The following is a 117,492-nucleotide window of genomic DNA, read 5'->3' on the forward strand; positions in this document are numbered from 1 at the left end:
CCGTCACGGTTGCTCTCCATGAAAGAGCGAACGCATTCATAATGCGGGCCTGCCAGAGCTGGTCTGCCGTGGTGCTGCAACACAGTGTGTTAGCAGTGGTTGGATGAAATCTTCCAAGGCCTTGACTTGATCGACAACTCTGGTCAGCTCGGTCGTGTCGTAGCCGCAGATAGATGCAGAGTGCCCAAACCGTCAACAAAGTGTTTACCCCAATCCAGTCGGACGGAAAGGAACGTGTCCGGGAGGAAGTTGTGGAAGAAGCGACACGAAGCACTCATGGACATGAACACACGGTGGCCGGGGAAGGAAGCGTTCGCTTATCATGCACACACCGGGTAATAACAGAGAAGCGTGTCAAGTGCCGAACAACTGTCAGCCGGGGACAGGCCTCTTCGTGAAAACCGCGCCCCGTTTCAACGACGATCGGCAGCTGCCAACAGATCGCACGACGACGACCTGCTTAGTCGTGGTGGCGCGCGTTGTGTACGCACACTAGGCCCTGTACGCCACCCCCGGGTTGTTGGGGATGAGGGTGCGCTATAGGTGATAAGGGTAGTGCTGATGCTCGGCGACGGTTGAAGCAAAACAACGGATAGATTCGCTCACTGTTGCCAGGCGCGCTAAATTGATGCACGAAATCGCAAAAAGGCCAGGCGAGATGATTGTGCGAGTTCGCTCGCATGTGTTTGTCGGTGTGCGGTGGTTCGCGAACCAGCTGATAGGGGTTCGCGCAAGTGTTAAGGGGTGGCTTGACATGTCTGACGGGGATGACGGGTTTGGAGGAGGACTTCGAACAAACATAAAATGCTGAACGTTCTGTGCGCTTGGCGCTTGGAGGCTTGTCTCGCTGGCAACGACACGTGATTGGTCCATTTGGTCAGGGTCGAATATTTCCCTTGGCTGACGCAAGCTACCGGTTGTGTTCGTCAGCTTCCAAATGTGGTCCGCTCTTCGTCGTCCGCGGCCTCCTCTTTCAAACATCCCCCCGGAGTGGCCGTTCGCAGTCTCACATACTGACAAAAATACGAACGCTTAAGCGCTTGCGTTCGTCGATCTTTCCGCCGTACCGACGGCAAACACAGGGACAAGGCAGGGTGTTGTTGATGGGAATGCCGGTTTGTTATTGTTTTGGTACAATTTTGCTTAATGATGAGAAATGAATGGGACCGACAGCCACAGCCTAGGGAGGAGAAAATAAAAACATTTAGAATCTTCTATCAAGCCGTTGCGTGTTGTCGGATTGGCTCGGAATCACATGACAACATGGTATGGTTAGCTCATTTGTGCGACAACATGTTGACGATGTGCGAATGTTGTTGTTCGTGCGTTTCCGCGGCTAAAGTAGTGCGTTCGAGCTGAAGATACGGACGTCAACGATTGAGACTGGGCTGCTATGAATATGATAATAATGATGCTTTTATTACGCGATAATTTTATAACGGCTTGTATACTTTCAGAAACAAAAACATTTCCTATTGTTTCTATGAATTCTGGTTAGGAAAAATAGATTTGATTGATATGGTGATTGAGACCAAGATGTATTACTAATATGACTAATTTCTCATCAATCATACTTGAAGGTGGATTACAAACGGAAATTTATAGTAATTGAAATTTAAATAACAGAAATCTTCAAGACTGACCCTGTCTACCTCGACTTGTGTCATCGAGGAGTTCCCACAAAGCCACAGCACAGAAACCCTTCCAACTGCAAGTTGTTGTCGCGTGCGAAATGAAAACATTGCACGGCCCCCAACGCTTCCACTACTAACCGGGGTGAAATGGATTTTGTTTGAAAAGAAAAAAAACGGAGGATCGCCGATTATTTCGAAAGCAGATCTGCCCCGGCCGCAGTAAACAACGTACGGCTAGATCGTGCAACTATCGTGGGTTATCGGCAACAGTTTGTTTACCGGCAGTAGTCAGCCACGCAGAGGAGTGCCCCCATTAGTTTGTTGTTTTCCGATCGGTTAACGATGCTATCATTCTTCAATTTTGTTTTGTAGCGAAAAAGAAGACGCTCCACCAGTTCCGTACCCTCGTACCCTCCGTTGGTCTCCTCGGTTTTACAATTCCTTCGAGTTAGTTCCAATGTGATCCCTGTACTTGATCCCGGAATTTACCCTGCGCGGCATATAGAGTAGGACGGGGTGGTGGCCTGCGATGAGTTTGTTTACTGCAATCGGCCCTTTATCGGCGAGGCGAGGAATGCATAACGCAGCGCGTGGAAGCAACAGTTGTGTATTTAAAGGTTTAACTTAGGCTAGAAACTGTGCACACTTCAGACACGTTTGCTGGAAACCCCTGCAACAAACATACGGGCAAAGAGTACGTCAACGACTTAAGTTGTCTTACGAATCGATTTACCGGCATGATAATATGCAACACTTCAAAGGTAATTCGTTACGCTAACGGAAGATCCGGGCAGGTTATCTGGAGTGTATGTACATTGATTCACAACGCTTCATATTTACTATATACTTACAAACAGCTGTTGGTATTTACACTGCCAGCTAGCGAGAGAGAGCAGGACACTCCTTTGCTTGGAATGCAATTTGGAATGGAATGATCTAAACTAGACTAGAAACAACAATTGTGAATGAAATCAAGATGAAGAAATAGATTAAATGTTGAAGTCCAGAAATGGTGTCCCGGCATTGTAAGGAACTCGGTGAGACATAGAGATCGTGTGAAAGATAAGAGTTGTTCAGTTATTTAAGAAAAAAAAGATTCATTCGGAAATATTAAAGACTTTTAGAAGAGCCTCATATCTTTGAATTTTCAGTAAAATACCTAACAAATTATTTAGATACTTATATTACGGATCTTTTTCTGTTCTAAAAATGCTTTATTTAGCTTTTATTCGTTGTCACTTTTTTATTCATTCAGCAATGTATTTAAGTTGCATTGCGGATTTAATTTTAATTTTTAATTACTTAATTTTTAATTATCTTAATTTTAATTAACCTAGTTAATTAATTTAATTTAATTTAATTTAATAATTTAAATTAATTTAATTATTAATTAATTTTAATTAAACTTTATGGATTTAATTTTATAATGTCAGTAAAATTTTAACTTATTTTTTTAAATTAACTTTAACAACAGTAACCTATCCCTTGTATTAAGCAGGAAGCAATTGGATTGGAAAGGTCGTGGCGACCGTCCAGATGGGAAATAAACGCAGGAAGGGCTCATTATTAAGTCATACGTTATGGTTTTACTACAGCCTCGTAGCTCCCAGATGGCAATCTATGGGCTTCTATATTTAGAAACAAAATACAATCAATAATCAATACCCGATCGTCGGATTTACCACCGTAGCACTTGATCGAGCCTCTAGAAACCGCCTAGCTGCATGTGTTTGCTTCAATCGCCGGCTGGTTGTACGGTAACCAGTACATCATAGCGAAGCAGCTACGGTTTTGCGTCATAAACGATGGAGGATTCACCATCCGGTTACTTTCGCTTTCGCATGGAAACGATTGATCAAGAAGAAAAAAAAAAACACCGTCCAGCAACATCGTACCACCGACGTCATCTGTGCAGTCAATGCCGTCACCGCAAACTACATGCTAGATTATGTCGCCTGACGTATGGAGCATTGCGCATTCGTAGTGATAAAGAAGGTTGATTGTAAAAAGTACAAGTGTTTAATTTTACGTAAATTATGTTCGTATTAGCACTATGACGTTCGTCAAGTATTTTTCCATACGGCCTTAAGGTTCATGGGACCAACATAAAAAATGGTTAAAGACGAATCAATGAATAAGCTTGATATTGTTATTTTTGCCAAAAATTGACGTGTGTAAATGTTTTATTCCGTAGTTCAGAGCAATAGCCGTCTTACATTATGTTTGGTGCTATCAATAGCTCAGAAGCACGGTGGTACGATGAGACTGCGACTAACTCAAAGTCCAAAAATAAAACTTTGATCCTTATGCCACTTGACCAGTTTACAGCTCCCAGCCGAACCTCCCCACAAAACAAAGCAACTTCATTGAGTAGGTACAATCGAGCAAGTGTGTTTATGGGAACGTCGGCCATGCGCGTACAGTACACCAATAGATAAATACAATGTGTACTATTGGCCAAGATCTGCTTCGCGGGGCCTGCTTATCGCGATTACTGGAGCAAATTGTTTTCCGGCCGGCAGTAAGGCTTATCGTTTTATCACCGCTCAATTGCATTATTGTTTTGCTTTGGCTTGCAATTTACCTGTTTTCCACAACGCGATTGTGCGCCTGGTAGCGATGAGCAGAGTGGGTGTGTATCAGGCTACGTACACGGACGTCCATCATGAAAAGAAATCGAAGATGTCGTCATCCATGCTGGATTGGGCCGATAGAATGGCGATATGAAGATATTTAACAATGCCTGTCTTTTGATAATGACAACGGGAACTTGTATAACACTATGAAAAGAAGAAAGCAAGCTGATAAGTAATTTCGGTCACGATTGTTTACGCTCATGTCAGATTGAATTATTTTCGGGAAAATAAATTTTCCGAAACTGTCAATTTTATTTATAAAAATGACAAATTTAATAACTTCCAATACTCCACAATACCTTGCAAAACGTTCAAGCGAATAGTGGGTAGCAATAAATGGGCAGGATTCCGTACCGTTCAAAACAATTTCCTCCAGAGACCCGGCATACATTCTGATTGATTAGTTTCGTTCCACTCGAATAGGTGTCCTTGCGTCCCAGCGGCACCCCGAGGCAAAACCCGTTGGCCATTTGTTTTGTTTCAATCACGTGAATGCCGTTTTTTTACTCTCGCAGATAAAATCGTCACGCCATCGGTTGCGCCACGATCGGCGGACCATCCCGATCGATAACTGCACCGTTCATGACATTTTTGTGAAGCTGTACGAAATCGATAGAAAAAAAAACGGCGGGATGTGTATGTGTGTGTGTGTGGTATCGGTGACAAAGATTAAAAATCGCTGCTTTCCACAGAACCAACCGAGTTCGAAACAATGGTGGTGCTGGGTATGTTTATTTTCCTTTTCTTCCCACAGTTATTTGTCGGTCATCACCCATCCAAAAGGGGGGGGGGGGTATGAAAAAGTCGTATTGCAATGGACCGCATTGCTGTGTACCGTTCCGAGGACAACGATGCTCGTTAGCGGACAATCCGGACCGGGGTACCGGTACCGTGCCGTGTAGGAGATGGATGGATTGTCAAATGACGTGGCGCTTATATCGTGGAAAACCATTAAACCTTAATGATACTCGCTACCGCAGCTGGGTCCGTGCTTACGAGGTTAAGAGTAGTTGCAGATGATTGGTGAACTTTTATTGAAAAGCAGCCGCGCTTACCAGTTTTTGACCCAATCCGAAATGAATCTCATATTTTGTGTGATATTTTCCCCACACATTCGCTGTGTGCGCGGGCCAAGATGAAACTTCGTTTCGTCGGAGGCAATATTTCACTCGCCTGGCCGATTGTGCGCCAATTGACCTGTATATCATGGATGATAATTTGCCCATTGCTGATAGGAGATGCTTCAAACTGAATTAGCCACAATTAGAAGGCAATTAAGGAGCGAACAACGGTCAGTAATGCACGGGCAATGTTAGGTTTCAGGCAACTTTCATTTGTTTTTGATTTTTTTGGATTAATTTTGTTGTGGTTATATAACGTAACAGCTTAGATTGAACGTAAACGACATTTGATTTGAGCTGCAAAAAGACAATGAGTTATATGTTTTTACATATTTTTCTTTGTGTGTTGTGCTTTTCTCTGACTGCTTATTATTGGGTAAACTTCTGTTCATTGCTATCGTTAGAACATTTTTTCAGTAATTTAATACTATTGAAATGGCCTTCCGTGTTCTTCTTGAATAAAAAATGACCTTCAATTTTCTGAAATTTTCGTTCATTGCTAGATGAATGATCAATTGATGATCACGTAAAATTATCAACGGAATCGTTAACCTAAAATATGTTGTCGAACAAATGTTTTAATAACTGTGATCTCTTTATCTTCATATTTAAGCAATTATAGCTGAACTCGCCTTTGTAATGATTAAGAAGAGAACTCGCGTATTAATTGCGTACTAATGCTCAAGTTTTCAAAAAGTTTCAAATAATCCATTAAATTATCTTTACCTTCTCGGAGGAAAACAGGAGTGTCGCTATGGACACCGAACACGCTCTGATCACCGGAATTTTCATGGAGAGCTAGAAACACAAATTGCGAAGTAAAACAATGCAATGCCAAGAAGGACACGTCCTTTTCGTACACAGGGCAGATTATCTAACTACTTAGAGCGTTAACGTCAACACCAAAATACGATTTATTTTCCCGTATTTTGGTAGTAACATTTACTGCACCTTCGTTCCGTTGGGTAGGCCCACGAGCAATCCATCGGATTACCTAGCATATTAAGTTTCGTGATGCGCTTTGATGTGGCATTTATGTTAAAGCTGGAAATGAGATTATATGCTGCATTCACTTCTAACGCTTCTACCGGCACGAAGAACAAATTCAGCTCTGTAATGTTGTTGCGATCAACATACATTTTCTTCAGCTTCAGCGGAAAGTCGGAGCTGTTGAGCGTGAGGTAACGAATTCTGTTGTGCGCTAGCCAAATTTGCTCCAAGTTGTCCATCCAACCCAAATCACTAAATGCGATCGATGAAATTTGATTTTTTTCGACATTCAACTTCTTAAGGCTTTTGAGATTGTCCAAACACGCAGGCAACGCCGTGAGTTGGTTTAAATTTAGCAAGAGCACGGTAAGGAACGGAATTCTCCATTGACACAGCGAGAAGTGTTTCAGTTTGTTGTCGGACACGTCTAGCTCTTGCAGCATATCGGAAGCCAACGATCCGGTTAGCAGTCGAATTAAGTTCTCATTTAATCGCAACACACGCAGCCGCACAACAGGTCGGAAAGGGGTCATGCTTACTGTTTTTAATGCATTTTTTGACAAAATCAACGTTTCGAGCGAATGATACACTTTGCACAGTCGCCGACTGCTGTTCACCACACTGCGTATTTTGTTAGCTTTGAGATCCAAAACTTTCAACACCGGCATATCACAAAACAATGCCAAATCGAGCATTCGAATGGCAGAATGGGAAATTTCAAAAGTGCCCAATCCAATCCCTCTGTGCACGGATGCCGGTATGGTCACCATTTTGCTGTACGAAACGGACAACAAATGCAGGTGACGGTTTGTCTCAAACTGGATGCTCTTTAAAGACGTCGATTGTACGCACAGCTTTACCACCGTGGACTCGGTAGAGATGAATAGTCGTGCAAGCGCTTCTGATTGTTGTACGACAATGGTTCGTCGCGTATCTCCTACGCGATTTAGCAGCGCTGCGTCGAGATGCTCCATCTGCACTCGCTCAAACACAACAAAGTAAATGTTTTTCGCTACATACTGAAGTACGAACAAGTCGTCGACAGTATTCACATCGCTGATGATACACTTCAGGGTGTTGAAACACAGCAAGTGAGTTGCACTGAATAGGGCTGCGTTTATTAGAAGGAATAGGAAGCTGTAACGAATTATTAATGTTATTAAATTAATATTGCACAATATGCCACAGTGATACGTACCGTACATTAATAAGACCCACCAGCTCCATGGAGCACTGAAAGTGTATGATTTAAGCCTTTGCAGGGTAGGCAACAAACTAAACTGTGTCGACTTTGGGGTTAATTTTTTAGCACAGTGAGGTTTTATTCAATGGTCATTTGATGACTATTACTAAGCATCACCATGGTGATTTGTAACGGTAGCTGTTCTTCTCTTGGTACAATCAGCTCCTATTCGTATCACATTTGGTTGACGATGGGTTTAGTTTAATCGTGGCACATGTTGGTCATTCACTTATACTTTACTAAATCTGTTACAAAATTGCACGAACTGACCATGTTTTGATAAATATTCATGAAAAATTGCTATTCTAGCGACGCTCACGCCAAGTGCACTGCGTCACTCAACGAAAGTGAGGGGTGAAAATTAATTACTTGCGATAAGTATGTTTCAACTTCGTTTGTTTTAGTTACACTTCAAGTTGGTACTGTTTTGGACGTTTTGCTTCGCCTTATTGCCATAGATGCACTGTGCAAACGGACGGGCTCATCCTTGGGAAGCTGCTCCTTGCCTAAAAAAGCAAGATTTTCGAGTAAAGCTCTGTAGTTTACCCGTTGTTGATGCTTCAATGTTGCGCTACTTGCATGGTGCATCGACTGCATTGTATGGCGGGTGAGCTGTGTTGGAGAACAGTGGGAAAATTAAAAGCACACTTTGCGTTCCTTTGCGTTAGAGTTTTCTTGCCTGAATTTCGCTTTGTACTCAATTTATCGTGTCTTTAAACACTCGTGAGATTTATTCTATTACATTCCGTCAGAAATACAACTCTAAACAAATGTACAGATCTTTAAAAAAAAGCTATTAACCCCGATAACCAAACATTCCAATACGGTATTGATTTAAAGGAAAATAAAAGCAAATTCCATGAAAACCACATAATCTGTCGTCATCACATATCTGGGTGGTTCCTGACACTGCCGGGGATGAAACGTTGCATTCCAAGAAGGAAACACACTTTACGGCGAGAAACTTTGGAGTGAAAATCCACCCGTTTTTGGATAGGTGCCAACGTGATGAGGAAGAGATTTTTTTTTTTCGCAAAAAAGAAAACACTCCCGGAAGTGAATAAGAATTCCTTCAGTCAGTTAGGGTGGGTTTTCGTTTGAAGAAAACTTTTCAACTCTTTTCTGGGAGAGTTTTCTTCGGCATTGAAGTTGCCGCTCGTCGCTGGGATTGCTGGGATTGTGTGCGGGTGCGGTTTTAGCCCACATTTCGCTCTAAAGTAGTAGAATAGCTATCGAGGACAAGGATGTTTCATGCGTGTATGTTTGTTTGGGCTGAATAGAGAGTGAACTATAAAAAGAGATTGCCAAAGACTATTCAACGGCGGTTACGATAAGAAAATCGAATAATCGTAACAACAAACCAAAAGTTTGATGTACGAAAGCAAAGCACGGTTACTACATTGGACATGCAAATGTAACGATAAATTATGCACGCGAAGAAATGCGTATTACAAGATCGTTGCACTTATTCCCCCCCGCTCTGGAACCGCCGATACACGTTGGGAGTACCAGCAGATGCTTGCAGCCAAAAAGAGTACCAGACGTCCATCTTGGTGCGTCCTCGAATCTCGATGGCGCCCTGCAGGGGTTTAAACTCGAAAGTCTACATCATTATTTATGGGACCAGCGCACAAACTCTTTGTAACGGGGACGAATTTTGGGGGTTGGATTGAGCTGGAATTTTGAAGCTTTGCTTTCATCTCGTCTTTTGTCCGTTTGGTCCCGTAAGAGCTTTCATGTTGTCTTGCGATTTTGATCTAGTTCGGTGCTTTTTCCTCTTTGCCATGTGCGGTATAAATCTTTCCACTATATCCGCATGCATGTACGTTTCATCTCTTCGGCACAGCGAAGAAATGCGGGAAGTATCTTCTGTAGTTTCTCCAGCACGACGATCGTTTGTATCAGTTTTGTTTCTTTTCTTACGATTTATTAGCGAGCTATGCGCTTATGCTCGTTCGTTATGAAGTAGAGAATCATAAATATGTCCTGAATGTTATATACACTAGTTTCTCAATACCCTGCGCATTCAGACAGATACAACCCGGCGAAATATTAAGCAGCATTTATCAACCGATGCGAGTGAGACAGGATCGTTTTTATTCCGCCTTCCGGTACAGACTGCTTTGCAAGAGCGCCGTTACCATGGGCAACGCAGTAAGAAAAATAATGCCATTTGTGCTCTTTGAGTAGATTTTATTTTAAGGTCTGAATTCAGCCTCAAATATATCCCAGCCAAGAAGTTGAATTATTAATCTATTTATTTTCTCTTCAAAATTATCAAGCCCTTGATCAGTTCCTGATCTAAGCTCCAATTTGGATTAGTTTTTTCTGGATTTTTGGTGACAGATTGAGAAGTAGTCCATCACCATGACATTATGCTCAGCAACCTAACCAGAACCTAATGCAATTAATCATTGGCGATTTAGAACCGGTCCAACGTGTCAGTTAATAAAATTTTAAAGCATGAAAATGAAGGATGTCCGCTGTGCTTTCATCGTAAGAAAGTTTCAATAATTAAAGATTGATTACTTTCATAATCACTACCCCTTGTATAGCAAAATAGGTGAGCAAAAAGATTGATATATGTTTTCTACCTTTTGACTTTCGTTTGATTGACATTTTCGAAAGCTCGACTTGGCGGTGTAATGCGATACGATTTTAGGGGTAATTCTTCGTAATCCTTTTTGATAGGATACTATCCATTCCTGCTTATTCTCACATCACTTTTACGCTACTTTACAGGCTGGTATAATTAAATACCATTAAAAAATTGCTTAAGTTTCAAAAATATTGCAAAAAAATAATTTGGATGTCCCACTTCAATAACTCCCGTGGTATTTTGAAGTTAATGCAATAGTTTGGCGGTAGAATTGTTTGAGTTTTATGAGTGTTTTTCATTGCTCCCGGGGAACAACTTACAGCGTATCGGTAGAACGCAAAGGGCAAAAGGATGTTTAGCTTTTCCTGCTGAACGCTCAACCCAAAGGCACGTGAGTGTTTGGTTTGCGCCAAACTCAACTACTCACTCGCTCATACATACGTGGCCGAATTGATACGTACTCTGCTCCACCACACTCTGTGTGTTGTTTCTGTGAGTGGTGCGAGATAGCGTGGAAGTTTTGAATAGTTTTGTTTTGTTGCGCTGGTTGGTGTTTTGTTTACTGTTTTGCAAAACGTGCTTTTGGGTAATTCTGTCGGCAAGCGAATTTTTGCCCACTTTCACGCTGAATTAGGTTGGTGCAATGCCAGCATCTCGCGGCAGTATCGAAACATAAACAGGACACGGCACGGACAAATAATGGAACAAAAATAATAAAATTGCATCTGTCACTCCGTTTCGATCGGGTGCAGTTGTTGCTCGTACGAATTGTTCGCTAAGCACACACACAAACGAACCGTCACAAGGTTTAGCTCCGAGCCAAAATACACACCCACCGCACACGCCTGCCGGAAATAGTCTCTTTTTTCGATACACTTCCCAACTTTGGACGGGTTTCGGCCGAAGTCCAACGGGCGAGAACATAAATTTGATAATGTCCTCTTTTTCGTGCCGACCTTAGCCAACTTGGAACACGAAGAGATGGTGTCATTTTATGGCGGAAACAATTATACCTTGGGCAAAGCAGATCAGTTACCAGACAGGAAGTAAATTAAGTTTTACAAATTACACGTATTTATGGATGTCCTGTGCTGCTGGGCGAATCTCGACCAGTACCCACCACGATTTCATACATTCTTTCCCCTTGTTCCATCTTTCACGACCATTGCCAGCCTAAATTGAAATATGCGAAAGAAAACTTTCTCAATGACAGCGGGTGTCACAAATGTCGGACTGTAATTTGCATGTACATGGAGTACATGGGCAAAATTCACATACGCACATCCACCCATCGAGCTTCATTAGCACGACGGTTGGAAAACTTTTGCCGATCCATGCCCATTAGGAATTTGTGAGCTTTGATTCAATTGGGCAAAGTTTTGGCACGAGTTGGGTGTATGTGTTTCTTCATTTGCACTCCTGCACTTGCCATGCTGCCAACGCTTGTGGCGACGATCGTAAACTTTGATCTCACCGTTACTGGTTCCGCCGGTCGGTGGAACGAAGGCCCACATTTTACAGCTGACTTGCGGTGTGGCAGGTTCAACCACGCTAAATAATGATGCTAAAAAGTTTTCACCTGTTCCATTACTTATGCTCTACGGCCCACAATTTACATTTCTTTGATACAGCAACACGGAGATGTTCAGTCGACTTATTAGCATGTTAACTGTGCGGTTGTGTTATGAAGTGCTTGCGCTAATATATTATTTTTTTTTTAAATGTTAGATCATAGTCTTACTTTTGAAAGTTTGGATTGGCGTTATCTCTCATTAGCTACGCGTGGGTTTGAATAATATTATCCCAATCGTCAACACTGATCCCTTCGTTCTGAGCAATATTTCGCCGTTCTTGAAGCAACTCGGACACCTCTCAATCCACCTCCTCAGCTTTTCCATTTCCACCGCCATCATCCGTGCACACGAAATTGTCCGAACAGGTTCAAATTTTAAATTTCAACCACACGAATTCACAATTCCGTTCGTTAGCGAAAAAACCACAGGCTGGCGGGAAATGTTGAACTGTGTCTCGGCTAAATTCACCACGGCTGTGGTGAGTCGTCGCAATTTCTCCGGCGACCGTCGGGCGTTTCGGCCGTTTCACCCCGATTGGTGAGTTTTGCGTTCGCATTTTCCGTACCATTCAGTACTGTGCCAAATTCCATGCCGTTAAGTAACCCGGACCCGCGTACGCTGGAGCAGAACCCGGTGTCCGATCAACCGGGACGGGGATCAATCAGCTTGTGGGCTTGCACTTGCTGACCATTACGTGTAGGCGGTGTGTACGTGTGTTTAGTAGTGTGTCGCTCCAGTGGGTGTGTGTGTGTGAGTGTTGTAACTTTGTAAGATCTTTCCGTCGTTGTTACAATGCTTGAAAGGAAGAGGAAAAGATTGTGGTAGGTAGGTTACACTTAAGGGATGTAAAGTGCATTTAGAAAAAAAAGGATCTAAGATTGAAGCAAGTAAACGGAGTGATACCAAGCACTGGTACGTGGTGTGAGAAAAATCGATCGGTGGTGAAAGACGCCAATGAAAGTGCGTGAAACGAAGCGCAAGTTTAAATAGTGATCTTCCGATAGTTAGAAGTGAGTATCTGAAGGTAAAATAGTCTAGTTCTGTTAAATAATGCAATAATGCGAGTGCATTGTGTGTGTGTGTGTCTGTGTCTTAATTAACGTTTCATTTCGGAAGTTTAAATGGATAGTTCACTTTTTGAGTTGTTTTTGTACAATTTTTGCTTTAAAGCTGTGCAAAATTATGTTACAGATCGTGATGAAATGTTTTCGATTGTGTGATCTTTCCCTCGGTTCAAGATCGGTCATTGATCAACGATTCGATAATGATGGTGTCGGGGGTGGTTTGGATGTAGACGTAATTGAGGTAGACTGCTATCGAATTTCAAGTACTTCCTGTGCTACGATCGTCCCAGAAGATGAATTTCGAACATTACTAAAGTATGCCTGTAAATTCTCTCGTTGTGTCCTGGTGCTGTGTCTGGCAGTATAGTGGTGCTGGTGGATTTTTTTTCTCCCTTCAGTTCTTAATAAAAATAGCACTCGAAAATCTAGTGTTTGTGTGTGGCTGTGCGCGTGTTGGCGTTCATAAATTAAATTAGTGACAATTATTTCAGCAAGGTTGAAACTCTTTTGTGCCGTCACTCGTCCAACGGGGGCATATGTTGCATGTAATTTCCAGCTTATGGATGGTGACATTTTGCTTCCCCAGCCTACTGCATCGGGTTCCGGTTTATCCGGCCACGACTCCGGCAAGTTTGAAATTTATGCGAAAAGTTCCGATGAAAGAAATATTCAAACGGTAACGATTGTGCCCGGAGCATACAATGCGAACGGTAGTTAGTGACAATTGCGCAAGGTTATGTGCAGCGCTTATTGGCCTCCTGTTTTGCCCGACGACAGTTACCGATCATTGCGCAAGTGTACGGCAAAAAAAAACAGTGTCTACCACCGGAAAACACTAGAACAGCGATACTTATATAAAAAAAAAGTGTGCTTATTGTAAAATATAGTAGGAAAATTGATGTTCTCCGTGTTCCACATCTCGATCATGCATGTTGGGCTGAGTTTTTCTATTCTGTTTTTATCAAGTAGAGTAACACATATTACGTAAACTTGTGAGATGTCTTGTGAGCGATGGGGAGTATGCATCGAAATGTCATTTTCCTGGAGCTCTCGGGCGATTGTACGCACAAACAGCTGTAATGGGCAATCCAACTCGCGGAAGTGTTCCGATGTTGCACCAAAAGCCAAACCGCGCCACAGTACATTCCAGTTGGCATAAAACGTGGTTGACATTGGTGACATTCTGACGGTTCTGTATCGGGTCGTTGTCACTTCCTACTCGTCGTCGTCTGTCGGACGTGTGCAGTAACTGGATAAGATTGGAGACGTTCCTTCAGGTGACCGAACAGGGCCAATTCCTGCATATTCCTGCAGAAGAAAGATAAATTGGATTAGCGGGAAAATGCTTGCCAGCTAGGTGGTGGTGATAGCGTACCGTGAAGCAGACGGTTGGAGTGCCGTTTTATTACCATCGGGTTCGCCAAATGATTCGTGAATAGAGGAGTTACCTTTCAAATTTCCCCGCAAAACTCCAGGGAGAGTCACTTTACACCGATCAATAGCAAGTTGATTCCAATTTGGTGAACTCGTTCACAACAGGACATTATTATTTCCCACTGGGAAATATAGGTCGATTTTTCATTTGAATATGGAAAAATGGAGCAAGGTCTTATAAAACCTCCACGCCACATACTACTTCAAGTTGGTATGGACATTGTCTCCATTTTAAATTTATTATAACAATCATAATGCTAAAGACAAAAGGAGATAGTCCAAAGAAATCGATAAGTAATTGAATCGAACGACTCTCAATGCTGTCTGACTATCTGTCATTGTTTACTAACTTTCCCTGGAATCAATCGTAGGGATTGAACATGATCAACAGTTAAACGATGGCAATTGCAGTCTAGCAGACCTGAAGGACGCCATCGTATGAATATTATATGCTGCAGTCGGTATTTTTCCCGCCAGCAGTCAATCGATTGGTCTTATTTAAAGGATAGCAAACATTTTAAGCATTAAACACATTTCGATTGGTTGTTGAAGCAGCTATTTTAATGGAGATTTTGTAACATATAATAAAACTGAAACGAATTATGCTTTGTTCTAGAATTTAGGTCAATCTGCCTTTTATCTTCTGGTTACTGATGGACTCGCCTTTATGTTAGCGTGTATTTTTTTTTATTGTTGTAAAAGTATGAAATCAAAGTATGATGTATGTAAACACATATATCCCACATGAAGCAAACAACACTCCACTCCGGCAAGGAAGGGCTCAGGCGTGTATTTGTTTGTCTAGCAAGTTTGCTTTGCTGCTCGATTTAGCGTATCTGGTTTTGTATTTCGAACCCAAAACCACAACCCAAAGCTCCCCCGGGGGGTGGGTAAGAACCGGTAGGTGTGTGGTAGGTGTGAAAGGTGTGAGAGATAGCGTCGTAAATCATCAACCCGAGCTCGGCCGTGTGGCGATCGCACACCGGCAGTACGAAATAATCCAGACCGGGAATGCTGGGAGTTTGTTGTTTCCTTTGAGATTTGCACGACTTTGCCCCGGGATGGGGGGGAACTGTTAAACATCTCTCACTGATTAATCCGGAGATGGAGCCGGAAATTTAACCAAGATATTGAAACGAACCGGTATGATTGAGGGATGAAAGGAGGAAAAATAGAAAAAAAATGAATGAATAAAAAAAAACGTCTCAAACACACGCACTTACACACAATATCGCCTAGCAAAGCGGCCTGTAAGAACGGTCAGAACGGTTATCCACCCGGTCGGTGAATCGTGCGTTCGGTGGGTTCACAAATTAAGTCGCCGCTATTTCTGTGCAATTATGTTAATCGCATTAATCACTTTGAGACATCCATTTCAATTACGTTGGCTCGTTCCGACCACCGACGTTTTTCGTTTTCCAGCCTGCGCTGGTGCAAGTCTTGTAGATAAGCCTCCGTAAGGCACGTTTTTCAGTAAGGAGGTAGTAATGAAAACACCGGGGGGAAAAGAAAAAGAACCAACGAGGATGAATCCTCGTGCCGGCAGCACGGATCGTGTTATCTGCCCGAGCACGAACCACAAGCTCATTGGTTGTGTGCTTAGTGAGTGTAAAGGAAGCCTTTATCATTTTAATATAATTAAATAAAAGAACCTTCCCAATGCACTGCCACACTAGCTATTCCGGTCGAGATGTCATACTGCACACTATTTTCCAACGTTCCTTCCATTGATGTTGGTAGGAATTGTTTACATTAGAACTGTCTGTCGGTCGACGATATAGGCGATGCAGCGTGGCTGTACGAGGCAAAGCAAACAACCCGAATTGAAGATGGCTTGTGAGGGAGCAGCGATCGTTTACAAAATCGCCAACTAGACGCTGTCACAATATTCAGCTCGTTTGCTGCAGCTTTTGCATCCCGGTATATCGTGTTGGTGCAGTTGGTGCAGGATGAAAGTAAAGCCATTGCCACCAGCAAATAAAATGCACATAAATAATGAACACTTTTGCCCAATCACCGTACACCGTACAACTAACACCCGCAACGGTTTGCGGAGAATCTCAGTGCGCGAGGCCATCGCGTAAGTCAAATATCCTCTACATCTGTCTCTCCCTTATTGCCCCCTATCCTCCCGATCAGATCCGCATCAGGCCAGATTGCGGTATGTTTTTCTTCGATCCGCGGTTGATTATATTATAATATTTCCGTTCCGTTTCCACGGGGGAAACATTATCCTCGAGCGCGGTTCCGGGTTTGCGATATGTAACACATACTCTTCCCACTAGCGCTGTAGCGCATCTATTGCGCACACGTGAGGGGAAGCTGGGAGTTAAGCATCGACGGTACGGTTGCCTCGGATATTGCCAGCAAATCTGCCGCACATCGGAAGATGTAATAAAATCAATAACGTAATGATTATGGAAAACCCTGCGCTACTTCCGACTGATATTGCTACCAGCGTTCCTTTTTCTCTGGTACCATCATTATCTGGCTTGCTTTACCTTGGTGAAAGATTAAGCGAATCGATAGCGCATGGCATGGTGTGTCTTGGGGTTATTTTTTGTTGGCAGTTTTGGAGCGATACTTGTGGTTAATATCATTAAAATTTCAGCTGTGGGTTCTCCCTTCTCGCATGAACGATTTCTTGGAAGGGGATGCGACGTTGTTTGCAAACGTTATCAAACGCTAATCTGTTCGTGATGCGAATACATTGGCAGGATTGTGTGCTTCAGGATTTTCACATTCGTACAATTGTTTGCTCATTTGTGCAGAATGGATGTGGTGAAAGAATTCGTTGTTATAGCACATTAATAAGTCGACATTTAAGAAGTTTTGCAATCGATCGGTTGGATGTATCGAAAATGTTGAGGTTTGATTTGAGACCAGCACCAGGTGGTTTTAACTCGCAATTAGTCAGTTTTCTCAGTAAGGACATTATACCACAGCATTTGGTTAGAGACAGACTTGGTGCAATTACTACCGATCCAAGAAGGATAAGTTGTTGTGTTTTTATATCAAAACGGGGGTTTTAGTAATTTCATTAGACATTCATAGAATTGTGTGCGTTTTGTGGATCTTCTCCAACCATTCAACCATCGCCCAATTCTCAGAACCTTCCTCATTGGATATTCATCGAATGTGGTTAGAATGTTGTGTTTGCTTCGTTGTGCTTGTATGTGAACGGTACATCCTGCAAAAAGGCAAGGCAAATGAGTTTGCACCAACTTATTTGCATTTGGAACCAGTTTATGCTATTAAGGCTTTTCCAGCCGAAAAACGCTTCTAATTGTTTGCGGAATAGGTTCACCGTTCAGCAAAGTAAGCAATTCAAACCATCCTCTAAAGCTCTACAATAGCTTGAGCTTATCTTTGGTGTCTGGCGGCTATGAATCCAATTTCTTTTTATCCTATTATTTCATTCTACTTCTCATATTTTCCCTTCCTATTTTTCCAAAGCTAAAACCAATTTTTTTATAGCTCCTTTATGCTTCCATTCTACAATTTTACTTAATTTTCCATGCTTTCCGACATCATACAACTACTGGCCATGCACAAGAAAAAGTAATACATTTCAAAAAATATGAAACTGGTGCGAGTTATCATCTATCTTTTCGGCAGGGATTTTGTCTTGCCCCAATAAAGCTGACAAACGGAGCTGGCACGGCTTTTTCGTGGGTGAAACAAACCCCTCAAGGGATGAGGTTGATGTAGCCGTTAAAAGTGAGCACCTTGGGCACTAACACGATTGGTGAATGGAGAAAAATAAAAATCCATCCCACCTGCGATCGAGCAAAAACTTCCGAGACGGGGCCCAAAATACTATCTCGCTCGTCAGGCATCGTTAGAAAGGAAAGCTCCGGAGGCGCCAACAACCAAACCCAAAGAAGCAGTCGAAGCAGTAGGAGCGAACAAATTTTCCTGCAAGGGAAATGAGCCTTGGCAAATGTGGCTCAACACCATTTATGCGCGGCAACATTGATTTGGGATTTTAAATGTACGGATATGGCATGCTATAATAGCATTGATTTAATGGTGCCAGCACTTAAGCGGTAATGATGTTAGTTTTGACTGCGTGAGATAAAGATTTTAGCGTTGGGTAATTGAATCAAAATTATGTGCAACGTTGTTAAACACTCGTTCAAAAATAACTTTCAAGTTAAAGTACCATAGTTTAATCATCATTTTGTGGTGGTGTAAAATAGCTCCCACATATAACTATGTAATATTCCAACATGTTCCTCGCTGTATGTGTGGATCCACTAGAATCCAATAATAAAACATGAAATAATAATTATCTTGTTCACACGACGTACCATGCATGGCCGCTCGAACTAACCGTGCAATCATAAACATGCTCGTGCCACTCATTAAATCGCTTTCGACGACGACGTCAATTGCATGCGATGGTTTCACGGACGAATTGTTGTCCGCCCAGGTCGTACAACAAGGTGCGATCATTATCGGCATGTTATCCGTCTGACTGAGTTTGATAAATTCGAACCTGGTGGGCAACAGAAATCGTTTCGCTGCATCTGTTGTCGTTCTGTTGGCCTTTTTTCTGCTTTCCTATACATACATAGAAAATAAAACTCCAGGTGTGAGAAAAAAAACAGAATGGTGTGTAGTACATCCTTATTTGCTACCCCATAGTAGATTGTCACGTTTGCGGTTTTGTTACTGTTTGCGCTTTTATGGACCATTTGATGCCGCCGTGCTGGATGGTAAAGCATTCAGGAGAAATCCTTGTGTGGATTTTCCGCACGAATCATCGCATCGCATCTGCTCTGTCGTACAGTCGTACAATCATACATCACCGCCCCATCATCGGAGGAGGTGTACGTGTGAAAAACGATTGCTCATTTGATCATATTTTTCTCCGTCGCGCCTGTATGCACAACACCGCACAACAGGCTGGGATGGATATTAGCACCCGTCTGCATAGGAAAAACTCGCCGTGCCCATCGTTAGATCACTTTACCTCAATAAAATGGCCATGGAGCTGGCCGACTGGCAATGGTTTTTCATCCTGATTGATGATGCTTACCGTTCACTTCACGTGATAGGGATTTGTTTTTCCAACTGACCCGTTGCTGTGAAGCTTTTGCGGGGGGGGTCTGGGTACCTTTTCCGATGGGTCTGCCGCACCGTGTCGTTTGATATTTTATTTGGCCTTTTCCTCACGTTAACCACAACATAATTTGGATAAACAACCCTCCCTGAAGGTCGTGCCTTGACTCTCGCAGGTAGCAAGTTTGTTGGGGGTTGTACCGTTGGGAAATTCGCACCCGAGATTTGACGGTGTGCGGGCCACACGAATCGCACTCGGATCAACCACAGTACTAGCCCTGGTTTTTCCTTCTTGTGAAACGACTGGAGGGCCAAATATTGGCGAAATCTACCGAATTGATGAAGGGTATAAGTATATTAATTCATCATATTTCACGTACTGATATTTCTGTACGAGCTGTTGCTAATATCCTTGGAGAAAATCCTTCTCGGAGCATGGAGCTTTTACCTTATTGGATCGATGGGACGTTCCAATACAAAAGAGAAAGTAATATCGCCCGTGGATCTTTTACCCAGTGGATATCATACAAAAGTGGCGTGAAAACAAAAGGCAAAATAATGTTTAAATAAGTTCGACTATACTGAACTTACTTTACGAAAAAAAAAAGTTATAAAACTCTTTTCAAGCAGGTGATGGTGTACAATCGTTTAACAGCGCACAACGACTAACAATTACATGCAGCATAATGATCACACTTCACTCACACTTTACCGGTAGTATGTCAATTGTTGGCACAACTTTTTGCATTCTCTACGGCGCAGTCTAATGTTTCATTCCCAACGATGCCCAGCGGTGATTTTCACATGTCACAAATGACGTTCCTTATACCTTCAACTTCACCCATTTGTCGCCGAAGTTATGGTAGTTAATTAAAAACTTTTGCCTTTTTGCCGAGATTTCCCCTGCCTTTGCCATGGAATGGGATGCATGCGACACAAAGAGAAAACAAAAAAGGAAAAGCCCACCAACTAACGGGGCCACCAATAGGAACCGGTGTAGGACAAAGTTTGTTCCCCAACGCCTCGATCACCTCTCGTTTGTGTGTGACATATAAGGTGATGAAATATTCAGCAGCAAAAGCTGTTGATGCTGATCGCATGATGAGGAACTACCCCCCAAAGGGACCACTCCTAACAGGGCACATGGTTCGCGAGCGTATTGTACGTGGGTGGAATTTTCACGGGACCACCGCATTCAAGGGTATAATAAGTTAAATTAAAATTCCCCTCAAGCTGGATCGGATCGATTGATTAGTAATGTGACCTCGGGGCTGTTGGGCATTACATATGCCATGGGAGGCAAATTATAGGGGGTTGCATTTTTTTTGTTCGCTTCCACCCCTGTTTAGACGAGAGTTTAGTTTTATCGGGTCGCGTTCTTAGTATCGATCGATTAATGAGGGAACCAGTACGTTAACGAAGGCCAACTCAAGGTAAAATTAAACCGGCGTTCATCGTTTCAGGAGAGCAACCGTTTGGTTTGTATTTTTATACTCCCGCGCGCTCGGCTACGATTAACCGAAATTGAACTTGATACGGCTTAATCACTGGCCAGAAATTCGGGAAGCGTTGGTGTTTCTTTCGATTGCTTCCACCGCCTGGTCTCACGTGCCTTCGTGGCTTCGTCGATCGTTCCGACACTATTGAAAGTCAAATCAAAGTCAGCAAAAGGACATGTATTTTTTATGATAGCCACCACGGTTTCGAACTCCTCACAGTCACGTAAAAAGATGCGACCTCCTTGGGGAGGTCAGATAGCCCACGAAAGGTATCAGACGGTTCTTGTATAACCTTTCATTTCTCTCCATATAATTAGGTTAGGTAACGGTTGGGTGCACCGGTGAAAATATTTGAACCTTTCGCTATTACATTTCCCTGCTCAGGTTACCTTTTCCGGTTTTGCCAAAACTGGTAGCGGGCAGCAGCGCTGCAGAAGGATAATGGCCAAGCGCCAGCGGCACTGCACTTAAACGGAGATTATTTTTATCTTTTAATCAATAAATCTATTAAGCAGAGAGGGCATTTTTTTCCGGCCGATGAATAATTCATCCACTGTTGCCGATATTTACTTACCGTGCGGGAAGGGAGCTGATGTTGCTTCGAAGCTAAAAAAGAAACGAGTGACACTGTTAAAAGGAAGAATAAGACGATACCAACTGGATGACAAAACGAGAAAAAGTTTGATCAAATTTGACTAGGTGAAAATGGCACTTCAAAGAAGGTGCGAAACAAAGATGAACTTATTTCACGGAATTCGACAAGACCCTTCATTAGCTGGCAAACAACGCGAAAGAGATACCGAGAGCAAATGCCGAGATACCGGGAGCATTCACTAAAAAGGACAATGTTACGATACACCAGGTCGAGCTACCGAAGCGATGGCGGCGTGGTGCATAATAAGGTTTCGGATATAAAAAAGCAAACACGCGCAAAAAAAACGCATGATAATTGAAGGTACATTACGTGCGGAGAAGTAATTTTAAGGATTCCTTACTTTTGGTACACATAAAATGCCGCCCGGTTTGGAGTTTAAGTCAGTGGTAGGAAAACGACAGCAGATAATAGGCAGCATGTTCGGCGAATTTCTGTTTCTCTTGCGATAAACCAAAAACACAAAAACGCTACATCAGACCGCAGGCTGGGATCAGATCCAATACGAGCGTTGATCCTGATTTGTGACAGTCTGCAAAAGTGTTTCCTTTTTTTCCGTTTTTGTTTGCTGCTTTCCAGCATTCCTTTTGCACTTAATCGCTACCGCGGCGAGAAGAGAAAAAATGCCAAAGATTCTCGTAGCACGATTAGCGCATTACGTACCAGTTCAACGCAAAAGCACCTTCGTGCGTTGATGTGCTGGAATTTGTTGCAAAATGAAATAACTTTGAAGTGTTTCCCCCTAGACAGGACGGAGGAAGGTTCGTCCAAATTTGACAGCTGTCAGTAAGGTGATTTTCCAACTTGCTATTTCCGGTCGTTTTTCCACATCCCCCGGGGTGTTGGTTCGGAAAATACGGGTGTTTTAACTTTAAACCATCAGCATTTGATGGTGCATGTTCAACAGTCTAATAACCAGGGTGAGGTTGGCCAGAACAAGCGAGCTTTCCGTCGGTCTTACATGTTGAAGTGTTGTTGAAGGTGATATAAATATTAAATTTGACGTCAATTAGCTGTAATACAGCAATCCTTATTAATCCTTTTGAAATTCTCTTTAATTTTAATAATTTTTAATCTGTATACATTCAGCCTCATTCATAATAGATAATTAATACATTTATCTAACTCTTTCATTGCAGCCCAGGCGCATGATTCATGACGTAAGAAAAGGTAAGAAGTTTCATTCATGTTCATCGTACTGTGTAAAGAACGCTTCCAAAGTTTAGCATAGCGAAAATTCGAGAAATCTACTCCTCACAACAAGCTAATCTCAGCACGGAAGATGCGTTGACTGCTGATCGGGATGTGCGTCTGCATTTTTAAACACGCATTTACCTTCATTTCACCCACGTTTGCTGGTGTTCGATGATGCTGCTAAATCGCTTTCCGAACCCTTTTTCTCGAGAAGGGGTAATTAATTTTGGTATTTTTATAAGAATCCTTCAAAACCGATGACAGCGCACTCAATAAAATGCGCAAAAAAGTCCTCACCCGTCTCTCAATTGTAAGGAAGTAAGAGACGCTGTGAGATTCACAATTTACGAAAAGCGGAAAATGCTTGTTTGTTGAAACTGCCACCGGTAGGGACAGCTCCAAAAAACTGGGCATCGTTTAATGCCATAGCATGGTAAATTAATTTGTTGTTTGTTTTTGTGTTCTAGGGAAATGGAACGAAATTTTCTGCTTTGATTTGTTCCTTCGGTAACGGATTTTTCATACACTCACGCGTTTTTGTGCAATTTTGTTTATTCGAAAAAAAAAACATCGCGTATTTCTTTCGCCCTATTGTGAAATGCAAAATGTTTGTAACTTAAAAATAGTTTAATAACATGGTGAAGCAAGAATCATTCCATAAGTAAATCTTACGTTAATCAAAAGGTTCTGCCCAAGACTATTTTTTAGTATTCTCGAAATAATCTTACAATTTCTACTACATCCTTTTAGTGGTACTATAAAATGTAAGAAATGACAGAAGATTCTTGTAATCATTTTCACTGTTTGTCCTGTTGAACATCATTATAGAATGAATGAATGAATAGGTTCATTTTCTGGCATATAATAATGGAAGCATTCCACATCCTCGCCAGGGCCTACCAATTTGTGATGAAATGTTGCTACAGGCCATCGAACATTCACTCAATTTCACCAACAAAACAACGTTTCATTAAACGATTTGTAAACATAAATGATTGGAAAGTGTTCTCTTCAATTCGGCCATACTTATCGGAAAGTACTTTAACCAACTGAGGATCGACACGAACTTCAACCGGCTGTGGTTGCTGTGATTGATGATCCAAACCGCAGTACACAAACGCCGGCAAAAACGTTAATAATTTGTTCTCAACGAGAGTGCAATCAAAACCCCGACCAGCGTAAAGTTGACTGTGGCCACACGCACACACTTCAGGCTGCAATCAGGTGCAGGAGCCCGTACGGAGCGTGAATGGTAGGTGATGAACTGATATTAATTGAATTTTAATTAGGGTTTCGATTTACTGCAATTCTGCTGTACTGAAACTGGGGTGGAGGAGCGATCGGGTGTAAAAAAGCAGGGTAGGACACATAAAACCAGTAAAGAAAAAATATATAACATGAACCAGGACCACCATTCGATCGTATTGATTGCACATTTATTAGTAGTTGGTTGCCACTCATTTATTGGAAGTACATCCTTTGTGTTTCCATCGTGAAAAGTGGATAACCCGACGTTAATTCCAATCATTCGCAATTCGCCCACCGTGGTGGCAAATCAGTTTAAATTAAATCCTTTAAAGCGAGGCACTAAAAACCACGTGTCACCCGAAAATAACAAGAAACAGAGAGGATTGGCAATAACAGAGAGGAATTAATTTATGAGGCTACATTTTCTATTCATTACGCAACATATTGATTAGCGTTGTAATGCGCATAGTTCATCGTTGGCGGTGGTTCCATGGTTGCTGTGATCCAATGTGTCGAGCACGGGCAATGTTGAGCCTGGCCTAATGGTGCCAGTGTGTTTTTGTGCAAGCAATCAATGTTTATTCGCGCTCTGCTGTTGCGAAATGGATGTAGTTCTTCGCGCGGATGCGTTGAAGATACGGCGAAGCCCTGCTCAGTCCGAAGAAATATAATCTTCCGCCAACTGTTTTCTCAACTTGCTCGAATCGGTGTCGGAGGTGTCTAGTTGATTCAGGGAACCTTCGGGGGCCTACACATGTTTGTCTAGCCTTTGCACACAAATAAACAACCTTACGTTGTTCCGGGGCCCAGAGTACAGTATAGTTTCCAGCTGGATTCCTCCTATTGTGCATCGAGTGGGGCGACGACGAATATGGCGAAGATAAACAGTCGCTGATGGGTTGGTAAAGACTCGCGAAAATTTCCTCACGCTCACGGGATGCCGTCGCGGTTTTTTGGGACCGAACATCTCCTTAAGGAAACATTGTTCTCGCACATCTCGTTCCGCGAGGAACTAAAGCAAACGGCAGCTGTGTCAATGATGGAGCGTGTGAATGGAACGCCCCGTTAGTGGCTGTTGTACGAATTTCTTTCATTCGACATAATTATGGCACCGATGTTTATGCCCGCTGTTTATGACTGTTGCGGCCACGAAACACGATGAATACAACGAACCAGCACGAATAACAACTATCAGGCGGACTTGTAGAGTTTTCGGGTGACAGAGAAAAGCGGCACTGTTATTTCATTTGCAAAATCCACATCCGTTCCTCGGGGCGTAGGCTGGAAAATGTGAAGAAAAACGTTTCCACCGAGGTCACCACATTGATTGACTAGTAGGTACAGTATGGGCCGGCACAGAGCACTCTGTTTGTTTTGAGGTTCTAAGGCAAACGACTGGCCCTGGGAAGATACATACTTGCACACGCGTTGAATCGTAAAACTGCACTAAAGTCGAGTGGATCGTTGGCGTATGTGGAAGCAAAACACTTTTCATATGGCACGAACGAACGATCACCCGGGTGTGGTGTTTTTCTTTTCTTCCGCACACGTTTTCGTTCGGGATTTGGACTCCAATCTGGACGCTCTTCGGGCACGATAAACAAAAATGTTTATATTTTCTTTAAGCGTCCACAAATGGGTATCAAAAATTAGACACTAATAGGAAGGAATTGGGAAACTAAATTTCCTGTAATTTGGAACGCATTTTCGAAATCGCTGTTTTATTATTATAAAGCATATATTAGCGAATTTAAAGTTTACATTGTCCAGGAAGCTTCATCATTAATTGTAGCATCCCGAGTGACTTTCCAGCGAACAATGGATTGACCACAAAGCTGACCACGAAGCAAATGCTGACCTGGTAAACCGAATGGTATGATTTATTCGCCGTACGTGTCCAGTCATGCACAAAGCGCAAAAGGGCGAACATGTAAGTGACATACATGCCGCTTAGCACGGACTCGGTACAAAAACCGGGCACAAGCTTACAGCTTGGTGTGCGGTGGCCACCATCATACGTACGTTTATGAAATGGATTTGGGAGCTTAAGACTTACGGTTGGAAAATAATTAAACCCAAAACCACCGCTCAATACGAAACGAATCAAAGCAAGCCTGGCTCTATACACGCATGTGTATGTGTGTGTTTTTTTAACTCGAATTAATTAAATAATAAGCCAGCGCTTATTTTTCATTCAAATCTAGAAAGCAACCGTTTCCATTTGCTTTTGTCGCCTGTAGGGCCGTTTTCCACCGCACACGGGCGTCAACCAGTAACCGGAATCTGAGTGAACGCATGGGTGGAAAATATTGAAACAAATGCAGACCCTTTTTGACACGGCACGGCGCTACACGGGTTGGAGGGAATTGTGTGCCTGCGGCCCAAAAAACCCGGTTGGCTTATGAGTGTACGATTCGTATCGAATGGAGGCGCCCAGTACCGCCTTCGGCAAACACTTGGTTGATTGTCCCCGTGGAGGGGTGGGAGGTACGTGGATGGCGGCTAGGGCAAAGTTTGAACCACACGAGTGCCATCAAGCGGGCAACACTTTACCCTCTTCGGTTGGCCGAATACCGAGCGTCGTACCATTAGTGAAAGTGGGCTAGACTTCAAGCCCAGAAGCGCCTGGTGATGAAGTTGATACAGGCGGTGGCAAAATTTTACCAGTGCGGGCAAAGGAAGTGGAAGGATGAGGATTTCCTCAACTCGCACACTCGCTCACTCATGTCCGGATTGTGAAAGTGCGCCACGTTCTGACTTCCTCCCGGAGCCAATCGGCCATCCTCCCCCCCGGACTCGGATTTGCATTTCGCCCGAGGCCCGGCGACGACGACAAAAGGATGAAGTTTTAATTGAATATGGGATTATGATGGGTTGCCTGTGTTGCGAGTGCAAGCGTAAGCGGTCTACCAACATGGTCCGCTCGACTTTTGCGCTAACTCGCAGCAACAACAGACGCCGTTGGTAGCAGACACCTCTCGGCACGGCAGAAAAAAAGGGCAACGGACTTACGCCACGGTACAACAGTTGGTTCCGAGGTCACTGTTGCCACCGTGCAGTGGCGAGCGGCGATAGGCCACACTGATGGCCATCCGCAGCCCAGTGTGTGTGTGTGATGTGCTAAAGTTTGGTGAATCCAGCTTGATCTATTGTTTGTGGCCCCAGAAAAGTATGGATTTCAATTGCCATAGCAACAGCTACTTATTTTGGCAAACAAAGACACACAAACATCAACGCTCTTGTTCGGCCAGATTCGGAAGGTATGCTTGATGCTTTGGACAGTTTTTAATGCTGGGTTTGTTGTTGCAGAGGTGATTAGGCTTTAAATGCCGGTGGATTAGGATTAGGATCGGATATGATTACCGTGATGAATTTTCGCTCCGGAAGTATTATGCTCAGCTTTTATCTCCAAATCTAATGTACGCGAAGCATGTGAGCACTTGCTCTAAAAGGTAATAAATCTGGAATGTTTTTACTGTACCGAAAACATCCGCTCGTTCCACTACCGGGAAGGATTATATTCGCATCAAATTTAATGCCATGATTTTGAGCTGTAAATAATGAATCTATCATACTGCAACAAGAGCTCCAAATCACAAAAGGTCGACAACGTTGTAGCCAAATTAGCGCCACACGAAACTGTAATCAACTGCTTCATCCTGCAAATATGGCAGCGTATAGCAATAAATCTATCTAGCACGAAATCGGAGCGCTCTAACCACTTTACAATGCCTGCCACACACACACACAGCCTGGAGCTCACTGGGAGGGATACAAGTTCGATGCTAATTGATTCTTAAAAACTAATGGCAAATCCCATCAAATCTACCCATAAACATCACCGGCCCGGGTCTCGGTGATGAAGTAGAATCTCGCTGCATGTATGCAGTCCGGTCACACGAACCGGTCACAGAAAGGTTTTGGTCGGCTGGATGGCCGAAATAGGTTGCTAATTTTAGCATCCAAAATCTGCTTTCCTTAAAATCGTACATGCATTTCCCACTTGGTTGTTTCGATTCGCAAAAATGGTAATCCTTCTACTCTGGCACACTATCGGTCGCGCACACACTGGCGTCTGAAAGCCGACGCAAAATTCAATCGTTGGTTTTATTCGAAATCGATCGCCAGGTCGACAGCTTGCATTGTTTTCGGGATTATTTATCTACCTAAATTCGTTTGTTCGGCTGCACAGTAATGTGTGAGATTTCAAAGTGGATTTGAAAGGTATTTTTAAATTAAAAGCAGTGCCACTTTCAACAGAATGAGCTCTCTGTAATACCCTCAATCTTAAACAATTCGAATATGCTGAGCTACGTGAAAATTAATTAAATGTTTATAACTACTTTATTTAAAGAGTAAACGTTACGACCTTAGGATAATAAGTTCATAATTATGATATATTGTTTTAATATATTATAGGTAGAATTCTACTGTTGTTCCTATTTGGGGTACATACTTTAACAGAATCTTTTATCGAATAAGTTTAGTTGTTGTTAAATAACTAGGATTTTTTCTATAAAACATTACGATGTAAATCCGCACGACAGCAACTTCTCGTCCGGGACGTTTTTTACAAACAAAAGGGACAATAATTACAATTAATTTGCATTCTAATATGCCTCTGGAATATAGTGCAAAAACAAAACTTCTGGTTAAAAATATTTACAGTCTTCGCAGGGTGCGCCATGCCAATTAAATTATTGCCCCGAACACCGGAGAGCACTTAGTCGCCCTACGGCCAGGCCAGCAGGAAATAAATATAATGCATCTTTATTTATAGCCATTGAGCGAAATGTATCGAATCAAAGATCACCCAGCAGCGCGAATGCGATGCGAGCCGAGCGTGAAGTTCTGTTCTGGTTTTGTACGAAAACCGATCCGATTTCATGCCACGGTCTCTAGGGCATCACTCATTTTCATGATCACCTGCGAAGGTCATGGGGTACATTCGAAAAGTGTATCGAAAATGCGGGAAAGGAAAAAAGTGTTCGCTGCAGCATCTTCAACCATCTCAGTCTGCATCAATCAATGTGTACCGAAAGTGGGTTTGATAAGACATTCTATTTGACATTGAGCACTATTGAATCTTAATCAAATATATACATTTCATCGCGACGTGGGTAAACACATTTCGAACGTCCGTTATTGGATCCGATTCCATCGGCAGTGGTGCGTATTGCAGCACAGCAAGGGAGACGAGAAAATTGCAATTTTCTTTCCAACTGGGCATAGATCTCGCACAGCGACAGCCAAACTTTGAACGAACTTTACTTCCAGGCAGCTTCTACTTACTTTGTATCCACGATATCTCTCCATCTCCACTATCTCCACTGTGGAATTGTGAAGGAAATAAAATCACGCTCTGCCATGATGATGACGTCGGCACGGGAAAACGTTATAATTTCCACGAGAGAAATTTGTCCACGTCCACGTCCACGTCCTGGCACGTCACTTCCCTTTGCGAAACCTTTGTAAATGCCTCGGGTGTGTATCTCCGATGGCGATGGATAGATTCGCGCTTTGACGGCTAGATCGATGCAACTGCGTCGTGTTTACTAAGCGCTGTGGACAAAAATATAGATGAAGATCCCGCAAAACTGCATAAGCGACAACCGAACCGTCGACAGGAATCCATTAGTAACGAACATATATTTTACATTTGCCATTCCAAATAACCCCCATTTTCCTGCTCTCGGTCTGGTAGCGGCGGAGGTTTTTTTTTTTGCTTGGCAATAGGAAACCCGCTTCCCGTACATGCGCGACCCGCGTTGAACGGGCGACGGGTTGGTAAATGGCAAACAGTAACACGTATCGGAACCACGGTGGACGGAAATGGGATGAAATTTCGGCAGCTCGTGTAGCACGGGCTCCCATGTTTGCATGCAATTAGCGCCGGGGCGGCGACAACATAATTGATGGACAGCTGGAATTTGACGTGAAATTTGCTGTTCCTCCTGTGCATCGGTGAGTAAGCGCTCCATGCAAGATCTGTGCAAAAGGGCACCGAATAGCACAGCACCGGTGTGGAAATTATGAATATTAAATTGTTTAAACACGCATCAGATTCTTCTGCTGGTGCTGGAAACGAAGGTGCTGTTGATGGTTCGTTTGATTTTCCATCTTGCACTGCAACTGCAAGAGGTGGAAATTAAGTGATCATGTACCTACCACTGTTATATGTAATTGGTTAACGATGGTGTACGTGCGAACCTTCATCTAAAAACTTAAATGAGTTCAGTGAGCGTATTAAATGGAAAAAAATATTAAAGAGCTTCGCTTTTGCATTTTTGTTTTGTAAAGTAAAAAATTGTGGTTTAAGAAAAGTTTCCAGAACATTTTAAATAAAAACTCATTTTAATGTCCTCATTAATTTGGATTAAAACAATAAGCACTTCACAAAAGTCGCTTTTAAGCTGCAGTAAATAAGCCCAACAACCCATTTTATTCCATTTATTGCATTAATAGTACAGCAGTAAGTATAGCAAAGCGCTCTGTGGAAATAAAATCATTACCATAAAGTTGCCCAACAAATGGGAACAAGTTAATGGGGCCCAACTGAGCCTTCATTCGTGATTTTATGAAAAAATTTTGCTCAATATTAACGGGTGACTCTTTCACCGTTCTGAAACATTCCACCCGTTGCTGGCAATATTGCCGAAGGACGCCCGAATCCTTGACGGTAATCGATGGAACCGATAAAGTGTTCAGATAATCGGAACAGATTGTAGCTGAGTGTGCTGCAGCCGCTGTTCTCTTATCCTGCTGGTTGGGTTTTTCTTGAGCAGCAGCGTGGGATCGGTTACTGCTGGTGAAGTTTCTTTCCGTGGGTGTTGTAGTCTCCGGTGGAAAAGAAAAGCTTTCGATGGGTACTTTTTTTCTCCTTCCGTCTCCTTCTCGAATGCTCGTACAGCTGTGGCAGCTGGGTTGGGGAATTGTTCGTATATCGGAACCTCTATTGATCGATCTGGTGAAGCACAAAAAACAAGGACTTCAATCATGAATAAGGCATTTCCTGCGCTAACCGTGTTCGTAAGTGGACAAATTCTAGGCAGACATTGAACCTGACTTCTGAAGCACTGAACCTGAATTGTACGAACGCTATATATAAAATTATTGTATAATGTAACAATTTGGAATATAAGTAATTCATGGAAGGTTCAACAATTAGTTCAAACTTTTATAGAAAAAATGCATTCGTAAAATTCCAATTGTAGTAATAAAACTTCTGGCAAATATTTTCATACAGCTGCGGTACTCACTAAACGATCCGTTTTGCCCGCAAATGAGTTTAATCAAGAACATTTCTGCTGTCGTTCGGTTTACATCATCGTCGCACAGTTTTTTCCCCGTTTTCCAAACGAAAGCCAAACGAGCACGAGTGCATCAACTTCATTTCGCACTCGAATCCTTCCGTTCGTGCCACCAATGCTGATCGCTTGTTCGCGAGACCATTATCTACGCGACTGCGACTACGGCTCCAGCGTGGTTGTCATTAACCTCAAATTGGCGGAATGAAATAACGGAAGAATGCAAAGTATTTCTTCGCGGCACCGGCTTTTCCACTGCGTTTGCTTTATCCACTTATTAGACCGTTCTGTTCCGGCGAAGCGAATGGCATCAGCCATTGGTAGAAGGTGCCCATCCTCCGTTTGGTGAGCACACAAAGAGGACTGGTGGGCCATCAGGCGGGGGTAAGAGGTGCGAAAAATTGTTGAGTGATGAGCGTTGATAAATTGTTCTGCGCGATATCTTTCGCACCGTTTCGCCCATCACACCGCAAAAGGGAACATTTTCATTTGATTATTTGAAAGTCACAAAAGAGTGTTTATTTTAGTTTCGGTACAACTTCATAAAGAGGTGGTAAATTATTTGCTGAATGCATTTGTACAAGCGACCAACTACCAGCTCAACTACATCACACCGCTAACGCATAGCTTGGCACGCGTTCTGTTTCCGTAAAAACTACGTGATGGGAAAATAAAGAACGCAGCATTTTAAAATATGCGGACATAAATTTCAACCTTCGAATAATTTTTTTTTATTTATTCAGGGACGGCCAGGCCGTATTGCTACGAATAAATTGTTAAGAGCAGAAATATATTAAGTTTGGAATATTTTATTCTTTGAAAGTTCAACGGAAGTGTTTATTTAAGGGTTGTTCTTCAAGGGTAAGGGTTGCTTGCTGTAGACAATATTTTAACAAATTTTTCAAATGTCTTTACTCTACATTAGATGTCAAACGTTATCTATTTAACATTGTTAGACATTCCATGTATTAGTCGTATATCTGATAATATCAGTGTACAACGGCCAATTATTATTTACAATTATTTTACCAATTCCAATTCTTTTACAAGATTCGAACTGTTTTCAACATTCATTTGATGAGAAACTACAAATTACAGATTATTATAGAGACTATAGTTTGTTTGAAGTTGTTCAGATCGTGTAACTTTATCCCGCCTTACGCGATCATACATTACATTAGTAAATCTGGTCAATTCAAACCATTTCCATACAAACACTTACTTGTATGAGCTGTAGGTTTCAACAAAAACAACGGCAATGCACAAATTGTCTTGAATTTTTAGTAATTTGATGAAATAATACAGTAATTCAGTATGCGGTACTCGTTTTCAAATTGTGCAAACAAACAAAGCTTGAGTCAAATCCCTGGTTGCGTTTATACCCGTAGGTTACACACTTTCTCGAGGGCTCCAAAACCCGCATGCTATGTTATCTGCTACAGATGCCATTTCATGCTATAGCTCAAAGTGGGTAAAGAGACTAGGTGGGCTCATCCCTAACGATTTGACAACCGCGCTATGAAAAAAAAGTAGAAATGGTTTGACAGTTCGCGGTACGGTCACTTGAGAGTGTGTGTGTGTGTGTGTGTGTTATCGTTCTGAATGATATTGCGTGCAGAGAGTATATTTTCAGTGTTGTTCAAATTCAAGAACTGTACCAAATCCAAGCTCTCAATACGGCTGATTAGGAACTATGCCAATCAGTTGTCGGTCTTAAATTTCTTCGAAGTTGGCTGCCCGTTGATCACACACGGCTCAGGAAGCTGGACACCTTTATTGAACTGATAAATAAACTCGCAAAGAGTAGGGAAGGAGCAGAATATTGAATACAGAAACAAAAATTATCGATTCAAATTTGCAGGAAGAGCTTCAGGCAACACAATCAAAACAAAAACAGCTGTGCACGGATACCGTAACGCGAAACGTCAAATGGGTATTTAAAAATGGCCTGCTGAAAAGAGCTATGAGCCCACCTAGTCTCTTTACCCACTTTGCTATAGCTTTACAAAAAAGCTTCTTGGCCTACAATGACAACTAAAGCGTTTGCAATATCATCTAGTGACATGTGCCGTTTCAACCAGGAGCTTTACAAGAAACGGGAACAATATTACACTATCAAGTGAGAAACGCTGTATAGCCTCAACCTTATTTGAACAGTAAAATAAGCGTCGGATCCTGTTAGGAAGGAAACGTTTGGTTTTATGTACTTTTAAAAAGACAATACTTACTGGAAGGAATTAATATTAATCATAACTAAAACTATGTTTGCAAGAAGGAAGCACTAAAGCTTACTTTTCTATAACATTATCACAGCCAGACTAAATATTTCCCCTAGTACACATTGTGCCACTTGTGAATTCATCAATGAGTGGTACTTTGCTCGTTGAATATTGTCAATTGTGAATTCATGTGATATAAAAAGCAAAGGATAAAAACACAATCGTATCCAATTTCACAGGAAATCGAACCAGACAAACTATCGTCTTGTTTACGTTTCGTGGGTAGCAATCGAAACACGCTCGGAATGTATAACAGCTACCGAAGCTATAATTTCCTCCTCCCTGTACGTGAAACTTGTTATTTATTTTTGGCATAAGACTCACGAAGAATAAAAAAAATACATGGATTCAAACGACGTTGAAAGCCCGTTACATAAGGTTTAAGCTTTGACTAAACTGCTCATGCTGATAGAGTGTTAAGTAACGCTTATGGGTTAGAGCATGAAGCGAACGATGCAATCATGCACAAAGCAAACGCTTCCAACCACCAAGCACCTGCAACATAACGATTGGACAACACTTGTGCCGGGGATTCACTGTTTGTGAATGTCGAATAGCTTCTTGGCAGCTTGATTGGTCGTTAGGGGGTGAAGAATTTTCCATAAGCAATGCAATTGCGATGCTGACCAAAACCCCAAAATGCATTCACCAGAAGTGAAAAGCCGATGCGAAAGATTCGTCCAACGCCAAAGCAACGTTGCAGTAATGTTTTATGAATACATCAGCATCATTGCCACTTGTTTCCTTCGCCATGGGGTACGGAACAATGTTGAACCGGAAGTGTGGGAAGAAGTTCGAAAGCTTTGGCAAACTGCCTAAAACAACTTCCAGCGCCGGGACAGTCAGCTGGTAGAACGAGCAATGACCGTACAGTTGACCTGATTCCGGTGTACGGGTATCGGTATTATGCTGGATGCTGTGTCGGAGATTTCCACCCCCAATCCGTGCCGTTACGTGCCGTTGTCATATGGATGTAAAATTGAATTCACTTTTCGGGTTGTTGTTATTTCTTTTCCGACTTCCTTCACTCTTGAAGAAACAAAGAATCCGGTTTTTTTTTTTGTTGGAAGCTCGGAAGGTACGTGTGATTGAAATTTACATTTTTCCTGCTCTGCGAGATGGGTTTTCCGGATGATGTAAGTGAGCTACCGTTGTTAAGGGGCAGCAAAAGTACGTTACGTAAAATCCATTTTTAAAGTTGACTTACTGTGGCAAAACAAACCACAAAGGAACAAAACTTGGTTCCTGAGTACATCGCAACAAAGGAGATGTTAAATTTGATGGAATATCCAATCACGGTGAATGCTTGTGATAGCCTGTCTCGACATGGAAGGCGGTCTAACAAACCTTTCTGCATAGCCTGCGTTGATCAACCGAGCAGCAATAAAATCGATTTTGACGGAAATAAAAATAAACCCAGCAGGAATCGGGTGGAGCAATATAGCATCAAGCTCGTCTTAGCTGCGTCTTACCCAAGGACAACGACGCCGGCTGGCCATTAAAAGCATCCGGAGAATGACCCTCATTATTATGCTCGCAACTCCAATGCCAAAATGGAACCATTTGTTGCTGTTATTTGAAGCGAAATTAAGCGAACAGTTTTCCCGCAGGCAGGCTGATCTTATTTTCTATACAGCATTTAATAACATTCCGAGTGTGGATGTGTTTTGTGCTAGCCCATAAAACTCTTCGCATTATGTTGTAACTCACTAACATGTTTGATGGAATGGATAAACTTTTGATTAACTTGCTCGTGTTTGGTCATGATTCATATATTCACAAAATCTCATGCAAATTACGTACGAACCTATGCGCCTTCTGCCATCTGCAAGCCCCTGTTGTTTTTTGTTTCATCCATATCACGAGAGCTTTCGAACGGAAGAATGAATGTGTTTTTTATTTGCTTAATTCTATTAACACCCCTTTTATCCTAAACGACAGAGGCGGATCGGGAAACAGGCGATGTCGTTTCGCTGCGGGGGTTCTTTTCTTTTCTCGGTCGGTCGATAAACCGAGCGAACGAAGCTCATCGGAGTTTTCTTCCCACACTCACGGTGCCATCTTTGCTCCGAACTCGGTTTGGGGCCACCAACCAACCGCTACCGATCGGGTGGAATCGGAAGCCGGGAAGGTCAGGATTAACAGCTCGTTAGCATAATTTAGCCATGTCGCATCCACGACACCGCCGCTGCTGGGAAGTGAATCTCTGCGACAAATATGCACAAGAGCGGCCCATAAAGTGACGACTATTCGTTGACGAAGCTCGTCGCAAGAACACTTCCGTCCGGCCTGGTACTGAGTAAAGGGTAATGATGTTTTTCCGAGGCTGTTTTTCAAACGAGATCCATCACTCATGCCTATCGAAACGGTGTCGAAAACACAGCGCTACAGGATGGCAATGGCGTCCGTGCAGCGAACTGCTTGCTGTTGGAATATATTGTTTCGAAGTAAATGTGCTGCGCGCGCTCTTGCTTCGTTCTTGTTCGCTGAAATATTTTTTATGTCAATATCCTTTCTGCGAGGATAAAAGCAGTCTGGCAGCAACCACAGCCCCAAAACGATCACCGAGTACATTCGATAATACTTCTCAGAAATCAATCACTACTCCGTACTGGGTTTCGATACACTTACCAACGCTGGATGAAGAGCTTGAGTGATAAGTTTGATTACGTACGCACGGTTTTTTCTTCTCACGCCAACACGAATTCAAACTATGCTGCGTGCGTGCGAGGTGAGGAAAAATTGAGCGCAGTATGTTCAATCAATTTTTAGGCGACGATAACACGATTGATTGATGGAGTAGCTGTGGGTAGCGATTTACCACGTTTACCATGTGTCATCGGAAAAATTCAAAACGGTACAGACTCGATGCTGTGTAGAATTTGCGCTCAAGGCAGTGGAATGATGGGAAAGTAATGGTAAAAAACTTGTGGCCACAAATTCAGAATGGTAGTATACTGTCATGAAACCATGTACCTTATCAACATTCGTTTGCTTCGACATGAATTGTCAAAAGTTGAGCGATATGTTGCCGGATACGTTGACAAGCACAAGCAACACCAGTTTGTCTAGCGAAATGTTGTACGATTTTTGTATGATGGGTTTAAATTTGTTCTGCTAGCTGTCAGTGAGATAGCTCTATAGCAAGTTGACAAGAACATGTTCAAGAACTAGGAATATTTTCTGCAATATCAATCAATATCAATGATCTTAATCGAGCACTATTAACCTGTTCGTATAATCTTGAAGAAACTATAATTCTCTTCACACATAACGCATGATACTTCCGACAAAATGAACTCTGAACATTGTTTAAAATATGTAAACACCTCCATGTGTCCTCTAAGCCTATCTAACTGCACATAAATCCAGCATAATTAACTCTCTATCTGCAAACTCACTCTGTTTCTCATCGGCCAATCGTGACACGTCCAGAAACGACGACAGAGCCTCCTTCGACCTCTAATGTCAGACGCCTCTCGACGCGATAGATACTCGTCTCCCATCATTAAAAGGTCAACCATTTTGAACCGCTCGTTGTCGACCGGCGTGGCACTTGATTTGAAGGACCCTGTCGCAATTTTGCGCTCCTTTCACTAACCAGTGTCAGAACACCTCATTAATGGTGCACTTGGGTTTTGTTCACGGCTGGCAGTAGCAAGGGCAACCGTTGCTGCGGTTAATGTAGAAGTGAACCGTTGATGGTATGCAAAATGGATAGCTTGTCCAACAGGAACGGAAAAATAGGTCCAGAGTATCTGTGTAGCTTCAGCTTTCACGTAGGTCATCACTTCTGTGCTGTCAATCTGCTCGTATCATGCAAGGATGTGCAGGAGACGTGTCTGTAATGTTGGTGTGAAATAGAACAAATACACAACAACTATTGTTCAGCACTTCAGGACTCAGGAAAATTGTTAGACAAACAAAAAAGAACAATTTTTGAAAGCTTTCAACGTTTTTTAAAATTCTACACCAGTTACTCCCTAAAACACAAAGCTCTGTCTACCGAAAAAAAAAAATCCTTTGAAAGAAGCTTGTGGTACGACGTGCAACCAACCCATTTAATCACGACCCTTTCACTGTCGTGTGTTCCACATGTTCGACAAAGTCGACAATCTACCGTGACATTGCCCAGCTTTAATACCCCCACTAAACCACTAGGCTGCTCATGTCATCAGCATTTTTCCTTCCCGTCTTTTACAGGATCCGCATACAGGATCACGTCATTATGTGTCAGCTGCAATCAAAGGAGAGTGTCGAGTGTTCTGCTAGCCTACGCTAGGAAAAGATAAACGTTCCATGCGTTCTCCATTCTGTCCGCCTTTTGCTATCCGTTCGCTTGTTCAAAGTGGCACCAGGTTTTTCCTTTCTTCCTTGCACCGGCCACCGATAGCCTTTTTCGGAGTTGCCGGGTCTTTATGTGTCCTCGCAAGCAGTAACAATAGCACTAATTAATTAATTCCGACGACGAGAGGGTGCTGCGCCCGAACGCAAATGGTTGCGACAAATGAACGAATTGCAACGTGTGCATGGAATGGCATCAGTACGGCTGTCCTGTGACCTAAAGACAAATGTCGATTTGACTCGACAATGACGCAAGCAATTGAACTCGCCAGCATTACCAGCTCTTCGCTACGATGTGAGCCATTTCACTTTGATCACTGGTGCATGATAAGCGTGGAAAAAGGATAAAAATGGAGAAATGGCTGCTTTTGTTCAGTTGTCCTGTTACAAACACCTTGCCGCACGGTGTGATGTGCAAATTAGTTCCACTAGGAAAGTGTTGCAGCGTTCGTTCTTATTAGGGGGTTATGTAAGACAGTAGAAAGGACTTGCAACAACCGCACTTTCTTTTCGTCAAACTTCAATAATTGGTCCACCAAAACGACATGTTCTTTCCAGTAAGATCATTTAAGACATAAAGTGTTTAGCAGCTAGGGTCACTAATACGCTCCAAATGAAAAGCTCCCTAATTTATACGAACGAAAAATGTTGCCATAATTCCACAACAGTTGCATCTACTGTTAGACGACGATGCACCAAAAACCGGGTGATCAAACTTTACATCCGTCTTACACTTCCTCCCACGAGCTTTATCATTTATTCAGCGGTTTGAGTTGAAGTAAAAATAGTTTCGCATCGCTTTTTTCCTTTTCCTTTCCAATATCGTTCTCATCTGAGGCGAGTAAAGTTCAGTAAAGTGCCCCACTCGGAGAAGTGGGACGAGATCCATCAAGCGTTCTGACGCCACATTTTGTTCCCGCAGTCCTCGCCAGCCATACCCAAAACCTTTCCCCACCCATAAGCATTGATGCCGGGTCATCAATCATGTTTATCTATCATGGGCTAGCGTTCGCGATTCCTACTGCAAATGCTGGATGCGGAAGCGGAACGGAAATCAAGAGCATCGAAGCGTCCAGTGTGGTGGGAGCAAGAGCCTTGCAATGGCGCTATCACTTGCTGTACATTTTTTTTTCTCGCCCATTTTCCTGTCACTTTTTATAACGATTTTCTGGATTTGTAAGGCCCCCGATAAAACCGGATCCGGATGGGGCAGTTGAATCCGTCCTTCGAACTGCAAGGCGTTTATGAGAAATCAACACCCCACCGCTTGATGAATAGCCTTTTCATAGCAATGCATCGAGCGGGAGCTGCAACGTAGCGACAGAAAGCGGTTCGCCTTACCATGATGCCGGAAAAAGCGTCCTTGTGACAGCGTCCACATTTTCACAAAAACAAAATGCTGGTACAGGGAAAGTGGCAACCGAAAATAGAGTGGCTTTTTGGCCAAGACTCGATCACCGTTTGGGCAGTGAATGGCGATCGAAAGCGACGTGGTTGGCGAATGACTTTCGGATATATCTTTCGGGCAAGGATTTAATTTCAATCCACACCCCATGCACCCCGCCCGGCCAGACTGCACACCCCGTGCCTTTCGCGTTTCGATTAAGCAAACCGGCTATTTTTGGTCAACACTCTGCTGGAACTGTTCGATTGAGCGATTGAATGCGGTGGGAATGGGTTTTTATTACATCGTCATCACATTGAAAACTTGGAGTGCTGTAAAATTGATCCCTGGGTTCAATGGTGCAATGTTGCACTACTTTCTCGGACGTTGCTTTGGTAATATCTGGATCGTGCACACAACCATGAAATGAATTCATTGCTGTAAGTTCCGTAAATGTATGGCTCACCCTTGCTCACCCTGCAACATACTATGAAATGTTCCTGGTTTGTTGAACTTTCAGATTGGAAGCAAATTGTAAGTGTGACAGATTATTTGTTTGTGATTCATAGCTTGCTGAGCATAAAACCGGACGAATTGTGCCATTTACAGACGTCTTATTAATCTTGTTTACGTTCCGAAATAAATTTGAGTAGGCCATGTTAGTTTACAGGATGTCACTTTGCATTACAATAATGACAGCATGGCAAAACTATTTCGAAACAGAAAAGGTCTGAAAGATCTTCGCTTGCATAACATTAAAAGGCCAAAAAATATTGTCGATGGCATTGGTGAACCGCACACCGATACAGACGCACTTAGCCCAGCCATAACCTCATGTCGAATAGAAAATGAACAATAGGGATTAAGAATAGTAAACCATATTCTGATGAGTGTTTGTTTCCCTTATGCTTAAGATTATTTTAATCCAAATGAACCAACCATCCAAATGATACGACACAACGCCGTTATATGCTCTTAAACCAAGTTCTGTGTAGGATAGCGGTCAAGTAATATAGAACAATTTGACAAGTAGCCAAAAGTTCGTTACACGTGATTTGACGTTTGGACGCTCTTTTCGATTCAAATGTTTTGTGTGTAGTTGTGTTGATTAATCGGGCCGGTCATAGCAACAAGATTTTTATTGTTTTAGATTTGGTTGTAAATTTGTGTCGCTGTTTTTCGATTTTAGTCCGAAATAAGATCTACAGATCTTATTGGCAATTGGTGTTAGGTATGATGGTATGTATGAGGTATGTGTTCAAGGCAGGTGAAAAGGCAAAGAATCGGATTTTGTAAAGCGATCATTTGGCAACGAGTAGGTGAGGCTCTTCACATATGAGAGAGAGGATGAGGCTCATCATATCTCCCGGTTCACAGTACGACGTGAAAGTCCGGTACCGTGTGAACAACCCTTGGTATCAGAACTCTAATAGGTGATGACCACACAACACTTTGTAAAACCATCAACAGTTTGCTGTTTTAACTAAAGGCATTCAGAACGAAGGAAAACTTTAATTACCAATAACAATAGTAAACAAAAAGGCTAGACGCAAGGAATCTTACACGGGCGACCAAACGTCAAATGAAATCCAAAATGGCGAACCTCTATCTTCGCTATTACTCGACCTCTATCCTACACAGACCTTGCTCTTAAACGCTTTGTTTGCATAGTATCCCTGATGATGTTTGCAATTGATACAGCTTACCGTTGTCATTGTTTTAAAAGCTTTTCTCACTAATCGGAGCTCTTTTAATACGATTAAATATGTTGGCATTTTTTCATATCTCGACTAGTTTCTCTTACTCCCATAGGATTGGTGACTTTATTCCAAATCTGTAGTTAAAACAAACAGCAGATATATCCAATTTACACCATAATATCACAACACTCCAACCCTCGTCGGTTGCTAGCATTAAAATTCGATTGCAATGTCCATCAAGCCGAACCGTGCCCTGGATGAACCCTCCATCAAAGCTGCCCCGGACAGGGATAAACCCCAACAAGTCTCGGTTCCATCTGGTGGACTAATATTCACGGTCGAATAGAGTAGCAAATAGCAACCAAGTTGGCCGGTCTCCACCATTAAGGCTCAATAAATTTATGCCATCGTTTGAGCCTCGTCGCCGTCCCCCGATCGTCATCGTCCCCGTATGCGAGAGACGATGGTTATGATTTTTCATCGTTTGTCTACACCGCCACGCAGTGTGGCAGTATGGGAAAAGTGGTAGCATAAAATATGTGCCATTTATATATCGCACTCAAGTGACGACCATTATGGCTTGGTCTACTTTTCGGCTACCATGGTGGCTTCGGGAAATCCTCCCGGCCCACGACAGATCCGTAGGGCGCTTCCGAGGGCTCAACGGACGCAAAAATCCCATCTTCAAATGTCCCTCCGTCGCGGTTCCTGCCCTGCGCCCGGTGGCTCAAGTGGTGAAAGATTGGAATATGATTTAGCCGTGGGATGAATATGATTTTTCACCATCCATTATTGCGCCCACTGTCTGTTGTGCCTTTGTCGCTGTAGTGAGCAGGTCCGCCGGAGGCCTTTACGCGAGACGATTGTGGCAGAACGGATGCTAGTAAGCACACCAGTGCAGAATATATGTATGTTGGCTGATGATGTGTTTGTGCTGCAGTACAATCGGGCACTCAGTCTGCCCTATTGTTGATCATATTACACTGGGAGCTAGTGCCTGGGGAAGACGGCTCCGGGAGGAAAAAGGACTCGACGCCGAAGTGCTACTGTTTCGGAAGCTTTCAGCAAAGGTTCCTCGAACGATGATGATGACGGTGGTTCGTTTCGTGCGATTGATGTCCCGGGGACAAGCGTAAACGTTAAACATCGTTATAGATTTAGTTCGTTCGATTTATGCGCCATATCGTAGTTTTGTTGCTGCTTTTTCCCCGAATCCGTGGACGCACACCCCGTGTGAAGGTATTTGCGGTAGCCCGGAAACGTTGCTGCTTGTGAAACGCTTTATGATACACGAACCTACTGCTTCACGAGATGGCAATGCATAATTTATTCCGAAGCTGTGATGGTCGCGATGTGTGCAATAATGAATTCCAGGAAATCATGTGACGCATCAGCATTTTTTCAAGTGAATGTTTACGATATATTTGTATCGAAATCAATCGATGAATATTGAGATGGATTGCGTAGTAAACCCGAAAAAGGCTGATAAATCTTCTGCACCCATTAGGTTAAATTATTTTTAATTATTATTCTGTTGAGTCGATCAAGAAAAGAGTTTCTTCTAATTATCTCTAACTTGCTATAATTTATACCCACAATTCCATTAATTTTGTTAACAATATTTTGGAGGGTTTTTCAACTTGCTACTGTTTATTTATATACACAAAAATCAACAAAGTAGTGGATAAGGTGATATCTATTGTTAGTAACAATAAGACACCTAATATAACCTGTTGCCCGTATTCATTCTATGATTCATTCCTTGATGAATCACAATTACGTGGCTGTTCCACGTTGTTTGTGATAATTAACATTATGATTTCCACAACAAGCAACAAGTCATTCTACGCCACAGGGTGTGAATTTAAGAGCAACTTTTGTGAGAAATATGAGTGAGTGGTGACATAAAAGAAGAACAAATGCCCCCATACAAAGGTACAAAGAAACAAGAGCTACACGCAAATGTAATGAGAATCAATTTGAAACCATTCTACCGTATCCCATCTATGCATGGGACAATAGGAAAAATAATGACACCAATGGTCCGTGTCCCAGGCCATTACTTATCTAATCTCAGCAATGGAAGCTCATTACCGTTGTGCAAATCGGTCGGGCTGACTTCAAGGGGAAGCTGGGCAGACGAGACCGCATTTACAGATTTGTTCATCCTCCCGAGAGCCATTTGGGGTGGACCCAAACGCGCTTCTTGCGTATGGCTAATAAAGAGAATTTGATTACAACATTTTCCTAACGAGAAATGGTAGCCTAAGATAAGAGGGATCGGATAATAGGACAAACCGCATGATTTTATTACCCGTTGGCGAGCAATAGCGTGGGAATGTTGATTTCTTAATGTTTTACACCTATTCGTCCCTGTTGGTTGATTTTCTATTATAATTAAGGTATCATAGGTAAAGGGGTAACACCAGTAAAAACCATATTCACAAAACTGAATCACTGACTTGAGAACCATTTGCACACCGGGTTATTGAAAGTCATAGGTGTTGGCGTCTAGTGATGTGGTGTAATAATGTGGTTTTACTGGATACTGGTGGGTTTTACGCTTCGTTAAATTAAGTGATTCTCTTGCACGCTACATTAAAAGTTTGCCAATATCTATTAGACTTACAATTATATTACCTTTGATATTAAGATTTAATAAAATTAAAGTAATCATTGAACCGAAAAGATTAAAGCTATACTGCGTTTGAAAGATAAGGAAAACCTGAATGTCCTTCTTGCATACATTGTGCACACTGTGGGTAGAAACGAAGTCATTGTCCTATATTGTACTCTTCTTCTTTGCCCTTCTATAATCCCCAACAATAAAAGCAACTTAATGCAACCCACTACTCAAATCAGGCAAGCTTCGCCAGACAATCTTTAGGTATACTTTATATGCAGAGTTCTTTGCGGCTTCATGTAACACCACCTAACAAGCGACTGATATTTAGCTTTTCTAGCTGAGCTTATGTTATTCACCAGTTCAACAACACAATACGGAGCTGCAGCTGACGAGAATATTAACAATTGTGTTCTTCTTTCCAAAACCTTGAAATAGACATTTTTGACATTATTTTAGATCGAATTTTTCGGTTCAAAGACATATCGATTGTAGGAGCGACGAATCGATTATGTTTTGTTCCGTTCATTCAAAACAGTCGTCACATTTTGTATCCAACAACCTGTTGATAAGTTAATGAGATATCCATCACGGTTATTAACGTGGAAAGGTTCATTTAAAATTGATATATGGAAATTGCTTTTCAGTATCATGCGGTGCGTCAATACCAAGACCGTCTGTTTTCTTTTCGGGTTTTCCTCCATCTTTCACCAAAGATAGCTGTGATGGTCCGGATAATGCTCATTGAAACTCTTCGGCATCCCTTCAGTGGAACAGTGTGCCGCTGCACCTAAACCAACAGAATCTTTTTCCGCTAATTTCATCTTCAACCACTAGAAGGACTGTGAATTTCCGGCACCCGACTTTAGCCTCTTTGTTTTACTTCTTTCAACCTGCCTATTAACTAGTCGAATAGAAAACACGCTGGCAGGAATGAGCAGTTTGAAATCACTCTCTTTGCCTGCTTTTCTGAACTTTGCACTCAGCCAAAGTGGCAAAAAAATGTGGTTCAAGTTGTTGTTGGTGGTTTGGATTGTGCCACAAAAGTTTCATTTCTTTCAGAGTTTCTGTTTTTTTTTGTTACCCCCCATTCCCGCTTGTTGGTGTTGCAGAAGTAGAAACTTGTACCGGCATTTTCTTACATTTGGCAATGCAAAAAAAAAATCGCAACGGAAAAAAGTTAGACATCACCGCTAAACTGAACATGAAGTTAATTTCAATGATTAATTTGGTGTAAAACATGATTTATTTTGATTGTGTTCAACGTACCACAACAAGATATATGTGCGATACTGAACACGCTTCACGAAAGAGGAGTTTTTTTATTTAATCTTGCAATTACAATGATTTTATCATTGTTGCTGCAACCCTACTGTTTTTAGTCTCTTTATGGATGAAATTTCACCACCACATAAATAAACCAAAAAGCACAACATTTCATCGTCTGCTGGGTGGTTCAAGATTCTGCTGCCACCCAATGCCAAGTTCAATGGCGATCCCACGGATCTCGGAATGGAATGCTTTATGAATTTCGTACCACGCGTACATTTCACATGAACGCTGCCCGCGAACCCCTGTTGCCTGTAATTGTGCACATATATTTTGCAAATATGGTGAGTACAAGTGGCGTGATTTGTTCTCATAAATTGAAATTAATATGCCCGGCTCATGTGTATGTGTGTGTGTTTTTGTGGTAAAATTTGCAATAAACACGCAGCAACCATGGGCGGCCAACATGTCCGTCAGCAAGTGGGGACGGTATATATTTGCGACGGTATTGTCTTTAGCATTCGGTGTGGTTGCTTGCTCTTTTCCACGCATCTGTCGGCACGGTTTGATGAACGGGGGGAATTCATGCATAATTGCGTCAAACTCATATATTTCATGATTAGAATTTATTTTCGTTCCGCTCCATTAGAATTCTTTTCTCACCCCACCCCATTGCGGAGCGATGTGAGCTCATGTGAGTTGGCAATGTTTGGAGGAAAGCCTAGAGGGTGTATAATGAGGAAGTTTCAGCCATTAGTAAAATTATGCCTTCTACGTTTTGTGGTTAAACAATAAGCAAAAGCAGGTTTGTTTAAGCGTTACCACTTCACGATATGTTCGCGTTTCGAAATTCTCGGCTAACATACTTTTTTACACCGCTCAAGGTGAACTTTTTTGAGAGAAAACATAAAAACGTTAGCAGCAATTCGAACTGCTATGTTGCTGGTTGCTAACCGCAACCGCCAAGCCTGCTGCGTCGGGGAAATTACAAATAGACGGCAGTGTTAAACGAAACAGTGGAAAGCTACAGCCTTCGCACCAAAGTTTCTAGCAAGCTCTCATTACTTTGTTAGCAGACACTAATTGTTATTTGAAAAACTTTTTACTACCGCGTGGCTGTAACCGTTGACGAGGCTTTTATGCAGTATCATCGGTGCACAATGTCTGTTTAAGGTGTCAAATGTGTGTTTTATTGCATCAAGGAGTGGAGATGCATAAGTTTTCCATCCTGACATGTTGTCAGTTGTAAAACTGGGACCTTCATACAATCAGAACTAACATTATTCCTCTGCACTGCTGTTATTTATTATGCGAACTTTCTCGGAACACGGTATGAACGAAGAACACACGAAGATAATTGGAAAACATTGGACGACATTTACGACAAGAACCTCGAAAGAAATTGTACACATTCAGCGAACTAAACGAAACGTACCACAAAAGTACGTGCACGGTACAAAGTAAGTTGCTTTGTAGGTAAATTTCAGAAGATACGAGCTCCTGTCATCTTCGACACTTGGTAGCAAGGAAGCTTCCAACATTCCATTACCCAACACCAACCTCCAACCAGCAGTTTGGTTTGGGCGAGCGTATTTTCGCTCGCAACTGAGTGCCCAACTTTGGTACCAGTCCCTAGTTTCACATCGGTGAAAGTTCAAACAACCTTTTGACCTACTTTCCAGCGAACCGATCGCTCAGTTTCCAAAAAATTCTATTGCAATATGCGTACGACATGGTGCGCACGATATGGAACGCTGAACGGTGAACAAACGGGAAGAAATCAAACCCGAAAGTGCGAAGTAATATTTTCTACTCTTTCCATCGTTGTTTTGCATCCCTTCCTTATTGCTCATCCTAAGGTCGTTGCTTTCAGCAGCCCCGAACAGCGCGATGGTTCGCTGGTGTCTGTGCTTTATTAGGCGCGAAGTTAGCGGAGCACCCGCGAGCTGATAACATGCATAACGCCAAGTTGTTTGAGCTTTGCTGCCCTATCTGCGCGCCATCACAACTTGGCACAGTGTGTTTTTGATGTTGAAAAATGTGTGTGCTCTCGAACAGAAGCAAGATGAATCACATTCCTTCCCTGTTGTTGGGTGGGTGTTTGACCCAAGCGACAGCGAATGGTCCACGTTGGAGACGCCCGCGTAATGGCACGATAATGATCCACTTTCCGTCGCAATAAACTGCCAATATTTGATGGTTGATTTTGTTGTTCGCGTTTCTTCCTTCTTGTACGATTATTTTTTTTGTTTTGCTTGCAAACTCTTTAACGAACAAAACGTGCTTTTCGCCAGTGTCTTTGGATGATGAATAGAATCGTCATTATGTGGAAGATGACAGTTGTGCTACAAAACCACCATTTTCTTTCCCAAATCGACTAACCAGAACATCACCGAAAAACACCCCGGACGAATTGCTAACACTTTTCAAACAGTTCCATCAAAGTTGTGGTCCCTAAAGTGACTTTCGGGAGCTCGAAGGAGGCTGGGGATTTGCTCATGGAAGCTCAGCTTTTAAAGCACAGATCGATGGAAAAGGATGCTTTCGGGTGATAGAAGCTTAAAATTATGTACATCACCAGCAGCCTTGTCTCAGGAAAAAAAGAATGTTAGAGCCTTCAATACGAGACCTCGGCCTGACGTGTTCTCCGAAAAGGTAAATTCAATTATATTGTTACTGAGAAAAACAAACAACTTCACAGAAAAGGCTTGACAAGGCGTACTGACCAAAACGGTGTATTTAAATTCTACAGCGTGTATTGGAGCCGAGTGCTGCCGAGACTGAAAAGGATAAGGTTCTGTTTGCTGCTATCGACGAAAAGAGCATCGTTCTTCACACAAAAAGTGCGTAAGGTGGGTGGGTGTACGGCAAGCGCCTAAGGAAAGATAATTTTGTTAGTACCACCAGTAGCAGAAGCTGAATTTCTCTTCCGAGGACGGAACGGTCCCGAAACCGGAATCGTAATCAAAATTGAACAAAATGCCAAATACGTAGGGCATAGGCTGGTTGGGTGTAGGTGAAGCAAAGTTTTGGGACTATGAATTTAAATGAACGAAACGTTTGTCACATTCGTTCGTTTTGCTTTACTGAAACGGTTCGGAGTTCGGAGTTCGGAAGGGTATTCTTTCGTAGGTTGTCTCGAAACGGGGGACACACGAAGCAGCACCCGAAAAATGGACAGTAACTATACAATCGTAGTTTTCAGTAAATCTAATTTCAGCTCCACTCAGTTTGATTATCAAGCAGTTTGTTTATAACATGCGTAATTTGATTTGAAAAGATTGTTTCTTTGGCCCATAAAATGTCACACACAATCAATAAGTTGACCACAATTGGGTTACTGAGATAGCAAAAAAAAACAACCATATAAAGAACATTCACACCACAGCATTATGCGCACTGCATTCTTTAGCAATTATCCTTACACCGGGTGGACTTGGTTCCTTTTTCAAGCTGACAAGTAACAGTGCACCCGACAAAAGCAATTTTCGTTGTATTTGGGTCACACCAATCCCTTTCTCTTGACCAACACCCTTCCTTCGAAGGACGAGTTTTAATAAATGTCACTTGCAGGCCTGGGATCAAATGTCAACATTTAAGGCCGGATAGTTGAGCCACGTGCTGACCCGAACGGTTCAGCCTAGATTCATTTGCAACGAATGGTGGGCAAAATATTTGTGAAAGCTATTCGTTATTAAAATTCCTTCGCTATTGTATGCGTCTTTGGCTCAACATGAGATTGAGTAAATTCATTTCAAACAGTTCGTTCCCGGTTCAGCAGGGGTATATTATTATTGTTTTTTTTTTTTGCTGTTGTGATTATAAGAATAATTCAATTGCAATCCACGTATTCAATGAAGACAGTATTTTGTAATACAAGTTATTCTATGCCGTGGGCAAATATTTTTTTATTATATCCTTTAACGTTAGTTAACAACATCATATTTTCGCTGTTTATTCGGGAACGTATTACGAAGCTTGCGTTCGATACTCTGAGTTCTGACTCTCGAATCGTTTCCTGTTCTGCCCCAATCCTTCTTTTGTTATCTTCGCCTTATTTCACTATCGTTAGTTGCACCGGTGATGTCGTCATCCAGGATGTCACCAACAGGGCGTTGACAGTGTTGCCACAGGATGTATGTTCTGGAATGCGTGACAGATGCGATCGAGGGTTGATGTGTTCTATGATCGAAGACATCCATCCGCATGCTCAGGATGACTACTTGCAGAGGATATTTGGATGCGGAGCTCCAACCATGCGTTCCATATCGTCTTACATTTTTTTTATGTTTTCTATGCTGTTCAATTCAAACTTAAACTTTAACTTCAAACTTTAGAGTAGATTCTTACGTACTACCGTACTACATATAAAATAAAAGTTCAATACATTTTACTTACTATTTGTTACCATTTATTTTTGAAAAGAATAGAAGAATATCAATTAAAATTTCAGCAACCTTTCAGCGTCATATTACAAAAGCGATCCTGGATATGTAATACCATTCTCCACCTCTACAGGCATTTACATGCCATTTGCATGGCAAAAAAAGGTTACGAAAACATTTAAACATGGCATTGCGGACTCGTAGGTAGAATATTGAATTTCACAAAAGAGCGCGATGCTCCGAGGCAATCATGCTGAAACTAGACGCTTGGGTTCGATAAAAGAGCAAACGTTCAATTCGATGTTACATGGAAAAATGCTTTGTAATACAACACTTTTATTACTGCTATCGGAATACCACAACATTCAAGCGACAATAGAATGTAGAAGAGTTTATGAGTTTTATTTGAATTTAAACAACAAAATTTTCAATAAACTACTTTTTGTTTATTATGCGAACGAACTACCGAACTCAGGGCAGTAAAAGCTAGGGCGGTACCGTTGAACAATAAATCACAATATTTGCAAACAACATCCAGTGACGGCTCAGTTGAAGGATCGTAGCAACAGGGGCCTTGGTACCAACGCCACCATGTACCAGCTCGGCCCGAAACCGATACACCGGAGCATCGGTCCAGATGCGTATGTACCGTACCACCTGATCCGGCTGTTGAAAGTGTAGAAAAGAAATAAGCACACGGTTTGCAATTAGATAGCTTGGTTTACAGTTCGCATTGCGCAGAGCACAACAAGCAGTGCGCAACCCCTCGGTTCCTCTTACCCGTGGTGGTATGAAAGACACAAGTCTCGTGACGGGACGAAAGAAGCTAAAGAACGCTTCCCAGGTGGGCTCGATAACAACCGATTGTGACAGGCACACGCGATCCGTGTTGTCGTCGCGATTGCCCCAGATGAATTCATCTTGCAAACGCGGACCGGCGCTACATTGCCGGACGGTACAACTGAGCACTGCAACAAGCGTCACGTGAAGCAAGCGCCTCGACCACATTGCAGCATCGCCGGCAGCAGACTGGTGGCCAACAGGCGCGATTGTCGTGCACTTGTGAATGAACGAAATGTCTTTTGGAACGATACGGCTCGTCCGGTGAAAGTTGCATTCGGGCACAAACGAAGAGTAGAAGGCCTACTGTGGAACACTTTTTACACACTCAGTATAAGCTAACTCTTGAAGATTTCTGCTAAATAAGCATGCAACAAAACTTTATTACAACAATACGCTTTTATATTACAGGCCCATTTTTATGTTTTTAACATATTTCGGAACCCCAGATGGTCTGTCTAGCGAATGTTAACAAAACACGTACACATAATTATATTCCGTTGTGCAATCGAACACGAACCGGTCTCGTTTTGGTGTAAATCTGATCGTCCGAAATTTGCATTCGATGCGTGCCGTCAATCAGGGTTCGATTTTCGACCAACCAACCAACCAAGAGAAAGTTACAGCAACTTTACGCTACTTTCATCTGAATCTCCTTTTTTTTTAAAGTACTCATCACTTTTTTACGGCTCTGTAGTTCCGAAGCGGAAATTAAAATTGGCATATTAATTTTTTTTTTGTGTCTACGTGAGTGCAATTTCATTCGGTGCTGAATAATTTTTAATTCATTACCATATCGATTACATACCGCGCGGTGAGTCATAGTGTGGAAATTTACGCAATCATATGCGTGTAATTTATATTTGTTGCTAAAAAAAATACTGATCTGAATAATGCAACATAAATAAATTATAATTTACCCTTGAACCTCCACAACATACGATGTCAACAAAACAGTGATTTGTAAAAGTAAAAAAGGTTTCGGAAAAACAACATAAAACAACACCAAAATGTCACCGAACTTTCGACGTGCTCCATTGGTCACCCTTGAACCGCACCAAACGAACTAAAGCGCAAGAAAATAGTGGAGCAATATACCGTCACTCCAAACAAGCGAGCAAAACTTTCTTAATTAAACAATGTGCAGGTTTTCCCAATTAGTGGCACGTTTTCTGCTTCGTCGCCCAACAAAACAAACTGAGAGCGGTCAGCTCAAGTCGCACAAGTACGTCCGATAAGCATGGGGCAACGGCTACGGCTACAAATATGAGAATACAATTAGTTTATGTTTTTTGAAAATATGGAGACGAAACGTCCCTTATATAATTCGGTTTCTTTATAAATGGTTCGAATTATCCTTTACTTGTATCATGGTCAGAATTTCAAGTTGTTTGTTCAATAACCGTTGGAATACTGGCCATAGGATACACGCACTACATCCGGATTCAAAGGACGCACTTAAATCGCTTTACTGTCGCTCGATTAGTACATCACAAAGAAAAGGGTTTCTGCTTTCCAGGAAGAATCAAACTCCTGCACGCACGTACTCTGTTTATATCGTGCCGACCTACTTTGATAAGGTAGAAAATCGTTAAAAATACGGATGTGATCGGATTGTCTCTTCCGCCATTGCCATTAAAGCTTGTAATCGATTGATTCGTTGTAGGTGGGCCCTACCGCCCTGTTCCTTGTCCCCTTGTCTGGTTTCGGTATGTGAGCTACGACGTTGACTGAAGGATCGTAAAACAATGACCATTTTCTAGCATTTCGACTTCTCGAATCACGCTACCACACCCTACCCTGTCTTAAGACGTGTCTTCCACGAGTGACATTTGGCTGGGGGGAAGCGATGGCCAATGGATGGATTCAACTGTAATATTGTATTTTTATTCGACACGCATGATTGCTTCGCAGGAATCAGTGCCAGTGCAGGCGACCGCTGTTCGCCCGGTCCGGGGTCGAGGCAGGATCGAACATAATCATCGAGCGGACATGCTTTTGGATGAGCATGTAATCGAATCGGTACAAAACGCTATAACGTTCTTTATGGACGAACATATTCCACTTCCCTTAAAAAAACAATTTGAAGCTTGATTTTTTTTCGAACACTGCATTTATTGCTAACACAACTGACAGTAACTGAGAGAATTTGAAATTCAAAGATGAATTGCCAAATATTGGTTAGTCGGAGTTTTAACACTGAAGGTGTCTCTTCTAAAATTACGTTCGTTGTTAGTTTGAAGAGATTGAATAATTCATGCTCTGTTAAACTTTTTAATCTTGTAGTTTAAATCTATCCACGAAACAAATTCATTTAAAGGAGACAACCATACAATCGTATAATCATTAGCAGGTGTCAAAACCATCTGTTTTGTACCACCAATGAATAGAAAATCGAAACGCAATGAATGGCCACCTAAAAAACCTGCTAAACTCAGAAAAGGTAACAATTGAAAGTAAAAATTCCTAGCAAAGAATTCTTTAATTTGATGAAATCAATGTTGACAAAATGACCGGACCGATACGAATAAATAGGACCGATACATTAATAAATAAAAATGTTATGCTTAGCCTGAATTCGGTTCGTTAGAAGTGCTAATTTATTTCTTGTCAGAAATTACAAGTATTGGAAGTGGATTTAGATTTGTTTGAAAAGTTATATTAAGTATATTAATAGCAAAAGATTATATGATGTTTCGAAGAACTTGAGAAGAACCTCTACCAGTAGTTCTGAGTTCAGATTGACTTCTTATTAGCGTTGGATAGAATAATATGTCACGTCATGATGGTATATCCTAGGACATTTCTCAGTTTAATAAAAAGAAGTCTCCATTTGCGATGCTTCACTACTAAAAGTGTTGCACTTCGCTTTGTTGCGATCATTATCACGGCAAAAAAACAACTTTCGAGTAGCGTTGCATTTAATTCTGTAAATGTCATAAACATACTGTTAACTTTGCCGCTTGTTACGAAACCGAATGAAGGCCAAACAAATTACGCAACTCTTTGTTGTGCCCTCTAGAGGGCGCTAAGAGTATGATTTCATTTCGGTTTCAATTGGAAACTGTTTCGCGTAAAGTTATTGACCGGCCAATGAATCGAAACGGACAACAAACGCACCCTTTGCCAGGGATCTCGAACTCCGCAAACGCAACGACAACGCAATTTTCGGGACGATTCTTCACCGGGAATGGCGAACGGGAAAAAGCGAACGAATAATTCTACCAGCGCGGGAATGATAAAAAATACATACAGACATGTGGCGACGCACATCGATAACGCATCCCAACCGAAAGCAACATCGACTGGGACGGGCATTCGCTTTCGGGCGCTTGTTTGTTATTTGTGGGCGGATAGCTTTCCGTTGAGTCACCGCTGAGTTGCGCCCGGCACGGATTCGGTAAACAGGGCGGAAAATGTGAACAACTTGCCGTGCCAAACAGACAGTGACAGCAGTTCGGATGGGTGGTCAAACTCGTCGAGCGATCAATGGAAATATGGATGGGGCAGGGTGGGTGGTCAATTTGGTCAGCGAGTAGGGTAGTTCCTGCTGGGATTGGTTTGAATTACGCAAGAGGTGTGAAATGGGTAGAGAACGAGTGAAGGATTACACTGCGAAAGTTGTTCTATTTATTATGTGGATAAACAAGCTTATACAGCTGCGAAAAGAGTAACGGATGGGAGAAAATCCCAAATCTTTCATCGGCTCCAACACTTTGGAAATCCACACCGAATACAGGGACACAAGGACTAATGAAGCATGGTTCATGTTTTCTATTTATTCAATTATAACTCGACTCCAAATGGATGGAATCTTACCGTCGAATTTGTAAAAACATAATTCCACTCAATACGACAATAAAAAAAAATTCTTTTCTAACATTACATAAAGTTCACTATTCATCCAAACACTTTCGACCCGATGTTTTGCTACGCTTAATTTGCAAATTACGATCCGACATATTCATTTATCATTTCCCAGTTAGCGTTAAGCTCTAGCTTTTTTCCGTCAATCGTCAAGCGGTCTTAATAAGCACAAAAGAAGCACGAAAACGATGAAGATGATGATGATGATGGGTGGAAAAGCTTTATCCAATAAAACCATCACCGTCAGAGTGTGGACCTAAAAGCGCATTCTTCAATAACACAGCAAGAACGCACAGTAACGACTCATAATAGGCTTGTATTTGGTGACATATTTGAATAACATCACCGGAGTACCATCACTTTTTTATTGAATCATTCATTGAATAATAATGACATTAAGTCGATAGATGTGATCGAAAGGGAAAGATCGGTTTGAGGAGTAAAAACGAAGGAAACCATCTCCAAAAGACACAAAACATTAGTGTCAACGAAACAAGAGACATGGACATGAAAAGTAAGTCATCAAATTCATCGGAGAGTAAACGAAGCGTAGCTTGCCGCCATTTTTTGCAGCATCTTGTACCACACCAAAAAGCCTCAAGGAGCAGGTCATGATATTTAATGATCGGATCGCTTCGAGCTTCGAGCAAGCGTGATGGGACGAAGCGAACGGTGTAGGTGTTTTGTCGGGCAGCAATCGACAGCAATCGATGATATAAAACGGTGAGCTATAATCCTGCCACCAGAGCCCAAACCTAACCTGTCAGAACCGCTCACACACCATCAATCTTGCGGAAAGCTTCACATCTGTTCCGAATAATGGCAATAATGATTTCCAATAAAAGGCGTTCTCGCCAAAGCCTGGCCCACCAGCAAAAGGCGCGAAAGAATTTGAATTCAGCGCCAACAGAGTGACCTCCGTCGTGTTCGCCCGTTGACATTCCCGTGCAGTTCTATTTCACTGCCTACTACTACTACTACTTTTGTGTGACCTTTTCAGTAAGTGAAGCCGAAAGATTTTTGTCCGCGACCTTCCATAGTTTCGGATCGTTCACATAATTCATTTTGGTTTGGAGAGAGGGAAAAAAAATGGAACGATCTCAACTATTTTCCTAGTACGCGCTTGGGCCACACGCGATGAAGCAAACGCACGCAACCGTTCGATTAGTGGCAGTTGGCTTCATTTCGAATTTTCTTTCGAGCTTTTCGTGCAACCATGCCAACGCAGGTACCACCAATGCCAACTCGATTCGATTGTGAGGCTGATCTCGTGATTATTTATGTTTGATTTATGCGTTTCCCTTGCTGCTTGCTGTGAGGAAAATGAAGCAATGCCCCGGATGGATGGACCAAATTGGGCTATTAAAAGGAGCGGTCGATTTTTTTTGTTTTGGGTTGGGATCGGAAAAAGCTATAATCCTGTCGTTAAATTACCTTCTGGGAAGCGAAAATCCAACCCACACGGAAATTGGATCTGTCTTTGTGGCAACGACAGTTGGTCGGTTTCGTAATATTTCAGAACAAATATGTACAGCTGCTGGGCCTCTCCATACCGTGGCTTATCACTTCCGACATGCTGTATGTACGCTTACGGCACATAGCGCATCCACGGTACGGAGGCGAAAGTTAATTTCATTGGCAAAAATTATATTAAGCCCAATAATCCCACACACAGATAGCGCCTTATCGATTGGACGCATGGGGATGAAAATTAAATAGAAAACCAACCCTCGAAACAGCCCTTCGATCCATCCATCATCGTAATTATTCTGCATTCGTGTAAAGAATCATTTGTTGATGGGCATTTTCGTGTTTTTGTCCATTCATGCTCACACCCCACGCTCCGTGGTGTTCCGTATTATCACCGGAGTGTTAATAATTTCATTAATTACGGACAAGCGGTGGGCCGAGAGTGAAACGATTTCGGGGCGGGTGACAGGCAAAGCCTTATTTGTTCGCCCCCAAACAGCGAAACATGTGCCAAATGCTGCTCGAACTGATGAGATCCGTCCAGCTGACAGTACTCCAACAAATTCTGGACTCCAAAGCTCCAAGCCATTTGGTCTATATCATGTCCTTTTTTCTCTCTTTCTCCTTCCAATCTAGAGATTCATCATACACGCTGCGGTAAGCTTCGCAAGACGTGCCAAGTGACCACGGGGCAACCGAAGAATGGAGCGAGAGTGAGAAAAATGGCAACAAACGGCGTGATGATGATGGCTTCAGGCCTTGGAGCGCCCTCTAGCGTGCGGCGAAGATGGCGCCCCATTGTTTGCCGACACCTTCGCGTCCTTCTGGCAGTGCCGGGCGGTGACGGTTACGTGCGGGCGTGATGCCAGGTGATCGAGCAGCGTGTAGAAAAGCAAGCGAAAAAGTGTCAACTACTCGTCAACCTTGGGATCTGTGCGACCTTTCCCCAGTGAACAATGTGAGCCCCTAGCAGTTCGAGAACGCACAGTAAAGACAAGACGCAAACACATACACACCAGCAGCTAGCAGATCGGTGGGAGATCCGCTCAAAGACGTCCCAGGGATAGAAACAATTCTTTTGCCTAATGATTTTTCACGTTTTTTGTGTTCCTTTTTCCTCTCTCGGTGGTTGTTCGAAAAAAAAAACGGCTCCACGTGTAACAAGGATGAGCAATAGTGCAGCCAGTGTGAATGTTTTGTTGGTGCGCTCCCGGTGTGGCTGAAGACTTCACCCAGACGTGCGTTCGAGTGTGCTTGCAGTGTGAAGCAGGGGTTTGCGTTCGCAAAAGTGCAAAACGCTCTAGTGGTCGGCGTGTACCTACTTGTGTGTGTGCGTGTGTGCGTATGTGTGTAGAGTGTATGTGATCCTAGTTCCTGCGGCCAGCCCTGGGCGTTCTGGCCCGTGCGATACACGATGAAACTAAGTGTCAGTGCCTATCGAGCCCATGCATCAGCACACAAGAAAATCCTCTCCAGCAGTAGCTATCAGACACAGTTCAACTACGGAAGTACGGCGGCCGCTTCCAGCTCGGCACCGACCTCGTCGGCACTGTTTTCAGTAAGTGTGCGTACGGCCAATGGCTGGAATGACAGCCAAACAACGGAACTTTTTGTGTTCTTCTCCATTCTGTATCACAACAAGCGAAGAGGAGTACATGCACTGCAAATGACAATCGCGCACATTTGCAACATTTACAACTTGCCATATGTTGTATACTTGTTTTTCGTTCTCTTTTTACGTTTGTCTATTGTTTTTTTTGTGTTTTGTTTTGTTCAAGTCTACGAGATTTTTTTTACCGTCACACTGTTTTAATATTCGCACACACTATTATTGCGTGATTTGTTTACGCTCACAAAATGCTTTCCTGTTCTGCTTTTGTTTGTCGTTTTTTTTTTTTGCAAAACATGTTGCACCTGTGTACACAGGGTGTACAGAGTCACTACACTGATATGTATCCTGCTAAACAGCACATTATTGCTGACCTAACGTCACCCTGGTGGGAGTCAAGCTTTACACTAGCTTTACTTTCACATTCCTTATCGCTGATTGTAAAATGTCCTCAAAAACCACTCTACGACGAGTGTCACCTTTTTTTTCTCCACAAGGTTCCTCAAACCCCCGTGTACGTGTGCATACCGTAGATGCCCCCGTGTTGTCTAACTCCTGTACAATTTCTTTTATTTTGTCGGAAGTTCCACCCAAGTAGTTGATAGACTCCACCTTTAGTATTCACCTGTAAAGCTGTATTTTTTTTATTCGCAAGAGACGGCCAGGCCGTATTTGCTACAAACCTGCAGTATGTGAGAGATAAATATATTTAACCTTTCGGCTCCATTGTGGGAGACATAAAAGCTCTAACTGCTTGTATGTATTGCTTGTAGAGTTTTTGGAGCCATCAAATGCGAATCTACTTCAGCGTATTGTACCAACAGAACCACTTTCATGCTAGATGCAGAACATTGCTTTGAAAAGCTTCAGGAATACGATCTCTTCCTACGATGGCTGCACTTGAGATTGTGATTTGTGCAAATGTTTCCACTGGAAAGGATAAAAGTACAATGTACGTTCTTAAGACAATCGTATCCAATTCCTGTACGCTGGGAGTGGTACATGGGTTTTACATTCGCCGTGAGAGGCTGTTAGATTGCGAATACAATTTGCATCCTTTTGGAAAGGCAAATAATAAAAGCAAACGCTACAATCTAAGGCAAATAGGATAAGAGCTTACACTCAATTGTTATACTACGTTGTTTACTTCAAGAATGGTTCAGATGTATAACTAAATTTAATTGTATCTTAAGCTCAATCGGGATATTTGTTGAGATGTGGTGTGAATAATGGAGCTATTCCGTTAACAATATTAACCTTCAATCTAAATAGCTTTTAATTTATCCTATCTTCGAATAGGCTGTTTATAACACCACATAACACATTAATTTAATGCTTACTTGAACAATGTATCCAAGACGACCTGGAGCGTTTATCGATTAAAGATCCCCACACATTGCTGTTCCACACGCTAGCTTATGGGCGATTTCCCGCACAAATACACCTCAGCTCACGGCTTCAGGATTGAAGGGCCGTTTCGAATGGCACTAAACGAATACGAAATCGACATCCGGTAGACATTTCCGCTCCCACTCGAATGGGGCACGTCCTTGGGGCACATTAAGATTCGATCAAATGCACACACACACACAAAATAGGAACGGGAAGCAGTTAGGCAGAAGGCATTCGAGTCCCGTTTTGTCACCCATCTCCTCCCCCATAGTTGTGATGTGACCTCCAACTGATAAACAGTTTTCCTGAAGGATTGAAAGAATGTAATGACCATCCAAGGACCAATCGATTGATTCCGTCCAGATAGAGGTGGAAGAAAAAAAAACCAACACACACACTCCCACGTCCCTCAATGTAGGTGAAGCTCCCGCTTGGAACGATTTATTTGACATTCTTTTCCAACCGAGTGAGCAGGCATCGGTGAAAGAAAAAACAAACAAAAAACCCGTCCTCGTGACAAATTGCTTTCGGGGTGCTTCACGTTATCGCTTCACGAGCGTCGGAATGTGAGGTAAAACAGAGAACACTTCGGACCACTCAGTTGTGTTGTTCCGGCGCACCGTAAGCGAAAGCTCCGTAACGATGCATTACTTCATGTACCTTCATCACAGAAACGTCTCCCTGCGAGTCCATCAAAGGGCGGTAATCATCACGACAATACAGACGCGTGATCGGGGTGGGCTTTTGGTAGAAAGTAGCGCCATACCTCACCACCAGTGGCCTTGTGTTCGTACCATAACGATCAAAATTAACTTGCAATAAAAAAAAAGGAACCGTGCCTGCCTGATATCGCTGAAGCGTGTAACAAGACTCACCAAAGGCACAAGACATTTTCTCACAAAACACACGTGCTCACCTCACAATTCACGCCTCCTCATTGTCGAGCTATTTCCCCGCAGTCAATAAAACGGGTGGCATAGAAATTCACTTTAAGCCCAATAAATGTCCCCACCGATTTTCCACCATGAGCGGCCGGAAGTCGATGGATGCTGGTGGCGGGAATGAGGATCAGCAAGTGCTAAAGCATGTTCAGTCGACTAAAAATAACTACCGAAACCGAAGAAGCGACCGGGTAAGCCAGGACCCAGGCTTTACCCGTCCCCGTGTCGTTGTTAGCCGGCGGGCGAAGCTGTCCCGTTGCGCCTGAATGTATGTATGCATACATCAAGCGCTCAGCAGTGTAAGCGTTGATACGCGCCGCACGCTACAACTGTATGTGTGTGCGTTTCTACTCTGAGCCCTTTCGCCCGTCCGACCCGGCCGCTCTCTTTTACGGCATGGAGACGCCCAGCTATCTTCACGCCAAATTAGATTTGCCAGTCCTTTCCGGCACTCGGTTCCGGTGCCCGTGTCGAGCCGTTTCTTTAGTTTTTCACCTCGTACTTGCACACACACACACCCACACACAGACACACCTCATTTCTAAAGAGCCAACAAGAAAGGCACGAAAAGACATCACCTGAGCCGTTTGTTTTCTCTCGGCAGGATGGTTCAGCCTCCCGGGAAGATGGCGAGTCGAGCATTTTATCGTTCGGTCTCGTCCGTCTGTCCGACGGTATGCTACTACTGGAACTTCCAAGACACGAGCCCCCATCGCCGGTGATGGCGGTAAAGCTAGCCTGCCAAACAGAACCTCCGGTGGTTCCGAGGTTAAACAGTAAACTGTTTTTGTTTGCCCTATCCCTCAAGTGTCATCCAATTTAGCTACCGTACGTGAATTTATCAACATCCCCACACGACGATGACCTAGGTTTCCGTCGCCCATTTTGCTAATAGGTCACACGGTCCCGTCGAGGTGCATATGTATGCGTGCGTGTCCTCTTGTACGGTCATTCTTTTAATGGGAACCACCCAATAAGATTTCGTCCATTATTCGGCATCTTTGTGGGTTTGTTATTAGATCGGCACGATAAAGGAATAAGCTACAAGCTCCGAATGTGTTCCGAGGAGTGTGGCGTCGAATTGCTGTTGGTTTTTCTTTTCATGCGCCAAAAATACATAAACTATCTTCCGCAACAAAAGCTCCCTTGCACACATCTCAAGCAACTTGAACCATAAGCAACGTAGGCCATGAGAAAAAGTAAGCTTCTCAACATCATATCCGCTCTTGAAATGCTGATGCTCGTGGATTATAAGCTGTATCTAATAGCTAAAGTTGGGTAGCGTGGTAAAACGCTCCCGTGGGAATCGCCGTTTCACCTTTGGCACATTTACTGTTTATTGTGCTGAAACACATGCAATCGTAATAAGTTTGCGAACTCTTGTTGAACAGTTCGTCGTCCCGAACGCTAAGTTCATCTATAGGGCAAAATGGCGAGAAGGATATACTGTGTTTCGCAGCAATGTTCGCCGCTACAAAAGAAAAAGGAAGAAAAAGGATCGTCGACTCATGCACAAATTGTGTAATAACCTTGGTGAGCAGTAAAAGTTTTCTCTAGTGCTTTTATTCTATCAGAGACGCGTTACAACACATTCCCGTCCATTGAATATTTTGTTTTATTTTCTGGCATTCTTCGATGCTGAAAGTCGTATCTTTCAAATGAATGCTTGCTTGAAATTAGTAATTATTATGAACAAATAATATGCAAGCAATGTGAAGGATAGTGAATGGGAATTCTTTAAGAGCTCATAAATAAAGGCGCGCTTGACCTCGCGGCTGTAGAAGCGAGCTTTGATTAATGTTGCAAAATCTCGCTCGCTCTTACTTTTCCATTGCCTTCAGATTTCATTACGTATTCATTTCTCCCATTGACTTCCTTTCATGGGATAAGTATCTAATAGGAAAGGCAAACTTCTTCAGTCATCAATATTTCATGCTGTGCAGTTCCGGGAAGGACTGGAAAGATTTTTTAAAAACTGAGAAGAGCTAGAGCTGCATGTAATATCCCGATTTTCAAGAATAGGAAACAGTACACTTCGCTGGCATCGATGTATTTTCCAGAGGTAGAAACTTTGATGTTTATTCATCGGAAGCATTTGATGTTCAACAATGGAACAACAAACTAATTCCTGTAACCGTTACAAAAAGCAGCCCATTACGAGCAAGCCCCGTTCCCATGCAAATAATTTCGAACGAAACAAAAGTTTCCTATCATTTTATTTATTTTTTTTTTTTGTAACTCTGTGCACCACCGGAAAACACACAGCAGATAACGACATTCAAAGATACATAAAACCATTAACGATGTACCATTCGGTAAAAGTGACGCGCGGTTCTTCGCCCTCGGCACGACATATCGCGGAGGTGCGGTAGCGGATCATCATGCTTCCAAACGAATTTGCATAAACCAACATAAACTTCCGTTCCATCCCATTTAGATGGGAGCGTTTTAGAATACTTTTTTTTTGCTCCTTCTTCAAACGGCACAAAAACGAGATGCTGCAGATTGAGCCACAGCGTTTCAGGACAGCGTTTCTCGTTAAATGCCGATGGTAACACTGGTGTTGATGTTTGATGGGCATCATGGTCGTAATTTTGTAAAAATGAGCCTGTTTATGTAACGATCTGTTTATTAACTGGGAAATAATAACATAATTGAGGAACGATTTGTAATGGCGGTTAAACGGTTTGCAACTGATGATCAATTTATCCGTCAGCTTTCCAGCTACTGTTATTTCCATTATTATATTTATCGTTTTTGAGTGTGAAAATTTTACTTTCAATAGTGTATGGTATTTTTCCAATTTCCGTATGGTTTTGTTGTGCTGTGGCAATTTGAAAGTGATCTGCCTCGAATGAAATAAATATCTTTTCATATCAAACATTACTTTCTGAGTAATAACTAACACAAATTCTTGTTTAATCATTTAAAGTTTCGTAAGCTCCTATGGAAACGTTTTTTTTTTTCACCAAAATTGACCAAACTTGCTCGGAAGCACCAAAGCAACGAATCACTTCTTAATGAGCATTTTATTCCTTTTCAAGCGTTTCGTTCCGTTTCATTTCACACTCAAGTCGTGTAAGCAGCAATTCATAACTAGTACCGTATCACAACACATTGGTGGGAAGTTCACCAACACTATAATTAATTTTCATCCCGACAAAGGCACACGTGAAGACTCTCTTCATCGCCCCCAAAAAAAAAGCAGCAAAATCCATTGTGTTTCATTGAGGACTTTCGTTGGTGGTTTCTTCCCATTTTCCGCGCAAAATCTTGATGAGATGAAAACATACCCAATGACCCACATGCTTACCCCGGCCAGGGAACCCGAAGCACAATAGAATTTGGACGAGCAGAACGTGTCCCCTAGGCTGACGCTGGTGGTGGTTCGTTTCAACGCTCTGACATTCTGATAAGGGCAAACCCGGTTGGTCGTCTGTTGTCTTTAGTTTGATCCTTTAGATGTTCAACACTGTAGGTCACTGGCAGCATGATCCGTCTGTTTGCCACTGCCCTTCGGCACTGATGTAAAAAGATATGGAGACCCGCACCACTTCCAGCATTGAGCATGCTTTAAAGACAACAAAACGTGTTTCAAGTTGCGCTTTCTCCCACCCCCCACCTCGTTGTGATGGCAACACATCGCCTGCAAGTGTTTGCTCTGATACTTTCACCTCAGTGAGTCATAAAGTTACTGTGAGGGTTGTTTTTTTTTTGGTTTTCGATTTGGTTATCAGATCTAAAATAAGGATCTGAGGCTTAAAGTTAACCGAGCTGGAACGGAAACCGACCATACAATGATACCGAATGGTTATGACAGTACTAATGAATTATGTTTGCGGTGATATGTTCATTACGAGCGTAACGGCTGTTTCAGATTGCTCAAATGATTGTTTTGACATTCTTCACCATTTTTTTTTTATTAATGACAATATAAATTTAGGATTAAATTGTACAATAATTACCCACAATAACGACTATACGAATTCTATTACGACTTACAGCAAGAGTCATTTATGGAAAGTTTTAAAGTTGAACAAAATTATTATATTAAGATAAATTTCTCGTAATTTCTCTCTGATTTCTTGCGCATTAAATAAAAGAACACGTGATTTTACCTGTGGTTGATGTCGCTGTGTGTCCACTCTGATTTTTTTCCGTCTGTCACTAAACTGTCAAATTTTAGCTTGACTGACAGTTACGTTACGTTTACGTTTATATGCTATGTTTAGTTGCTGGAGTTTAACCGCTACAGGTCATTTGACTCTAAATCTACCTCAATCTCTATACAGTTCAACCTGAATACTGGAATGACTCTAATATAGCCCCTCGAGGTGAAAAACTCTGTGAAGCTTTAATGTTATCTTTTCTAGACCTTTTCAAGTTATGGTACAAGACAACATATTTTATATCCCTCCCATTGAATCAAATACCCCTCAAACCTTTGAAACTAACAGAACGTTATGTAAATTTGGCCCTTGAAACCTTGTTTGCTTTGCAGTTTCACGCAAAGTGCAGCAATTATGAAGCTTTCATTCTACACCCTTGATTTTATATTTACGTGTCATAGTGAATATCCGCCGAGACTTCGTCATGTTCTCGATAAACCCATCACAACCCAGGCGTGTACAAATGGAAACACCGTAAACAAATCCACCCACTTCACGCTTCCAGTGCCGCCACAAAGGCTGAACGTGAAAAGAACTATCCCCCATTCCCGCCGCTCGCATCTAGCGCCCACAGCCTAGTGCTGTGCGCAGCGCCCCACGAGCCCGACGGCCTCCATGCGAAACCGTTCTCGAGGGTTAGAGATACGCGAGAAAAACATCCTATTTTTTCACTCGTCAACTGGCGAACGGAGAATGCTTTTGTAAAGCCCATGAACCGACCAAGTTTATTGCGTTGTTTTGCACACTTGCTAGCTTCCAAGGACAATTTGGGGGCAAGTCCTCGGGACAGCTGGCAACCGTGGCCGTGCAGCAAGCAGAAAGGACACATTTATGGTTACACAATCTGGTAAAGCAGATTAAATTTTCATCACATTTGCATTTCCCCGCACGGGTGGTGTACACGCTGGAGCGATGGAGCGTATTTACCGGGTTGATTGTACCGGCAAATATCTCCGTGTTTAGTGATGTGCTATCTACATGTTGGCTACACTCCTTTTGAGTGGTTGTATATTTTATTTAAAAAAAGAGATCTAATTTGATTTGTTTACTCTCGGGGTGTTACGAGATGTTGGAAATTTTAGATATTGCATGTAAAATTGCGAAGCGAAACACGATCATGCAATTGAAGTACAATACAACTTGATGATTGGTAACTCGCAACAAGTTCCCAAAGAAATGTCAATTAAGCATAGTACGTTTCTTAACATGATAGATTTACCACGATGTCTTTTTTTGTGTGTGTGTTCCTTTAACGAATACAAATGAGACCGTACGAAGCAACAGAAAAGGTTGTTTAATTGCTAATTCCGACGCGCGCAAGGTCGAATGAGCGATTCCATGTGCTTCTGAGATTCCATTAGATGCGTGCTAGGAGCAACAATTTTATTAGCAGTTTTATCGCCCCATGATGCTTCCATCTATTCAACTTCCATCCCAATCCCGTGCGTGGAAGGCCGTGTGAACGTTTCGTGACAAAAAAGCATATGACTCCAGACACCGTGTTGTTTTCAGATTTAATGGTTATAACCCACTTTAAGCTAGCGCTACAACCCGCCTTTTGCGGTACAAATCAATGAAATGTTCGGCCGTTGCAGCCGTTCCCGTCTGAATGTATTCATTCCCCGTAATGGAATTAATTTGTCGTTAACTGTTCTTCTTTTGCCAACATTTCCATCCCAGTGCCGTTTGCTTGTGTTTTGGTTCCCATTTGCTGCTACGTGTTATGTTCCGTCCTTCCGTCCACTCGGATAACGTGTTCGTGTGCTTTCTCCCTTGGCTGCTGTCCCAACTCCCCCATAATGTCGCTCGGAAAACTTTCAAACACAGGGCAAGACGGAGCAAGCGAGCAACCTTCCAGCTTTGCAACTATTTCCTGCACGGAATCGTACTGTGGAGTTGCGTCGCGCGACCTCCCGGCCAGGGGTGCAACAAAAAAAAACAGAAGCAACAACCCCCGTCCTATTGCGTGGTATTACGCAACTGCTGTATATACTGTTATGTGTTATGACAACTTCTTAGATTCTTAGCGAGATGTTCTCTGTGCAACCGAGTCTTCCTGTGTTGTACCTCCTCCTGTTATTCATGTTCATTGTTTTACTTTTAGGTTATGTTTCGCTCACTTGACACTTTTTCCGTTCGGTGCGTGTGTTAGCATTCCGCGCTGGACTTGTGTTTCGTGTTCAAGTGCCATTTTTTCTCATCTCTAATTGCATCTCTTTTTCTTTCTTTCTCTTTTTTCTCTCGGTATATCTTTTTCTAGGTATGTAAATGCGCCACATATAGATCGTCAAAAACGCATTCATTTTATTCCATTTCACATGATTTTCTTACTCATTCTCGGCTTGCGGTGTGTTTATGCGATACTTTTACATACTCTTACGTTCATCGCCATTCATCGCTCTATGACTATCTCTTTTTTCTATTTCTATTGTTTCGTTCTAGTCTTTGAAGACACCTAAAACCAATGCTATTAATTTATCAATTTCATGTGTTTAGGCAGTAACCGTATGAACGATACTCGGTCAGCTTGGGATCGACATAATCAGCGCGTAACACAAACAAAAGCTAAAACAACAACCAAACGGAAACCGATCGTGCGGGAACTCAATGCCGTGAACCATTCGGTTCTGATTCGTTGTTGTAGTGGTGCATGACATATCTATAGGCGCGTGAAACGTACGAGCTTTACCTGACCACCAACAAGCAAATAGTGATCATTTCGATGGTGCAAATAGCTTCAGCTGGTTGCCAAGAATGCTAACGGTAGCAAGGAGAAAAAGAAAAAAAGCCCACCCACACACACACACTCATTCACACGCGACGCCGGATCATTTGTAGAGCGGCGGTAACCACCGTCCATCGTGGCACGGAATAGCAACGAAATAGGAAAGAATCTTCACGGGGCCATCAGCGGCTTTAGATCGAAACGCGTGTGGACGCGGTCGCGGACGTGCGAGTGTGGTTGCTGCAGTTGCTTCTTCTTCTTCTTCTTCATCTTCTTCTGCTCTGTTTCTTGTTTCCGTAATCTGTGTCGCTCTACTTCTGCATGTCCTACGTCATGGAGGTCAGAAGGAAAATCAAATTTCTCATACCCTCGACCATACGCGAGGTGAAGGTATGAATCAACTAATATTTTACTTCCTTTGTCCCCAATTTCGTTCCACAAATACATACTCACAAACCCCCCCCCCCCAAAATCTGTCCGCTGCAAAGCAAACATCCCACCGATGCTGCTTCTGGCTCTTGTGTTCCTTCGTTGTTGAACATCAAAAAAATTATAAACAAATATTTCCTTGACTTAAAGTTAATTAATTAAACTCCAAAAAAAAAAACAAGCACCAACCATGTCGATTCCAAACCGTCTATGTGTTGCATTCGATGGTTCCACAGTTGTTCTTTTTGTCTACCCCGAATGTCTGTTCTCAGTGTGTTCTCAGTGTGTACTTAAGATTTGTTTTCCATTTCCATACGCTTTTACCATTTCCCCAACATAAATCAATATGCTGTCTTTAAATTCATCTTTCGTATGTGTGTTTACATTTTAAGTGTTCAATGTTCCACTTTCAAGATGTTTCTGCAGGGAGTTCTGTTTTCGTCTAACAGAGTGGTTAACCGAATCATCCCCCACAACCAGTACTTGAGCCTTTGTGTGTCATAACGATACTCTCGAATGGAAGTGAGTGATGATTTATGGAAACAGTTTGTCGCATTGAGCTCCGACCAAAACAACATGAATCGATTTCTTATCGGAAATTGGTTACATCTGTCATTCCTCGGCATTTTTTTTTCCTCATGTCCATTTGAACCCGTACACCCGTCCGTCAAATGGGGCTACAAACGAACACACGCACGGAGGCGCAACGGAAATGAGCGTTTATGCTTGTCACATACAAAAAGATTTGTTTGCTTCATAAATAGCGACGAAATAAAAGCCTAAAAAATAAAGACACGATCCAAGCAGCACATTTCTGCCTCCCATTAAAACTCAGTTTGCGGGAAGACAACTTCACCCCGACTCCGGGTGGACTCAATTGCTTACGCGTGCACCACCATGCTGCGGGTGGCTTTTGAGTGAAAGCTTCCGGCAGCTGAAAGCCTCGTTTGCTTGTCATTTCGATTGCGCAACATACGCATACGTTCAGAACGTCGATCACACCCCCACTCCCTCGATTTCATCTCTCCCCGTTATCAGCCCCGGTACCACTCTACCGCTTATCAGTGGCAAACCAGTAAAAAACTTTGGAAAATGTTCAGAAAGTCAGAATAAATACAAAAGAAACCCACACGACGGCGCCGCTTCTTCGTGACTGTGCCACAGCAACACATCGCAAGCGAGAGGGGAACAAAGTTTACAGCACAAATACACACCGTACTGACTTTATTTCACGTGTAAGACCGTGCGTTTGCCCTACACCGTGTCACCGTGTTCGCTGTGTCCGTGAGACGCTGATTTATGTTTTTCCTGTCCGGTATGGTGATTCATTTCCTTAAAATATACCGTTTTGTTGTTTGTGTGCTGTGGCGTGCTGATAGAAAGGGATGCAAAAATGGGATAACAATTCTCGGAAGGTTTTCGGAAAACTAGCGGGTCCGCTCCATTTTTGCCAGAGGACAATCGAGCTTGTTTGGCAATTGTGTGTTGTTTTTTTTTTGTTGCCGAGGTGGGGATTTAAATCTTTGCGCATGAAATTATCCCTTCGTGCCAGTGTGGTATTTGTGCGTGTCGTTTCCATCCACAAATTTGTGATTTGTAAAGCAATTTTTTTTCGGAACCAATTTCAATCACTTAGAATTTGTTTCATACACTCAACCACAAAAACCCGGACAAAAATTCCCTGTGCCGTTTTGTGTATTCTTGTGCAATTCTAAAGCAGAACAAATAAATGTGTTGTTTTCCCTCCAATGCGATCACACCATTTCACACCAACTGACGACACTGGCCGTTTAAACCGTATCGCTAATCGCTTTCCTACACCCATTCCTAATGCGAAAACATGTTTTTATGATCCTATGCAAAAATATTCTGATCGAAACACTTGTTAAAACACGGTCAGGAACTGGAACACTTGTTGGGAGACTCTGAGTCGCAGGTACGTATTTTTCGTTTCGTTTGATTTCTATTACTACGATGCTTCTTGCTGTCCTAGTTGGGACACTCCACCCGGTTTGGCTGCCCCGTTTTTTGAAGTTTAGAAAAGAACCCACGTGTGACATTAGTTAGAAGGTGTGCGTGTGTGAGTGACTTTAGTGTAGGGATGGCGCCAGAGATGGCAGAACAACTATTCGCTTGTGTTTGATTTATGCGCCCATTTGTGCTTTCCAAACAACACCCAAGCTATGCTTTACGGTAGAAAAACATGTAACGTGCATACTTTAGTTTGCAGAGAGTTGGGAAAAGTGAAAAAGATCCCTAACTAGGACACGTCACACGATTATAGCTCAATACTCACACTTATGCCGTTGAGCTGCTCAGTCTGTCACGCTCTTGTAGGCATACGAACACGCTACATTTAAACTGTATAATCCCTAATTCATAAGCAAACACTATTCATAAGCTCTCCAATCGTCAACGTATCGTGAGATTAAATAACTATCAGAATTAGTACTCAATCAAGCGGATTGTTTGCATCTGCATTGCCACCCATGTTTCGACGTAAAAATGTTGCAGGTTTTTGAGCTCAAAACAGTATAACATTAGCCAGCAATTAAGAAGGTAATGAAATGTTAACAAACTTCCCCGGGTTTTTGGGTGCTGGTGGTGCGAATCAGCTTCATCTGCTTTTCACTAATTATATTAAAACATTTCGTTGGCTTGCTGGCGCTCCGAATGAAGGATGCTACCCGTACGAACGCACACTGTTACATTACCTTAATTTGACCAAACATTCTCGTAAGGTTGCGCAACTTACAGCGTCCTGCCCGAGTGGTTGACTGACAATATGATCACGGTTAGCTCCCAACCGTATGCGCCGGCAATACACGCCGGCCATCCCGTGGACAACACCAACTGAGGCTGTTATTTTTGTTCAAAACACATCCATCCAGCAGCACAGTGTTGGCAGCAGCACAAAAACAGCCGGTCGGCCGACAATGTACCGTGTACGGACCGCTGATGGGAACGACCACTGATGAATGGACCGGTCAACATACCTGACATTGTGGACGGTGAAATTTTGCAAACATTTTTAGCAACTTTCGAAATTTTCCAACCCGACCCACACGGTTACACTTTCGCACACACGGTGCAACCGCATCGGCTTTAGTGCCAGAGGATTGTACCGTACCCGGCGACCGCCAGCCGATACATGGTACCGGAGCGTGTGGTGTAAGTGTTGCGAATAGATAAGTTCTGAATAATCCAACGGATGGTTCGTCGGGCTAGGGCAGGCTTTTTTTGTCCTATCTGTTCTGTCCTAAATACGATTAGAGTGGTGTGAACCAAACTAAACTCCCCCGAATGAACGGTTCATTTTTGCATGAAGGTTTGTGTATGACATCCATGTCAGCCTTCAGACACGTATTGTCCTTCAAACCTGACATAGGTTAGCGTTGTGGTCATTATTTCTAGTACATTGTTTTTTAGGGAGTATTAGAAGATGACAAATTAATTTTTAAATCTTTATAAAGCATTCTGATGGTGAATGAAAAAAGGTTAACATTAATTTAACACACTTCATAACTTCGTTTGAACGAAACAAATAGCAATCAGTGAGCATAGATTCCATTTTCCTTCTCTTTCGTCACGCTACACTCTGCAAGAATTTTTGTTTATTTGTGTAAGAATATATTAAAAAGACTCCATTCGTTTTCCGAATGGCATATTAAATCAAATTTATACCAATTTCCACAAAGAGTAAGGATGAAGGAATATTTTTAACAAATGTATTGATTTGCAATTCGTATTCCATACTAAGCAGAATGTGTAACATCTTTTTATGACAACTTCGAGAATAAGATAATAGTTAAATGAACTTTTAGATTCATTAATGGCAAATAGTGGCAATTATTACAATTGTACAGCCTTATTAATTAAATCAATTTAACAAAATTCGTTATAAAGCCTTCCCGAAAGCATTGTCATTGTTTCCACGTTAAACAAGTAATAAATTTAACCCCGTTTTGCTAACAACATCATCAATTTATCCCAATAATCGGAACAGTACGACATGCCAACACGAGACCACATGCCACCAGGCGTCTCCATCGGTCGATCGCAGTAGAGAAAATCGTTCCTATTTCCATCCGTTATTCTCTCGCAATTTGTAACATTTAGCCTAGGATCAAATTGGTGCCCAATTTTTGGCTATTTCACCCACACCCAACCACACAAACGCTGGAACAAGATCCAATAAAATCGATTTAACGGTCATTTGATATGTTTTACGAGCGCAATACTTGTGCGTGTAAAGGCGAAGACGCTTTGCTTTAGCAATGTTTGTTGTTTCCTTAACACACATTCCAGCCTCACGCACACCAGTGCATTCGGAGTGTGAATGTTTATGTGTGTGATTTTTTGATTTTGATATCAAATAACGTGTTTCAACGGCCCCTGTGCCTGGATTTGCAAACAAAATTATGTTGCTGCGTTGTTGCGCACCGGTTGCTTTGGTTGTGTCACGTATTGGAAGAAGCGATTATTGTGCAGCATGGAAGCTTTACCATTAACATGCTCTCTTGGGTACGTTTGCATGGCTTGCTACGCTAAGCCATATCTTCCAGCAGAGCTGTCAGTTGCTTCAAGATGTCTCGACTTCAGTTTGAGCACAAGATAATACGGTTCAGTTATTTTCTTTCACGTAGGAGTTACAATGTAAGCAAAATTATCGAAGGGTGATGCACAAAATCTCGATTCACGCTTTACTGCACTCTATGCTCCCAGTTCCTTTCGTGGTTTGAGGCCAAAGCCTCAAGTAACATCATTGTTTTTTTTGTGTAAATATATGTTTCAATACAAAAATGTATTGATTTTATCTACGGAAAATGGTGGTTATTTGAATACAAAAAAAAATATATTACTATTTTATAAATAAGAAATCTCTTCAAACGTTCCTTTGAAATACCCCGAAAGGTTTGCAGTAACAAACTAATTTTTCTTCCGAGTGGTCTTATTGTCTTACATCGATTGCCCTTACAATGAACGGGCGGAGTAACATTTCCAAACACGACCGAACAAAACCTAAAAAAAATACAGAAAAAAGAATCCGTCTGATCTTGTTCCCATATCGCATGAGCAAATGTTTGTAGAAATGGAATAAATTTGTTTTTTTCCGCTCTAGCACCCCACGGCGAGTTTGTTTTACGCTGCTCTATCGGTTTGTGGAGATAAAAAAAAAGGTACACACAGACGCATGGCGATAGGGATGAAGCGCCGGCTTTAATATGAATGATAGATGCGATGGGTTCTTTGGCGTAGAAAACCCTGCCGGATACTCTTCAGATTCATTTATATTTAAATCCATTCTACTATTCAACTTTAAGCTTTAATGGCTCATGTCCGATTTAAAGTACTTGTTGAAGCATGAGTCACATTTTGACGAGCTAATGAAGAGCTTCAAGAACTCATCACATCGGTACGGTACACGACAGTTTTGGCACATTAATTATCCTACTTTTTTTTTACTTTACTAGAATCTATTCAAACAAAGTTCGTCCTGGTACACATGGGCCCACATGTAGCAAGCGCATAAAATAGTTATATCGACCGAGTTCATGATGCTCGTTAGTGCGAGCTGTCTCATATCTCGCCTCATCCATTATGAACTTCCGCCGTGCAGTGTATGCTTTTCAACGACTTCATAAATCATGCCAATAATGATTACGGCACCACGGCGTATCCGACGGCAACGTCTAGTTGCTATCGTTATAAGGATGAGAGCTTGCGCTCTTGGCCTCCCCTTGTTTTCGTCAGCACCTCGCGGATGCAATTGGTGTTATTCAAATTTCCATTCGCTGCACCTGAACCACCAAGCCGCCGTATGCAAACGAGCTCACAGTAACCGAACGCGAATTGCAAATTACCTCTTTTTATCGGAAGTTATGTGGATAGAGGTGAGAAAACATGCAAAACGTTTCAAAGTAAATAAACGTAAAGCAAATTCACAAAAATATGATGTTATTTAACACAGCACGTCTGTCTATTTCAATGTCCAATTGAATGACTCACCACGACTGAAAAACATGAAATAAAACGGAAAATCATGCAGCTTAAACATGACGTATAGCTTGACAAATCAACAACTGCACAACCCGCCTTGTCTCGCTCATAAATCATGTTAACCATCTTTAGAGCAAAAAAAAAAATAGATCATCAAAACATAATCCGCAGCATCCATTGTCCCCGGTCACTCTCCATCCCCGGATCGGGTCGGTGTGTATGCCACGTGATAACGCGCCGAGATGGTTGAAGCGTTCGGTTAGGTAAACAAAATCCAATCCGTTGGATTTAGACACACAGGTCCTGCATAATGCAAAGGTCACAAAAAGTCAAAACGGAGAATGAACGCCACAAAGCAGCAAGCAGCTCCAATACACTGTCATAACTTTTTATGGGAACACACATGACAACGCGTACGACAGGTCATCTCTCTTATTGCCAATCTGTTACCCAAACCAACCGGTCAAAAGCAAAAAAAGCAAAGCGAAAGGTAAACTCAATCCAACCAGACCCATTTCAGTCACTCAGTACGCTCAGGGCCTTTTTCCCTTTTTGTGGTAAAAAAAGGGAACACAACACTCACACACACATACACAACACTCTACCAAATCATCGCCGAGAATTATGATTCGTCCCGAGCTAGACAAACTTGTGTGACATGGCATGTTACTAGCTCTGACCACGTCTCCCACTGGACGAGCTGACCAGTCAACGCCTCTGTCTCTGTGTGTGTGCATTTTCGTGCCATATTTCTTTTCTGCGTTCGTAGAAAAATGAAATGATAATGTGCCGAGGGACGAAAAACGACAAATCCTAACGATCCACTTGTGAACCAGTGGATGTCGCCCTGGGACGACGGATGTTGACAAACTTGTTGTCCAAAGTGCGAATCGCATCCCCGTTCGCTATCGGGTAAGGATCGTCGGTGTGTGTGTCCAGGTCCAAGTGTGCCCCGAATTCGTGTTCCATCAGTTTTCGGTAAGTGGATTACACTCCCACTGCACCGACAAGTGAACAATCAGCAGCCGTCCACATGTCACAGATCAATGTCAAAACGTATCGGCTCTCGGTGTCGTTTTTCGATCGATGTTGTAGTTCGACGGTGCGTCGAAAAAGTGTGCCCGTTTTTACACAAGCACTTTGAAGCGAATTGGTTGAGAAGCTTCTTCGTTAAGCTATCTTCGGTTGTAAACGAACCTCCATTACGCGCATTGCGGCTCCAACACACAACACCTTCAAGCTGGCCTTGGCATCGATGCAGCAAGAAAGCTACAAAAAAACCGTGTCCACCAGTAAGAAGCAACAGCACAATCGACGACTGAAGCAATCCCATTTACATAACCAATAAATAACAATTTGTTGAAATCGTTTCTTGAATGTGCCCCTGGTGCTGCTGTTGCTCATGCCGGAAATAGTCTTTGAATTGTGTATTTTTATATATATTTTTTTCTAGCTGCACGCTTCACGCTTCTAAGTTACACGCTTTATTGCAGCCAGTACGGAATACGAACCCGGTGGCACGATATTGGATCCACCAACATGTCCCTTTTTCTGATTGCGTTCGGTCCGCTACCGCTTCCAGGCAACCAGCAGGCAACGCTAGCTTCCATGGCAATCACGTCATTATTTCACGAGAGAAAATTGCTTTATTAGCCGCTTTAGATTTATCAAACAAACTGCAATACTACTGTACCAAACCGGCACTAGTCGGTTGCAATGGAAAAGAAAGGGACACGCGCAAAGTGTGGTGAAAAATGCATGAAGCATAAATTATTCCCCATAGAAATCACGTTAATGATGCATCAACTGGTATCAGCTGGACGATGCAACAGAGCACACCTGATGCACGGGGTGGTTGGCCATCCGTTTGTCGACATCTGGGACCATTTTTGTGCTGGAGGATGTGTCAGTTCTCAGGGAGTGGGTTTCTTTCTTACATGATGTGTCTCTTCCGCATGCGATGGATCGTCGAGTCTAAAATCGCAAAGCAGCTTCGAGTAAAGTATTTCCTTTGGAATACAGTTTTAATAACTCCCTTGCATGTACAGAATATTTGATAACTTCATGAAACAGTCATGGTTTGCATGTTTAGGTAGAAGTTGAGAAATTGCGTGCTGGGCATTATCTAGCGCACGACGGTGGTGCACACGCTCACGGAGTATAATTACAAAGTTTAGCCTCGTGCCGAAGGAAACAAAATTCTTAAATCGAATGAGTAGAATAACGAATTCACAACTAGAAGCACCGAAGGGATATGGCTGACAGGCAAAAGTGCTTAGCAAACACTGTGAAACAACTCCTAAACTCCGAGCACCGAGCAAGAGCAACATCAAACGTCTGGTGTGGGGTTGAAGCACTTCAAACTCTCCGCTCAAGATTGTTCCTATTTAAAATTGAAAACTTTCCTGCTGGAAAGCTTAACACATAATCTCAACTTTTTCCTAACCTCCTTTTTTCGAGATCTCTCTCCCTCATTGGCAACTGTGGAAAATGTTGTTCGGCAGTGAGCTGGTGGATTATTAGGACTGTAACCGGTTCATACATGCGCTTAAAAATCACATTCTTCAATTTCCACAAATTGAATTCTTCGCACCAAAAATTCGCATTCGCACCGCATATGGTCGTAAGACTCTTCAATAGCAATATTTCGACAGTATCCCATCATTCAATACAGAAGGTGAACAGAATCTTTTACCGCTTCCCGACGCATGTGCCATTTTCATTGTGTGTTTCGCTTTGTATGAGGCATTGGGAGGGTTTTTATTATTCGGTTTTTTTTTAAATCCACACGGCTACTGAGATGGGTTATCGAAAGCACGGCAAAGCTTACACCACAATGGGGCTAAGGCTAAGGGAACGGCATTGGGGAACGGCAATTTTTTTTATTCGGCACAAATTGAACCGATGCCTCCACATTTTCTATCATCAATCTGAAACCAGAAGCCCTTTCATAATTTTCCTGCCATGGTTACAATCAATCTGTATTCGTTACCTTCGTACCCCGTACTGGCAGCGGTATGGAAATAGACCTGCAGCAAACAAAAAAAGGAAAAGCACATTGCTGCGCTCGCTAGAGTGTGGTGAATTATGAATTATTTACAGCCCACCCATTCTACATTTTATGTTGCATTTCCCTCTCTCTCTCTCTCTCACTATTTCTCTCTCATTCTTCTGGTTTATTCGGTTTTTTTAGCAAACACATTCATGCCCATAGCATTCATCTTCTTTCTTTCTTTCTATTTTTCCAGCAGGATAAATGTTGACATTCAGGTGTTGTTTGTTGGTAACCGTCTGGTGTTAGGCTCGACGGTCAGCTTGAACGGGATTCCTTGGGCAAACGGTACGACGGTACGTTACGACTGCTTAGCAGCAGCCGGGCAAAAGCAAACCAGCTTGACCAATTTCCTGCTACTTTACTGCTGCTGTGTTTTACCTGTTTTTTTTTGTTTTTCATTTGCCTGAGATTGATCAATTTGTTCGCGAAGCGTTTTGCTGTTTATTGTGTTCTGTCAAAGACTCTCTACTATCCCTCTACCGCCGGTGCCCCTTTCTGTGGCCATTTCTTGCTGCGCTTTGCTACTTTCGTTAGTGCCGACTGTGTGCCGCTGTCAGCAAGTAAACGGCAAAACTTCATATGGAATGAAAAAGGTGCTTCTTTACTAATGTTCTTCGCCTGTTCATAATAATAGCAACGACCAACTGGTTCTCTCGTTTGCTCCCGCTTGCCGTTCATTCTGTTCGCAAAACAATGTGTTACACATTTACACAGTCACCTGTGTTTACCTCTCAAGTATTCATTTTATGCATTCATTCTCTATATTATTTCGTTTTTTACGAACGCTTACCTTTAACCTAGCAAAACATTCCATTTTTCGTTTTCCTGTCTGAAGTGACATCAAACAGGAAGTTATTTTTGCACTTTTTTGTGGCATGCATACTTTCTTTCTTTAACTTTTTCCACCAATTTTTCATTGTGTATAATATGTTATAAAACATCTGAAATTAACACCATTTTGTGCATCTTTTTTGTATTATACAACTTTTTCAGTAGTCTTAATCGTAAGACCAACACGATATTTTTAATACAAACTCGTTAGCGATCTCTGACAAATCTAGTTCACTTCTGTTCGAAAGTAACATTAAAATATCCAATCTATCAACTCAAAACTTTTCCCACACGAGCCGAGTTTGGACCGGGCACGTCGGGAGCATATGACGAATCCGAAGCTGCGTGTCAAATGTACGCAGCCTTATTGGGCAGATATTTGATTTCGCATCCATCAAACCGTCGCTGAATCGGGATCGGTTCGGCTTTCAGCATCCTTCCACCAACAAAAGAATAAAAAAACACACACAGGCACCCCAATCCTGTCCTTGGGGAACCATTTGCAAAGCGCTCCCACGAAAAAGGTTGTTTGGTGGTTGTGCCTTCCGGGTATGAAAGGAGCCGTGGCCACCGTACAACCGAACCGTTTTGCTGGATGCGATGAACCGCAACGAAATCGCCCCGTTGAATCGATACTCCCATCCACGCGCGGCTGTTGCCACGGTGAGGAATTTAATCCCGTCAGGAGTAAGCTCTTTTCTTCTGGCCGGTCGAAAGGATTCGTACCCACAACATACTCACATCCATCTGTCTGTCGCGAACCCCAAATCCCATCCTCATCGCTGCGTTCCAATCCCCAGGCCGTGATCGATCGATTTGGCTCGAGTGGCATTTGAAGATTCGAAAATAATAGAATCAATCGAATCGTCTCCTGAGCGCGCTGCCGACCCGATATGTCAGGGAGCAGTCATCTACGCGAAATGTGATGAGTAGTATGGGATTGAGGGACACACGAAAAACTATCCAACCGAGTCCATCGCATCCGGACGTGCATGGAATGGTTGGGCATTCTTTCACCTTCTGGGACAATACAGCTAACGTGAAACAATAAAAAGAAAATTCGTCTCGTTCAATAAAAATCGCTGTATGATTGGGCATCGTGTTGGGCTCGAAAGGCGAAAATTCTTCTGAATTTGCCGACAAAATCTCGAGGAACGTAATTACAGGAAATACCGCTTTTTGGGTCCGAATGCTTTGGTTTTTGTCTGCAGAATTCTACTAAATTTTATTTAAAAAAAATCGTCTTGTCTCAATATTTTATTGTTCGAAAAATTTAACACTCTCGTTCTACAAATTAATTACGTCTTATCACATTGCACAATCAAGTACACAAATATTTTTATATCGCACCATTTGAAGAAACATTAACCTACGCTACACACTTTCCACTTCACAAATACCACTGCTATACATTTTTGTTACGATACTTTGTAAGCTAAGAAGCGTGTTGCGTTGTAGATAAATTCCTTTTTGCTTAGCCCCATACACACGTACACATAGTTTTTTGCCTGTGGTAGAGCAGCGATAATTTATGCTCTCACCACATTGTAGTGCGAACTCACTAACTCACTAACGAACAGAACAGCTTCGTTTTCATTTGCATCGTTTTCGTTACCCCCATACATGCGTTCCTAGTCTCTACCACCAAGCAACTTGTACGCAACTGCACTAGCGAGAGTCGCATGGGACACCATGCGCCTCCATTCACCTGTATCTGCTTTGCAAACGCTTGCTCTCGCTCCAGTCGCAACTGCACTGCCTGTAAACAATGATAAATCCATGCAGAAAAAAAAACTTGTGTTAAACAACAACAACAAAAAAACCCTCTTAAACCACAACCGACGGTAGTTTGTAGCTAGTTTTGGGCACCGACCGGTCGCACACACGCGATTGCACCAACGAAAACAAAAAAAAACACCGGTGCCGGTAAAGGTATTAACATACGAGACAAACACTAACATGTGGTCTTTTGTTTTGCTTCTTTTCCACCCGCCGTCCGCACTTTTGTTGACCGGATCGCTTTTCGTCCACCCAGATGGACCCGACGAATCCGAGTGCAGCAGCAACAGCATCCGGAGGGGCTATACTACCAACATGTTCGACCATATCGTCCGCCAGTTCACAGATGCACCACCCAAACCCGGCGTTCGGTGCGATCGCATCCGGGCACGGGGCCACCGGAAGTGGATCCGGCGGCGGCGGCGGCGGAGACCACGCGTCGAGCCTGCTCAGTCCGACCCTGCTCTCGCCGGGGACGAACACCGGCACGGCCTCGATTGCGACGTCGCGCGACGAGGAGGACGACTCCAGCAATCAGGCATCGTCCGGCAGCAAGGGTTCCGGCCAGCGGTAAGTGCTACCACGCGAACGATCGGGAACACCCACCCACCCCGGATTGCGAACCGTTTTGAACCGTTTTTCGGTTTTCCACCTCCCCCGCCCTCTCTTTGTGACATTCCCATCCCGTGTGTGGCATTCCGTGGTGTCATTCGTCGATAACGCACTCCGGAGGCGTCCGCGCATTTTGGGGCGGAAATTGTCCAATTAAAACCCAACCCTCAAAGGCACGGTCGTGTGCGTGTTGGGTTCGCTATAAGCTGTACGCAAACTCTATGTATATATTAGTCCCGTGAGCGCACATTTGTTGATGTGTTTAGTCTTGAATTGATTACCTGCCTAATTCATTGTTCGTCGTCGTTCTCGTTGTCCCACGTGCCCATGGAGGGTTCTTCGTTTACTGGTCTCGGTTAATAAATTATGGCTGCTAATTTAGTCGTCATTGGCGCAGACTCGCTCCACACGGTACACCTGGCCGGACAGAACCTTTTCACATACACACACATACACTACAACACACGAACACGGGAGGACACTTCCTTACGTTCGGAACTCCAAAACTTCTTGCGTGTGTAACAGGACGCCCTTTGTTGCGCACCCCAACCCCCAACAAGATCCGGCGTGTGCTCAATTAACGTCACGGCGACGAACCGAATCGAAATTTGACAATACTACTGTGTGCAGGGGCACATCCGCCGGCAAACAAAACCTCCCATCCATTACGCGTTCTGCAGCTGCTGTTCGGATCCGGTTCTAATTAATTGGTGCTTGGGCAATGATGAATCAGCGTCCGAATCTATTTTCTTCCACGAAGCTACAAACACGTCGCAACGTCTCGCTGTCAAGAGAGGAGATTAATTCCCCCGGTACGCTTACGGAGCAGGGTCGCGTCCATTCTGTTACCGACGTAGCACCAGGAACTACGGCTTCGGTGACGACAACATCGCCAGGCAACGGGCGATTGTTACGCCATGTTTGCAGTCCTTTCACTCCATCGTGTGCTCTCCATCTCTCCATCTCTCTTTCTCTCTCTTTCAAACACTCTGTTTTCTCCCTCCTCTCTACCTTTGCGTTGTACAAATGTTTTTCCTCTGTTTTTGATAACTGTCCACTGCCGAAGTACTCGTTTTGTAAATAGTCCACCTTCTTTCGTCCCCGTTTTTTACATCTCTCTTCAAAAAAAACCCCCCCGAATCGTGCCGATAACCGAACAATACAAAACGCACTAGTTTCAGTCGTGGCTCGGCCCGCACCCCGCCGAAGGTGCGCACCTCGCTGGTGTCACGTACGACCAGTGAGGACGGATGCCATCGGGGTGGGTACCAGTCCACCCAGCCGTGCGCCACCACCAGCAGTCGAACCGGGCTCGTCCGGCGCACGACCGTGCCGGGCCACTATCAATCAATTGACCGTAGCCACAGCTTCAACGACCATGATCACGATGCGATGTCCCGATGGTATCAGTACCATCAGCAGCGACACCCGCTGTCGCGCACCGGCAGCCGCACCGGAAGTGCACCGCGCGTCGGCCATCGCCGACGGTACTCGCTGCGGGACGACGACAGTATGCCGACCGGCCTGAATCGCATGGTGTCGTTCGAAAGCGTTGGCGGGCAGAGTTCGTGCAGCGGGCTGCTAACGCGCCACCGCGTCAGCCACCCATCCGTGGCGTCCTCATCGTTCGATCAGTTCGAGCCGGTGATTGGTTCGCTCGGGAGTCGCCAACCATCGTACCAATCGCACCAGCAGGAAGACCAGCCGGACTCGCAGCACCAGCAGCCCCAGCAGCAGCTCAGCAAATCCATCTCCAACGGCACGACGCGGGGCGCACAGAGCTGGAAGAATCTGCGCGCCGTCATGGCGTACTACTGTTCGCTGCGGAAAATTAAGAGGAACGGTGCCAATGCTTAACCTTTTCTTTCATATTATGTTGTTGTTTATTTTTTTCTTTATTGGTTTCACTCACTCCGACTCTTTGGTTATGCCCGTATATATCTTTAACAAGTTTTCTTAGCCATTTCCAACTACTTACTTACTTACTTACTGGCGTCCGTACTGTTAGCTTTCAATATCGATATGTACCGTGTCGAATCTTGACATTAACCTTCGTGTTTGAAGAATTAACATAATGTTTCTTGTGTCATTTTCCTACGATGTTGTTGTTAATGAAAACTTTAAATAATTTTCTCTTCTGAGGAACTCTAAATGCGTGTTTTATCACTTTCCGGGAAAACTTGTATAATTATTATTGTCGTTATTATAAATTACTTTATTTATTTATTTATGTTTCCATTCTATTGATGGCTTTTGCCGTATTATCAACACAGTTGTGCTGAGTTTTGTACATTTTTACCTTAATTTTACAAAGAATCAGTTATTGTTAAAATTATTGTTATTACTATTATTATTATTTTATTATTTTCTTAAATTAATTCGTAACAAATCTTTCGAAAATTATTTCAAAAATGTATAGTTTATTATAAACATTTAATCTCGTTGGTTTTCGTATCATTTAATCGTAAACTCAATATAATATAACAATAATTCGACGCCTATTCGACCATTCCCTTTCTTGTTGGAAAGGAAAGTGATAAAATGCCCGTTACTAATAATATTTTTCAGTACTCTAACACTAAATGTTAACTAGTCTAAGTCTAAATATTATTCCTTGAATTAATTTTTCAAATCATTGTTCTTTTTTGAAGCCTTTCTTTCTACACCATCATTTTACTTTATCAATTCGGTACTGTTGGCAACAATCCTATAAGTCCCTACGAAGTCACTCTAGTAGCGTGCCGTAGCGTATCGCAAGTGATGGTGAGACTGGCGGGTGTTTAGCAACTACCCCGTCAGTATCGGAACCTATAGCCGAAACTAGAATCGTAGCTCGCAGTAGCGCCACCGATAGTCTACTAGTCGCCCAGCTCGTACCAACCGACCTATTAATGCCCGATGTAGTTTATTCCACGCACGACACCATTGCACTAGCACCTGGGTCATATGTGTGTGCGCGTCCGTCTGTGTGTGCTTGTGTTAGTTTGTGTGTGTGTTTTTGTGTGTGAGTCCGTAAGCAAGCGTGTGACAATTGATTTGATTTGCGACAATTAAATTTTGGGACACACCACCGTCACGCTAGAACAGCCCACGGTGGTAGTAACGGATTTTATAAAAAGAACCTCAAAGTACCCAAAAGCACCATGCAGGTGAAAATCCTTTTCCGTTGTGGGCAAGATAATTACCGAGGGAATGCCAGACGGGTGAAAAACGGTTCCGAATGCAAAGCTGTGCCAAACGGTCTGTCCGGTATTCGATTTTTTCGAAAGAACACAGCATGACCTACTGACGCAGTAGGCGAGCGGCCACAGGAAAAAAAACATACCCAAACACTCGCACACATGGCCGATGGGCACATGTAACTCAATCCTGCCACAGTGACTCAACGCTCCCAACGACCGTTGCGGTCGCTAGGGGATTACGCAAGCGGGAGACGTCCCATTCCCGGGTCGCATTCTGCCGCAGTCAGTAAGCGCTAATAAGCTTAGCCAGTGGTAACTCAAACTTATGATCCTGTTAACGGTGGCAGTCGGGAATGAGAATGAACCAAAATCGCACACTAGAGACACACACATACACGCACACGCACACACGAACATTAGAGCCTCGGGCATCGGACATTAGAGAGAAGATTCTATCCACTATCCACTAACCGAATGGCCCGATTGGGAGGACTCTAGTCTGTCTCGCTGTGGTTTTTCTTTTCCCTAGCAGGCCGGGTCAAAGGTCGTTACGAGCAGGCTGATATCACACAGGCAGGCTATCGGTTGCACTTGCAGTTGCGTCACCGTAGGGAGGAAGAAACAAGGCGACGCGGTGAGTGCGGCTCACGTTAATTAAAACATACCGCCACGGTTCGGTCGTGGACACTTTTGTCGGTCGAAATTCGGGAAAAAAAGCCTCCCGCTCCCCGTTCGTCTCACCATAACCACTGCGATCGTTGCCGACATGCGTGCGTCATGAAAAATTTATCGCGTCCTTCAATAATGAAAAGATGTTTCCCCGTTCTAATGAAACCGGTGCGCAAGCAGCCGGAAGGAAGAACCCCCGAAAAAGCCTTACATGAAAGTAACGTGATGATAATAGATGTCACCCATTTAGTGTTGGCGCGCAACCCTAGTGGTCACAGGCGAAATTAAAAAAAAAAAGATATCAACCAAAGTCTCCGCGCTCGATCCGCATACAATGGCGTCTGATCATTGCACGGCGGCTGATTGGAAAAGTTTTCCAATTTGTCTTCGGGAAACCAACCAAACGGCAACCATGGCGGCATGCAAAATGGCACCACGCGAGACGAAGCAAATGGGAAGCAATTAAATTTCAATATTGCCACCCGGTCCGGTGGGTGTGTGTGTGTGTGGTGCGATCTGGTGTTTAAAATCTGCCCGCAGGACGTTTGCAATTCCAGCTTCACTTCCAGCGCACATTAGCTGTTCGTGACATTTTACACTCCGCGGGAAATTTGATCGAAGTAAGCATAGACATTAAATCGCGTGCTTTAAGCTCAGCAGAAACGGTGTTAACTGGTCTAAAGCGAGCGCAATATGGAACAACCAAAGCAGTTTGTTTATGTTTCAACCCACCAGCTGTGCGTTTAGGTCCAGTGCGGTTAGGCACAGCCAGCGACGAACGACAAATTTCTTTGATGCCACAGGACATGGGTGGTGCGTTAAGCAAACTTTAAGATTAATTTTCCCTTCCGACGGTTTTCGGTTACTTTTTAACATAAATTTAACCAACAAAAGCCCACCGGGCCTACCGGTCGGATGTTTTTGGCTGCAGGTTAACCACAATCTCCCGGTCGTTAATAAATCAGCCCCACTAAGAATGGCCAAATTTCTTCATCAGTACCGTTTATGATACTATTTTCAAGCAGCGTTTGCCCGCCGATGAGCCTTAGTTTTGGAATGTTGGAAACTTTTGATAATTCCCCAGAGGATAATCGTTCCCGGATGCATACAAACTTAAATTTATGCCTTAAATATAGCGAATTTAAGATTTAAACAAACAACCAAAGAAGAACGCCTCAAGTAATCAACAACACAAACTACTTCAAGCTCCAAGCCGCAAAACTTTACTATGCCTCCTTTGGTCTGTTGTCTTTGGATTGTAATTAAGTTTGCTACAATTATGCTGCCAGCCTTGGTTGGGAGTGATTGGTAAAGTCAACGTAACATCGGCACAGCCCTTTTGGGGCGGAAGTCGTTTAATTAAGAATAAACGATGTCACAATCAAAGCGCAAACAACACGCACAGGCAAACGGCTTCGGGTGAGCTAATTTTGAGGATCAAATATTTTTCACCAACCAAATCGCCTTAATCACCAGTTAATCAACCAAAAGCCGCTCATTTCATCACAGAATCCTTCGCTAGTGGTGGTGGATTACGTTCCATTTACCCACAGTGCACTGACTTTTCCCCATGGTGTAATGTCGGCGGAGGTTGTACTGTCGTTTACCGAAAGCGTCATCTTCTTTTTTTGTTTTTGGCAAAACCGAGCCAAACTAATTGACCATTAATCAGAATGCTGGCGCAGACGAGCCAGTAATTATTCATTTTTGAAGAGTGAAATTCATCGACACTCTTCCACGCGATACGGGTTCTAAAAGTCAGCGTTTGAAGTGAACCAAACGCAATGGTAAGAAAAACATTAGTTCGTAGAAACATCTTTTCATCTCCGAAATGGACTCTTAATGGTAGATTTTCCAATTAACTTATGTTATCGTTTTATAGGTTAGAATCGCTGGTATAGCATAGGCTTTTTAACAAGAACTAATTTTGCTGTTACTTATCTGTTACCAATAGAAAAGAAGTGAAATTTTCTACCAAATCCAAAGAAAGAAGAATAAACTTTGGGCACGTAGGTGGCAAAATTTCACCCAAGTAACATATTTACAATCGAAATGTGTGTCCTTTCTTCTAGCATAAACAAAAAAACAAAACTAAAAATGGATGCGACCTCGCGATCGCGATTGGAAAATTTTGTGCGTTTCTTTTTGTTGGCGTTCGTTCGTTCGTTCGTTCTCTCTCTCACTGTTTCGTCTGTCTCTCTTTCTCTCTGTACCGCTCTACTTACCTACACTCCAAAAACAATGTGTCTCTTTCGTGTTAACACAACTCGAGAAAAGTATTTCTTTCATCAAATCACTTGCAATTCTCAACTTCCACAGTTCTTTCTCTAAATCTACGACTCACTGTTCGACCTTTCTCTTTGTGTGTGTGTGTGTGTTTGTGTCATTGTTTCTGTTTTGTGTAATGTTGAAAGTTCCGTTTAAAGACGAAGCTCTGTTTGTTGATGATGTTTTTATTCCACCTCACCACCTGCCACACGTTGTAAAACAAACACCCGCAACGAATCTGACCCTCACTTCGCAGCACCAAATCGGTGGGCCTGCTTCAAATTACAAACACACCGTACAACCACAATCACACACACAATCTACCGCACTAACAGCATCCGGGAGGAGTACTGCAAAAGGGCAATCATCGTGTCCACCATTTTGGTGATGGAGCGTTACTTTCTTCTGGGGTTTCTTCTTTTTTCCCCCCCTCTAAATACACTTCTTTCTATTACACCTTCTGAATGTGTTCTGTATCGTCTTGTGCATCGTCGTAGTAATGTGTTCTAACTCAATCAATCTGCTGTTGTTGCACGGTTACGTGCGCTTCGAATGGAACGAAATGTGTCTAATCCGCACTGGTCGACCGTGGGCTGTGTGTAGTTGAATGTGTTTCAAGTTATTCGGTGGGCTAGCGAACTTTTTCAACCGAACTTTACCCGTTTTAGATGCATAGCTAGTCATTCACACTCCTCCTGGTTATCTCTCTTTATCTCTCTGTTTACCAATCTTTAGTGTTTTTGACTCTTTCAACCGTACAAGCCAAACCTTCGATGTTCGTTCTTTCCCAATATTTGACTTGCTACGTTTCCATTTTTAGCGTATATTTCCATGTTTCCGAGTGTGTGTGTGTGTTTTGCTTTTTATATCTACATATTGTATTCGTAAACAGACAGCCCGAAAAAACAATCTACCGCAACAGCAAACAAACAAATGATTGGATAACTAAGCCATCCTGTGTGCTCGAAATTTGATCCTCACATAATGATCCACCCTGTTACGATCCTTTATCTCTTACTCTCTCTGTCTCTTACTCTCTGTCTGTATCTCTCTCTATCTCTCTCTATAATTACTATGTTTTCGTCGTAATGTTTGTGTGCTAACGAAAAAAAAATGCATAACCCGAAAAGTAGCAGACCACCACCACCAACACTACGGCAAAAAAAAATTGGCAGAGTATGTTTTAACCTTTCAACTCCATTCCGTTCTCTTTCACTCTGTTTCGCACCGCCACGTGTTTTCCCCCCACGTGCCATTTTGTCACAATGGCGTGCACACAATGGTTATGAACAATGCAACACAACCTCCGCTCCCTCACGCTCATCAGAACGAAGTCGAACCAACGATGGATGAAGTTGCGCACGACGGTACAAATTTCCTCTGCCATGCAGAAGAAACCACCGCTCAAGCGGGAGGACTCGTTTCTGAAGCGGTTCTCCACGCGCCAGATACCGGAGGCACAGGTATTTCGGGAACGTTAGAACCTCGTCCACCGTTTGAAAAAACGTTACAGAGATCTGCTCTTTCCCGCTCACACAGGAAACGGTGGAAGATACCGGGTCCGAGGGTGCGACCGATGCGGAGAAAACGGTACGCCGCCGGCGCCGGTTCGCCAAGATACCGCGCACGGTCGTGAATCCGGACGAAAACTTCTACTTCTACTGGCTGATGCTCGTCACGATCAGCATACTGTACAACCTCTGGACGCTGATCGTGCGGCAGAGCTTCCCGGAGCTGCAGAGCAATGCGAGCCGCTTCTGGCTGTCCTGTGATTGCCTCACCGATATAGTATTCATCTTCGACGTGGCGGTACAGCTGCGCACCGGCTACCTGGAGCAAGGTCTGATGGTGAGCATCCAGCATCCACCACTGTCTCAGCAAAAGACGGCCCTAACGTACCCCTCCACTTCGTTTTGCAGGTGTACGACTCGCGGAAGCTGGCCGGACACTATTTACGATCGCGCGCTTTTCTCCTAGATTTGGCGGCGCTAGTGCCGCTAGACATTTTACAGTTCCGGTTGGGCAGCCAGCCGATGTTACGATTTCCGAGGTTTTTCAAAGTAAGCGTGTACTTTAAAGTAAAAGAGAGTGATTCATTAAGGTGTATTATGACGAATTCTATCTTTCTTTCCGCAGGTCTATCGAGCGGTCAAGTATTACTACATCGTAGAGAGTCGCACCGTGTGGCCTAACCTGTGGCGCGTAGTCAACCTGATCCACATACTGCTTATACTCGCCCACTGGTTCGGGTGCTTCTACTTCCTGCTGTCCGAGGCCGAGGGCTTCCAGGTAGGAGACCATAGCGGCTCAAGTTAACAAAGGCACCCGGTGCTAATTTAAGACGCTGGTTCTCTTCACACAGGGCGACTGGGTGTATCCGTACCGGCCGGGCGACTACGCGACGCTCACCCGCAAGTATCTCGGCAGCCTGTACTGGTCGACGCTCACCCTCACGACGATCGGTGATCTGCCAACGCCGGAAACGAATGCCGAGTAAGTTGGCCGGTGTGCCATGCGGTGTCATGCCCGCGTGAAAATACTCGTTCGCTCTTTATTTTGATTTTTAATTCCCGACCTTGTTCTTGCCTTGTTTGCCCGCTTCGTACTACCATGCGAATGTGTTTTGAAAATGCGAAAACACACACAGACCGTCACAATCGGCGGACGGCCCTAGATCACTTCCCCGGCGCGGCCTCAAATCCAGACTGCTGCAGTTCAACTCGGCTCGAGGGTAGGAAGCGGTTACCGCTCTTAACTCACATTCGATACTGCCTGTGCAATGTTTTGCTGTCCATCTCCCGACGGCCCATCTCAAAGTTTTCGAATATAATGCTAACTGGTCGCCAAATGTAACGCTTTGGTTTTCCCACCCCCCACTTCCAACGATAGCCACGAATGGTGTGAAGTTTTCTGGAGGCTGTCCGTCGATTCGTTCCCTTGGACACTCAATGTGGACCAACAGCCGAAATTCTCTTTGTGTGCCTTACTCTCCTTTTCGACTGCTGCCAAAAACGGGGCATGATTGATTGATTGATTAGACACGCTGGCGGAATTCGCTTCTGCCAACAAAACGGAACAACGTTACAAAACACGATCTGTAGCACATTGTGCAATATCCGTTGGCGGTGGAAATTTCGTAACACTTTCCCTCGAACGAAGCGTGAACGGGACGGATTGGCGCACACAAAAACGAAAATATGGTCATCAGAAGGAAAAAATCGAATCGATAACTGGTAGTGGCGTCGTCGATGATAAGCCTTTCTTTTTCTGCCAATCTCCAAACCCCTTGATCATAACAACTTAATCAAAGTTTTCGAATATCAATCCTATCCACCTAGCGGGTTTAGCCATGAGTTTTGCTAAACCAGTGGCCAGCAAAATAGAAAGCGTTAAAAAGGCATCCGGGAATCCGGATGCAGCGCTACTGATGGAACGATTATGTTGTGATGCGATCATATCCGTTCCGTTCCAACCATCCCGTAATGCAAATGGACAGCCTTCAGTGTGGAAATTGTGTCGCGTTAAATGAGTACTGCTTTCGCTCAAACTATCATGAACAAAAGCGAGATGTAATGCAAACATTTTGGAGGGAAAATTATATTCGAAAACTTTGATAAACATAAGATGCATGAACTGTCAGATAAGGCGAAGAAGGTTATTTAATTTTGGACAATGTTTTTGCGCCTTTTTTTTCGAATATCCAAGATACGTATTCACGATAGTCAGCTACCTGATCGGTGTCTTCATCTTTGCCACCATCGTGGGTCAGGTGGGCAACGTCATCACAAACCGAAATGCCAACCGGTTGGAGTTTGAACGACTTCTGGACGGTGCGAAGACGTACATGCGACACCACAAGGTAGGTATCCGTCCGCAAAACCTCGACCAAAGCACCTTACAATAACCTCCACACACACACAGGTGCCTGGCGGTATGAAGCGGCGCGTACTCCGATGGTACGATTACAGCTGGTCGCGCGGCCGGATACAGGGCGGTGGGGACATCAACACCGCCCTCGGTCTGCTACCGGACAAGCTGAAAACCGAACTGGCCTTACATGTCAATTTAAGCGTGCTGAAAAAGGTGACAATATTTCAAGAGTGCCAGCCAGAGTTTCTGCACGATTTGGTGCTGAAAATGAAGGCGTACATCTTCACGCCGGGCGACTCGATCTGCCGGAAGGGTGAGGTCGCGCGGGAGATGTTCATCATTGCCGACGGCATCCTGGAGGTGCTGAGCGAAACCGGCAAGGTGCTGACCACGATGAAGGCGGGTGACTTTTTCGGTGAGATCGGCATCCTTAACTTGGACGGATTGAACAAGTGAGTGAGCGTGAGAAGGGGTTGAAACAATGGAGCAACACAATGTTTGACGTTTGATCAACAACTTTTCCTTCTTTCTTTCCCAACCAGACGGACAGCCGATGTGCGCTCGGTCGGCTACTCGGAGCTGTTCTCGCTGTCCCGCGAAGACGTCCTGACCGCGATGAAGGACTACCCGGAAGCACAAGAGATCCTGCAGACGCTGGGTCGGAAAAGACTGATGGAGGTGCGCTGCGTCAATAAGAAGCACGCCAACAAGCACGCCGCTAAGGAACATGCCGGTGATCGTAGCTCAAATACCCACAATAACCAAGGTGATAGTAGTGATAATAGTGCCTCAAAACGTATCGTAGATAAGCTTAGGAGTGATGTTAAGGGACTGAAGAATGTTCTGCGCAAGTCCAGGTACGTAACGCTGCCAGGGACCGTCACCTGGCACACCTGTCTAATGCTAATGCCTCTGTTCTGCTATCTGTTAGGACGGGAACAACCAGACGTAGCAATGAGTCGATCGAGATGCAACCACTGCATGGGAACGCAACCTCCGGTGGCGGTTCGGGTGGTGCGGGAAGCGGGGGCAGCGGTGGAAGCGGTGGCAACAAAACGCCCAAAACGATGCTGAAGCGTATGCCGCGCGTCAAATCGGACGACATCCAGACGGAGGACGAGGGCAAGGATAATGACAAGGTGCCGAGCCCGATCGGTGCCGGGCTTCCACTGCTGCAGCGACTCCGGCTGCTCAAGGAAAAACAAGTCAGTGAATCGTTTTACACCACCATCCATTCACCAAATCGTACTCACATACACACACACCATGTACACCTCCTCATGGAACAGGGCAAACATTTTCACAGTGGACGCCATCATCTTCATCATCATCCACATCGGTATCATCGCTACGAAACAGTCGCCTAACAGTCACACTCAAGTCGCTGATATTTTACAACACACATGGACTAATACACACTCGGCAAAAAAATATATATTTGCGCTCACCTTAGCACCCTTGTTCATGCTTTCGCAAGAGACAAATCATTGGCTCCTGTCGAAAAAAAAAACACATCCCAACCAAAAAGGGGGGCGGTTGGTTGTCGGTCAACCTCCAGTCCCTTCTATCGATGCAGTGTTGGTGTCGTGTGTGTTCGACCGTTTTGCTAGGTTCCTCATATGCTGTGTATTAGCGCTTGGCAAGTGTCCCTCGTCCCCATGCATTCAAATCACTCCACCTTCACCACTGTAGCTCAGAGTACGTTGAACTTGCCCCTCGATATTCCGATGTTAGTTAGGATTCGTTGGAAAATATTTTACTCCTTTCAAAGCGAAACGTTTAAAAACCACCCTCCCTGTTCGTTCCATGGTGTGTGTAGTGGCCCCCGGATTGTCCGTCCTTGTTGGCACCCCGTCACCCACCGTAGGCTTCACCCCGCGTTGTTCGCTTTCGTTAGGAACTTTGTTCACCTTGTTGTTAGACAGCCGAAAATCCGACAATCGGAGAAGCTTTCCCGCCCACTGTGGCCCTGAGCCTTGGTTGCAGACACATACCGTATTTCAGCGTGTATAACGACCCCCGTGTATAACGACCCCCTAGATGAATTATCCAAGATTTTTTGAAAAAAAGATTTTATTTATTTGTTTAAAACAATTGGAACAATTTTATTGTTACATTTAATTTTGAGCATTACAATCCATAATACTCTTTCATATCGTCCTCGCTGGTGTTTTCAAACACATTTTAATTGTCATCATCCCCGTATTCACCATCTTCATAAATTGCATGATCTTCAGTCCCATCATGATTGTTATTGATTTCGCATTTTTGAAAGGATTTGACGACAATTGCTTCACTGACTCCTGACTATGCAGTAATGACCCATTATAAGATCGTTGGAATGGTGGGTTGTTCTTATTCTTCCTGAAAGAATCAACCCCTTTTATCCACTTACTCCATTCTTCTCTTATCAAACCCTTAAACGGTTGTGGTTGCAGCTGACTGGTAAGACCTCCAGGAATGTCTAACTTCTGCTGTTAGATGACCTCTATCTGAATCCAGTACTAGCATTGATGGTTTTTCATAAGAGCTCCAGGTCTCCAAGGTTCCAAGCATTTTGAAACCACAGATTCATCCCCCTGTCTTATCAATCCATCCTTTTTCTTCAACAAAACGACCTTTAACTCTTTAAAGCTAGAACGGAAAAGATACTACCCTTGCATAACGACCCCCTTTAATTGGACTTTGGTCATTTTTTACCTAATAGGGGGTCATTATGCACGCTAAAATACGGTACCTTCCCCAATACCACCAGGACCACTCGGAACTATCCAAGAAACACTTGCGCCTTTGCCACGCTACAACCATTCATTAGCAAACCATTTGGCACAACACCTACCCACACACTCACACAGCCACCTGCCATCATGCCATGATCACATGCGTTTGACGCACTCATCTCTTGTATAAATACAATATATCCTTTAGTGCTGCCAAACCTGACTAGCGCATTCTTAGAACGTTGTTTTCTTTTCTCTTCTTTTCTCTCTTTTTTGATTTCCACGTACCCGTGTGTATCTCTGTATACATTTGTAAATTTGTGTCTGTGTTCGTCTCTCAATGTGTGTGTGTGTGTATGTGTATTTATGTAAAATGCACGTGTACCCCCCGTCAACAAAACAACCCCAAAACAAAATAACTATGTTTACAAAAATATACTCATCACCACCACCATCACAATTTGCTTGAATGGCAAATATGTTTAAACATAATTTAAAATAAAAAAACAACATACACACACCCCAATATGCAACGCAAAACGCTTACCGCAACACCACGCGAACGAAACGTTGGCGACAATTGTGCACAACAACAACAACAACAACATTTCGCAAAACCAAAATATACCACAACGCGGCACAATACGGGACTTGAAAAACGGATCGAACCGATCACTCGAACAAAATACAAAAGGATCGTGAAGAACGAGCCGCGAAGGCGACCGCACAAATAATCTCACCGCCGCATACTCACGTAACCTCTGCCATATCACCACAGGAATCGATACAGGAAGAACCGGAACCGGAAGTGATCGGCGCTGGGTTGCCGCTGATGCAAAGACTGAAATTGCTCAAAGCGAAAGAGGATCGGCTGGCGAAGGAAAGCCAATCGAAGGTAATGCGGATGCGGATAAGGGAGTTTCGTAGTATGCAGCAGATCGAAAGTGAAGTGAATCGGGCCTTTCGCAAATCGCCAACAGTTTGGGAACGTTAAGCTTACCTTGCTATGCTTGAAGACAGAGGAAATTCATCTCTTAATTGGAAAAAGAAAAATCCGTGGCTGCTTGTTATTGTCCGCTATTTCGAATTATGGAATTGGAGGAATTGCAAGCTATTCGCCCAAGGATTTCAAATTATTCAGATTTCAATTTTAAGAGGCAAATGATAGGCCCAATGGGGAAATAGTAACTATTTCCCGAATATTTTCACAACGTTCTTGAAAAACCTTGGACATTCAGATTTGTATTGTGAAGCTTGGGAGCTTTTTCAGCTCGATCTACTTGCACACAGTTGAGTAGTGATGAGAATATAATACACCGTTTAGGTCACAGGACGTTCTCTCTCAGAAGCTACATGCGCAAAGACTGTTTCCAATTGTTATTCCAGCGAAGTCGCATCCCATAAATTAGTCATTCAATTCAATCCTCGCACCATGCTAATTCACGTTCGGATGATCCTTTGTGCATGGAATCGTTTGCCCATGGTTTGCGCTTCACTGTGCATCATGGACGACCCGTGCTAATAGGATTACCGGTTTGTTGTACTGTGAATCGTATCAATATCGTGACTGCTGCACCTTTTTCCCAGCAACAAAAGTGACGACAGGAGCATTCAGTCGAGCAGCGAACAAGCAATTGTCCACAGCAAACACACCGCGAAGAGCGTGTGTGTGAACGTTCACGCCTTTTAAAGGACATCTGTCTTGTTCAATAACGTTTTTTCCTTCCTTTAATATGCATCTAGCTAGGAAAGTACCTTGCACACTAGTACCGGTATTCTATCCTGTCTTGCAACATATTTAGTATTATGGACCCAATGGCACACATTCCATTCAGAGTTCTCGGTAACTCTAAAACCGATCCAGCACGGAATTAACCCCCCACTTCGGATGCTGCGAAATTAATTCTGTCGTGGTGTGGTTCCTTTTCTGTAAACTATCTTGTTGTAAATGTAAATCTCGTCCCTCGAGATCGGTTTAACACGTGTAGATTATCTCTAGATTTCCCGCACCCGGTCAACTTGTGTACCGTGCACCACCCGAGCACGCCCGTCCCGATCGGCAGCAAGCGGGCAAAAAGCTGAACAGAATGCATAGCGAGAATGCAAATTAGAATGCCTCCAAACTAGCAAAAACCACCACGCTCTTCTGCCCCCCGGGATACCGAAACCACCTAGCCTAGCCAAGCAACCACCGGCATCCCAAAACAACCACGCGCCATGTTCGCTCACCCTCGCCCTCGGGTCTGTGACAGTGTGACCACGCAAGTAATGTTATCCTTCGTCCTTGTGCTTTTCTCTTCCCCAAACTGTGTACCGCCTGTGGCTCGCCAACGCAGCTGCAAGTGACATCGAACCAAACTTCTAGCTCGCCATCGATTGTGCAGAGCATGAGTCCGACGTCTCCCACGGTGAAGGCACCGCCGAGCCCGATCCTGAACACGACGGGTGCGACGGGCCACCATGCCAAACCGACGATGCGCGTGTCCTTCAAGGACCGCATTCGCAGTCTGCACCACCAGGATTCGAAGCATCACGGGGAATCGAAACCATCCTCGGTACCCGGTACGATACACGAGATCACCGACATGAAGCAGCAGCTGATCCAGAGTGTGGTGTCACACGGTAAAACAGGAGCGCAACAGCAGCATCAACAACACCATCCGGCCAAGCCGTCCACCGCGCAATCCCTCAAGGATAAAATACGCTCGCTGGGCCATCTCAAGGGTGACGATCAGTTGAAGCCCTGGTCCAAGCTGAAGCTGGCCACGGTGGTGAGTCTCGGTGGAAGTTACACCAGTCTCAACAATGCTGCCTCCGAGGAGTCGCCGATATTGAAACAGTCTAATAAGCGCAACCGGCTCAAAACTTCCATTCCGGCTGATCTCAACCTAAATTCGCTCGTCTCGATGACGCCGCCGCCGATTTCTTCGGCTCCTCCTACAACCTGTGCTCCTCCGACGTCCTTCTTGCCGAACAAGATCCTGTCCTGTGCCGCAGGCGAGGCAGCCTCCGTCAGCGATAGTGAAGTGGCAAGCGGAAGCCGAACGCACCGAACCTCCACCACATCCAGTTCCGCCAGGACTGTGCCGGCCAGGGTACGCATGAAACCGAAGCCAATAAAGCTAGTATCGAGCGAGCCGAAGAGCTACCTCTCGATCGACGACCTGTCACCCGAATATTGCGGTCTGCCCTTCGTCAAAAAGCTGAAGATTCTGAACGAGCGCCAGAAGCTGGCCGAGCTGGAGTCGGCCATCAAAACGCGCAGCCTTAGTCTCGACTGTACGGACTCGAACACCAGCACCGCCAGCACGCACGACCTGCTGGACCAGCTGACGCGCAGCCAGAGCGAGGGTTCCGGTATGGCGCACACGGTCCGCTCGAAAAGCGAATCGCCCAAGCGATCCGACTCGAACGGTCTGCTGCCGCTGAGCCCCGAGTCGAACGAAACGCTCGAGCGGCGCCAGCTGAAGAGCATACTGAAGAAGCTGTCCGAGGACAAGGCGGCGCTGGAACAACGCCCGACCCGCGACCTCAAGAAGCTGATGCGAGCCCAGACGGTCGAAGGGTACGTTGCCAGACACAGCAAATTCACCAAAAGCGTCACCTTCCATAGGAACACACTCTCTAGCCCTCCCAGCAGTGCTGCCCAGTGTGACTCTATTGAAGAACGTAGTCTTTTTCCCCTTCTTAGCGCACAAACGGCCACCGGCACTGCACCGGGTGAGCCGCATTCCATATCCGCGGCACCGCTGACCTCGTCGCATGCCCATGACGACCGTCTGTCGGTGGCCACCGCCTCCATCGAACAGGAGCACGAACGCTACTATCAGGTGCTCCACGAGGAGCACCACCATCACGCGGAGCACCACCGGGAGGAACATCGTCAGTACCATCGGATATCTCCCACCGGGCTGCCGGGACCAGAGGGGCCGGGCCGACCGGTGGGCGATGAAGAGACGCGCCACGCACTGGCGGTCATCAGCAATGGTGATGCGCACCGGGGCTTTCCTTACGATCCGCACGTCGATCCGGACATCGATCTCGATCCGGATGGTGCGGATCCGACCAACAGATCGTCCCTTTCCGCCCTGGCCAGCCAGCGCAAACTGATCAAAGGTAAGTGGTGTAGTGGATGTAGCAGGTCACATGCCACCCGCAACACTCCAAGTATCGTCCGCAATGAACATATGTATGGAGGCTTCTTTCGAGCCATTCCTGGCTACGCAAACTGCCTATCGCAATGTCCACTGTATTCAGTTATTATTGCCTTCTATGTGTACATTTCAATGCTCTCCATTTTAAAAATGCTTATCCTAAATCGCCAGTAAAAGATGCTGTACTATTATTAAATTATAGATTATTTTACGTTACAAACTTCAGTTTAATGACGAATTTGCGATTTAAGCAATCTGCAAAGTTTCAGTTCCATTTTCAGTGCTATGGATAGTTTACATGAATATATTTTATATTTCGTTTATTCAGGTTTACATAGAATTTATTTTAATACATTTTTAATACATACATTACATTTGTTTAATAACACTTTTTTAATTTAATCACTTACGACCTGCCTTAATAATTTTTGATTATAATATTCGTGTTTTTTAAACCTATCAACACCTCCTAATGGTACTAAAACATTAATTAGTTTATTATAAGACTCAGCTCCTTACATTTGAAGTAAAATAAATATATAATTACTTTTTTAAAACATTAATTTTAAATCACACAAAATAGTCCATTCCCGCTATGAGAGCGTTACATGCGTTACCTTTAGTAACGCTTGCGCTCAGAATCGTTTTAAGCCCCTGAATGTATGCTATCAAATGCTTTTTTTCCGTCGCGTTGGCAGTTAATAATTTTAAATAATTCCTTGCTTCTGATTTGCGTTGGAAATGCTTTATTTATTTTAAATCTTCCTTTTATATCTGTAGTTGATATCGAACAGTCTTCGTTGCTCATTGTTTTACCTTATGGCGAACACATCCTTCTCACAACAATCATCCATTGAGTGGCTGAATGCTTGAGGGCTAATAGCTGGATACATCTTGCTTTGGCCCATTGGCCATTCAACATGATTGCTTTTAATCAACGATTCCACTTGGGGGCGTGCTATTAGAATTTCGATTTGGGTCTATGTGTGGATATCAAACTAGACCAATGCTATCATTTACCTGAATAATATTGCCATTCAAAGCAAACAATAGAAGCACTTTCGGAATTCACTTTCCCTCACTAATCTTTTTCCTTTCATCATCATCGACACTTGCAAAGTGAGCCAATCTTGTTGCACCTCCGTCTAGATAGTACTTGTGAGAGAGTTCTTCAAATCACTCAGCCAATATCGATGATGTGTGATTTAAGCTACAAAGGATAATTAGAAGTCTGATGAAGTGCCCTACAGAATGTCGGTTGCATACCGTTCCAAATGTTTGCCGAAGCACCTCGCATACGGTTAAGAATAGATTAATGCAACCGTCTCGAGCTTTACATAGCGTCCAACTTCCAGTGCATCGAAGGACCCTTCACTCAAGCTGCCAAGACTTCTCAAAGACTGCCATGTTTGCATGCATCGTATCGGATCATCTCATATCTTCCTGCCCGTAGCTGGCTTGGCAAATGCTTGTAGTATCGATGTCCTTTTTCGCAGGAAATAACTCCATTCTTGTGCCACCTGTTCTGTCCCTCCCTCTCGCATAAAATTCTATCAAACACAAATTTCCTTTTCACATAAAACCATCCTCACCACGGGCACGGGCATTTATTCCTTAGCTGGGCCAACACACGACCCAGCTAGATTTGTTGTTGATTGGCTAAACTCAATGTCTGACGAGGGAGGGAATCGAACGAAATCGCATGCACACCACGTACCAGGGAAAATTCTGAAAATGCCCGGTAGCCGTGGCAACTTCTGTAAGTAAGTGAACCAGAAATGTGGCCCAACTGCCACACGGAGAGAGAGCGAGAGTGTGTGTGTGTGTGTGTGTGTACCGTACGACCGGACCGGAGGAACATGTGGCAAACTTCGTTAGCTCGAAGTGAACGAGGATGTCCGGCCCAGCTGCGCTTTCGATTATTCCGATTTCCGGCCGCTCAGACCCTGCCCCGTAGACATCGACGTGGAGACAATCGACAACAGGCTTCGGGGTCGCTTTATCGCATGAAACACGATAAAGAATGCCTTGCACACAACAAACTGCTCATACACACAGCCACGAAAGGCACGCCTGTAGACTATTCTCCTATTGCGCTATTGCTTGTCAGTTTCCCTTTGGACGCTACTACTAGGTCTGGCACCCTGGGCACAATTGTTGGCGAAACAACTCCGGCCCGAACTACTTGCGGACGGGACGGCTCTCAAACAAACGAACCAAATAGCCAACTCTAATTAAGTGTTTCTATTCTTTTGCCTCCCATCCTTGGTTTTACTTTCCACCTACTCACCCATTTCTGGCCACTCGAACGGAAACTCCCCCGTAATGTGGGAATGCTAAACTATGTTCATCGCTTCGGCGTACCGCTAACTCCACCACGGTTTTCTCCTTCTGCTCCTAACTCAATTACATGCAACGATGTATTTTTGTTTCCCTCTCACGATCCTCCCCACCCCTCCCCCTCTCTGCCCCCCTTACTACTTCTCTCCTTGGTACCATTTGCACTGCTTTATTCGTGGCACTTTGCTGGATCCATATATCCGGTTCCGCGACAACGGACTCCGTATGACTGGGTACAATATCGAACCGACACCGAACAATTCCAACTGTTCCGCCCCCCCTCGTGTGCGCAGGTTCGCTGGAGGAGCAGGAGTTTTTTGGCGAGGTGCTGCTGGGCATCAAGCAGGTCATCCAGACGCATATGAAGGAGATACAGGTGAAGTTTCAGGACGAGTTCTTCAACCTGGAGCTGGAGGTCAAGAAGCGGGACGACATCATATCAAAACTGCAGAACCGCATCCTGGAGCTGGAGGCAGAACAGCAGGGATTGGTGGGCCTGCAAGTGCAGCTGCCACCGGAACACGGTGATATGCCGTATCACAAGTCCGGATCATCTGGATCTGGCAGTACCGGGTCCTCTAACGAACTTCCATTCATGGTGAGTATCGAAGACTGGGAACTGACTGACTGAAACCAATTCTAATTGCCTTTTCCATTGCAGCGAGGTGACTCCCTGGACACCATTTTCGCCTCCTCTCCACACTCCGACTCGGATGCACCGCGGCAACCGAAGACACGTTGTCGGAAACCTCGCACATCGCCGCGCCATCGTCAGCTGCGCAACCGGCCCACGACCTGGGACGAATCCACCGATCAGGAAAGTTTCGATCGCAAAGATTCGCCACCGCTTGGTACGCGTCAGCCGGTCGGAACTGGTCCTTCTGGGCCACCACCTCCGGTACCACCGCGACGCCTGTCCGCCACAGCAACATCCACCACCACCGCCGTTACGATGTCCGCTACCACGGACCGCATCCGCAGCCCGTACCGGGATCTTGTCATTTCCGAACTCACGGGCAACATTATCTCGGACAGCGTGATCGTGAACATTGAGGCCACGTCCAGCTCGCAGTCGGAATCGCAGTCCGAAACCGATCAACCCTTCGGTGAGGAAAATGAGGATGAGGAAGACGATGAGAATGGTGAGGCGAGGCAGCTCATGAGACGCGATCGGCCTCGGAGGCGTCAAACGGAAGATGACGATGACATCGACGACGACGAGGACGAGGATTGTGATGATGAGGCAGAGCTGGGCGAGGAGCTCGAGGGCGAACTGGAGCAGGAAGCAGAAGAAGAGGAAGAGGCCGCCAACGAAGAGGAAGAGCAAGAAGAAGAAGAGCAAGAGGAAGAGGACGACGGGGAGGAGGAGGAGGAGGAGGAAGAGCTCAATCACAACGACTGGGAGGTGCGGATGCTGGCGGCGGAGTTGAAAAAGCGCGAAAGCATCAGCACCGACTTCCCGAGCGATCTGGAAGGTGGCGACGGATTGGTACGTCGCCGCAGTCACCGCAAGCGCAGCGACACCGACACGGACGGCAGCGACGGGACGGAGCGGGACGTGTTCGGGCGTCCCCGTGCCGGCAGCCTCGATCAGCACAATCTGCAGCGGCGGGCCGCATTTGGACGAGCCGGCCGAGCGCCCACGATTGCGGGTCCACCGTCGACGAGTGGTCCCAGTGCGTCCCGGTCCCGGGGGGGCCTCTTCAAGGCGTTGAGCTTCGACCGGGACAAAGATCGTCTCTGAGAATTAAGGCTTCACTGTGAGGTGTGCATGTTCACGAGCATCACCAAGGTCGTCGTCATCGAGTGGCACGGTGGTAACGGTGCTGACGAAGCCGCCGACCACCGCGTGTTGGCCAAACCGGGCGTCTCCCGGATCGCGTGAGCCGTGGGCCACAATTAACCGGTACCGTACGCGCAATACTAACAACAAAACATCCCCTTCCCCAAACGATCCAATGCTGGTGCTTCCATCGGCTCGGTAGTGAGATTAACGTAAACGCAATTGGCAATTTGTTTAGCAATCGTTGAGCTGCAAAACAGTCTCGTACCCATTCCCGTCCAGAGCAATGCATAGCATGTTGTACCACGAGTGTTAGGTTTATGGTTTGTTTCAGTTTATCGTACTAGTTATCGTTATACCCCCATGCAGCTCCTGTGGAAGCATAGACGCACTAGAAGACGGCGTAGAAACAATTTAGGCAAATCGTTGAGCTTACGGACACCACACGGCACGCTCTGCAATAGCAATGTTCTTAGAGTTGACGCATCTACCGGTGATCTTTAACGAAGTTGAGATATATCTAGCACAAAAAAAAAGCAAACGAATCAACCCGGCTTTAAGTGAGTTCGCTTTGCGAACAGCGAACAGCTTCGATTCGCAGAAAAGTTTCCGTTCCAACTCCTGGTTTGAGTTGCCGTAAGCGAAGTTCCGTTCAAGTAGGGTTAGACATTACTTTACCGATAGTGTAACTAGCGACAAACTGTTTGTAATTCGATCGACGTTTCAATTGTGATGCCCGACACACTTAATGATACGATTTCTATAGGGGAGGGATAACAAACTAACTCACGAGACACACGCATTGAAGTCGTTACCGTGTGTACTTCAAAAGTTCGGATTGGTTCAGGAGATTACTACGCAAACCACACTAGTTCCACCAAAACCCACACGTATTAAGCATAGTACACAGAGTTTAACATAAGATTAGCGGGTACACACAGAGTACATGGCAACAAAGGTAGTTTGTATCATAGTAAGGGTAACTCTCTGTGCGCTACAACCACACCAGGACGCGATGGACCTAAAGTAGGACAAGTTAACGTAACGATGCATGCGGAATGGGACGTAGTGAAGCTTAACATATAATACGGAGAGAAAAAAAAACGACCAACAGCACTTTTCATCGTTTTTAGTCTAGGAATGTGCGTGAATGTGAGTAATGAACAGGTGATTCGAATTTTCCGGACGTGTTCCTGATCCGTCGTTTTTTACCCGTTTAACTAGTCAAGTTCGGTAGGGATGATACCAGAAACGGAATAATAATTCCACGAGGTTTTTTCTTCTAATTTTGTAAATGAACAGCATGTTAGTAGATAACTTTTTCTTCCGCCTGACGTTACCATTTTCTAACCAATATGTTTAACGTGTCCCAGGTTCTCTTACTAGTAAACACTTTTTAATTCTACCAAAGTACCAAACATGAACTAAGAGCGAACGGGGGAGGAAGATAGAAAACACTAGCGTAGATGACTATTATACTGTTAAAAGAAAATGATAAATAGCACTTTAACTTTGCCAATTAGCAAAACCACATACATACACATACATACATACAGACACAACCACACACACAAACGCATATGGATGAATGGTGATGATAGAAAGGATATAATCGCATGCTAATTTAGACAGCATTACAAAACAATAGGTTTATAGATCCTGATCCGCAACAAGACCAAAATCGAACGACAACGGATCAACAGAGAAACCCAGGCAACATAAAACAAAATACAGAAGAGAAAAAAAACATATTTAAGGGAAGGCGCTAGCGGACGGTGTAGAAGCAACAACAAACAAAACAAGAGGGATGTTAAGAGATGTTAAGCAGAACTACTAAACCAAACATCAATAGCTTTAGTTTAACTGGTTTAGCAACAGATGGAAACTGTGGTCTGATTATGTCTTATCACACACTGCACACATTATTGACAGCGAATTCACGACGTGATTTATGAATACCAAACCCATTCAACAAGTTAGTCCATATTTATTGTTCCATTGAGAAGTACGATTTTCCACGCTAAAAACAAACCAGTTGCCATCTTTTGCTAAATTTGTTATGCCACTTAATACGGTAAGGTAACGGGATTTGTATTTCGTAGTACTTTTAAAACAATTTAAACTAAAACCACATCCTCCGGCATCTGGGTTTTGGGGGTAGCAGCGGTAGGCTAGGCTAGCAGGGCAAAATGGCGTGCAAAACAGAGTCAAAATATGACAACACTAGATGGCGTGGACAACACAATAGATTTAAGCCCGAGTTTGTAAAAGCATAGCACACTTTGACTGGGGCTGGGTGGAAGAACAAAACGCAAACATTAAAGGAAAAACCACAACCAATCGAAGGAGGTAAGGATTAACAGAACAATAAAGAGACCACTGTTTTACCCTAGCATCATGGCACATAGAAACGAAAACCAAACCAATACTATAACGTTTATAAAATCAAAGTGATTTGCAGAATACAACAACTATGTAAAAACCAAAAAAAAACAAACCATACAAAACAAACAAACAAACACAAATAAAACCAAAATTCCTGAAAACAAGAGTCGGATACGTTGAAACACACGTTGTTTTGGTAGCGAATTTAATTATTCACACATTGGCGTCTGGTTGAGTACACTCGAAAGAACGGCAAAACGGGTGGGTAGAATGCATTTTTTGATAAGCGGAATGAAATAAATGTAAATTCAATTGGCAATAAACGTATTGAGAGCGAAATCAAATTGCCATACACCGTGGTACCACACACGTAAGTACAAGCATGAGTGTAATCTACGAAATCCCATTAATTATTGTTCGTTGAATAATACTAAAAACTAAAATTAAGTCGCAACCATAATCAATCGGCTTGCAGCGCGCGACACAGCGAAACAGTGTAATGCAGCGAAACGGCCTATTATTTCGGTTCATCCTGGCAAGCACGAAATAGTTCGCGTAGTGACGCTGCACACAGCATCCGGTAAGCACGTCTTACCGATTGGCAATGTTACCCTATCCAAATTTGGATTTTGCTCAGCAATTTGGATAAGAAGATTGGCACTGGCACTGAATAGCATGTAGCAACAAATCATGTTTTCATTTATTTACTTTTATAGTTGTAAGTGATAACAAGGCAAGGCACATACCCATAAATTCAATTTTTTTTCCTGACCGGAATGTGAGAATTAAGGTTTATAAAAGAACATTCCTCTCACATTCCTATCAAACGCATTAGAGTGAAGGGGGAAAAGGCAAAACGGATCCTGCATCTCTTTCGTATTTTGCGCCGATCCGTCCGTCGGAAACGCTCAGAAACGATGGAATTTTTGGTTTCCGACACCAAGAGAGCATGATCAACGAAGAGATAGCACAAATTTCCGTACCAGCAGGCAGCATTGCATATAGCTGTACCCTTCCCTCCAGTGATCATAGCGCTTGATCCTTCGACTGATCTTCCATCTCTTTCCGTTCGTCCAAATGTTCTAGCACCTGCATATGACTCCCTCCAAGTTTATTTTTATGGAAATAACAATAAGGAGTATTGAAATCATATATTTGTATATGGAATCCTTTAAAACTCCCGGAAACTCCATGACGACAAGAGATATAATTATTGCGAAATAACCGAACAATAAACAATGAATAAAGTCTTCGGAAATAGTGGCACTCCATGTTTCCTACTGCTAATAATTAAAAAACTGAACTGCTGTTCAGTTTTGACACGCACTGTAGGCACTGGATGGGTGAAATGAGACGCAGGATTCTCGCCACAGTACCTGAGCTATTTACTCTATGGATCGCTCTCCCTTGTTTGATAGTATGTGTAACTAATAGCCAATAGGAGAAGATCTCTCATTCTGATACCATCAAAGCGAATGATAACGTGAGTATGCGATATCAATATGTTATGTACAAACATGGTGGAGCCTTGTGCGGATCAGATTGATGTTATCTCCTTTCGTGGATGCTCTCTTGGTGTCAGAAATCACAAAACCGGTCGCTTTTTGGTGGCTCCGATCGCGCATGCGCGGAGACTTCGACGAAAGGAAAAGCGCTACAAATAATATGCAATGGCGACTGAGATGATCGTGTGCTCCTCTAGCTTTTGTGAGGTGGACATTAAATACTTACGGTATTAAATACATTACAATAGGTATTTTATTAAATACTTAAATACTCGTAATTCTTTCCATTTTGCTCTCTGTTGTCCCCTAACAAATATTGTCATCAAGCAGAAGAATAACCATGTGGGAATGTGGGAGACAAACAGTACCGCGAGTCAATCTGCTGATATATGTGATATGTTGTGATATGTGATATTAACATCTATTGTTCTGCTATTTATCCGTATCGTCGTATGCTGAGCGGAGTCCACGTCCTTCGGGCGCCGGTACAGCTCAGCTCGTCGGTATATTCATGCAAACTATATACTCAGTATAAAACCGCATGCTGGTGGCGATGCTTTCTTCTAAACGCTTTTACGTACATACGTGTTTATATGAAGTATTTTGTGGACAGTGTTTTTGTGTGTTTATTTAAAGTTTATCTAATAGTTTGATCTTCGGTTTCTTGGTTGAGTTGAGAAAAGAGATCAACGGCGGATCAAACGGTAGACGGAGCAGGTGGTCGCCTAGGGTCTCGCCGTGTTGAAGGGGTCCCAAAAAATCTGTGTCGTAGTAAAAGGTGTATACATAGGCCCCCTCTCCTTAAGCTAGAGGGGGCCCCAAAGGGTACCACAAGAGGCCCCTGGCAAAATTTGGCCGCGAACTACCCGTGGGATGATTCAAAGTGAGTTCACGAGCCCCTTCTTACTGCGCCTTTAGCTTTGCTTCATTTCAAGGGCCTTAATGCCCCCCAAAATTCATCGTTTTTTTTTTAATTAGAGGCCCCATCTATAATTCCGCCCTGGGCCTCCAAAGGGCCTATTCCATCCGTGACAAATGACCATTGCAATCAGTTTGGACGCTTTAATTAGGATGCCGCCCAATGCGCCTGGTGTTAACTCTACCGTTGTGCGATTCATCATTGGCGAATTGTAATCGGTTGACCGCATAATGCATTTATCGGTTCCGTTCATATTTCTACATACCTTCACCTTCACGAGCACGTTTTAGGGGTATGGTACACGAAATGGGCCCAAAAAGGGCAATTTATCAAGTTACAAATTTTCGTACCTAGAGCCAGCAATTGCATTTTCGTTTATGAGTCCAAAAAATGGCCAACGGTCGACCGCAACAATCGGACCTGATTTTCTGATCATCCACACGGTACGGTTCCTACACTTGCTCAGTACTTGCATCGCTAGATTCTACCACACCTGAGCAGGAGCTGATTGTAATCAGCATAAATATTATCATCACCATAAATAGATGCTCCCTCCCAACCCCCCCGGGGCTGCCACCCTCTCCGCCAACTCACCGATCCCGAAAGGTCCCAACGAGACGGCCATGTTAACAAACCCGAATAGGACTACGGCCTTGGCAAGGTTGGGCGGTGGAAAGTCTACTCGCGTCCACATGTTGCAAGTTTCCTCGTCTTCAGGGCCACCCTTTTTTGCCCGTGCGACGGTTATGAATTATTCAACGCACAGTGCGTACATACGCTTTAATTATGAGCTGCCGGATCACTGGCTGCCGGCCCTCTTCGTTGCGGTAGGGATAGTTGCTGCTACACAAAACTGCACTTTTGCACAAAGGCCATCCAAGATGTGAGTGGTTCGCGATATTCCTTCGCGTCCTGCTCGCCGCTGCCTGGACAGGGTGTCCCGTTTTCCAATCGTCCCGTCCCATGACAAAGGTAATAAATTCACTGAACTTTTAATTAATCGAACATGCCAGCGAGCCAGCCCGCAGATCCACCGGGTTCTGGGCGAGAAACGACGCTTTAGCTACGAGGGTTACCGGCGTTCATCACTGATTTGATTAATAATACATGCCACGATGATTGGGCGTACGAGAGCCCGGTGAAGGATTTTTCCATCTCACGGTGAAAAGTGTTGATCGCGGGAAACAACAAAAAAATTGTCACCCAAACGACCGTCAACGTCTCGCGTCCGTGGCGGGGGGAGGGCACCCGATTGTGCAGAATGGCTTGCGTGTTCGCGACCTTCGGGCAGGAGAAACGTGGCGAGAAAAACAGCAGTCGGGCAAGTTTTTCATCCAACCTCGGCGGCAGCAGCAGCAAGTGCGTCGACAGCAAATGCTGACGGACAGCTTGCTACCGGTGTTTTCAGCATCAGCGCCCAGAAGCATTGATTGGACGTAACCTTCAATTCTGACCGTGTGGCTGCATCCCGTGACACAATGTCGGTTAATCGTGCGTTGTGATAATTAAATTGCTCGTTTATCAATACACCAAATGGCCCGTGGCTACACTTTAGCGCTACACCCTAGTGCACCCTTATGTGCGGGGTGCAAAGTTTATGAACACCTGTGTGACATTTATTTCTGCAAAGTAGCTTTTAAACTGTTTAACACCCTCCCACGGCCGCAAGTCGCGCTTGCGACATCAGTGATCGGGGAAGCGATGATGATGAACATGTTTTGCAACAGCCAACATGCATTGTGGAAGTTTGCTTATTAGTGCAAATCGTACCAACTTCCAATGCGATCCCAACTGTACAATGTTGCTGAGGATAATGCGGAAAACTCATCCGTTTCCACAGTTGCTATCAGTGATGTTCCATTCATATGCGATAGCCTTCCGAGCGCCAATGTTCGACGGAGAATAAATCAGAATAAAGTCCGGATGAGTTAATAAATTCCGCTTTATGTGCTCGATCCTAACTGTGCGGCATTAGGGAGTGAGAAAATAAAAAACAATTTACCAACCAGGGCAGATTCCCTTCCAGAAACACCGGCAGTAAGTTCCGAGTGATTTATTCGATCGTTTCGCAGACACTGGAAGCACTTGGGAACAGCAAAAACAAAACAAAAAAGAATAGCTATATTCCCTTCATCAGGGCCATCGACGGCCACGACGGTGGTTCGGTCGTTCGTCAAACCGTTGATGAGCTCCGTGAGCGCATTCGACGGGATCTTCAGCGATCGAGCAGCAAAAACTGATCGCCAACGACACCAACGAGTGCCGAACCAATTTAACCTCCGCGTTGAAAAAAAAACCAGTTTGCCGATCGACCAGCTTGGCCCAAGTGCGAGCAAACATAAATTGCACTGATTGCGATGCAATGTCGTTGCAGCAGCAGCAGCAGCAACTCTTCACAAGACCGCCCAGCAAAATTTGACTTGCCGTGCTGGCGATCGTGGTCCGGATTTCGACGTGCACCTTAATGCTTACCAGTGCACTATCATTATACTTCATTATTAAATTCATCATATGGTGCGCCATATGCAGACGAGGGAAAGAAAGGTCCTTCCTCCCTCCCTCCCTCTCTCCCTCTCTCTCTCGATGGTTCGAAGATGTGTGAACAGGTTTTGAACATTTTTCTGCTTTATGTGTTCATTTTGATATGGTTGAAATGTATTTCATTAGTTTATTACTGCTTACACTTGCCACAAGCTGTCCTTCTAGTGCTAGGATATTAATTTTGGCGATATGTGAGAAGGGAAAACAATATTATGCCAAGAATAGCCAGTATATTATTCCAACCCATCAACACGTCCCCACAAACAATTCAAAACAACCCATTCGACTACAAAGAAGCTTAAATGAGCTTTTAAAATGACTTTAAGATAAATAAGTTTTCCTCATAAAAATACTAAAAAAAAAAGCGATCAATGCTTTTGGTAAACTACTTTCATACGGTTATGTTCACTTATTGATAGTTTTAGACCTGAATTTTAGGATAAAGTTGGCAAAAAACATTATCGCTTGAACAGTAGTAATAACAACTTGAACAAATACGAACAAGCAACACGAAACGCCCAAGAAACATTGGCCCAAGTTACATTCATTAAGTCAACGTTCCACTCATGCTGTTCCTTGGCACAAAACCACCGCCACTGCATGATCCCGATCGTTCACCGCACCGTACCGCAGCACCGAATGCAAACACCTTGTTAACTGTAATTAAAATTAAATTATAGAAATTTTCTTTCCACCAGAATGTGCGGCAAAAATGAATTATGATTCTTATTTAATGAAGGGCAGGATGCCCATTGGAACTCACGAACTGTTGATCTTCTGGGAAGGTGGGAAAGTTGGTGGTGGAGCGTTTGGTAGGACAGGTAAAACTATTAACCAGCGTTCCGTTCACATGACAATTGGCATGTCAGTTGGCGAACCAAGTCTGGCGTCGAGTGACGATTACCCCGGCCATGACCAGGACGGCCTGCGCTGAACGTCTGGACGAGCGGCCGGAACCGGAGCACGATTTTGCTCTCGCCAAACCAGCTGAAGAATGTTGTGGCTGGACAGAAACAGAAAAAAAAACTCCACCGATGGCATCCCGACTTGACGGATCGCTCCGTTTGACCGGGGCCATTATTTACACACACTTATTTATGGCCGATTGACTTAACCTAGCCCTAGAATCGCTGTGGGAAGTGTGGCGGTGCATCCACTTTTCCAATTCTTCTCAGCTCTCCGTTGGGCAATGATAATAGAAACAGAAGAAACCCTTCGAGACAAAGCCATCCCTGCTGTCCCCCTGTGCGCTAGCGACCAACTGGTTGAGACAAAACCATCCCGCGAGGGTTTGCAAATAAGGCGCTCAAGCTAATTGAAAATTCACGTTGCACTTAGTAAGGGGTTTTGGGTTCTACTGCTGTGAAGCTGTCTGGAGACACAAGTTGGAAATGATATAGTTGGGGTTTATTTTTATATGTTCTCAGTGAGAAGTCAAGGAATTATAGGGATTTGTTAAATTTTGCACATGAATGTAGCTAGCTATTAAATAAAATATATTTTACTGTTGAATATTGAATTCTCAACATACTTCAAGTGGAATAAACAGTCACTTGATCCAAGAATATAAAGGTGTAAATTCTGAAGTTTTTAAAACATTTGACAAGTGAAATAATTAGTAAGCTACAATACTCTCCGATACACTGTTTCTCCATACGGTGTTAATGCAAATCAGCTTTCACAAGCTTATCAAACACTTTGCATTGATCTGTTGGGCCGCTTGCTACCAGCTACCAGCTACATATGTCTTATCGTCAGCATCAGCGACACACAACAAATTCCATCGGAAGCGGTTGACATAGCTATCCTTTTGCATGCCATCTGTGTGATACGATCGGGTCGGGATACGGCGCAATTCCCGTTCCAATTTTCCCTCCCCTCTCGGCTCAGAAGCTTATCGATGGACTGATCGATCTCATCCGGTCGGTTCGGTTCGATCGCACAAATGGAACGAATGTGAACGGAGCAAGAGGTTCACCGCGACATTGATGGTGACATTCTCGGACAAGTAGCGACCGCCGCAGTCCGTCACAGGGCGTCCGTCGCAGAAGTAGAAGAAGGACACTTGTAATCGACACATCGCTAAACGCACACGTACCCGAATGTGGCAATGTGGAGAACGAACATGGTCGCTGGTACAAAATAGGAGGGAACCGCTCCAGTAACCGCCACATAAGAACTCGCCCCAAACGGCAAAAACCCCCGCTTTGGGAGTGGAAATGTTTGCTCCTGTGTACGCAGCAGCAGCCTCCCTTTGCACCACGCGTGAGCATGCGGTGAAAAACAAAGTATCCTTGATGGACGCGCTTCTCCAAGGGTTTTCGATCGCGCGATAGGCAGTCGATCGACAGGGGACGATGATTTATAAGGAATAATTTTAATTAATCACCATTTCAGGCTGCAGAACGTTCTGCCCCTCCCGGCCGTATGCTCTCACACTGTGGGCAGCTTCCAAGAAGTTATCCTCGGCTCATTCCCAATCCAGGCTTTCCCGTGATGTCGGTGTGCCATACGCGAAATCCCGCGCTACTCAAACCCGTCCAGCCGGTCCAGCGGGTTGCAGACCATATCGGGGGGTACCCCCGACTGTCTCGGGACCACGTCCGGGACCACGTACGATGTTGTGGCCCGGCCAACCAAACCATAAATAATACATGTCGTTTGCTTTGGACAGAAATTGCGCCAACATTACGACGCGCTTCGACGCGCACATACCGGCGGGTCCATGGCAATTCCATAGATCGATCGATGCGTTCCGTTTTGGTGCTGAATGGTAGGGGAGTATGGATCAGAGGGAGTTCGAAACGTCAAGCGGACAACATTCTGATGGCGAACGAACTTGGATGCCTGACCGGATAGACATCCACTGTTGCGCACTCCATCGGAAACCGTCTGGGAAGTTCAGGAACGTCTGTGTGGCTACGTGCCTCAATGCTGGTCCGTCGCTGGGCTAGTTGGAGGTCCAACCTTGACGATGGATACACCGAAAACAGAACGCTTTGGAGACAAAACCAGTTCCGGACTCCCAACTGTTCCAGCTTGGCAGCATTTGCCTGAAAGTCTTTATTTTATCGCAATTTTACACCAAATTTGTCCAAAAACATCTTGAGGGTCTTCACAGCTTACATTATTAATATTCAACTTTGTTTTCCCCTAGCAAGTTACACTAACTGTACCTGCAATTCCCCGCAATCCCTCACTTCCAAAACTGCCTCGCCCTCTTTTCCAGAAACATAGAAACGCCTCGGGAAATAAACAAGACATCGAGCAAAGATCAACGATTCCAGCATATGGAAACACTGATAAATGGTTGGCAATAATAGGGCTCTGCAGCATCAGCCACAACGGCACAATCATGATAAAGAGCTTAAACTTTATTGCAGCCGAGCGCTAGAATAGAATGTCCGAAAACCTGTTTCCGTGCATCTTAAGATAATAAAAAAACCGTTGTTAACTCCAACGCAACATTCGCATGCTGGTGCAATTCCAGGAAGAAGTCGGCCGAAGAACCAATAATAATCCCGGGCGAAGTTTTATCGAACCGCTAAAAGCGATCGAGTGAAGGCAGCACTGTTTGATGGTTTGCAACACTTGGACGAGCACCATAAGGTCGTCCAGCTATTGGAGCAGCTTAAAATAATCAATTAAAACATCCACCCCGGTGGTGCTGGCATGAAATTAATTATATTCCTGACCCGCTAGCACATCGTTGCATTGTAATAACGATAAAGAAGAAAAAAAACTTCTATTGCAAACGATGCGCCAGTGCTCCCCAGTGCTCCTCTGTCACGCACATTAACGGATTCCGGTTTGACGACACCATTACGCTCTCGGGAGATGGCTCGGGAGATTTTTCTGTCCGGTGGGAACGGCGCAACAGAACCCGGTCCGGGCACACCGGTTGATCGGTGCTGTCGTCCGCGCTTAAAACAAGAACATCGGGCCAGAGGGAAGACTGTTAGATGCGGTGCAACTATGCCAAACATCCAACGGTAATGTCAATAACTGTACCTACGGGAAACTCACCCCGGAACGCCACCCACCCTACCTCTTGGGCTGTATAACGCATAACTATGAAGGTAGTTGAGCTTCATTACCGTAAGACAACGACAACGAACGACTGGCGTGCCTAATCTTTCACCTTACGCAGCTGTCAGTTTGGAGAGGATAAAACAAACACGAGCTTGCGGGACACATTTTTATGAAATTTGTCTCATAAAAATGTTGTTGAAATGTTTTATTTGCCTAACGTTGGCAAAAAAGAAGGATTGTGAAATCTTAAAATTAAAATTCGCAATTTTTCCTTTTTTTTTCATTAATTAGAAAACACACTTCTTTTGTTTTCTTTTGTTGGCTGAAGTTTGAAGTCTTCACTGCAATTATTTCTGTCCGCTTAGTACGCCCCTAAAGCCCACGATTATGATTAACACTTCTGCACCCGGGTGGGGGGGGGGGGTTGTTGGGATTTTTAAATCAACGCACGTACCCGTTTCGGTTTGTTCCGTGTGCTTGATGTTATCGGCTGTTTTCCCCCTGTTTGCTGTCAAGCGGTGCGTCACCATTTTCTAATTTTTCGTTCTTTTGCATTTTTGTTTTGTTGGTTTCCCCTTCCCCCATCCCCCCGTCGACTAGGTCGTGTTTCATTAATGCTTAATTTGCTCGTCCTTGTTCAACACCCAATTCCCCATGCCCATGCCATGCAGGTATCTCAACCCTATACCAACACCGGACCGTTCTGTGGTGGGACCGTCAAATTTCCCGCCTTTCCCGAAAGACGATATTGGCACGATTATGGTTGTGAAGTGGGGGAAGGGATAATGGAAGAGGGGGTGATGAATGTGAGCATGTCATAAGTGCACATGTAGACACTGCACTTATGTTGCACTTCATTCCACATGCCAGTATTTCTGGCCCTTTGCTAAAATGCACCACTCTTTTTTGCAATGGTTTTTGAGAAAGAATATTTCTTCCCCTCTCCTCATCAGTTTTTCTTTCGATTTTGGTCTTCTTTTTAAGTGAGTTTGAACGTTCCCCCCCGAGGACAGAAGATGCGAGACATGATGCGTTTTCAACATTTCCGAACAACAAACGCACAACATTTCGATGCGTTTAGTTAAATTATTCAAAAACAATCATTTGCAAATCAAAACGTTCATTCAAGAGTACAGCTTGCTGCTGGCATTACCATGCGGTTGTTTCCATAGCAACGGCAGGTGAGAATACTGCTGCGTAGTGAGAAACTCTTCTCACTTCACTCTCACCGCTGACGTTTGCGTTGCGAAAGGTTTTTTCGCGTTCTTCTTTCGCTCCATTCTCGAGCGCGAATGGAGTTCGCGGTTTCGCGGCTCTCGGGGGTTTTGTGCTGTCGTACCGGGCGCTGATTGAAAAGTGGATAGCAAAGTTTACTTTACACCGCTTCTCGATGCACGAAGCGAGAGAAAGAGTGGAGTTGAGACAAAACAAAAAACCCCCCGCGCGTACGCGCGATGCCTCCGTTGCCTCCGGTGCCGTATTCTTTCACTTGTTTCAACGGATATATTATCCACCCAAAAACCCTTCGTTCGTCACACACGAAGATCTGCGGCCGGGCGTCTGCCGTTTGCATAGAAGAGAGCGAAGGGAGGGAAGGGAATTGCATGGTCAAAATGTCGCGCGCACCGTCGCGACAAGGACGGGGCTGGCAAAACAATAAGAAAAGCATGAGCACGAAACAGGGGGAAAAAAAACACATTCTGCAGACACAAAGCGAACGCCGACGATTGCTGCCACGGTCCCGCGTGTTGATCTGATGTTGTTGGGGAGGGGGAGGGGGAGGGGGTGCGGATTGAGCGGGGTTAGAGTCGGTCGACGTGCTGCTGCATCCATGGACGGAGTTTAAGGCGGGGACCACGCACTGGGTGATCTGTGAGGATGAAATGCGCGGGACTGAGCGACTTCTTCAGGGGTCCCCCTTTATCTGGATCTGGCTGCTCCAGAAGGTTGACGCGAAGGTGTTAGACACACACACACACGCACGCACGCACACATGCACACTCGGGGCAGGAAAAAAAGGGTTTATTTTGAGCTGGCAAGGGTTAGAACGTGCCTGAAGATGTGTGTGTGGTTGTGTGCATTTGTGTGAGTTTTTTTTCCTCCCTTTTTTTTTGGTTCTACTCGTTAAGTACCTTACGAGACCCGACGCCACGCACCGGAAGTTCACCGAGAGCGTACGATACACGACCACACCAGGGCCTCCCCCCCCCCCGGGACGGTAGAGGGTTCGAGGTTCGTTTGAAGACTCTTTTTTTTCCTTTCAAAACTCCTCAACATACACACACACACACAGTCGGCTTGATGAGAATGTCTTGACAAGAAGGAAGTAGTTGATTCATTTCTGCCACAATTTGCGGGATTTGCAAAACATCACATCACAGGGGAAGCAGTGCATCGGATGGCACCAACTCTAGCAGCACAAAACCCCCGCCGGTTGGTTGCATTCGGCACAAGCATAATACAGCCCGACGGCTGGTAGCATAATGGTGCCCATACGTGCCTGTACACTAACACATCGAACACACATATCGCCCGGGACGGAACGCACCGCGCAGAAGGATGTGTGTGGCGGAGTGCAGTGTGCAATGTGTGAAGGTAGAGAACTGCATTTCGAAGCGAATCAGAAAGGAGAGCGAACGCAACAGAACAAAATAATAAAAAAAACCCCAAGCAGAATAATAAAAGAGAGAGCTAGATGATGATGATGCTGAAACGGGGAAAGGGTTAACGAATGAAAGAAGCGCGTGGAAAGAGGACCGAAAAAAAAAAACGTTAAACACAAACACAAATGAGTGGAATCGAGTGGAAAGGGAAGAAAACATTGAAAAAGAAGAAGAAAAAAAAAACGATGACAAAACAGAGAGAAACATGCACGGAAAGAGTCGTTAAAAAGAAAGAGAAGTAAAAAGTTGTGCAAAAAAGCACACACACACACGCACACACACACACAGCAGAACGGGTAACGCAAAACAGCAACCGGGATCTGGGAATTTCTGCCGCGGTGGAGAAGGAACCCCTTTTTTTTTTGTTGTGGAATGGAATGGATGGAGTAGTTTGGTGTGAAGTTGGTGCACGGGTACACGGGTGGAGGAAAAGCGGGCTGCACGCAGAACGCCGGGGCGATCCATTGCATAAGAGATTTTTCAATTTTTACGATCAGTCTCGTGGTGGATCTTCTAGGATGAGGTTTAAAAAATCGGAACCTCCGGTACGGTTGAGCCGTTCGCCGCCCAGGAGAAGCGCCAACGCCTTTAGTGATTGGTGAAACGGAAAACCACAAAGTCCCTGCGCTAGCGGGGCTCATGGGCCCAAGCAGGGGTCTTCACAGTGGCGAAAGAACCGAAACAGTGGAGCGGATCCGCCGAGTGGAAATTGAACAGTTTTGGGCCGTGGTTTTTAGTTTTGTTCGGTGGTTAGGATGTGCCTTTCTTAACAGCATCCCAGTGTTCACCCCGTAGGGAAGTGAAGTTGTAACGTGAACGGTGCGGGGATAAACGTTAGTCCTGGACCGCATGGACGAATGGTTTGGAAGGTTTAGAAGTTGCAGGAACTGCAGGACCTCAACTGATACCGGTTGGTAGTTTTTACGCGTGTGCCAACTGTACAGGTGTGTATAATATTGATAAATGAAGTTTTACGTTCTTTTATAGCTTTTTTATTACTTGACATTGTTTTAGACAACTCTTTCCACCTCCTCCTCCAGCTCCTTTTCTCTTATGGAGTTGGAGTTTTTGTTTATGAAGTTCAGAAAGAAGGTTCTTTCTTAAAGTTTTTTGTTACAATTTTGTCACAGTTGTTCCCATTTGCTAATTTCCCCATTTTCCCATGTGCTAATTATGGTTTATGTTCTTTACTTCTGCTGAGCACCAACAGCATATGCCTTTAAAATTAACTATACGTGCGCAACTGGCATTACTTTCGCTTTCCGCCACACAAATTATGAACACTCGGGCAAACAGCTCGCAACAAGCACACAAAGTAATAAGAGGGATGTGGAATGCTAACGACATTTTTCCCTACTTTACACCAGCGCACTGCGCAGCCAGCTGCCGAACGGCCCAGTTCGGTATTTCGTCCTCTGGCGCACGAAATAGAAGTATTAAACAAAACAACTACAAAAAACACGCTCATTTTCTCCTCGATCAACAAAAAAAAAACCGCCAAAAGAAACCCCATCATGTGTGAAACACTACCGGGCGTGCAGGCTGCACAATATCCCCTGCGCGTGTATGCAAGTATGCATCGGCTACTGCATCCGGTTGCGCGTCGTACGGCCATTTTGCATTTCGCCTGCCCGTCGACGTTTTGTTGTCTGGGGCCTCAGACTGTGCGAAGCTGAGGCACAAAATGTGAACGAAATAAACCAAAAAAAAAAAAAAAATCAACCCCAACGTGGGGAAGAGGGTTAAGGGAAATGCGCCTGTAACGCCAGCCAGGCTGCGCTGGAAGCCAAAAGAAGCCGAAAACATGGTGTAACCCCCTGATTGCCAAGTGCAGCACGTACTGCATGCGGAACGGTGCAACACATTCGCTGCGAAGGAAGCGTTTTCTTGGTCGTTGTTTTACGGGTGACTCCCTTCTGGCATGGCATGGTTGCATGAAGAATGTTGAAGGGCAGCACGAGAGAAAAATGGACAAAAAGGAATTTTCCGTTTTCTTTTTGTGTGTGTGCCCGAAGAAGTCATCTCAGTCACTGCTTCTCGTTCGTTGGGTAAGAACTTTAATTTAGCGATTGAAACTAAATTAAATTTTATTTTTAGAAATTTAATTTAAAGCTTAAGGATGTCTCAAAATTTTGGTGAATTTGTCTAATTATTGTCTTTTAGATGAAGTTATAAACATATCAGAATTCAAAAAGATATTAATGAGAGACTCGAGCAAAAACTCTCTTTCGCTCAGATTAGATTAGAGAAAATGAATATTAAATGCTGGTCTGATGCAATTCTTTGCCCCATACAACATACATAGCTTGAAGTTCTGAATGAAAGGGACCCAATATGTCCACCGCAAATGTAGGTTGTTAGCTCCACACGGTGCATTTGTTGTTGCAGTAAATTCGGTTCCATCCGGCCTTATTTGTTGATTGGGAAAGGTACCGAAGCAGCATAATTATATTCGTCCAAAATTCCGTAATTTACAAAAGGGTGCAACTAGGGACACACACGCTCTCCCTCTCGTGCACACAATGGACCCCTCCTGGGTAGGCCAACATCGACTTCTTCCCTGGTTTCGATTTAAAGGCCACTGTCAGACTGTCACCAAATCACATTCCGGACACCTCACCTTCAATTTCTGAACGCCACCAATGCAGTGGCCACGTTCATTATTTTATACTCTCCACCCGCTGTAGGTTCCGAGTTCGCTTCCCGCGTTTATGCGACGGTCCGCGGACAATCGCACAGCATATTGTTTGTGACCATCCGTATATCCGCCGGTTGACGGGCGTTTGGGGACGAAACAGACGCGACGATCACAGCGTCGATCATGAACACCCCCCTTTGGCTCTTTCTCTTTCGTTTTCTCTCTCTCTCGCTTGCTCTCCCGGGGGTAAATTTTTTATTTCGTCCGTCCGTCCACCGGAGATCACGGGGGCTATATTTTTGCACATGCTTTGCTGCGCTCGATCGCACTGCAAAAGCATGAATGGCAATTGGGCTGTGTAGGGCTGTGTGGTTCTGCGAAGCGAAAGGGCTTCATCAATGTATTATGTTGTTCTATTTCGTTTTACTCTTTTTGCATTTTACCATGTACGTGCGATTGTTATCGCTCTCCTTCTTCTTCTGCTCCCGAGGCCCTTTTAATGCTGCTGCCTTTGTGTGAACGTAATTTTCATGGTCAAAGTAATTTAGTGTGCCAAAAGCAAGGGACGCACAAACATGTCGGGCGGTCGTAATTCAATCATGGTTCTTTCTCTCTCGTTCTTTCTCTCTCTTTATGCTCCTCTTCTGGTTGGTCGTTAAGTTAAGCAATTAATTATTTTAAATAAATTCCTTTCTTCACTTTATTGTTTGCATTGCACCTTATTGAGCAGTGGTTCCCAGTGGTTTGAATCATTATTTAAATAACGTGTCTTGTCTTACGCCTTGCTTTGTTTAACCATAAGCCGATCGCAAAACTCCCATTAACCGTCTGGACGGAACGAACCATCGGATGTTCATC

At 43.9% G+C, this 117,492-nt stretch overlaps 2 protein-coding genes across 2 annotated transcripts; one reads left to right on the plus strand and one right to left on the minus strand.

Moving 5' to 3' along the window:
• Nucleotides 1-49,732: 49,732 nt before the first annotated feature.
• Nucleotides 49,733-50,254, minus strand: LOC128298888 (uncharacterized). Its single transcript, XM_053034697.1, has 2 exons — nt 50,027-50,254; nt 49,733-49,912 (listed from the first exon to the last, which is right to left on the minus strand). The coding sequence occupies exons 1-2, from the start codon at nt 50,252-50,254 to the stop codon at nt 49,733-49,735; spliced, it is 408 nt and encodes a 135-aa protein (XP_052890657.1).
• Nucleotides 50,255-56,868: 6,614 nt separating this feature from the next.
• Nucleotides 56,869-102,547, plus strand: LOC128309490 (uncharacterized). The gene is made up of 19 exons (XM_053045895.1): nt 56,869-56,981; nt 68,589-68,624; nt 75,937-76,036; nt 78,610-78,923; nt 80,141-80,810; nt 86,419-86,547; nt 86,624-86,932; nt 87,004-87,144; nt 87,221-87,373; nt 87,447-87,577; nt 87,732-87,815; nt 88,790-88,943; nt 89,006-89,406; nt 89,497-89,811; nt 89,886-90,159; nt 92,369-92,569; nt 94,011-95,790; nt 98,462-98,766; nt 98,830-102,547. The coding sequence occupies exons 1-19, from the start codon at nt 56,869-56,871 to the stop codon at nt 99,910-99,912; spliced, it is 6,693 nt and encodes a 2,230-aa protein (XP_052901855.1). The 3' UTR covers nt 99,913-102,547.
• The last annotated feature ends 14,945 nt before the right edge of the window (nt 102,548-117,492 follow it).

This window comes from Anopheles moucheti, chromosome 2 (genome assembly GCF_943734755.1).
Source record: "Anopheles moucheti chromosome 2, idAnoMoucSN_F20_07, whole genome shotgun sequence".
In the NCBI taxonomy this organism is placed as follows: domain Eukaryota; kingdom Metazoa; phylum Arthropoda; class Insecta; order Diptera; family Culicidae; genus Anopheles; species Anopheles moucheti.

What these genes read in the sequence shown, in the direction of transcription:
- LOC128309490 (XM_053045895.1), top strand. Translation starts at nt 56,869, where the DNA reads ATGCATCAGCACACAAGAAAATCCTCTCCAGCAGTAGCTATCAGACAC. An exon ending in GGAAAATTAAGAGGAACGGT is followed by an intron (nt 80,811 to 86,418) that starts GCCAATGCTTAA and finishes ATCAGAACGAAG; the next exon opens with TCGAACCAACGATGGATGAA. An exon ending in AACTTGGACGGATTGAACAA is followed by an intron (nt 89,407 to 89,496) that starts GTGAGTGAGCGT and finishes TTTCCCAACCAG; the next exon opens with ACGGACAGCCGATGTGCGCT.
- LOC128298888 (XM_053034697.1), bottom strand. Translation starts at nt 50,254, where the DNA reads ATGTGGTCGAGGCGCTTGCTTCACGTGACGCTTGTTGCAGTGCTCAGT. An exon ending in TGTCTTTCATACCACCACGG is followed by an intron (nt 49,913 to 50,026) that starts GTAAGAGGAACC and finishes CACTTTCAACAG; the next exon opens with CCGGATCAGGTGGTACGGTA.